The sequence below is a fragment of the Phacochoerus africanus genome, chromosome 12 (assembly GCF_016906955.1).
Source record: "Phacochoerus africanus isolate WHEZ1 chromosome 12, ROS_Pafr_v1, whole genome shotgun sequence".
Taxonomy (NCBI): domain Eukaryota; kingdom Metazoa; phylum Chordata; class Mammalia; order Artiodactyla; family Suidae; genus Phacochoerus; species Phacochoerus africanus.
Genome location: NC_062555.1, coordinates 49,298,403 through 49,415,015, shown reverse-complemented (window position 1 = coordinate 49,415,015; position 116,613 = coordinate 49,298,403). Strand labels below are relative to the sequence as shown.

Genomic DNA, 116,613 nt, shown 5'->3' with positions numbered 1-116,613 from the left:
AAAAAAAGGAATACATATTCCATAATGGATTTGAATCATTAATGAAGAAGGCTGGAGAGGACTGTCTGGGTTTTGGCAGAGCCTTCCATTATTTCAGGGTCCTCGGCCCTTCCAAAGTATCATCTGTCTAAATTTTCCATAAGAGATTGGGAGACAGGGAAGGGGACAGAGAACCAGCGAGCTTGCCAAAGAAAAGGAAGACCATGATGACGGCATGAAGCCACTGAGAGGAAATAATGCCTAACCCCTGACTCAGAGGCAAAGGCAAAGGGATACGAGAGCGGGTTTAGGATCACCTACACTTCGGCTGGGCCCAGTGTATGCCAATCCTGACTCTTTCCTTCCTAAGTCCCTTGACGAGGCTGCCGCGCAACTGCACTGCCAGTAACTGGAAGGACACGGAGGGAGACATTTTCTAATCACCCCAAACCCTTTATACTTGGGTTTGCCTTGCAATGATTTAAAGAACTCTCTGCTCAAGTCTGCTCTTTAATGCTGGGTTTAACGACTTCCTGGTAGGAAACAGATTTGGTTTTCTGAAGCTAGGTCTGTGGTGGAAAGGCTGAGTCTTGTGGTTAGAACTCACTTCCATGTAGGAGTGTTGATGCAGTGCTTTTTATTTTAGTAAGCAGAAGACAGCATGCTGGCCAGGGTCACACCTGTTCTCCACACATCCAACGGTCACTTCCTTCCTGCAGGCAGGAAGTCAAAAATGGAAAGTCTCTTAAATTGTGAGTAAGATCATTTGTAACTTCGAGGTTTGTTCATTGTTTTTTTGGCATTTCGTTCTGTGAAACACAATGTACGAACTGCCAGGAATGTTCTGGCGTATGCGTGGTTCGTTTCCTGTGATCGTGTGTGGTGTTGATGTGCAAAAAGGGCAGGAGCTGGTGGTGGGGAAACTGCTCTGGGGATCAAGCCGGATCTACGGAGGGCCCAGGGTAGAGGCGAAAGTGTGACTCTGCGCCTACTTTCTGATTATTTATAATTTGCAAAGAGTATTTCCAAAATACATTACTGATCCTCATAAGAAGGTGTCACCAAATACAGCACTGGAAGTGAATTCAGTAAGATTCTGTCACCATCTGATATAAGCCCCTTTTTACCAATGTCATGTTGCCACAGGCCAGACTATACCAAATTCACATTACAGGAAAAGGATGAATTTCACCTCTCTGGCTCTTTATAAATAAGCAACTTTGTAAGAGCAGAGATAACAGCATATCTATCTTTGGAACCCTTTGAATACCCAGTATTTATCTAGTGACTCTATTCCTGAAATTAACAAAATGTAAAGAATGTCCTATTCATATCGGCCTCATCTGCAGCATTTAACCCCCGCCACAGCAGTGACAGTGCCAGATCCTCCAACTGCCGGTCCATCAGGGAACTTCAAGAGTGTCCTTACTTTTTAAAAATAATGGTGCTCTCTTGTATCATGTTTTTCTCTTATAATTGTTCAAATCTGAAAGAAAGAAGTAAAGGAAGGAAGGAAGGAAGGAAGGAAGGAAGGAAGGAAGGAAGGAAGGAAGGAAGAAAAAAAGAAAGAAAAAGAAAAAATGAAAGAAGACTTCCCACTCCACTATATAACCATCACACAAATTGTATGTAGTGGTATATAAATGGGAGGTAAGAATTAGAAAGACAATATTAAAGAAAATAAGAAGTCATTTCACTCTTTACAACAATTCTCAGATTTTACTTTTTGAAGAACTGCAATATCTAGTTGGCATTTCCATATTCCAAAGTGACAAATTAAAGAAAAGAAATAAAATCCATTTCAGTGTAGATGCGGTCCTAATTAATTAGTGTATATTCATCCAAAAGTTCACAGAATGATTTACCTTACATTTCCCAAATCTTCATGGTTAAGGGCATGATAGGTTTGCAGCTCCCCCATTGTTCCTTAAGATAAAATCACTTGATCTAGTTATTTTGGTTAATACAGATAGAGCAAATCTCCAAGCGGTTTGCCTAAATGTAGTGTTTGCTAACTCCACCACATGGTGCGGGTTTGTTTTGAATTTTTTTGCCACACCCATAGCATGCGGAAGTTCCCAGGCCAGGACTGAACTCGAGCCACAGCAGTGACAATGCCAGATCCTTTTAAGTGTTGGCCACCAGGGAATTCCTGTTTTGGTTTGTTTTAATCACAGTTTTTAAGTGTCTATTTTTTAAATTCTTGTGGGTTTGGAACCCTCTGACCTCAACGACCAGTTAGACTAAAAGAGACATAATTAATCTGTCATCTTGTACTATGTACATTTGGTCCATTTAGTTTGATAGACATTTGAAGTCAGTCAGCTTACCTTTTCTCTGTCAAAAGCATGCCACTGGCTTCCCATCTCACTTCGAGTAAAAGCCCAAGGCTTTAGCAAAAGTTTCAAGCCCTCCTAACCACCATATTTCTCTGACTTAATTTCCTATTTCTCTCTCTCTCACTGTCCTCCTCAATGATCTTCAAACGCACCAGGCATCAAGGATTCACCCACCAGCTCACTCTCTTGTCTCTCACGCAGATATCCAAAAAGCCAACTACAAACACTTTCTCAATGAAACAACTTACCCAAAATTCCCATACCCCACCTCCTCAATTTCCTAGTCTTCTCCCTGCTTTATTGCTCTCATTATTTATTAATAGCATAATGTTTATTTGACTTATTGATTGCATTAATTGTCTGCTTCCCCAATGAGAAGATAAGTTTCTTCAGGGCAGGGATTTTTTAACAATCTTGATCTCTGTTATATACTCAGACTAGCACAGTGCTTGGCCCATTGTACGATTTCAATAATTATTTGCTGAATGAGTGAGTTACAGAATGAATTCACAAATGAACTGAGTAGACTCCTCATGCTAGCTACTATGCTAATGCAAGGGTACAAAGATGACCAAGACATGCTCTCCGCCCTCACAGGCTTACAGTCTGCTTGAAAAGACAGACATACCCATAAATAATTTCAATACAAGTGCAATGAGAAATGTATGTTCAAGCTATCATGGGTGCAAAAAGGAGAGGCACATGGTCAACCTAGAGGTTCAGGTAAAGTTTCCTGAATAAAAACAGCCATCTTCTCTAGCTCAAGAAAGTAGTCGAGCCAGAGAAATACAACACTCTTTCAAAGGTCTTAACAGAATGTACTTTTTTTTTTTTTTTTTTTTAATACAGCCATACCTGATGCATATGGAAGTTCTCAGGCTAGGGATCAAATTGGAGCTGCAGCTGGGACCTATACCATAGCCACAGCAACACTAAATCCTTAACCCACTGAGCAAGACCAGGGATTGAACTTGCATTCATCCCTATGGGAGAAAAGTGAAGTGAGACCCCAACTTCACTGAGACCCCAGCACAACCCCACCCTAGCACCAGACCTTCCACAGGAGCTCCTGGTGGGGCTCCATGCATACAGGCCCTGGCCCACCCCAGCACTGCCAACTCCCACAGCCCCAGGTGGGCTCCTGCAAGCCCAGGCTCCTAGCCCATCCTAGCACTAGCTAGCACCTGAAGCTCCAGGCAGCAAACTATCCCCCATGTTCCCAGGCTCCAGGTAGGCTCCTGTTTAGCTGGGTTCCCAGCTAAGTCCAGTACCAGGTCAGTTAGCACATACCCAGGCTCCCAACCCACCAGGGTACCATGTTAGCTCCATGAAATCAGGTACTTATCCCAGCACAACGCCAGTCCTTGCAGACCCAGACACTGGGCTCACCCCAGGTCCACAGCACTCAGTTGGCCCTATGGAGCCAGGATCCATGCCTGACTCTGTGGACTTGGGTACCAGACCTGCCAGCCCAAGGACCCCATCAACAAGGCCAACCACAGACACCAGGAGATGGCCCACCCAGAATGTCTGGACAGGCTCACTGATAAAGAGCTTTCCCTGCTGAAGCCAATCTGGAAAGACTGAAAGAGGTACCTACCTTCTCCAATGCACAAAAATCAATACAGAGCCACATGGTCGTTAATAATCAAGGAAACATGGTTAACTCCAATGACTGAACCCAGGGAGATCTATTAACTGTCTGCAAAAATTCAGAATAACCTTCTTAAAGAAGTTCAACAAATTAAAAGAAAACACAGACTAAATGACATTAAGAAATCAATGCACTGGAGTTCCTTATGTGGCTCAGCAGGTTAAAAACCTGACATAGTGTCCATGAGGATGTAGGTTTGATCCCTGGCCTCACTCGCTGAGTGAAGGATCCAGTGTAGCAACAAGCTGCATTGTAAGTTGCAGATGTGGCTCAGATGCAGTGCTGCTGTGGCTGTGGCATAGGCCTGCAGCTGTAGCTCTGATTCGACCCCTAGCTCAGGAACTTTCGTGTGCTGCAAGTGCAGCCCTAAAAATTTTTTAAATTTTTTTAAAAAGCAAAGGGAAAAACAAATTCCTCATATATAAGGGAATGCACATAAGTCAATCAGTGAATTTCTCAGCAGAAACCTTGCTGACCAAGAGAGTTAGGTGGTATTCCATATGTTGAACAAACAAAAACCCCTGCCAAATAAGAAATGTTGTCTTTTAGAAATGAAGGAGAGAAAAAGCTTTTGCCCAAAAAACAAAACCTAAGGGAGTTTATCACCATTAGATCTGCCCTATAAGAAATACCAAAAGTAGTCCTTCAAGTTTTTTCATCAAGGAAAGAATGCTAGTTAGTAATTTGAAAACATGAAACTAGAATTTCCCACTGCGACTCAGCAGAAACAACTCTAACTAGTATCCATGAGGGTGCGAATTCAATCCCTGGCCTTGTTCAGTGTGTTGGGCATCCAGCATTGCCATGAGCTGTGGTGTAAACCACAGATGTGGCTCGGATCTGGCGTTGCTGTAGCTGTGGTATAGGCTGGCAGCTGTAGCTCCAATTCGACCCCGAGCCAGGGAATGTCCATATGCCACAAGTGTGGTCCTAAAAAAATAGAAGGAAGGAAGGAAGGAAGGAAGGAAGGAAGGAAGGAAGGAAGGAAGGAAAGGAAGGAAGGAAGGAAGGAAAGGAAGGAAGGAAGGAAGGAAGGAAGGAAGGAAGGAGACAAGAAAAGAGAAATGAAACGAAACTATAAAACATACTGGCAAAGCATATAATCGAATTTGAAATACTTTAATTCTGTAATATGGCAGTGTGTTCATCAATCATGCTAGCATAAAAAGTACAAGAGTACTTAAAAATAACTATAGATATAATAATTTGTTAATGTGTACATAATATTAAAAGAGAGAAATTGTAATATCAAAAACATAAAGTAAGGGGAAGTAAAATTATCAGCTTAAAATAGACTTATATCTTTATGTTGTTTTTAAGTCATGGTAACCACAAAGCAGAATCCAACAGCAGATACACGAAAGATAAGGAAGAGGGAAATCAAAGCACATTGCCATGGGAACATCATCAGTTCACAAAGGAATACATCAGGACAGGCAGACAGGAACAAGGGACCTACGGGATTTGTAGGACATCATAAAGTGAAACAACATGGAAGTTCCAGGAGAAGAAGAGAGAAAGAAAGGCAGAGAAAGCTTATTGAGAGAAATAATGGCTAAAAATTTTCCAGATGTAGGGATGACATCTTAATAGTCTACAAACTAATTGACTCTGAAGAGGTCTACTTTAAGACATATTATACTTACATTGTCAAAAGCCAAAGACAAAATAGAATTTTTGTAAGTAGCAAGAGAACAAGACTCAACACATACAAGAGAATCCCCATAAGTCTATTAGCAGATTTTTCAGCAGAAACTTTGCAGGCCAGAAGTGTAATGAAATATTTTTAGTACTGAAAAAAAAAAAAAAAACAAAACCTGCCAACCAAGAAAACCAGACTTGGCAAACTGTCCATCAAAAATTAAGGAAAGATATTTTCCCAGGTAAACAAAAACTGAAGGAGTTTGTCATCACAAGATCTGTCTTAAAAGGAGTACTAAAAGGAACTTTTCAAGTTAAAATGAACAGATGCTAAAGAGCAACACAAAATCACATAAAAGGACAATCTCACTGGTAGAGGTAAATACATAGGCAAGTATGTACGGCACATTGTAATACTTCAACGGTAGTGTGGAAATCATTTTTAATCCAAGTATAAAAGTTATAAGACAAAGGTATTACAAAAATGATAACCACAAAAATGTGGTAATAGATGCACAATACAAAAAGAAAAAAACTCAATGGGGGTGTGGTGAAAGTGTGGAGCTTTTGTATTTGATTGAAGTTAAATTGCTAACAGCTTAAAATAGACTTTTCTAACTATAACAGTTTCAAGGCAAGCCTCATGGTAACCACAAAGGAAAACCTATAATAGATGCACAGTGATAAAAAGAATCAAAGCATATCACCACAAAAAAATCCCTAGCCTTGCTCAGTGGGTTAAGGATCCGGTGTTGTCATGAGCTGCAGTGTGTGTTCCAGAGGTGGCTTGGATATGGTGTTGCTGTGGCTGTGGTATCGGCTGGCAGCTGCAGCTGTGATTCAATCCCTAGCCTGGGAACCTCTATATGCCAAGGGTATGGCCCTTAAAAGACAAAGGCAAAAAAAATCCAACTATATGCGATCCATAAAAGTCTCATTTTAAATTTAAGGACAAACAGAGGCTGAAAACTAAGAGATAAAAGAAGATATTCTATACAAATGATAGTCAAAAAAGAGCCAAGGTGACTATACTTATACCAAACAGAATAGACTTTAAGTCAAAAACTCATAAGAGACAAAGAAAGCCATTTAATGATAAAAGAGTCAATTCAATAGGAAGATACTATTATAAATTTTATGCAGTCAATATCAAAGCAAATATAGGCAGATCTGAAGGAAGAAACTGACAGCAAAACAGTAATTGTAGGACACTATAATACTCCATTTTCAACAATGTATATATCTTTCAGATGGAAAGTCAACAAGGAAACAGCCAACTTGTACGACACTATAAACCAATTGAACTTAATAGCATATAAGAATATTCCAAAGCAAGAACAGGAGAACATATACTATTTTTAAGCATACGTGGAACATTTCCTGAGATAGATCACATGCTAAGTCACAAAACAAGTCTCTACAAATCTAAGAAGACTGAAATCTTTTTTACTTTATTTTATTGCATTCTTCAATGAAATAAAAATAGAAATTAAGAACAAGAGGAAGTCAGGAAAAAAACACAAATATATATAAACAACACCCTCTTGAACAACCACTCAGATAAAGAAGAGATCAAAAGGGAAATTTAAAAATATCTTGAGACAATTGAAAACAAGACCAAAATATACCAATACACCAAAGCTTAGGAGATACAACAGAAGCAGTTCTAAGAGGGAAGTTTTTAATTATAGAACACATACATTAAAAAAAAGATTTCATTTAACCTAGCTTCACGCCTCAAGTAACTAGAAAAAGAACAAACTAAGGAGTTCCCATCATGGCGCAGTGGTTAACAAATCCAACTAGGAACCATAAGGTTGCGTGTTCGATCCCTGGCCTTGCTCAGTGGGTTAAGGATCCGGCGTTGCCATGAGCTGTGGTGTGGGTTGCAGACGCGGCTCAGATCCCGTGTTGCTGTGGCTCTGGCGTAGGCCAGTGGCTACAGCTCCGATTAGACCCCTAGCCTGGGAACCTCCATATGCCATGGGAGCAGCCCAAAAAAAGGCAAAAACAAAACTAAGTTCAAAATTAGCATAAAAGAGGAGGTAATAATGAATACAGGAGGAATCAATGAAATAAAGAATAGACAACTAAAAAATAGACAAAACTAAGAGTTTTTTAAATAAGATAAACATAATCAGCAAACCATTAGCTAGACTAACTGAAAAAAAGAGCAAGATTCAAATAAATAAAAGCAGAAATGAAAGAGACATTACAACCGATGCCATAGAAACACACACAAAAATGAACAATTATACATCAACAAATTGAACAACTTAGAATAAACATTAAAAACTACCACTATTAAGTCAAGAAAAAACTAGAAAGACTGATTAAATAACAAATAATTAGATTGAATCAAGAATCTCCCAATTAAAAAAAAAAAGGCTAGAATCAGATGGCTTCATGCATAAATTCTATCAAATATGCAAGAAGAATTAATACCAATCCTTTTCAAATTCTAAAAAAACAGAACTGAGAATACTTCCAAACTCCTTTCATTAGGCCAGCATCACCCTGAGAGTAAAGCCACACAAAAGCACAAGTAAAGACAAAAAACTACAGGCCAATATTACTAATGAATGTGGATATTAAAAAATCCTCAAGAAAATATTAGCAAACTTAATTCAAGAGCACATTAAAAGGCTCATAAACCATGACCAAGTGCAACTTATCTGCAGGATATAAGGACCGTTCAACATATGCAAACCAATGTGACATCACATTAACAGAATCAAGGACAAAAATCACATAATCATTTCAATACATGCAGAAAAAGTATTTGACAAAATTCAACACTTTTTCATGACACACTCAACAACAACAACAACAAAACCCAGTAAGTATAGAATGAACTTACCTCAACCCAATAAAGGCCATATATGAAAAGCCCATAGCTAACATCATACTCAATGGTGAAAAAGCAAAATGTTTCCTCTAAAACCTGGAACAAGACAATACCTGCCAAGATGACTTCTATAAAAAAAAAAAAAAAAAAAGATAAGAATTGGTGAGGATGGATATGGAGGGAGAAATTGGAAACTTTGTTATTCACAGTTGGTAGGAATCTAAAATGGCATAGCTGCTATAGAAAACAGAATGGAGCTCCCTCAAAACACTAAAAATAAAACTACCCTATGGGATTTCCCATTGTGAGTTAGTGGTAATGAACCAGACTAGTATCCACAAGGATGTGGGTTTGATCCCTGGCCTTGCTCAGTGGGTTAAGGATTCTGTGTTGCCGTGAGGTATGGTATATGTTTGCAGACACAGCTCGGATCCTGTGTTGCTATGGCTGTGACATAGGCCAGCAGCTGTAGCTCCGATTCAGCTCCTAGCCTGGGAACCTCCATAGGCAGCAGGTGCAGCCCGGAAAGCAAAGGAAAGGAAAGGAAAGGAAAGGAAAGGAAAGGAAAGGAAAGGAAAGGAAAGGAAAGGAAAGGAAAGGAAAGGAAAGGAAAGGAAAGGAACCTTCCATTTGACCCAGCAATCCCAGTTCTGCATGTATGTCCAAATGAACTGAAATCAGGATTGTGAGGAGGTATCTGCATTGCCACATTCATTACAGCCTTATTCACAACAGCCAAGCCATGAAAATAACCCAAATGTTCACTAATAGATGGATATGGCAACTGTGACATACACATAAAATGGAATATTATTCTGCCTTAAAGAAGGAAGTCCTACTCTTTGCAACACAAAACACACAATAAGTGAAATAAGCCAACCACAGAAGGATAAATACTGCATGACTCCTCTTTCATGAGGCATGTGAAAGAGTCAAATGTGTAGAAGTAGACAATATAACGGTTGAAACAGGAGAAGGAGTGAGGTATGGGGAGTAGTTGTGCAGTGGGTATAAAGCTAGTTATACCAGACGGGTAAGTTCCAAAGATCCGCTGCAAAGCATTATGCCAAGAGTTAATACTAAGTACTGCATATTTAACGTGTTTTTTGGCCAGGCCCATGGCATACGGAAATTCCCAGGCTAGGGACAGAACTTGCACCGGAACCTGCACTGCAGCTACAGTCTGCACCACAGCTGCAGCAATGTCAGATCCTTAACCCACTGCGCCAGAAGGGAAATTCCAATAATAAAGCATTGCACACTTAAAAATTTAAGAGGGTGTCTCATGTTAAGTGTTCTTACCACAAAAACAAAACTGAGGAACACAAGGAAACTTCTGGAGCTGATGGATGTTATTACCCTGATTGTGGTGACTGTAACGTAAGTATATACGTACATCCAAAATCACAAATGGTGCACATTAACTATGTGTGATTTCTTTGTGTGTGTCAATTATTACCTCAATAAAGTTGAAGAAAAAAATTTTGCTCCAGAGCACTGAAATGATTAATGCCTATTTCTAAGTCCCCAGTTAAAGTATTAGCTTATCTGTTCTTTATACCTTACTAAATTCTACCTCATACTGTAGATTTAAATGTACATGCAGGGTTTTTTAAGATTTTGGGTTTTTTTTTTTTTTTTTTCCTTTTAGGGCTGCAGGTGCAGCATATGTAAGTCTCCAGGCTAGGGATTGAATCAGAGCTGCAACTGCTGGCCTACATCATAGCCACAACACCACCACATCTGAGCGGCATCTGCGACCTAGACCACAGCTCATGGCAATGCCAGATCCTTAACCTACTGAGCAGGACCACAGATAGAACCTGCATCCTCATGGATGCTAGTTGGATTCATTACCACTGAGCCACAATGGGAACTCCCTAAATGTATGTGTAAGGTTTCACTGTTTTTTTTTTTTTTTCCTGACTTTTTAGGGCCACACGTGAAGCGTATGGAAATTCCCAGGCTAGGGGTCGAATCGGAGCTACAGCTGCCAACATATACCACAGTCACTGATCTGAGCCTCGTCTGCAAACTACACCACAGCTCATGGCAATACTGGATCCTTAACCCACTGAGTGGGGCCAGGGATTGAACTCTCATCCTCAGGGATACTAGTCAGGTTCATTACCACTGAGCCACAGGGGAACTCCCGATGTACATGTAAGTTTAAATGTTACTTCCTGACACACTTGTGACCTCCTTAAAGGAGGGTGACAGTATATTTCTGCACTTACAGGACTCTACCTCCACCTGCAATTTTGCTGATTCCCTAGAAGGATGCACAGGGCTCAACATATCATACTCATGGCTATAACTTATCACATGGAAAGGACCTGAAGCAAAACCAGCAACAGGAAAAGGCAGGTTGGATGGAGGGCAGGGAAGTCCTGGGGACAACAGGTAAAAGCTTCTAAGAGTCCTCTGCCCAGAGAGTCCCACAGGATGAGCTGAATTCCCCCAAGAACAAGTTGTGACAACCAGGAAAGCTCAATAGACCTAGTGCCTGGGCTTTTACTGGGCTGATCATGTAGATACTCTCTATGTGGCATGTCCCCAAACCGCAGACTCTCAGAAGGGAAGCAGGTGTTCAGTACTCATCACATCATGTGCAGAAATAGTTTAGGCCCAAGGACTCTCCCCAAATCCAAGTTCCCAAATGCCAGCCAAGGGTCCACTCGACAAACAGGACTTTGCAAAGATGGTGATCAGGCCTGCTGTGCCAACTGTCTTTTGTCTACTTAGTCATTGTTAGCGTCCACTGGTGCTCAAATATCTGCTGAATTACACTTGTAATTTTAGGCTATTGCTAAAAGGAGATGATGAGAAATAAAGAAATGAAAATTTCATACACAGAAAAACTATGTTCACATTTTAAAATTGTCTGCATGTATTTTTAAAAACTATGCCCTGAGAGTTCCCTGGTGGCCCAGCAGTTAAGGATTCAGTGTCATCGCTGCAGTGGCTCGAGCTTGACCCCAGGCCCAGGAACTTCTATATGCTGCAGGGACAACCAAAGGAATACAAAAAAAACAACAAAAAATAAAAACAAAGAACTGTGTCATGCCACTCAATATGAATTATGTTTTTTTCCCCTGTATTACTTATGTTTGGCTAAACCAATTCCACAAAAACAGCCGGCTAATCATTACAATAAATATATTAACAAACAAAATGCAGTTGTTAAATGACCACTACAGTGGTAATGGCCCATATATGATTTCTATTTTTAACATGTATTTGGGATCTGACCTGGGGAATTTAGTCTATCTGACTCTCCTCTATGATGACAATACTTTGAATTTATATTACAGTGGGTATCAGACTGCTGAGCTGATTCAGACTAGTAACAAATCTATTAGTCTCGATAATAATAATTAAAAAAAAAAAAAATTTGACTGACGTGAAACCTCTGCTGCTAGATTCAAGGTCTGGTGATGCTGAAGGATGTTTTGGGGAAAGACTGGAGAGGCCTGAACAAGTTTGCTTCCAGAACCACCTTTGCTGTGATACGCCGTGGCCCTAATACGATGCTTGAAATAAGAGGCTTGTGTTTGAGAAAAGGAAAAATTGGCTTGTCAGATCAGCACAATCTCCTTTACCATTTTTTTTACCTGGAAGATGCCAATGGCTGCAAAATCCTGCCTAGATCATTTCCTCCGTAGACTATATTCTGTATTGTGAAGGATGCCCATAGGCTGTAGGGAAACCATACAGGTTAATTTCAATTTTCCCATGTGTTCAGGGACATCATCTATCAAATATGTTCAGCTCCTGACTGTGACAGACATAATGTGGCAAGACGGCCATTGAGAGTGGCAGGCCACCACGAGGGGACACTTTGCTATCCAGGCTGAGGCATTTTAAACTGATTCCACAGGACATGTGTGTCAGATGGCTATGGAGATGGACTCTGATCTCTCTGAAGCATCTGAAACTCGATGTGGGAGCATTTTTCTAGGGAGAGGATCCGTAGCTTTCTTCACCCCTTCATAGGTGACTGCTGACTCCAGGATGTTTGTGAAAACTCAGGTCAAGTGTTTAAGGACATTTAGGCCAAAAGAAAAAGGGTGAACTCTGTCAGTGTTTCCTGAACTAATGGGACCGTGAGGATGGCTTGCGGCTTTTGTTAAATGGCATGTCCTTCTCTTCTCTAGGAAATTAAAATTGAATCATTTAAAGAGTCCTGATACTCATTTTGATTCATTACTTACATCTCAAGAAGTAAATTAGCACAAGAAGGCAATAGTTGGAAGTTCCCATCGCAGCTCAGCAGGTTAAGGACCTGATGTTGTCTCCCCGAGGATGCTGGTTCGATCCCTGGCCTTGCTCAGTGAGTTAAGGATCTGGCATTGCTGTGAGCTATGGTGTAGGTCACAGATGCGGCTTGATCCAGTGTGGCTGTGGCACAGCCCTGCAGCTGCAGCTCTGATTTAACCCCTAGCCCAGGAACTGTGATATGCTGCAGGTGTGGCCATGAAAAGAGGGGGGAAAAAAGGCAATAGTCATTACCCCCCAGGATGCATGTCAGATTATCAGTAACACGCCCGTCCTTCAGATTCTGTAGGGATACATCCAAGGCTGCTTCCTGTGCGGCATATCCAGGATATTCCACATATTTAGTAAATCAAAATTCTGAAAACCAACGTTTTTCAGATGTCATGAAAAACAAATCAGAAATTGATAGCCCTGTATATTCTTTCCCAAATAACCTGTCTGAATCCTCTCCTTCAATTAAATGTTTATTATAGATTTTTCTGGATTCAATCTCAGCAGCACCACCTACTGATACTTTAAACTCAGTACTTTATGTAAATTCTTGGCAATGTGAATATGAAATAATTAATTGGAAAATACCTGGAACACGCTTGGCATTTCATAAAATATTTGATAATATAACTGATAGAGGGATATTTGAATATTTTTTGCAAGTGGTAGATCAAATTGCCTTCAATGACAATGCCTGCTTCAATCATGCTTATGTCCCTGCAAAATTCATACTAGCAAATTGTGACTTTGCTTAGGTGTGATAATGTGTTGCGAGACATGTTTTTATAATATTTTCTTAGCCTCTTTGCTGAAAACTCCATCTTGTCCTTCCTTACTTTGTCCCATCTTCCTGCTTGAGAAACAGTCAGGGTGATGGTAAAAGACTTAAGCTTAAGAACAAAGACCTAAGGGCATGGGTTATTCGCGGGGTCAGCTGAATGAGGACATAATACATTGGTCTAGGCACGCTGGACCTGTGCGGATTGGCACACCATTTGCACAAGCATGATGTGTCCTCTAAAGAGTAAGAGAAAGAGGAACCTCGTGGCCAAGTGGTTTATGAGTGGTCGTTAGGAGAATACGCATTAGCAAAGAGAACCAAGGTGCAAACCTAGGCACACTGCCGCAAATAGGCATGCCGTTTGCGGAGGCACAGTGAGGATTCTCTGACATGCTTGCACAGATAGCTAACTCAAATGCTAATGATTCTTAAATGCCTAAAGTTTAGAGTAAAAGTTTAACCATCTACCAGCTAAGTGACTTTTAAAATAATAAAAGAACTTACAAAATAATAATAAAAAACCCCCCTATATCCTGCACCTACAACCCCCTTTTCACTTGACGTAATCCTCAAGAGCACAATAAAAGCAGTGTGGTTTCTTGAGGCAGGGCTCTTGGTCCCTGAGACCTTGAGTCCCCCGGTTCCCACCTTTACTTAAGATAAATGTCTCTGTGTCTTGTTTTATGTTAACTTTTTTTCCTTAAGTTCCACAGCCCCATCCTGCTGAGCTGGTCTCGGCAATAATGGTATTGTGGTTCTGCTGGAGAAGACAACTTTGAGGTATGGTGATGTATTTATAGTTAAGATATTTTGTCTTCAATGTACTTTGGAATAATTAAGCAAATGAAAAAATATTAATAAAATCACTGTGATAAAAAACTGTAACTTGGTAGTAAGTGCGAAAAAAAGAATTGACTGCCTTGCACCTGTTGTTAAGCTAGGTTTGTTTTGAAAAACGTTTAGCCACAACTGAATATTTTCAACTCCATGTTCAAAGGAATAATATTCAGGTAAATTAACATTGTGTTTATACAGATAAACTGGTTCCTATACCATTAAGGAAATATGCTACTGAGTTAAACAAAGTGCATTCAAATGTCTTTTTAAAAAAAATTCTTACAGCCAGTGTGATGGATGGTGTTTGCAGATGGGGGTCTATGGGGGGTGTCGATTAGGTCCCAAGGGCAGAGCTGTCCTGGGTGGGATTAGCGCCCTTATAAAACAGAGAGAGACCCCCCAAGGAGCTGCCTACCTCCTTCCTGCAGCCATGTGAGTTAGAGTGAAAAGGCGGCTGTGAACCAGGCAGCAGGCCCTCACAAACCGAATCTGCCAGAGTCTTGACCTTGGGCTTCCCGGCTTCCAGAACTGTGAGAAATAAATTCCTGTTACTTATAAGCCACCGGTCTATGGTATTCTATTACAGCAGCCTAAAGGGACCAGGTCTAGATACGTTCCTAATGTGCTGGCTCTTTTCCATTTGTCCCCTTCCCCAAGATATAAGCCCCATCACTCTGTACTCCAAGTGGGTTCAGCAGAGAGGGCTGGCAGGAGAGCAGAGGGCAGCAGAACTAGGACAGGGACTCCTCTTGCCACCCCTTCCCTGCTCACTGTGTCAGTCACCGCTGTCAGTCTGTCCTTCCTGCACTAGCCCCACTCTCACTGGGGTCCGTGTATTGCTATGAAACCTGCCCCTTTAGGTTTAGGGGCTGTGAGACAAGCAAAGTCTCAACACTCCGTGTTTGCTTCCTTCATCTTCACTAAGTGGTTCTTTCCTGAAAGCCTGCTCAGCTGACCTCCTGAGTGTAATTCGAAGCTCTGGCAGGGCCTTGGCAGACACATGGAGCTCTCTGGAGAAACATCTCAAACACTGTAAAACTGAACTGACCATTCACTCAACACTTAAAGTGAATACAGGGGAAAAAATATTGTTCTAGGTGCCACACAGACACAAAGATGAGAAAGAAGAGTTCCCATTGTGGCTCAGTGGGTTAAGAACCTGACATAGCGTCTGTGAGAACGCAGGTTTCAATCCCTGGCCTCGCTCAGTGGGTTAAGGACCCAGCTTGCTGCCAGCAGTGTCTTGGTTCCAACGTTGCTGTGCCTGTGGTGTAGGCCTCAACTGCAGTTCCCATTTGACTCTTAGCCTGGGAACTTCCATATACCACAGCTGCAGCCCTTAAAAAAACAAACAAACCCCAAAGATGAAAAAGAAACCATTATTCTCCTCAAGGAGATCCTATTAACATACATACAGGGGATTAGGCTTGACTAAAAACTTTTAAGGTAAGCGACTCAGCATAACTATTTTAATTTCTGCATGTATTTGTAATTAATCATAGGTATCAAATAAGTGGGATTTTGGCCATCACATCTCCATAGTTCCCTGAGTCTCACCACGCTCAGCACCATCGCATCAGAACGCTGTGGTTTATCCAAACAACCTTAAAGAAGTCAGTTAAAACCTGCAGTTACTCATCCTGAAAATGTGTATCTTCACATTCTAACGTGGTTTTCTCACAAACACATGCTTCCCCTGAAGTCCCTCTGTGGGACACACATACATACAAAATACAAAACTCTCCTTTAGTGGGATGATCATGGAATGCAGGGACCTGCCTCAGTCTCCCCTATAGTTTTCAGGGGCCCCACACGGTGGAGAATGAATCAATGTTTCAATGGCTGAAAGCGCATAGTTTACCCAGGTTTGAGTCCCAGCTATGCCACCAGTCTGGCTGGATGACGTTGAGCAAATTACCAAAATCTCTGTCTCGGTCTCCTTATCTCCAAGGGCACCCTAGTTTAAATGAGCTTTCCAAAAACACTTCCTGTGGCACCCATCCCACAGTGAGAATTCAAGCGCTTGTTTAAGGGATGCTGTTTTTTACGACACCCGGAGGTACTGCAACTGGAAGAGAATTTAAGAGAGCAAATTCTGGAGTTCCCGTGATGGCTCAGCAGGTTAAGAAACCGACACAGTGTCTGTGAGGATGTGGATTTGATCCCTGACCTCGCTCAGTGGGTTAAGGATCTGGCTTTGCCACAAGTCGCAGTGTAGATCATAGATACGGCTCAGATCCAGTGTGGCCATGGCGTAGACCAGAGGCTGCAGCTCCCATTCAACCCCTGGCCCGGGAACTTCTATATGTCACAAGTGCAGCCTTAAAAAAGGAAGAAAAAAGAAGAGAGAGAGATAATTCTCTCATTTTAGAGATGTTAAAACTGAGAAATGGCAAGAGTTAATGCAGTAAACTAGTATAGAAGATGTGACTGACCCAGGTAACTTCACTCCTAGAAAGCTTTGCTCATGGCACAGCGTGCTTCACAAATAAATGAAGAAACGTTGTCCAACAAAGCAATTAAAAATCTGCTGATATTAAAATGAACTTGGGAGTTCCCAGTGTGGCTCAGTGGTATGGAATCTGACCAGTATCCATGAGGATTGGGGTTTGATCCCAGCCTCGCTCAGTGGGTTAAGGATCCGGTGTTGCTGTGAGTTGTGGTGTACGCTGCAGATGCGGCTCAGATCCCGTGATAGATACTGTGGCTGTGGTGTAGGCCGGAAGCTGCAGCTCTGATTTGACCCCCAGCCTGGGAACTTCCATGTGCTGCATGTGCAGCCCTAAAAAGACATAAAGAAATAAAAATGAACTTGTAAATAACCTGTACTTATAGCTTCTGGTTTGTAAAGTATTAAAGTACTTAAATAAATACCTACTATATTTAGTGCTATGAAATATAAAAATTTGGAAAGCAGCTAGTAAACCCTGAAAACCTGGTATACACGCAAGTCAACCAATTAAAGGACAAATTAATTAAAAAAAAAAAACCAATGAAAATAATGGCACGATGGCCATACCCAGTTAACTCAGAAAACTGTGGTTTTCCTTAATTTTCCTCTTTTTCTCTTTTGGGGGGAGGGCAGGAGTGTATAACATATAATCTCACATCCTATATTTAAGCAAAACACGTAATTCTTTAAATCTGAATGTAAGCATATGTTCAGCAGGGATCCTTTATAATCTGGTAAGGGGAAAGAAAGTTTTGCATTTCTAGATATCCATAATTCTTATAACTTAAAAGTATTCAAAGAGTTCCCATCATGGCTCAGCTAACAAAACTGACTAGTACCCCTGAGGATGCACAATGGCTCCCTGGCCTCACTCAGTGGGTTAAGGATCTGGCAGTGCCGTGAGCTGTGGTGTAGGTCGAAGATGAGGTTCAGATCCCAAGCTGCTGTGGCCATGGTGTAGGCCAGGAGCTGCAGCTCTGATTCAGCCCCTGGCCTGGGAACCTCCATATGCCATGGGTGCAAAAATAAAACAACAAAAAAGGGGGAAGACAAAAACTTATTGCAAGAGAGGATACGCCAGAGAACAATGTGAGCAAAATGCAAATTTCAGTTTGCTTATGTGTGACTTTGTCCAGGATAAACACTAGGTGAAAAGGAGAAAACTGTGCCTAGTTGAACTAAGCAAAAACACACACGCACACCTCACACCACCAGCCCCCTCCTAGGTCTGGTGTGGTAGCCTGCCTCCAACTCCAGCAGTCCCTCCAGCCACCTGCAAGTTAAGTCACAAATACAACTCTACCCTCAGGTACTCCCGCAGGCTCGCTTCTTTGAAGTCAAGTGCCATATTCATCGTACTGTTCATGCATTTGTAAACTATAGAACAGTAGAGCAGCTCTGCTGTTTTTATTCGGTTCCTATCTTTCTTCACAAGAATGCCATTGCTGAAGTTTGGGAATGTTGTACCTCTGACTAGTTTCTCCCCAGAAACTCTAAGGCCTTTTTATTGTGCAGTTAGGCATAGCACAGTGATTTTTTTGAACACATATGTGCATGACAGCAGAATCCACTGTCTTCTTTGATGAGCTCCAGGTCATCAAAATTAAAACAATTCAAGCCCAATACACAGGAGTTATCAGCTAGAAACCACCACTAACGTTCAGGTTTCTCTTCATTTCAAACATTCTGTATAAAGTTTTACATTTCTCAAACAAGAGACCTTGGAATAAATTATCTAGGGGAAAAATGAGTTACACACAGCACCTGATTAATATGCTGTGAATTACTAGATAAAAATAATTATTTAGAAATATGCCTTTCCCTTGTGGCTTGGACTCGGTGTTGCCATGGCGGTGGTACAGGCTTCAGCTGCAGCTCTGATTCAACTCCTAGCCTGGAAACTTGCATATGCTGCAAATGCAGCACAAAGGAATGGAGGGAGGGATAGACAGAAGGAGGGAGGGAGGGAGGGAAGGAAGGAAATGAAAGAAAAGGAAAGGAAAGAAAGAAGCCTTTCAAAAGATATTATACACAGTAATTTACATCATGCTACTCAATTTTAATGATGCTTACCTCTTGGTCAAGAAAGGAAAGTAACATTTCAAAGTTTTTCATCTCAACCATGTTTCTGACAAAACTGTTAAAAATATTACCTAAACTCAGCTCCTTTAGCTATTAATCTATCTTTGCTTAATTTCTGAGAACCATTTTCCAACCACGGTGAATTATAACATATATAAAACAAACATTTGGTATAAACCAGACACTTAGGCAAATGATGTTCCCTACTGAAAGCAGAAACAGTCGTGTTCCAATAAGTATTCTTTAGCAGATAAAAACTGAGGGGCATTTTTTGCCTTTCAAATTGACAAGTCAGCATAGTTAAATATATACAAATGCTGAATAAGAGTTAAAATGAAAACAGAACTTTGTTCCTATCGTGCTTAAAATCTTCAGGAAATTATTCTCTTTCAAATTCATGAAAGGCATGCTGAGAAGATACTTATTTTAATGGAGTTAAACAAAAGCTCAATGATTTAACTTGCAGCCCAATATAATTCCATTCCAGATACCTACAGGAAGTCTTTCAATTTCAAATACATACTTAACCTGAAGGGGACCCACGGGCCCCCTCTCCAAGTAAATTAACATCTGGCAACCCCTTGAATCAAATAAAATTATCCTGATGTTTCTGAATTAAATCAATTCACTGAGACCAATTAGAATTTAAATGTTATTTTAAATTTAAAAAACCCATAGTAGTACAAATACAAAACTGATTTTTACTATGATGACTTGGGGGCGGGGGTTGTTTACTTGCTTATTTTGCTAAAACCCAACCAGTACTCACTCCTAGAATTATTCTTGAAAATATCAGTATGAGAGAGCAATAAAGATTCTAAAGTCAGTGACTATTCCTGCTTACAAAGGGAAAATATACAACCAGTGACAGCAACTGGAAATGTTGGCTTTCCCCATCCATAAAAAAGCTTACTACTTTATTCAATATTTGACATAAGCCTTTCTATCAGATTCCATGAAACAGCATAAACTAATTTAGGAAAAGAATTTTTTTTTTTAAATGCCAGCAAGGTATATAATTCCCTAATGTGCAGTAAGAAAAGTTTTAAAAAAAAATTACATTCTTGGAATTATTTTACATAACTATATAAAACGACAGACGCATGTAACGCACAAGAAAAAAAATGTTGGTTAGGAAAAACTTACCTGTTTTTTTGTTTTTGTTTTTTTGTCTTTTTAGGGCTGCACCGCAGCATATAAAGGTTCCCAGGCTAGGGGTCAATCGAAGCTGTGGCTGCTGGCCTATACCACAGCCACAGCCACAGCCACAGCCACAGCAATGCAGGATCTGAGCCGTGTCTGACCTAAACTGCAATTCAGGCAACACTGGATCCTTAACCCACTGAGCAAGGCCAAGGATCAAACCTGTGTCCTCATGGATGCGAATCAGATTTGTTTCCACTGAGCTTCGATGGGAACCCCACAAAAACTAAACTTTAACAGCTAGCTAAGGTCTATGTGTATTAGTAACTTGTAAGCATACGATTTATAACGACATTTTTCTAGGCCAGATATTTGTGATGGAAAAAATAAAACTGCCATTGCTGATTTTGTACCTTATTTGGAATGTTAGAAAAAGACTCTCAGCTGGCATCAAAGATAAAAACTGCTAGTTTCCATAGTTCTCAAACATCTCAGGCCATGTGTTTACTTAGTAAAAGGAGTAGCTGAAGGATGGCAAGTACAGTAAGTTGTCTCCATCACCATTTTCAGGGCTATGAGTCCAAGGGTACTGCTCTGCCTACAAGAACATCAAAAACAGTAAAATTCCATAGAGTCTGATGCTGCTTCTCTCTTTTTAGTCGGAAGCAATAAACAAAAACAGTATATGCTTCAGAGCCCTGATTATTCAATTTCTTCCCCTATATCAGCACCAAGGAAAATGAGAGTCCTAGTGAATGGAAGTGCTTCTACTCAGAGAACAGATGTTCCGGGTGGGGTCATTCAAATATGAACAAAAGGCTCACGAGTTTACTAATGGAAAGGAGGGGAGTTCCCATCGTGGCTCAGTGGTTAACGAATCTGACTAGGAACCATGAGGTTGCGGGTTCGATCCCTGGCCTTGCTCAGTGGGTTAAGGATCCAGCATTGCTGTGAGCTGTGGTGTAGGTCACAGACGCAGCTCGGATCCCGAGCTGCTGTGGCTCTGGCGTAGGCCGGCGGCAACAGCTTCCATTAGACCCCTAGCCTGGGAACCTCCATATGCCCTGGGAGCGACCCTAGAAAAGACAAAAAAACAAAAACAAACAAAAACAAAAACAAAAACAAAACTAATGGAAAGAAGGTGTCCCCAAATTACTCATAGAAAGTACACTGCTATGACCATGGGCTAGAAACATGTTCCCAAGTTTCAGGATCTTTTCCTCTCTAAGCTGTGAGATAATTTCAGTGGCACAAATGAATTATTCAGGGGGAATGGCAGGGAGGCTGAGGATCTGAAGCACAGGAATTTCTGCAAGCCTCAAAAGATCATGTTACAGTTACACTAACCCGACCCTACAATTTATAAATAAGTAGAAGGCCCAAGAAATTCACGGAACTGTCCAAGATCACGTGTCCAGCAAGATATTCTTTTGACAAAAGATACACCTGGGTTAAAATCTCAATTCCTAGGGCAGTGAACTGAAATTTCCACTTGATAGCAAAACAGAACCCCAATAAACTCCTATAACAAAGTTTAGTTCTTTTTCAGTTTTTTTTTTCCTTTGGCTGCACCCATGACAGGCAGAAATTCCCGGGCCAGGAATCAAACCCATGCCATAGTAGTGACAATGTCAGATCCTTTAATCACTAGGCCACCAGGGAACTTCAAAATTTAGTTCTTATTCTTCTCTTCAACCAAAAGCATCATCACATCCTTTACAAAAAACCCAAGTAGTCAAAAACCAATACATTTACAATGCAAATACTAAATCGGTTCATTTTATACTATGCCATCTACCATTTATGGAAACCGACTTGTTATAACGAAGCCTCTTTGCTAAATATTAAGTGAATTCTTCATCACAACTTCTTCAGTCGTGTTTCTCAACTCCTTTAGTGTTATATCATCATATTTTTAAATGAGAGAACATCGAAGATAAGTATATAGAAACTTTTTTTTCCTATAAGGAAAGAGGAACAAATTCCAAAACCAGTATAAAGGTATTTTTCTTCTTTGTCTTTAGTTCTGAGGAAAAAATCATACCATATGGACATTTCATATTTGGCATCTTAAATGCCTAAAAGATAATATTACACATAATTAATCAAAAACATTGTTTATATACTCTATCTCTTTTTAAAGTACAAGACATGTAATTATACTTAAGAAATTTTGTATATCCCACCACAGAAACAATGGATTACCAACATTTATTCTATTTTATAAAAGCCATTAACCAACTGAAATAATGCAAGGACTTAAGCTAGCTATTTAACAACCTGATAGTGTATATTAACTGTAACTTGCATGTGTAACTTGACTATGGGTCTACATTTTACTCAGTCTGATTCCAATCTGGTAACCAATTTGAGCAAAACAAGTAAAAAACTATAGCTTTTAAAAACAGAGGACTTCCCTCCCTCTTTAGTGACTTCAATATCTTAACAGGCGATATGACTATAAGGCAGTGAGTGAGAAGTCTTTTAAAACAAACATGCCAAAATGTACACATCCTAGAACAAACTCCTATAATTTGATTTCATTTCTAAAAATACCTAAAAGCCATCCAGAGAGAATCAGGTAGATGAACAAGCTTGAGAAAAGCTGATTTTGCTTTGAATTGGGGGAGGGGAGGGAGCTCATTATTCTTTTCTAGGGCACAGATGTTCTTCAGTGACTTTGAATGCAATGTGAAATGAACACACAACTATACTGAGTTTGGTAGCATCAGTGGCCTGAGCATATAGTCTTGTATAAGGAACAATCACACCTCAAGGCTTACAATGTTCATTTACATGTACAGTTTCTTGATATGAGATTGAAAAATTTAGACTTATCACTGTTAACCATGAATCTTATCATTCTGATGGAAAATTAGGGAGATTAATAATAAAGATTATTAACAAAATTCTACTACAATGAGAACAGAACATCAAGTTAATTAAATAACATCATAAAGAACGAACAGATAAGTCTAGAATGTGGGACATGCCATGAGATAACTGGGGTTGATCTTTTTAAAAAAGGAAAATCAGGGCGGAAAAAAGAAGAGACCACCCCAGATTAATAGAGAATAAAGAGACAAAAAAAATGTTGTGTATATTTCCAGATTAAAAAAAAAAATGTACCTAAAAAGACTGGGGATATTTAGTAACAAAGATATTACGGAATTACTGTTAATTTGCTTAGATGTGATACAGGTTTACATGATGTGATAAAGGTTTACATGATGAAATGCTGAGATGCATAGTTTATTTCAAAGTCTGTAACTCTTCACACAATAAAGTACATGTGTATATAAACACAGAGACACATCTGTACACAAACATGAACACAAACATACATACACACACACGTGTATATAAACATACAAAAAAGGATGAAGAAAATGTGACAAAACATTAGTAACTCTGGACAAAGAGCACTCAAGTGTTCAATATATTATTTTGATCTTCCTGTAAGTCTGAAAATTCTCCACATAAAGAATTGCTGGAAGAAGCACCACTTGTGGTATCATATACTGACTTCAAGGGGCAAACTTCATAACATCCTACTCTTTCTCTCTGTTTAATCATAATCTCTAAAAGCGTGGTCTCCAAATTGGGTATATACATTCTAGGGCATATATTAAATTAACCAGAAGAAACAGGAAGAAAATACTAGAATTTCTAGTTTGGTGTGTTTCATAATGTACTACACATATTACTACAGCAGAACTTGTACAATTAGTAAATACACAGAAACATATTATTTTGAGGTTATAAACTCAAAAAAATATGTTCACTGATGGGCGTATCAAATCCAAAAATTTGAATATACTCTTTTTCTAAATAGACATAACTGGAGACAAGATTAAGATGGAAGAATAGAAGGACTGGAGTTCAACTTCTCTCCTAAAAACAACAAAATCACAATCAAAGGCTGAGCAATCTTCAACCAAATGTACTGGAAGCTTTAGAAAAGATATCCTAGTCCAGAGGCCACATCAAGAGGTAGGAGGGGTGATTACGTGATATAAGCAACCCCATACCTCCGAGGTGGGAAGCCCCACAGACTGGAAAGTAACCGTTTCACAGAGATTCACCTACAGGAGTGAGAGTTCTGAGCCCCATGTCAAGACCCCAGGCCTGGGCATCTAGCACTGGGAGAAAGAGCCCCTGGAGCATCTGCTATTGAAGGCCAGTGAGCTTGTGAGCAGGACTGAGGGAAATGGAGATCCCATTCTTAAAAGGCACACACAGACTTGCATGGGTCCAAGGGCAGAGCACAGTCTCCATAGGAATCTGGGTCAGACATGACTGCAGATCTCAGAGGATCTCCTGGAAAAAGTGGGGACGACTGTGGCATGTTGTGGGGGAAGGGCACTGGAAGCAAAGCTCTTGGAAATATTCCTCAGTGTACTTTTCTCTGGGGGTGGCCATTTTGGGAAAATCTGGCCCCAGCACTGAGAAGTCCCAGCCCAAACAACAATCCAGGTGGGATCACAGCCCTACGCATCAGTAAACAGGCTGCCCAAAGACCCCCCCCCCCCCCCCGCCAGGCACACAGCCCCCTCTAATCTCACCCAGAGACAAGCCCCACCCAGCAGAGGGATAGGAATCAGCTCCACCTAACAGTGCACAGGCACCAGTCCCTCCCATTAGGAAGCCTACAGCAAGCCCCCAAACTGACTTCAGCCACAAGGGGGGCAGATACCAGAAGTAAGAGAGGCTACGACTCTATTATCTGTAGAAAGGTCACCACACCAAAAACCTATAAAGATGAAAAGACAGAGAACTATAACTCAGATAAGGGAGAAAAGAAAAAAAACCAGAAAAACAGCTAAGTGATCAGGAGATTCTCAGCCTTGAGGAAAAAGACTTTAGACTGTTGATGCTGAAGATGATGCAAGACACAGGAAATAAACTGGAGGCAAAGATGGATAATTTACAGGAAATGCTGAGCAAAGAGATACAAGATATAAAACTTAAGCAAGAAGAGATGCAAAACACAATAACTGAAATACAAAAATCATTAGAAGCAGCTAACAGCAGAATACAAGAGGCAGAAGAACAAATAAGGGAAGTGGAGGACAGATCAGTTGAAATCATGGACGCAGAACAGAAAAGAGAAAAAATATTGAAAACAAACGAAGAGAGTCTCAGAGAACTCTGGGACAACATGAAACGCACCAACATCCGTATTATATGGGTGCCAGAAGGAGAAGAGAGAAAGGGACAGAAAAAACATTCGAAAAGATAATGGCCAAAAACTTCCCTAACATGGAAAAGGAACCACTCACTCAATTCCAGGAAGCACAACGAGTACCATATAAAATAAACCCAAGGAAGAACACCCCGAGACACATATTAATCAAACTGACCAAAATTAAAGACAAAGAGAAAATCATGAAAGCAGCTAGGGCAAAGAAACAAATAACATACTAGGGAACCCAGATAAGGTTATCAGCAGATTTTTCAGCAGAAGCTCTGCAGGCCAGAAGGGAGTGACATGATATACTTAACGTGATGAAAAGAAAAACCTCCAACCAAGATTACATTCCCCAGCAAAGCTCTCATTCAGATTTGAAGGAGAAATCAAAACCTTCACAGATAAGCAAAAGCCAAGAGAGTTCAGCAACACTAAACCAGTTTAACAACAAATACTAAAGGAACTTCTCTCAGACAAAAAAGGCCGAAACCGAGAAACAAAAATATCGCAAATGACAAGGCTCACCAGTGAACACATATATACAGTAAAGCTATGCAATCATCCATGCACAATTATGCCACCAAAATCAGAAATCAAATGCAGGACAATGGAGATGCAACTGCAATTACAAAACCAACAACTTAAAACAATCTCTTATATATATAGACTCTTACACCAAAACTTCAGACTAACTGCAAACCAAAAATCCACAATTGATATACACAAAAATAAGAAAAATCAACTCAAATACAACACTAAAGATAGTCATCCAATCACAAGAAGAGAGGAGTTCCCGATTTGGCTCAGTGTTTAATGAATCCAACAAGGAAACATGAAGTTGCAGGTTCAATCCCTGACCTTGCTCAGTGGGTTAAGGATCCGGCACTGCCGTGAGCTGTGGTGTAGGTTGCAGACAGGGCTCAGATCCCGCGTTGCTGTGGCTCTGGTGTAGGCCGGTGGCTACAGCTCTGATTCAACCCCTAGCCTGGGAACCTCCATATGCTGCGGGAGCGGCCCTAGAAATGGCAAAAAAGACAAAAACAAACAAACAAACAAACACAAGACGAGAGAATAAGAGAAGAACGGAAGGAAAAAAAAAGCAACAAAAACAATTAATAAAATGGCAATAATAATTATTATATCAATAATTACTTTAACTATTAATGGACTAAACACCCCAACCAAAAGACATAAAATGGCTGAATGGATACAAAAACAAGATACATATATATGCTGTCTTCAAGAGGCCCATTTCACTTCTAGGGACACATACAAATTGAAAATGAGAGGATGGAAGAAAATATTCCATGCAAACGGGGATCAAAAGAAAGCTGGAGTAGCAAAACTCGTATCAGACAAAACAGAACTTAAATTGAAGAACGTTTTAAGAGACAAGAACGGTCACTATATAAAGATCAAAGGATCAATCCATGAAGAAGATATAACAATTTTAAATATACATAAGTAACATGGGATCACCACAATATAAAGCAACTGCTAACAACCTTAAAAGGACAAATCAACAATACCACATTAATAGTGGGGGACTCTAACACTCCACTTACAGGAACGGACAGATCATCCAGATAGAAAATCAATAAGGAAACACAGGCCCTGAATGAAGCATTAAACCAGATGGACTAAATAAATAGGACAATCCATCCAAAAGCAACAGAATACGCATTCTTCTCAAGTGCACATGGAACACTCTCTAAAATTGATCACATCCTGCGCTACAACACAAGCCTTGGTAACTTTAAGAAAACTGAAATTCTATCAGGCATCTTCTCCAGCCACAATGCTATACAACTGGAAATCAACTACAAGAAAAAATCTGCAAAAAACACAAACATGTGGAGACTAAACAACATGCTACTAAACAACCAATTGATCACTGAAGAGATCAAAGAGGGAATTAAAAAATACCTAGAAGCAAATGACAACAAAGATACAACATTCCAAAACCTATGGGATGCAGCAAACGCCATTCTAAGAGGAAAGTTCATAGCAATACAAGCCTACTTCAGGAAACAAAAAAAAGCTCAAATAAACAACCTAACTTTACAGATAAAGAAACCAGACAGACCAGACAAGACCTAAAGTTAGTAGAAGAAAAGAAATCATAAAGATCAGAGCAGAAATCAATGAAATAGAAACAAAGAAAACCACAGAAAAGATCAATGAAACGAAAATCTGGTTCTTTGAAAAGATCAACAAAATTGATAACCCTTAGGCAGATTTATCAAGAAAAAGAGAGAAGACTCAAATCAATAAAATTAGAAATGAAAAAAGAGAAGTAACAATGGAAATCAAAGAAATACAAAGGATCCTAAGAGACTATTGCATTCAACTATACGCCAATAAAACAGAAAACCCAGAAGAAATGGACAAATTCTTAGAGAAGTACAATCTTTCAAGACTAAACCAGGATGAAATAGAAAAGAATAGAGCAATCACAAGTACTGAAATTGAAACTGGGATTAAAAAATTCCAACAAACAAAAGCCTAAGACGAGATGGCTTCACAGGCAAATTCTATCAAACATTTAAGGAAGGGCTAAAACCTATCCTTCTGAAACTATTCCAAAAAATCACAGAGGAAGGGACACTCCCAAACTCATTCTATGAGGCCACCATCACCCTGATACCAAAACCAGACAAAGATAGCACAAAAAAAGAAAGCTATAGGCCAATTTCACTGATGAACAGCGATGCAAAAATCCTCAACAAAATACTAACAAATCACATCCAACAATACATTAAAAGGATTGTACTTCATGATCAAGTGGGATTTATCCCAGGGATGCAAGGGTTCTTCAATATCCGCAAATCAATCAGTGTGGTACACCACATTAACACACTTAAGAATAAAAAACATACGATCCTCTCAATAAACGCAGAAAAAGCCTTTGACAAAATCCAACACCCATTTCTTATAAAAACCCTTCAGAAAGTGGGCACAGAGGGAACCTACCTCAACATAATAAAAGCCGTATATGACAAACCCACAGCTAACATCATTCTCAATGGTGAAAAGCTGAAAGAAATCTTGCTGAGATCAGGAATAAGACAAGGATGTCTCGCCATTACCCTTCAACATGGTTTTGGAAGTCCCTGCCACTGCAATCAGAGAAGAAAAAGAAATAAAAGGAATCCAAACTGGAAAGGAAGAAGTAGAACTATACTATTTGCAGATGACATGATACTCTATCTAGAGAATCCTAAACACTCTACCAGAAAACTGTTAGAGCTCATCCATGAATTTGGCAAAGTCGCAGGATACAAAATTAATACATAGAAATCAGCAACATTTCTATACACTAACAATGAAAGAGCAGAAAGAGAAATTAGGGAAGCAATCCCATTTACCATCGCATCCAAAAGAATAAAATACCTAGGAGTAAACCTACCTAAAGAGACAAAGGACCTGTACTCTGAAAAACTAGAAGACACTGATGAAAGAAATCAAAGATGACACAAATAGATGGAAAGACATACCATGCTCTTGGATTGAAAGAGTCCATATTATCAAAATGACTATACTACCCAAGGCAATCTACAGATTCAATGCAATCCCTACCAAGGTACCGAGGACATTTTTCACAGAACTCGAACAAAATATTTCAAAGTTTGTTTGGAAGTGCAAAAGACCCAGAATAGCCACAGACATCCTGAAAAAGAAAAATGGAGCTGGAGGAATCAGGCTCCCTGACATGAGACTATACTACAAAGCAACAGTCATCAAAACCATATGGTACTGGCACAAAGACAGAAATACATATCAGTAGAACAGGATAGCAAGCCCAGAATTAAACCCACGCACCTACAGCCAACTAATCTATGACAAAGGAGACAAGAACATACAATGGAGAAAAGACAGCCTGTTCAATAAATGGTGCTGGGAAAACTGGACAGTCACATGGAAAAGAATGATATAGAACACTTCCTAACACCATACACAAAAATAAACTCAAAATGGATTAAAGACCTAGATATAAGACCAGATACTATAAAACTCTTAGAGGAAAACATAGGCCAAACACTCGCCAACCTAAACCACAGCAACATCTTCTCAGACCCACCTCTTAGAGGAATGACAATAAAAACAAAAATTAAAAAAACGGGATCTAATTAAACTTAAAAGTTTCTGCACAGCAAAGGAAAACCTAAACAAAACAAAAAAACAACCCACAGAATGGGAGAAAAATCTTTGCAAATGAATCATCTGATGAGGGATTCATCTCCAAAATTTATAAACACCTCAATATCAAAAAATAACCCCATTGAAGAATGGGCAGAAGATCTAAACAGACAATTCTCCAAAGAAGACATACAGATGGCCAAAAAACACATGAAAAGATGTTCAACATCACTCATTATGAGAGAAATGCACATCAAAACCACTATGGGGTACCACCTTACACCAGCCAGAATGGCCATCATCAAAAAGTCTACAAACAATAAGTGCTGAAGAAGGTGTGGAGAAAAAAGGCACATGTACTTCAATGTTCACTGCAGCACTATATACAACAGCCAAGACACGGAAACAAGCTAAATGTCCATTGACAGAGGAGCAGATCAATAAGATGTGGTACATACACGAAATGGAATATTACTCAGCCATTAAAATGAACGAATTACCAGCATTTTTAGCAACATGGATGGACCTAGAAATTATCATGCTAAGTGAAGTCAGTCAGACAGTGAGACACCAACATCAAATGCTTTCACTGACATGTGGAATGTGAAAAAAGGACACAAAGAACTTCTTTACAGAACAGATACTAACTCATGGACTTTGAAAAACTTATGGTTTACAAAGGAGAGCGGTTGCAGGTGGGGGATGCTGGTGGGTTGGGATAGAAATGCTGTATCATTGTACAAGTATAAATGTAATAAATTCAGTAATAAAAATAATAAAAAATAAAATAGAATAGACATAACTATTTTTTTCCAAGTCTCCAAACACCAAAAGATCAGTCCTTTTATACAGAGGCTTAATGACATTTAATAATTTAATATGCAATCCTTATCAGAAACTCGCTGAGTCCAAAAGCAGCAGCAAACAGATAATAATGATAGAGGGAATTATTAACATAAAGCTAAGGAGTCAAGGGAGTTCCCGTCGTGGCTCAGTGGTTAACGACTCCAACTGGGAACCATGAGATTGAGAGTTCAATCTCTGGCCTCTCAGTGGGTTCAGGATCTGGCATTGCCATGAGCTGTGGTGTAGGTTGCAGATGTGGCTTGGATCCTGAGTTGCTGCGGCTCTGGCGTAGGCCAGCAACTATGGCTCCAAAGAGACCCCTAGCCTGGGAACCTCCTAGAAAATACAAAAAGACAAAAAAAAAAAAGCTAAGGAGTCAAAAAATCAGTAATGTACAGTATGACTACGTTATTACCAATAAAATGTTAAATTTTGTTCAACAAGGACATCAAATATTTTAAATAGTAAGATTTAGAATAGAATGCTATAGAATAGTATAAGAAAAAATATTGTTGAAACTAGAAAAATTTCAGAGAAAAAAATACTACTACAATTTCTAAGAAAGGCCATAATAAAAAAGAATGCATAAGATTCAAAGCAGCTTTGCTTAAAAACCAGAGAGGTATATTATTATAAATAGCATAGAAAATAATCTAGATTTCTGACAAGAACATTTGTTTGAACCATGATTCTAAAATGAAAGATAACTGAATATAAGGTCTTTGAGAAAATATTTAGATAGGTTCCTTCTATGTATTTATTCTAAGGGGTACCAAGCATTCATCAACAACAAAAATTTTAATTGGAAAATGATATGAGTGAAAAATTCTTAATGATATTTGCTATTAAATATTTAAAGAGTGATATAATTGGAAGCTATAATTATTAGTACAATAAGTAAGATGAGAAAAAGTGATTTTAATACATTAAAGAAATGAAAAATTGACCAATTATACCAACGAACCTCATTTTAGAAAACAGTATATAGGGAGTTTCCTGATGATATAGTGGTTAGGACTTGGCACTTTCTCTGCTGTGGCACAAGTTCAATCCTTGGTCTGGGAACAGAGATCTCACATTAAGCTGCTGCATGCTGTGACAAAAAAAGAGAAAGAAAGAGGGAAATGAGAGAAAGAGAGGAAGGAAGGAGGGAGGGAGAGAGAGAGAAAGAGAAAAAGAAAGAGAAAGAGGGAATGAGAAAGAAAGGGAGGAAAAAGGGAGGGAGGGAGAGAAAGAAAGAGAGAATGAAAGGGAAAGAGAAAGAAAAGAAGGAAGGAAGGAAAGGAGGAGGGAGGGAGGCAGAGAGAGAGAAAGAAAGAGAACGAAAAAACGAGGAAGGAAGGGAAGCAGAAAAAAAAACAAAAGTGGAGTTTCCATTGTGGCTCAGTGGTAACAAACCTGACAAGTATCCGCGAGGACAAAGGTTCAGTCCCTCACTCAGTGGGTTAAGCTCTGAGTTTGACCCCCAGCCTGCAAACTTCCATATGTTGCAGGTATAGCCTAAAAAGCCAAAAAAAAAAAAGGAAAAAGAAAAAAAGGAAAGCATTTACATAGTTTTTGTAGTTGCACAGTTTATCATAGAGGACACTAATTTATTTTTATAAACTTGAAGTCTTGGACTAAAGACAGCTTCGTGCTGAACCATACATGTCATATATGAAAATTGAATCTATCGGTAAAGAACGCTAGTGGTCTATTAAGCATTTTAAAAACAAAAATTAAGAGGTACAGAAACAAAGTTCCTGAATTTTTTTAATCAAAAGAAGGGAATCTCTGGGCACATAAAATCATTCCTCACTGAGGAGGAGAGACTAACAGCGAAGGAGGAGCACAGACAGTGAGCCAAGACTAGAGTCATGGTAAGTACATGCTGCCTACCACTCCCAGCAGGCAGGTTTCGGCACTGATATCCTATCAGACCCTGACCATGAGGTTTGTGGGTTACTGTGCTAGAGAGTAACTGGGCTGCATTTCTCCAGGTAGATGTCACTGGCTGGCTTACGGATACACACACTTTATAAAGGAAATAAACCGAAAAGCAAAATGTGCTTCACAGAAATTCATATTAGAGTTAGCTAGTTTTGTAAATAAATCTATTCCCTTTAAAATGGGGCAGCTGTCTTTTAAGGAAAGATTTTATGAAAGTGCAGCTGCAGAACAAAACCATTGTGCTCCTAACTGGCCCTTTTCTATTTCTGTCCTTGCCATGTCATCTGAAAGATGGAAAACCCAGGGGTTCCTTTTCAGTGGGATTTTTCTACTTGGTATTTTTATACCTAATAAATGAAAACTGCAAACTACTACAGTATTGGTTTTAAGGATTCATCGTTTAAATCTCTATAAAAGCCTGGTAATATAAATAAAATGGTAACTAAAACTGCATATGCATTGTAATAAGGGCCTTTTTCATTTCACCATTCTTTACCTTTTACAGGGCAAAACACATACTAGAGAATATGTTCATTTTACAGCATGAAACAAATCAAAATAAAATGGGAAAATGATACATTTCCCATTGGTAAACACCATGTATCAAAAGCAAAAGAAAAGTATGGTTTGACTTGGAAAAAAGTATATCACTTAAACCAGAATATTCAAACTGGAATGAAAAAGATTACAATCTTCTGAAAAGGTTTATCAAAAAACAATGCATAAAAAAACTTTAATGTGAAGTTTGAATTAAAATTTTAAAATTACTATTTGAGGGCAACGTACTCTAAACTCAGGAAAACACAACACCAGGGTGAAACACATAAGTTGAAAACAGTGTTTTAAATTTGTACCTACCTTGCCCAAGATAGAATCATTTGTCAAAAAGGAAAGAAACTACCTGGTCACGATAATCCTAGAAAATACAAGTTAAATCTTCATTTCTGGTGTGAAACCTGTTAACAAATCAATTCACTTGATATGATGCTCAGCTCAATTCTTCGGTTGTTTAAATAATAGTGCTAAGTAATAATATAGTACAACTAGGGAAATTATAAATATTTAAGAGGATTAAAATACCAGCAGAAAACATATTTCATACGGATTAAAAGAAAAGCATTCATTCAAAATACTCCTGGATATGAAGTCAAAATAATCCCATTAGAACTTTGAAAGAGAGAGAGAGAAGCCCAAAAATCCAGTTTGAAAGCTAAGAATAAATACACAAACTGTTAAACCAGGAATAGAGATGACTTGGAAACATCTACTTACATCCATTTTAATGAAGAGTTAAAGGATACAATGTGTTAAAGACATATGTAAAACGCTAGTAGTGGAACAAGACAGAGGACTCAAATTTTGTTTATAGCCTAAATAGTTACAAGAGACTTTGAAAATGTAGTGTAATTCATGTTTTCTTTCCAGTTTAAAAACTTCTATTCACTGCCTCTATCTTTGGTGTCACTGCCACCGATGAACACAGGATACAGCTTAGAAACCTAATTACTACTTTCAACTAGGAAAAGGCAAATCAACATTATTTCTTTAAAAGTAAAGATAGGAAGGACGCGGTCCTACTTAATTTTGTCTCACGGCCCCACAATGTTATGAAATATCATGCCAAAATGTGAAAAGTTTGAAAGGGAACATCATCATTTGCTAGAATTGCACCCAAAATTTAGCTACTGTACGCTGGTGTGATGACAGTGAGTAGTATGCAGAGGCTACAGGACAACGTAATATACATGTTTAGCTCACAATTAGTCAAAGGAAGGGTCAGTTTAATGGGAAACTGAAACGTGGAGGGCATAATGCCCCCAGGTAAATATGCTACAGCTTGGTTCTCTTGCCCTTTAAAAGGAGAGTGTGATTAAGTTAAATTTACACAAGCATTATGAAACACGGTAGCTGTTCATGATTAAAATAAAATTGCAACGTCCATTAACTTAACAGTGTTAAATATATTCACATGATCACCACTGTGATTCAAAATGGCCACTAGTGAAGTTACACAGCAAGATATGTACATAACATTTGCCACAACAGTGTTTGTTAAGTTCGACCTTTTGCAGACCAGGTAATTTTATGAGACAAATAATCTTGCATCGATTGCTTTCGTATTATGAAAGGAATTAAATGCTGTGAGCAGTTTCATTTCTCTGGGGGAGGGGGAGAGGGCAGAACCTCTGAAAAGTCAGTGCAAATTGAAGAACGTTCTACCTTCTTGAGTCGTGGAACCTGCTGACCAAGGGACGATTCCTATAAGCTGAGGATGGACACATCTTAAGATATTAAAGGATCTCCTAACGCAGTCATCGGCACGGAGCAGGTATCTGCCACAAGGAGGAATCCCAAGTTCTATAGCAGGGCCTTCTGAGAATACGGCTGCTGGGGCGGAGGTGGCTGCTGGCCGCCGCTCGTTGGGGCAGCGCTGACGTTAGGTTATAGTTTGGCATCTGGGACAGGCTAGTTCCTGCGTTCTGGTATATAGTGACATCGGTGGTGGTGGCAGCAGCCGCGGCGGCAGCAGGAGGACTGTACACCGAAGCCTGCTGTGGGATACGTACTTCCCTGAACAGAGCTGACCATTGTGCTGCAGAGGGGAGAAACACTCAGATCAATACTGCCTTACAGGGCCACTGAGCGATAAACAGGACAGCTATTCATTCAACAGTTACTCACACATGCAATCCATTCAATAAACACTTATTAAATAGCTACAATGTGCCAAACGCTGTTATTTTAGGCACTGGAACATCATAAAGAAAGAAGAGGGAGGGAGTTCCCATTGTGGCTCAGAGGGTTAAGAACACGATATAGTGTCCCTGAGGATGTGTGTTCAATCCCTGACCTCATTCACTGGGTTAAGGATCCAGCGTTGCTGGGAGCTGCGCCGCAGGTTGCAGACGTGGCTCGGATCCAGCGTTGCTGTGGCTGTGGTGTACACTGGCAGCTGCAGCTCTGATCTGACCCTTAGCCAGGGAACTTCCACATGCCTCGGGTACGGCCCTAAAAAGAAAAAAAAGAGAGAGAGAGAACCCTTCTACCTACTCCCACTAACACATGTACGCCCTGAGCTATTGTGATATTCTGCCTCCCTGCTGTCACTGACCAGCTCTGCCAGCGCGCCCCTCCACTTGCTCAATGGCCCTGTGCCTTCAGAGCTGCCTTTATTCCCATCTCAGCCTCCTCCCTTCCCTTTCCCAGCCTGGTGGTCAAGTTTCTACTATGGTGTGAGACACTGGGTTAGCTGAATCAAGAGACATACAAGGAGTTAACGTGGAGATCCCCCCACATTTCTATGACAAGCGTGAAACAAGCTACACAGTGGGCAAATGCCTACGATTTTCAAAATACTGCCTATTTTTAAACTTTTCTTTAATTTCTAGATTGTTTATAAGTCAATGTCGGTCAAGTCAATGCACTTGTACTTGTACAAATTAAACCAGTTCACTATTATAATAGAGAGTCACTTACTGCTAGTCTCCACCAACTAATGTAGCCCTGCAAGTAATGCTGGAAACATCGCCCATTATCATCCCACATGTGCCTCTCTGTGAGATAGAAAGTCTTAACAGCAGAGTTCCCAATGTGGCTCAGCGGAATGGAATCTGACTAGTAACCATGTGGACACAGGTTTGATCCCTGGCCTTGCACAGTGGGTTAAGGATCCAGCATTGCCATGAGCTGGTGGTATAGGTTGCAGACCCAGCTCAGATCCCATGTTGCTGTAGTGTAGGTTGGCGGCTACAGGCTCCGATTGGACCCCTAGCCTGGGAACCTCCATATGCTCTGGGTACAGACCTAAAAAAAAAAAAAGAAAGAAAGAACTCAGATTTCATGCTGTTGTTCACGTCACTAAGGGGCACAACGATGCTATTATGTAACGGTGAGACTAGGAGCTAAGCTCTGGTACCGAAATGTTTCGTATCTTAGCTAAATGGCACCTTAGTCCTCCTGCCCTGCCTCAGTTTCCTCATCTGTAAAATGGGGATGTTAATGTGCCTGCTTCATAGATTATTAGAGTAAATGACTTAATACAAGCAAAGCATACAGCACAATATCTGATGCTTAGCTATCACTGTAATCACTCCCACTTTGTTCTGTATTTCCTGAGCCCAAATGACAGTTCTAACGTCTACCCAGCTATGCATGGGTAAAACTCCACAACTGACTTTTCTCTCTTATCTCTGCTCTGCATTATCTCCCCACCTTGTCACCTACAGGCAATCGTTTGCTAATCTCTGAAATAACTCTTTCCCCATCCCTATCTTGTAGTTACACACACATCATTTCCTGCCTGATACACTTGAATCCTGGCTCCCAACCCCGTTCCCGTAAATCCATGTCTGCTGCTTCCATCTGAAGCTCTGGACAGCCTTCCCAGACCAGACCCAAGTTCCTTAATGGGGTATCAAGGACCATGCATTATCCTTCTGTCCATAAAGCCAGGAGTCTCTCCCACCACTCCCCGCACAGGACAGACCTCACTCCTGCACTAACACTGCACTAGAGTTCCCGTCACTCACAGGAAACGAATCTAACATCCATGAGGACGCAGGTTCGATCCCTAGCCCTCGCTCAGTGAGTTGAAGATCTGGCACTGCTGTGAGCTGTAGTGTAGGTCACCGATGCAGCTTGGTTCTGGCATTGCTGCGGCTGTGGTGTAAGCCAGCAGCTACAGCTCCCACTGGACCCTAGCCAGGGAACCTCCATATGCCTCGGGTGCAGCCCTAAAATAAAAGACAAAAAAAGAGCAAATTAAAAAAAAAAAAAAAACACACACACTGCACTGCTGGTAACGCCCAACACCTGTGTGCGTTGTCACCACTCCTCATTTCACTCATGCCGTGGGTACCATGCCATTTCAACAAAAACATACATGAGAACCATGTCTTTGTTCATAACAGAAAGTCTTTTTTACTTTTCCCCTCTGGGCTAAGAAAAGCTCAGCCTGAATGTATTTTCTTGACATTTCCCTGAACCCTGAAGCTGCTAAAGCACCCTGCACAGACCCATAATCTATGGGGTAATTACATGCACTGAGCGCGTTTCCCTCTACTTACCAGTAAGCACCTTGAGGATAAGAAACTACATCAATGGTCATCAAGGATTTGACCAGGGAACCAAGTATACACAGCAGGAAAAGGATGGTCTCCTCAACAAACAGAGGTGGGAAAACCGACTCATGCACAAGAATGAAAAAGGACCCTGGCTTACACCACCCACAAAAATGAACTTGAAATGGATCTTAAATTTAAGACTTAAATTTAAGACCTGAAACTGTAAAACTCCTAGAAGAAAACATAGAAGAAAGAAGGTTGTTGACACTGGTCTCAGCTGTAGCTTCCTGGATAGGATAGTGAAAACACATGCAACAAAAACAAATACCAGTAAGTGGGACTCTAACAAAACGTTTATCCACAGCAAAGAAAACCATCAACAAAATGAAAAAGTGATCTACGAAATGGGAGGGAAATATCTGCAAGTCATATTATCTGACAAAGAGTAAATATCCCAAACACATAAAGAACCCATACAAGTCAATGGCAGAAAAACCTGATTAATAAAAGGGCAGAGGCCTGCTGTGGCGAATGGCATCAGTGGCATCTCTGCAGTTCTGGGACACAGGTTTCGTCCCTGGCCTGGCACAGTGGGTTAAGGATCGGACGTTGCCACAACTGCAGCATAGGTGGCAACTGCAGTTTGGATTTGATCCCTGGCCTGGGAACTCCGTGTGCCACAGGGTGGCCAAAAAAGAAGAAAAAAAAAGAAAAAAAACTGTATGATTTAGCTCCTATCTTTGGCATGCCCATTGTGGGCCGCTGGATTAAGAATCTGACTAATATCCATGAGGATGCAGGTCTGATCCCTGGCCTTGCTCAGTGGGTTGAGGATCTGGCGTTGCCATGAGCTGTGGTGTAGTTGGCAGATGCGGCTCCGATTTGACCCCTGGCCTGGGAATCTACATATGTCATGGGTACAGCCCTAAAAAGGGGGGAAAAAAAAAAAGTACGCAGAAGACCTGAATAAACATTTTCCCAAAGACAGACAAATGGCCAACAGGTACATGAAAAAGTGCTCAGCATCTGTAATCACCCAGAAAAAGCAAATCAAAACGCAAGATATCACTTTACACCTGCTGGAATGTTTATGGTCAAAAACACCAAAAGTAACAAGTGGTGGCAGGGGTGGAGAGAAAAGAGAACACTTGTGCAGTGTTGGTGGGACTATAAACTGGTGCAGCCTCTATGGAGGCCAGCATGGACATTCTTCAAAAAAATGAAAAATAGAGCTACCATATGATCCAGAATCCTGCTTCTGGGTATTTATCTAAAGGAACTGAGATCAGAATCTCAATGAGAAATCTGCTCTCCTATGCTCACTCACAATAGCATTACTCACAACAGCCCAGATACGGAAAAACCTAAGTAACCATTAAGAGATAAACGGATAACGAAAGTGTGAGACAGAAACAGATACACCCATGCACATTGTTCAGCCACAAGAAAGGACACCTTTTCCTCGTGACAGAGAAAGACAAATAAAAAACGTTATGATCTCACTTGGAGCTAAAATGTCAAACTCAGACAAAGAGAAAATAAACACCTGTTTAACAGGAGTGAAATGAGTTAACTGAAAAATAAGTACCAAGATCTGGTCACCTTAGTATTAATACTGTCATCATCACTCAGGTAGCTTTAGAAAATTCTATCAGTACCACTCTCCCTAGTTATCAATAACATCATTTCTAAGGTGACAACCCTAGAACCAAAATTCTATGTAAAAGAATAATAAACTGCCTCCTAGATATGAAGAGAGGGACACGAAAAAACCTGCCAAGAAAAGAGAGGAAAAAATTTCCTCATTGAGCTCGATCTGCAATTCAAAAGCCTGAGTCAAATACGTCGTCATACACCTCAATCAAGCCGACTTCCACCCCCAGTTCTCACTCCTTCCAATTTTGTTGGCCCACGTGTGTTTGGCCATCGATTTTCTCATTCAAACACGCACACATGCACACATACACACACAACTGTTCCTAATACATTTATGTATCTTTTTTAAAACTGCCTCGAAACGTTTACAAGGAACTGAAATACCTAACTCACTGGCCTAACACAGCTCTTGAAATTTCCATCAAACATATTTATCAAATATATACTGAGTTCCTACCAGGTGTAAAACATTGTGCTACACAGATGAGGCCCTAAAGGTGAAAGATCAAGCCCAGCTCTCAAGATACGACAGCTGAGTGGGCACACAGAGGATGTGAGGCCACTTGAGGTTGCAGGGGTCCTGTGACAGCATCAGAGGAGGCACAGTGATGGAGAGGCGGGAAGGCAGGACGGCAGGACGGCAGGACAGGCGTTCCAGTAAAGACGAAGCTAACAAAGAATATGCAGGCATTAGCCAGGCGAAGAGGGCTAAATATTTCAGGGAACTGCTCTACAAAAAGCACCCATGTTTCCTGAGAGGCGACACTTCCAGCCACAGTCCATTGGCCATCAGGCCCTGGAACACAGCACAGGCCCTGCACCGGGGTTCACGTCCAGACTGCGCAAGTGGACAGGACAGGAGAGTCCCCAGCAAAGAGCAACAACGACTCAGCCCAACAGCAAGTTACGGCCTAAGCACCCACCCACAAAGCATCTCACTTACAAGAATAACTACTCAAGGCTCTAAGAACAGTTCCCAAGTAATCTCCAGTAACAAGCCAGCTGGATGGATCCAGCGGCAGGGAACGAGCTGGGAAAGGGGTGGCATTTCTGGCTAATGCTAAGATATCCAAGAGCCTCCTACATTTCTCAGGCAGAGAGGTCAACTTCTCAACAAAACCAACCTCTACTCACTTTGATCTCCTTTTAAAGCAGCATGTTACTCTGCTAATAGCTGCTCTCTACCAATTTCCATGCAAAGGTATTCGTTTTTACCAAATTACGACTTAAAGGGGAAAAAAAAAAAAAAAGAAGTCCTGGGAGAGACAGAAAGAGCTACACCTCACATTTTTTCCTAAGCTATAAAACCCAGTAGGGAGTGTTTCTGTTGCTGCGTGACACCTGTAACAGGCTTCCCCATAACCCTCGTCATGATCCCCCCAGGATAGTTAGATGCGCCCAGAAAATCATGTTTGAAAATCCCCAAGCATCCCCAGCGTGTGACTCTTTTGAGGATGCACACAATACAACAGTGAGGGCAGGGAAGGAGCATTCTGGGCAACTCCAACACTGACAGAAGGATTCCTGGAAACTGTGCCACCAAGAAATTTCTGCTGGGAGTCAACCCCATGACTTCACACACATGGGTGAACTCTTAAACCTGACTATTTGATTCAAAGGAATGACTTCAGCTTAGACGCCCATGACTTGAAGGAGAAAAAGCATTTATATAATTATGAATAATGTAATGCATAAATGCAGTCATGGACATGACAGGAGCATTGTAAGTAAATGACCCACACATGGGCCTGCTATGTTGTGTTCAGCTACACACCCCAGGGGTTGCAGGGGCACATGGCTTCTCATGTTGTCTCTCTTCGAATGGTTTATCTTGTTGGGATATATACTGACTTCCCGCACAGGGTATAAAGATGGAAGTGTTTGTCTCTAAGAGACTGCTCAGAACCACCAACTCTAAATTACTAATTACTAATTCCCGTCATGGTGCAGTGGTTAACGAAGTCGACTAGGAACCGTGAGGTTGTGGGTTCGATCCCTGGCCTCCCTCAGTGGGTTAAGGATGCAGCATTGCCATGACCTGTGGTGTAGGTCGAAGACTTGGCTTGGATCTGGCGTTGCTATGGCTGTGGTGTAGGCCGGCAGCTACAGCTCCAATTAGACCCCTAGCCTGGGAACCTCCATGTGTCTCGGGTGCAGCCCTGGAAAAGACAAAAAGACGAAAATAAAATAAAATAAAACACTAATTACAGGAACGCTTAGATTGTATATGAAACTGATGCAAAACGTTAGTTAGAAAACAAATTTACGTTTCAGCCGAGTCATTAGGAAATATCATCAGAGATGCAAATAAAAACAAACAAGGTGTTCCCACCGTGGCTCAAAAGAAACGAATCTGATTAGCATCCATGAAGATGCAGGTTTGATCCCTGACCTTGCTCAGTGGGTTAAGGCTCTGGCGTTTCCATGGGTATAGGTCACAGACACAGCTCAGATCTGGCATTGCTGTGGCTGTGGTGTAGGCCAGCAGCTACAGCTCCAATTCAGCCCCTAGCCTGGGAACCTCCATATGCCACGGGTGCGGCCCTAAAAAGCAAAAAACAAACAAAAAAAGAAATTCTGATAGGAATCTTAAAAAAAACCTAGCTAAACTAGGAATACAGCGGCTCAAGGAATCAGTATGACAGAGAGTAGCTTGCTGGCTGGCACTGCTGTCCTGCAGGGGTCCCTAGAGAACCCGCTCGTGGCTACAGACAGGGCTGACCCCCTGGTACCGGTGATGACACCTACCCTGGATGTTTCTTATGCACTTTTTATGATTACCGATGATCAGGGGCACGCAAGAGTTTTAAGAGCGCTAACCGCAAAGAACAGTCAACAATGGAATTACTTAGTGTAAGAGGCCGGAGTCGGCTGACTAGGAAGGGCTGGGCTTGCGGGCGGTGGGACGCCTCCTGGGCTGAGGGAAGACAGCTGCTCTGGGGGGAGGCTGTAGGTCTGGAGGTGGCTCATCTGTGCGGTCCCCGCAACCAGGTAAGCACCGCTTTGAGGAGGGCCCGGATATACCTAGAACAGTCCATGATGAGACACATTAGATGCTCTGAAAATCTCACAGGCAGGCCAAACTTTCTTCGTCGAGGCATTCAATTCCAAAAGAACAAATACATCTCTAAGATCTTTTTTTTTTTTTTAAGTTACTTCTCCTGATAGGCATTTTAAAAAGTATCTTTCAGTGAACTGGGCTTCTGATGATTTTTGTTCTTAGGTAAACAGTAGCTAAACTCATGTTTATCTCCATACAGAAGCAGAAGTGAAACTTATCTTGAAAATTTATACTAATATATAATCTCTTTCCATGTTGATATTGTAAGTATCTCCCTAAAAGGAACCCCCCAAAATGCTTAAAAAGTGTGTTTGAATTCACTGTTTTATAGCAATAAACCTGCACTTGTTTACACAGAGGTGTAGATGTACTTCCTATATTACACTTTATTGAACACAGAGCAAGCTAAGCTTCTGAAGTAGGGTCTGCAGTCTTTTTGGTTAAGGTCCCAGATGGTAAACGTGTCAGGCTCTGTGGACCACATGGTCTCTGTCAAAACTACTGAGCTCTGCCCATGAGAAAGTCACCACAAACAATGTAAAAACAAAATCAGAATGGTTATGTTCCAGTAAAAGTTTATTTTAAAAAAAAGGTGGGGAGTTCCCATTGTAGCTCAGTGGATTAAGAACCCAACATAGTATCTGTGAGGATGTCGGCTCAATCCCTGGCCTCAGTGTTGCTGCAAGCTGCGGTGTAGATCACAGATGCAGCTTGGATCTGGTATTGCTGTAGCTGTGGTGTAGACTGGCATTCATGCCCTAGCCTGGGAACTTCCATATGCTGCAGGTGGGGCTGTAAAAAGAAAACAAGAAAACAGGTGGGAGGCTGGATTTTACCCTTGGGCCACTATCTGCCTATTCCTGCATCTAAAAATTATACTTGTTTTAAGGCAAAGACACTAAAGCCTTAAATGCCTCCAAAATCTTAAATACACATAACATTCTAACTTTCAGTGGTGTTCACTAGCTTCTTCTATTTCATGTCTGAAAGGAGAAATGCACTGTCCAGGTAGTAAGACTCTTAGCAGCTCTAAGATAGTAACACCATCATCAGGAGATGAAGCAACAATCATCTTAGCACTTTGGTTAAAGCATGTTCAACCCACTACAGACAGAACCCAAATGGTCTTCATTACAAGACAGCTAGCCCAGTCCTCACAAATGCCATGTTTCTGTACTTCGCAAATGGCACAGGAAGGGTTCTGTCGGCTGGCTCACATTGGTATCGAGTCTCGGGGGCCGGTGTCAAGTAATCCCACGCTTCCCAGGCCTGGCTGCTCTCCTCCAGGGCTCCAGCCCCTCCCTTCAGGAGAAGTGGACCACGCCAAAAAAAATTCATCCGCACAAAGTTTATGCTGCTCTATAAGGATAAAAAGTGATGTCTGGCTAATTATTCCCTATACCCTGAACTTAATGAGTTTGTGGGAAATGGACTTTTAAAGTAGTTGCTAGGGGTGACCAGAGAAAAAAGGGCTCTAAACTGCCTTACATACATTCTCACGTAAAGGAAGGGGGGAAAAAAAATCCAGATTAAAGTGGCTCACTATAAAACCGAAAATTGTAGATACTCAGAAGAATTTAGCAGTAATTAGAAATTTTACTCAGACAAAAACTGTAGTTCTTAACCAGATAATTAGATGTGAAACTTTAAAAATACAGAGTTGAGGGAAGGAATGAATTAGGAGATGGGGATTAACACATACACACTACCATATATCAAACAGATAACTAACACAGACCTACCATTTGGCACAGGAAATTATACTCAATATCTTGTAGTGATCTATCCATCTATTTAAAAAAAAATACAGGAGTTCCTGTCTCGGCTCAGCGGTTAACGAATCCGACTGGGAACCATGAGGTTGTGGGTTTGAACCCAGGCCTCACTCGGTGGGCTGGGGAGCCGGTGGTTCCCATGAGCTGTGGTGTAGATCTCATAGACCTAGCTTGGATCCCGCGTTGCTGTGGCTCTGGCGTAGGCCAGCAGCTGCAGCTCCGAGTGGACTCCTAGCCTGGCAGCCTCCATATGCCACAGGAGCAGCCCTAGAAAAGGCAAAAAGACCAAAAAAAAAAAAAAAACCCACACACGCACACATATACACAGACGTTTGGGCGTCACGCCTGGATTCAGTATGTCTGAAGTGGAGCCAAAGCATCTATATTCTTTTTTTAAAGCTTGACAGTGACTAATGCTCACTCCTGCAGAAAAATAAATTTTCAGAAAAAGAACTAATGGTGTAGTCAGTATACTATACACTGTTATTTGTCAAGCAAAAAAAACTTTTATTTTTTTCTCTAAACATTACTTTTCGAAAGTTTCACATTTTACAAAAACAAAGCTATTCCAAATAATCTCAAATATATTTGAGAATTCAAACTGAAATACTTGAGTTTTTAAAAGCCTACCTGAGAACCAGAAACACCAGATGACTGAATGTAATACTGTTGATTCTGTAGTTTTGCATACATGGAATACATTGGGTCTTCATTCATCAACTTGGTGTACAAGGAAAGTGCCTCCATCACTTTCCCATTGAGTTCAGAGAGTTCTGAATGCTTCCTGAAATATTATACGGTAACATGAAACACAACTGCTATCTAAATGACACAATGTTCTAAATAAGATGCATCAAAATAGCAAAATTTGCAAGAAGTGGTATAGGTAGACATTATTAAAAATTTAACCTCATGACCAAAAAAAACCCTATAGTTTAGCTCCAAGGCAACTAAAATTGTTTAAGATTTAGGTACTGTGCTGGAAGGACTCCAGCTTTTTGTTCTTGACTTTACCTCAAAATATCCAGTTTCTCTACTTATTAACAGATGGGTCATTTGTGGGCTCTGATAATGCCACTTACAGCAAATATGATTAACAACAGTTACCTCTTATTTTAAAAAAAGACTAACATAGTCAAAGTTAAATAAATCCTCACTTACAAAAAACAGGGGACAAACAGGTCTAGTTTTAATTCCCACATCTACTAGAAAACAAGTGAATGAGAACTGGCATATCTTTAATAAAATAAAATAAAATACAGGCAGCTCTATTTCAATGCACAACCTAGCAAGACATGTAGGGAAGAAGGTACACAGTACAGATACAGCATCTGTTTTTACCTGTCAATATCTTCCAGCTTTTCATCAATGAGAGGTCCCATCTGGTGACACATGGCTAAGATGACAAAATTTGAAGAAATATAAGAAAATGTAGCAAAAGAAAGTGAGTTATGGATATTTGTATAATTTAAAGAAATAAAAGATCTAATTTGAAATAATAAAAATTCTATTATAATGGGAGTTCCCATAGTGGCTCAGTGGTGATGAACCCAACTAGTACTCACGAGGACACGGTCCGATGCCTGGCCTCACTCATTGGGTAAAGGATCCAACGTTGCCGTGAGCTGCAGTGTAGGTTGCAGATGTGGCTTGGATCCGTGTTGCTGTGGCTGTGGTGTAAGCTGGCAGCTGCAGCTCCAATTCAATTAACCTTAGCCCAGCAAATCTAAGATCGATTTTCCTGGGTATTTATAACGTCAATACTTTTTTTCTTTTTGTCTTTTTAGGGCCACGCCTGAGGCATATGGAAGTTCCCAGGATAGGTGTCAAACTGGAGCTGTAGCTGCTAGCCTACAACCACAGCCATAGCACCGCAGGATCTGAGCCTCATTTTTTACCTACACTACAGCTCACGGCAACCCCAGATCCTTAACCCACTGAGCGAGGCCAGGGATCGAACCCACATGCTCATGATACGAGTTGGGTTCACTACTATTGGGCCACAATGGGAACTCCTAACATCAATATTTTAGATTGATCATACAGATCTCAGAAAATTTTCAACACCAATTTCTATTTCACAACATTAAAAAAATGCTGAATAAGATCTTTTTTTTGTCTTTTTGTCATTTCTTGGGCCGCTCCCACGGCATATAGAGGTTCCCAGGCTAGGGGTCAAATTGGAGCTGTAGCTGCTGGACTATGCCAGAGCCACAGCAATGTGGGATCTAAGTATGCAACCCACACCATAGCTCACGGCAGCACCGGATCCTTAACCCACTGAGCAAGGCCAGGGATCGAACCCGCAACCTCATGGTTCCTAGTCAGATTCGTTAACCACTGAACCATGACGGGAACTCCAAGATCTTTAATTTGGGTAGAAAGTGTAATAATCTGAATTCCACCAAAGGTTTAAATTGCATATAGACGGGAAACTGTTCACAAAACAGTGAGAAATGTTGATATTCTTCATATCATTCTCAATTTTATTTAAATACAAAACTACTAGATACAACCTCTTATTACTCCTTATCATTCAAACTACTAGATACAACCTCTTATTACTCCTTATCATTCTCAATTTTATTTAAATACAAAACTACTAGATACAACCTCTTATTACTCCTTATTCTTTATATCATTCTCAATTTTATTTAAATACAAAACTACTAGATACAACCTCTTATTACTCCTTATTTGCAAGGCAAATGGAAAATAAGGCTCACCTTCAAGATGAAGTAACTCTGGAAGATCCGGCTGGTCATCACTGGGATCTGTGCTTTGCAACATCTGCAGCAATTGGTCCATTTTATCCTATAGGAATTAAACAGTTAATATAAAAAACAACAAATCTCTATGGGAAAAAACCTTCTCACCTCATTAATTAGATAATGGGTAGAGAAGGCTTGTACTTCATACATATAAAGAATTCACTTTTCTTCTAGGTACGTACTATCCATGTGTTCACTTTAGAATCATGTGAAGTCAGAGCCTTGAAAGCTATTCCTACTTATTTTGGAAACTGCTAAGAGAAATTCTCCCAAAAGAGAAGAAACAGAGGAACACCTCAACTTACAACATGTGAGTTCTTTAGTCTCTTAGGTCATGCTAGTGGATTTCTGTCACTGCTTTGGAGCAGCTGTAGCCTGGCCAAGCTGACAGCCGTAACTGCTCTCTCAAGAAGGCACGGCTTATGACTAACAAGTCCGTGATGACTCCACCACGGAGAACACAGCAGCTGTTTCAGCGAAGCTCAGCTCAGCTATATTACAGCTGTTCTCCTTTTAAGTGGCACCAGAAGGAGTGAGTCTACATTCTCTATCCACCAAAGTATCAGTTTGTCACCAAAAAAAAGGAGGAAGATTTGTAGTTTCTCTATCCTCCTATGTGAAAGGGCAGAAGGCATCTTAAAGCAGTGATTCAGATGTATCTCAGAATCTTTGGTTCTAAGACCAACAGAACTTATGCAGCCATCATTACAGAAAGACACCTACACATTATATTAGTATAGATATATCTGTAGGTATAGCTCTCATGTACTAACGAATACTAACATAATAATTACAAACTTTTCTCCATTTGTGGTTTTTACATATTTATGCTACTAAGCATAGCTACATAAGGTTAATAATTTCAAGACTACCAATTCGAAGCAAAATAGTTATTTAAACCAAAACAAAACTCTATAGTCTGCACAGGGGAACAGTTTGAGAAATAAGCTAATCACTAGAGTGAATGTGACACAGGTATATTAAAAAAAAAACTCTTCTCAAGTCAAAAGAATCTTGTAGTTTGAAATAGACATTCATTTTTCAACATAAAAGACTCATAATTTTCACTTTAAGTGGTCTGAAAAAAAAAGGTACATGTCAGAAGTTCCCTGCTGGCTCAGTGGGTTAATAAGGATCCAGCACAGTTGTGGCGTGGGTTCAGTCCCCAGCCAGAGAACTTCTGCATGCTGCAATTACAGCCAAAGAAGGCGGTGGGGGGGGAGGGGGTGGGGAGAAGGAAGGCACATATCAGAAAGGTTTGCCTGCAAACAAACAAACAAACAAACAAAAAGGAGGTGGGGATAAAATGGGAGTGAGAATCAACTAACATATGGGTAGCTTTTGTTCTGTTTACAAAATACTACACTGTATTTGAAATTACCTACTCTCACAGAAATAAGGTTTCTAGATAGAGCAACAGTCTGAGCCTACATGCGTTTTCCGATGCAATGATATTGGCCAAACCCCACGTATTCCTTGGCTCTCAGCACAGTCTTCTATAAAAGCAGAAGAGCATTCTGTTTCTCTAAAAGAGCACTCTTCAACCTTTCTGCTTCTGGTTTCCCTAAAAAAAAGGCTAAAGGCTTACAAATCCCTTCACGTGTTTTAAAGATGACATCTCATTTTTCACCAGTAGTTTAAAATGTTACAAAGAAGTTCCCACTGTGGTGCAGCAAGATCAGCGGTGTCTCTGTAGTGCCAGGACACAGCTTCATTCCCCACTCGGCACAGCGGGGTAAGGATCTGGTATTGCCACAGCTGCAGCACAGGTTGAACTGTGGCTCGGATCTGATCCTTAGCCCAGGAACTCCATATGCCTCAGGGCGGCCAAAAAAGAATAAACAAGTAAATAAAAATAACAAACACATAAATATTATTAAAAAATAAAAAGTGACAAAGAATAGAATTTCCAGAGAATACGGATATTAAAAAAATAAAAGTCTCACGTTCTTTTGAATACATTCCCCCCAAAATCTCATTACGACTGTGTTTGTAATGGTAAAAAAAAAAAAAAAAGACCCACAGAGAACTGGCTAACAACAGAATGATGAAGTGATAAATCCATTCTATGGGGGTGAGCAATGAGATCCTGCTGTGTAGCACTGGGAACTATATCTAGTCATTTATGATGGAACCTAATAACGCGAGAAAAAAGAACGTATATATGCATGTGTGAGGGGGTCACCATGCTGTACAGTAGAAAATTGACAGAACACTGTAAACCAGCTATAATGGAAAAAAAAATCATTACAAAAAAAATCCATCCTATGGGATGTTAAACAGGAATTAAAAATAACAAGTTACAACCACACGTACTGAGATGGTCAGAATGGGACTACAAAGGAACTTTCGAGGAGAATCTCTGCTTTGTCAATATTGTTTGAATTTTTATAGAAGCAAAATACATGCATTAATCAAGCACTGAATTTTATTAAAGGAGAGAAGAAACCCATTTCAACTTCAATGCCGAGTATGACGCTCTTCTGCAGGCAATCACTTACCTCATCAATATAGGCTTGTTCTGGCTCTGGTTCTATTGTTTCTACCTGAACATCGTCACTAAACTGTACCGTCTTCTTCTCCGTTTTGACTGTAAAACAGGTTAACATTTATCTTTTTCTTATCACAAACTTAAAATTTTATTTTAAAGCACTTTAGGTTCCAGGAAAGAACTTGGGCTTTTCTTATAGTTCCTTCAATCTGAGAGGCTCAAGTTAAGGGATGATTAGGTTGCAGATTTACACATTAATGACAGAACAGGACTTGATGAAATTCTACAAAGATTTCCTCATTTTCTCTTCTAAAGATTTTATTTTTTTCCATGATAGATACTTCATTACAAAAAAGAAAGAGATTTCTGGAACAAAGATTAATCACCATTACACATCAGAGTTCAGTAAAGTGGTGAACCAAAGACAAAGTTTTACAATGGCATAAATAAATTCTATTTAAAATATATTCTGTTTTCAAATTACCAGTCCTTTCAAAGAAAAACCTCTGTTTTCCACAGGCTACACTATTTCAATGTAATGAACCGGAAAACTAGCTACATATTCCCCACGCACCTCTCAGAATTTTCTTTTTAATAAGGGAATGACATCCAGGCCAGTGGAGACCTTGCGGCCTTGGCAGGGATCTGAATTTTTCACTAAATTGGTCTATATATTTTAGAAACATTATTTTTCGCAATGAAAAGGTGATTATTAAGGGGTCTGCAAACCAGAAGCACGTAATTCTCTTGCTCTGCAAAGCAATCTTTAAAAAAAAATTCAATACAACCTTAATCACTAATATAAGGTTACGATTAACACAGCAATTAATTTTCTCCAAAATAACATTGAGAGGCACACACACAGCTTTAAAGGAATGAATATCCTTTTTGGATCTTTTTTCATCCTTTTATCAACGTGGTCAATCACTATTTATAAAAATATTAACAATCAAGATAGAAAGAGGTGGTTGAGAAAGGGGCAGAATTAAGGAAAGGAAATAATATTTATTAAGCTATTAAATGTGCTTAATGGTATACTGCATTTTCCCCAATGAATCTCCAATACGATCCTAGGAGATATGCCCATTTTATAAACAAGTTTAACAGTGGCTTGGAAAGATTAAAAACTCTCACAAAGGAGAAAGCTAAAAATCGTCAAAGCCTGGATGTGAATGCCAATCAGACTAGCTCTACTAGCCTTACACTACTGAGATATGGCCTGTGATCTTACCCTAAAAACAATAAGCCACATCCCTTCTGTATTCTACACTGTGTGCTACCATGTGAAGTAGAAATAGTTCAATTTCCCACATAAGGAATAGATTCGTCCCACACGAGTCACCATAAACAAAAATTCTGCATACAAAAACAAAGTTTCAGCTGATTTCATTCTTCCATGAGAAAAAAAGGGGCATTCTGCTATGGATATTTTTGCTTTTTATATCTTGAGCTATTAACTAGTGAAAGCTGGGACAGCACTGCACTTGCTGCCACCCCTTAGAGAACACGTGGTGGACTTCACATCCTAACAGCTGACTATGCACGAGTTCACTTTTCTCTTAGGGACTGATGCTATTACTATGTGTGTATATATAAGTAATATTATATTTGTACATGTACACACATGTATGTATGTAATGTGTGTGTAAATATATATACATACACATATACACAAGAAATCTGATTGCATTTCCTAAACAAAAACAAGCTCAGTAGGTCACTTTCTAATTGACACATTAGGCAAAGTGGGATTCTGTGTCCTCATAAAGAACAAAGCCACAAGAGTCTTGCTAACACTCATTTTCCAAGCTTGAGAACTGTAAGGCCATTACATCAGCTCTGAGGCTCTATTTCTCTTTTGCATGAGGGTGAAACACATAAGAATAGCTAGATTATTCATTTTAAGACTACACTGCTATGTGACGGGAAAAAAAATCACTTGCCTACTATATCTACATGAGATCTTAGATCTCATCTTGAATGGCAGTCAAAGACAATTCCACCATTTCCATCAGCTAACAAGAAAAACCCAAACCTAAAAAACAAACAAATCCCACCACCATCAGTCCAGGTTAAAAAGTTGGCACATTATGTGCTGCCATTTAAACAAGGTTTTACAACATGTTTTTAAGTTTAACAAAAAAGAACCTTATCAAAGAAGTAGGTATCAGATTCTGTTTCTATGAAAGTGATACAAAGAGTTCCCTGGTGGCACAGCAGGTTATGGATCTGGCGTTGTCACTGCTGTGGCACAGGTTCGACCTCTGGCCCAGGAACTTCCACATGCTGCAGGTAAGGCAAAAAACAAAATTAAAAAAAAAAAAAAAAAGACACAGACATCCTGTCAATAACTAGGAGAGAGCTTTGTTTTATCAAAGATCTGTAATGTCTGGTCTGTTAGTAAAGCTTAATCTCTTGAAAGATATGTGTGCTTATGTTTTCAAAGAAAAGCAGGAAGTTCCCATTGTGACTCAGTGGGTTAAGGACCTGATGTAATCTCCATGGGGATGCAAGCTCGATCCACTGGCCTTGCTCAGTGGATTAGGGATCTGGCATTGCCACAAGCTGTGGTGTAGGTCACAGATGTGGCTTGGATCCGGTGTTGCTGTGGCTGCAGCATAGGCCTGAAGCTGCAGCTCCAATTCCACCCCTAGCCAGGGAACTTCCATATGCTGCAGATATGGCCATAAAAAAAAATACATAAAAGTGCTATAAAAATCTATTTTTATAATTAATACACAGACAGTGTGTATCATTTATTGTATAAATATTTACATAGTCTGTATGGTGGATAGGATTCAGTACCACGTACTGTTGGAAATAAAAAGATGACCAAGATAGAGATCCTTTCTTAAAACTCTTGTAAACAAAACATGACCAAAGCAGACCGTGATTTACAACCTTCTTTGATCTCTTCTACCTGAAATTATGGAAAGATGGGAAGAGATGAAATAGTCAACCACATAACTGTAGATGACCACTTTATGTACAAACAAGATTTAAAATTCTAAACATTAAGTCACTAACAGCAATCTTTCTAGATAAGAACATATTTCTATCTCCTTAAAAAGAGGAAAATTATGCCTCAATCTTGATGATTCACACTTGTCATTATGAGGACCAATCAAAGTACTAAGCAGAGAGTCAGAAATACAGTGAACCGCGTACTAACACTTCCATTACTGGCAGTTACATCTCCTGCAATGACTATGCCTGCCGGCAACATCACTTTTCCTCCTTGGCCCCATTTCTAGTTTGATTCTCTGAGTCAGCCAACGTATGGAAATCAAAAAATTACTTACATGATGACTTATGGCCCCTTCTGAGTATGTGACATGGAGGCTTAGGAAAGTCACTATGCTGCTTGGAGGCCACTGCTTCCCTGTCTAGGGCTAGACACTAGAAAACTGGTCTAACCTCTGAATAGGGAGACTTCTCCCTAGGGTTATACTGCCTCTGTCACACCTTAATCAATTAACGAAATACAGAATGTATAGTCTATAGCGCTTCTTAATCTGCATTTTTACAATGACATAATATATATACATATACACACACACACACACACACACATATATACATATTCTTTTTTTTTTTCTAAAGAGAAATCCATAGTCTGCCTAAAGATAGTCTTAATAGACAGAAGATTTCAACTCTTAGATGATTAGGCAGCCTCATAAATAATCTTTGAACAAACACCACAGAGAAAGCCTCTGCCTCAGAAAGCTGAATTATGCATGATCATCCATTGACAGACTGGAAAATACTTACTCATTTCTGGTTCAGCAGTGAGATCCGCAGTCACAAAATTAGAGGGAAACAAGCCCATTCCCTGATGGGTTTCACCTTTCCACCAGTTGGGGTCACTAAGAGGAACAAAAAAGAATGCTTTACTATAACAAAGAATTTTTATTTCTATTTATCTTTTTTGTTTGTTTTGCTTTTTAGGGCTGTACCTGTGGCATGTGGAAGTTCTCAGGCTAGGAGTCAAATCAGAGCTACATCTGCCAGCCTACACCACAGCCACAGCAATGCGGAATCCGAGCCACATCTTCGACCTACACCACAGCTCAAAGCAACACCGGATCCTTAACCCACTGAAAGAGGCCAGGGATCAAACTCACGACCTCATGGATATTAGTCAGATTCATCACCGCTGAGCCACAACAGGAATGCCTCTATTTATCTTTACATTTTATAGTGTTTAATTTATTACCAGATTTGAATCTCTTGATAATGCAATGAAGGAGGCAATGAATGGATCATTAGTTCAAATAAGAGATGAGGCCTCAGAGAAGATAAGACACTACTGAACACACACTGCTTCATATTGTGGGAGGCTGATGAATGCTTTGAGGATCTAATATAAGGCTTTGAACTCTTGTCCCCAAAGAGAGGTTCCCACAGATAAAAACTGTCAACTTCAGGAGGTTCACAGCCTCCAGCCTAAGAATCCTCTGCAATAAGATGGATGGCAGGCTCTCCAGCCAAATCTCCATTCCTAAATCAGTGCTCTTTCTAGCACACACAAGCAAATTTTCCCCCAACAGGAGAACACACATGACAGACAACACTATTCAAAGCACAAAATGTTCACGAGAAACACACTCCTGGGCCCACAGCCATGCTCAGCACTGGGTCCCCAGCGCTAGGGATAAGGGAAGCTAGCAAGCTCTCAAGAAATATTTTGGGAATGAATGAATGACCAAGGTTTTGTGCAAAGTCCAGCTAATGAGATCCAACTATTTTCTTCCATTCAAAACAACATATTAGAAGGTAACTGTGATAATATAGGAATAACCTTAAATCTATTTATCTTTAGAAACCACTGGTGGGAATTCCCACAGTGGCTCAGTGGTTGGTGAATCTGACTAGGAACCATGAGGTTGCGGGTTGGATCCCTGCCCTTGTTCAGTGGGTTAAGGATCCGGCGTTGCCGTGAGCTGTGGTGTAGGTTGCAGACGCGGCTCGGATCCCGCGTTGCTGTGGCTCTGGCGTAGGCCAGTGGCTACAGCTCCGATTAGACCCCTAGCCTGGGAAACTCCATATGCCCCGGGAGTGGCCCTAGAAATGGCAAAAAAAAAAAAAAAAAAAGATCAAACTAGGCCTCCAAAACAAATAAAAACCATTTAAGGAGCTCCCGTAGTGGCGCAGTGGTCAACGAATCCGACTAGGAACCATGAGGTTGCGGGTTCGGTCCCTGCCCTTGCTCAGTGGGTTAACGATCCGGTGTTGCCGTGAGCTGTGGTGTAGGTTGCAGACGTGGCTCGGATCCCGAGTTGTTGTGGCTCTAGCGTAGGCTGGCAGCTACAGCTCCAATTCAACCCCTAGCCTGGGAACCTCCATATGCCGCAGGAGCGGCCTAAGAAATGGCAAAAAAAAAAAAAAAAAAAAAAACCATTTAAACGACAGATGAGAAAAAATTAAAACTACAAAATACGAATTCAGGAAGTATGACACAAGCAAAGCAACTAACTGTTATACAGAGAAACTATCTGCATCAATATTTTATTACGTTTGATAAGGTGTTCAGCAGGAGTAATACGAAACACACTATGTATTTTCAAATGAATTGTTCAACTTAACATTAACCATCACCTGTCATCAAGAACTGTAATAATTTCTCCAGCTTTAAAAGTAAGTTCATTATCTTCAGCAGCTTCAAAGTCATATATAGCACGAACTTTTCGGCCTTCGTGTTGGTGGTTAGTTAAGAGGCTGGATGTGCTGGGATACAAAGTGGAAAGGGTGGTTGACTGCTGCCTCTGTTCCTTCAGGGACAACTCGATGGCTGGAAAATAATGGGTTTAAAAAGACCCCAAATGTTAATATATCCAACAATCCTAAGAAGTACAAAAAGATACCTGAAGGTAAAAGGCGTTCTTCTTTCAATAATGTAGCGGGAAACTGGGACATATCCTGATGTGACATACTGAACAAAAATAATGCCATCAATTGTATTTCATTCATTCACAACTGAAAGTTTAAAAAATAAACTAACAAAAAAAAAAACTGAACAGCATGACAACTATTTTTACTGAACAGGTTGGTACAACTTAAATTATTCTGAGTAAAAATTAAATCCAGTTTTTAAATGTAGCTGCAGATACTTTATATTTTCTTTCATCTGTTCAATGCATTTTGGTAGCTTCAGTTCACCAAATAATTATCAAAATCACTTGGGAGGTCAAAAGTCCTCAGCTTGAGTCCTTTACAGAGAACTTAATAAATCCGAGTCTCAACAATAATGTCTGAGAACCTGTACATGATTGTTCCAAAGGCAGTTCTTAGGTAGTCAGTCTAAGAAACAGAATTTGGCAATAATGACAGTGAAGTCTCACCTAATAAATGCCCTAAAATAGACTTCTGCCTGCTCTTTCTCCTCCCCCAATGCAGGCCATCACCACATGTCACTCAGGCTCTGTCATTCTGTCATGTAATGTGAACAAACTGATCACCCTGCTTTCAACTCAACCCTTAACCCCTTCTTTTTTTCTACATCTATTCCAGATCAATGAAAGACCAAATGGGAAAAACACAACTTTAAAACTATCATAAGAAAATTCAGGAAAATATCGTTCGGGATCCTGGGGTAGAGAAAATATCTTAAGACAAAAAAAAAAGCAAAAATCGTAAAAGAAAAGCACAGCAACACAGCCACAGCAACATGGGATTCAAGCCACATCTGCTGCTCATGGCAACACTGGATCCTTAACCCACTGAGCCAGGCCAGGGATGGAAGCCACACCTCATGGTTCCTAGTTGGATTCGTTTCTGCTGTGCCACAATGGGAACTCCAGAAAAGCAAAAATTCTGACTATATCAAAATTTAACCTTGCGTTGCTGTAGTTGTGGGGTAGGCCAGCAGCTACAGCTCCAATTCAACCTCTAGGCCTGGGAATCTCCATATGCCACAGGTGGGGCCCTAAAAAGACAAAGATTTCAAAAAAAATTTTAAACTTGCTTAATAAAGTATGTCTTTATCAAAGTTAAAGTGTAAGCCAAAACAAGAGTAGATATCTACAAGACATATAATAGACAAAAGATTAAAATCCAAAATACTTTGCTTTTTAGTGCCACACATGCAGCATATGGAAGTTTCCAGGCTAGGGGCTGAATCAGAGCTGTAGCTGCTAGCCACAGCCATATCCACACAGGATTCAAGCCGCATCTGCTATCTATGCCACAACTCACGGCAACACCAGAGCCACTGAGCAAGGCCAGGGACTGAACCCGCAGCCTTATGAATGCTAGTCAGATTCATTAATTGCTGAGCCACGAGAACTCCACATCATTATCTTTTTAAAAAATAGAAAAATACAATCAGAACAGCTAATAAACATATAAAAGGGGACTAAAGCTCACTAGTAATCAAGAAAATAAAAATTTAAATAATTAGAGATCATTTCAAACCTATCAGATTCACAAAAATTAAACTCTGACAATGCCAAATGTTGTCAGGAGATTAAAATATTAAGAGCTTTCATATACTGCTGATGAAAAAGGAAATAATACAATTATTTAGCAAAGCTGAAGATGTACCTAACTCCATCAGCCAACAATACCACAAAACAATCCCTCTCTCTCTCACACACACACAGGAGAATGTGGACAAGGACACTTAATGCAGCATGCTTGTTAAAGTAAAAATTAAAAAGAAAATTAGAAAACCCAGATGTCCATTAGTAGGAGGACATATAAATTACAGCATATACTTACTAGTACATGGACTATGACAGAGCAGTTAAAATAAATGAACTTGATTTACATGTCTCATTATAAACAGATCTCAAACATATTATTGCATGAAAAAAAATAGTTGTAGACAGCACCTACAGTACACTATTTATATAAAAAAATATTTGTTGGGCACCACAAAGTATTTAGTAGTGTTTATGAACACACAGCACAGTCAAAATAATATAGACACAGAGACTGGAAGGAACACATGACGGTAGCTGCCTGGGAACAGGAGAGGAAAGAGGAGATGCTAAAGAGGAGAGATGGAGAACAAAGCAGATTCCAGCTTCAGCTGTGAGGTTCTTTTATTTTTAAATACCTCAGGGGAAAAAAATATCAAATATCAAAAGAATATCACTTAGGCAGGTCAAAAAACTGTACCTTTTGCTAAATCTTCTTCTTCTTTCTTGTTAGCCACAGTCCCAGGATCCTTGGCTACCAGAGCTGGGCTTGCTTTCGCTTGTTCTGCAGCCTAACATACGGAAAGGAAGACGATATTTGAAACTTGTTCTCAAATTTTCCTACCCCCGACTAATCTAATAAGAGCTTGCAAGACCCTTCTCATCAAACTACCACAGACTTCTGAACAGGAAAGAAACCCGAACTGGAGCAGCCAGCACAGGAAGAAGATAAGGGCAATGGGGGCTGACAGCCACATCACTCTCTCCCAGACTTGCATGAAGAGCTTAAACTACAAGCAGGCAGTATGCAAACCAGAGGAGACAGACTAGAGGAGATTTAAACATTTTTAGAAATATTTTAAACCAGAAAAAAGGGTTAAGAGTGGGAAGGAAATGACTACTTTAAAAACACATAGTTTTAAATTCTTTTAAACATCTATTCAAGAATTACATTATACTGTTCCTTTCTGGATCAACAGTCAGATGTTACCTTTAAGAACCCAGATGCGTATGTAATATAGATGCTGATGTAATTATACTATTTTGTAAACCAAAATGCTAGTAGTTAATTCTGACAACAGATTATTGTCCATCTTAAATGTATTTTGTAAATAAAATAGACTACAAGTAAATAAATATGGAATTACAAGCTTCTAAAGCTCAGTTTTTGCGTGGCCATCAAGGCAAATCAGACTCCAGCCTCATTTTCAATTGTTCCATCAGTTACCAAAAACTGCTGGTGTGTGCAGCACCTCTGACACACCTGGTGTGTGCACACACCTCTGACACACCTTTCCTTCTACTTATAACATGCTCCCCTCCGGCTCCTTTTACTCCATCCACATTTTTCCCGATTGAATTTCAACTCAGTAGTCAGTGAACAGCTAAAACATCACTTTCTCAATGAAACATTTCTAAACCCTGTAATTAAGCATTTCTCTGATAACCGTTTTAAACAAGGTACGATGACACGGGGGATTAAGAATGCAAGCTGTGGAATCAGGCCACTGTGGTTCAAATCCCATAGCCACCACTTCTTAGTGCATCAACCTTGGATACATTAGCCTCTCTATGCCTCAAGTTCTTCACCCACAAAATGAGGATCACACTGGCATCTCCACACCGCAAGCGGTCAAGAGGATTAAATTAACACGGGTAGCTTCCAAAATCAGATGCAATGAGGGCCACTCGGGGTTTAAAACAAAAAGTAGTATAACACCGCCTCCTGGGATTTATAATGTATAGAGAGGTAATATATGTCATACATATGATAACTACAGCATAAAGGATGCGGCAGTAGGCAATAAATAAACCCAATACTGTTGTGAGGTTTCTACATTTTATGTGAAATGATATACTACTAACTCAAAATACAGAGTGAAAAGTTACAAATGTATACTGTAATTTGCAGAGCAATCAATAACAAAAATTAAATTCTAAAAAATAATCACATTACCACATATACAGCATTTAGAACACTGCCTGGTACATAGTTACAGGCCATACATCTCAGCTTCTGCTATAATTCTCTGCATACAAGCCTGTCTCCATAACCAGGCTGTAGGCTCCATATACATGCCTAAATATTATAAGCAGTCATAAATGCTTGCTGACTAAACGAAAGGCAAAATATTTAACAGTATAGTAAAATATAGTTCCTTATTCCTCACTTAATAAATGTTATAGTGTCAAACAATTGCATGAGGCATTTATTTTTAGAAAAGCTGTTAAGAAAGTCCACTGAATGTAACTTTCATAGCACCCAATCTGACCCATCTCTAGCTGAAATCTTCCTTAAAAAGTGTTTTCATCATCATATATCTCTGAAAACTGAAGGTATGCTTCGTCAGAAGCAACCTTTTCCATTATATAGGAATTTTTTTTTTCCCACAATTTGGTGAGTTTCACAAGTAGACGTACTCATCTTTTGTGGTCTATGAAGGGAGCTCTACTGGTCAAGAAGGAAGTGCAGAAACGAAGCTATATTAAGCCCTGCATTCCTGAACTGCACTCTTTTCAAAGTTCCTTTCTATCATCAGGTTCCAAGTATAGCAATGATACTTGTCTTATTAACTAGTCAAATATGGTAGCAGTGCCAGCCTGACTTTTACCTCTGTGACAAAAGTCGGTGCTAAGAGAACCATAGCAGCCAGAGTTAGGTGACTCAAGCATGACTTTTCTTGATATTTTTCTATTATTTTCTTCTGAACTTGGATGAAAAAATATACTTTAAAAACTCCTATTTTCAGAGGCTTTTGTTAAATACATTAACAAAGATCTAGTCTGATTAAAAGGCAGTAGTGACTTAAGCTACTAAGTGACTTCAAAATTTGGAGGGACTTCAGCAATTGATACCAGATGACAGATTTTCTTCATAAACACAAAGCTCTTTACAAACATGATTTTCAATGATAAGCTTTTCGGAAACTACTATTTAAAAAATCACCATTCTACTTCATCACAGTTTCTATGCATTTCATATACTTCTTGTGGCTGAAAAACAGCAACAGTAACAAAATGAGCTTTCCCATATAGTATCTAGATTGAAAAAAGAAAATTAACTGTTCACTTTACTACTGCTGATCTATGTCCTGAATCTTTAGAAGAGGAGAGTAATCGAACTTCTACCCCAATCAGTAAGTAATGCTCTCGCCAGTGTTCACTCCACTTGTCCTCTGAAGACTAGTTGGGACAGACACATATCCACTAACCTCTACATCAAACGGAAGGCAGGATGGTGTAGTGGAAGGAACACTGGACTCAGAGTCAGGAGGCCTGTGTCCTAGATCCAGCTCTGTCAACTACTAGCTGTGGCCCTGGGCAAGTCACTTAACCATTCTGGGTGTCAGTATCCTCATCTGTAAAATGAGGGGATTTGATTAGAGGATCCCTAAAGTTGTCCCCAAGACTATCTGAGATCCTAGGTTAACCAAATGAAACTACGTATCAAACAGATCATTAGTTCTTCTTCCTTTTATAGGAACAAGCCTCTCTCTGGACTAAAATTTAGTTTTCACTTGCACTGAAAGCTGTGCTCCAGACCAGTGCTGCTCAAAGCTTAATGCGCTTCAGAATCATCAGGAGAGCTTATTAAAATGGAGATAATGAATCCATTAGTCGGAACGCCACGATTCCACATGTGAACGAGATGTTACATGCCTAACAAGCTTCCTGGTGATGGAATGATGATGGCCAATGAACCATATTTTAAGTAATTAGCTCTAGAAGAGGTTCTCAGGGCACGGAAAGTGCAATTCCACTGAGCGACTACGCTCTTTGGTTCTCCATAGTGAATCTACCCTTTGGTGATTAAACATTGATTCCACTATAAAGGATATCTTATTACAAGGTATCTCGGATTATTGTGCATGAAATTATTCCTTAATTATACAGATTTAGAAATTATTCTGAGGGTAATATAAACCAGCTTTCAATTATGAACAGATACTTCCCAAAGACATAATTTATCATTGTAAAACAAGTCATAAGCCAAATTTTTTTCAAGTAAGAAGAAAATATCCTTTCCTTTCTTCATCTCCAAAATGTATTTCTGGGTCTTCACCTCTCAAGAGTACTTAGATTCTCTTGGTCATGCCTTGGGAAGAAAGTCTAGGTAAGACTGGATGACTCACTTTATATTCCCTTGAAGCAGTCAAAATCCTGAAACTGAGCCATCCACAACTAGGAGTTTTCTACTCACGCTTCCACCTCACTCCTATTTCCTACTCCGAACCAGTGGGGAAAGACAGTATGGTAAACTACCACACATTTTCAGCCTACTGAGTTAGGTGGACATCCTAAAGGGATGGCTATACGGAACAGAGAAAGAAAAAACAGATAACCTTTTATTTTTTTCCTCTATGAAATAAATTAGAGGTTGACTTCCTTGTGTAATTTTTTTAAAGGCAAGTTAAGTCTTTCAGTCAATCCTATTCACTCGGAGAAAGAACTTATGAATTATGCACAGGTCAGCTCTTAAGGGAAAAGATACATCAGCAATGTGCTTCTCCTCCCAATGACCCCCTTATCTCTCTCTTCCATTTTTAACACAGGTACTCATAAATTTCATGATCAAAAGAACCTCTAAACACATCCTTAAATTATAAGAAATCCTGATTTTTTGAGCTGTCATTCTTTGTAGATAAAATTACAGCATTAAGAGCATTTAACAAGAGTTGGTATTACCTAATAAAGCATTCTGATCTGTCATCATTAACAGCATAGTAAGGAGTTCCCATCATGGCTCAACAGAAACAAATCTGACTAGGATCCATGAGGATACAGGTTCGATCCTGGCCTCGCTCAGTGGGTTAAAAATCCAGCGTTGTCATGAGCTGTGGGATAGGTCACAGGCGCTGCTCGGACCTAGTGTTGCTGTTGCTGTGGCTGTGGCGTAGGCCAGCGGCTACAGCACCGATTTGACTCCTAGCCCGGGAAACTCCATGTGCCGCGAGTGTGGCCCTAAAAGACAAAAAAGTGAAAAAAGGGAAAAAAAATTAAGTATATTAAAAAATGTTTAAATTGCAAATGTTAAATGAATTCATTTTGAGAGAAAGAGAAACAGTGGGGAAATGGAATTGAGAACACATTAACATTCCATTATGTTTTTCTAACACCTTTATACACATGATTCTTATCATTTGGAGTTCCTGCTGTGGCAAAGTGGGTTACGAATCTGACTGCACTGGCTCAGGTCACTGCTGAGGCACAGGTTTAGGATCCCCTGCCCAGCAGTGGGTTAAAGGATCTGGCCTTGCTGCAATTGTAGCATAAGGTCGCAGCTGTGGCTTGGATTCAGTTCCTGGCTGGGGAACTTCCACATGCAGGTGTGGCATTAACCACCACCACAACAAATTATTGTCATTATTATTATCAAAAATTCCTCTGGAGTTGTAAAAACTACGTGTTTTTGGAGGAAAAAAAGAAAAATCAAATAAACATGTTTCCTTTAGAGAAATAAACTGTAGCGCGCACACACAAATTTTATAAAATACCTGAGAGCCAATAGCTGGAAATGTAACTCCTTGTTCCTTCAGGTTCTTAATCATTGCTGATATTAGACTGAGCTGTGGATCATTTTTAAATTCATCTGTCCACTCAACCATAAGAGCTTTTAATTTTTCACACACTTTAGGATGACCCTTAAAAATAAAGGAAAAAATTTAATAAGAAAACACTAATATCCTGGCTAATGATTTAATACAGATAACATAAATATAAAAGTTGTATTATATAGTGTTACAGATCTCTTTTTAATCATAAATTATCCTTAGCTATAGATGATCTGTAAGAAAATACAGATGGCTACTAAAAATAAACTAATTTTATTTTCACACTACAAAAAAAAAAGAGATACCATCACATATCTCACATTAAAACATTAAATACATAATAACATTTTGGAGGGCAGAAAGACAGGACTTTTCATTGTATTTTGCAACTAAGCAAACATTATACTTGAGGATGACAAAGAAAAGTTGTTTTGCTTGGAGTTCCCGTCATGGCTCAGCAGTTAGCGGACCCAACCCGCATCCATGAGGATGCAGGTTCAATCCCTGGCCTCGCTCAGTGGGTTGGGCATCCAGCATTGCCATGAGCTGTGGTGTGGGTAGAAGGTGCAGCTCTGATTCCCTCATTGCTGTGGCTCTGGCTTAGGCCAGCGACTACAGTTCCAACTGGACCGCTAGCCTGGGAACCTCCATGTTCTACGGGTGCAGCCCTAAAAAGACCAAAAAAAAGTTATTTTGTTTTTGCAGATCAATTAAAAATAAGTTGGAAAGAAAGAATAAATAATACAGTTCTTTTACTCTAATTCCTGACTGTTTTTGGGGGGAGAAGGGGGAGGGTGTGCTTGCAGCATTTACATGTTCCTAGGCCAAGGATCAAACCTGCTCCACAGCATTGACCCAAGCGACAGCAGTGACAATGTTGGAGCCTTGACCAGCTGAGCCACCAGGGAACTCCCCTAATTCCTGACTTTTAATGTGCATGACTATGTTCTTCCCAAGTTACTTTATTATCTGAGGGCTGGCTGGATGTCCACTGCACGTCGATATTCCTAGAAACTTCAATTCTTCAAAATAGTATCTCTCCCTTGAGTATAAAGTCAATATGTTCACAGTAAGACATGTGGACAATAAAGAGTTCTTTCTCCTATATGCAACTGTTTGCTTTTCTTTTTTTTTGTTGTTGTTGTCTTTTTGTTTTTGTTGTTGTTATTGTTGTTGTTGCTATTTCTTGGGCCGCTCCCGCGGAATATGGAGGTTCCCAGGCTAGGGGTCCAATCGGAGCTGTAGCCACCGGCCTACGCCAGAGCCACAGCAACGCGGGATCCGAGCCGCGTCTGCAACCTACACCACAGCTCACGGCAACGCCGGATCGTTAACCCACTGAGCAAGGGCAGGGACCGAACCCGCAACCTCATGGTTCCTAGTCGGATTCGTTAACCACTGCGCCACGACGGGAACTTGCTTTTCAAAATAGTTGTTCATGTTACTAAATACTGAGTACACATTCTCACTTAAACATTATTTTAGAATCTCTTCATAAATAGGTGTACATTTTGATGTATAGTCAGGACACCAAAAGAATGGTTAATAATTAGTAGAAAATGCCTAAACATAACTGAATAAAGCAGAAAAGGAAAAAAATTATCACATAACCATGTTTTAAAAGAAGTACAGAATTTTAAATTCTTAACTCATTTTTGTACCATTTCCTACTAAAATCTGAGAATCATCCCCACTCAAAAACATAAAGCATTTTCCCTTTTAACACTTAAATTTTTCTTGATATGTAATTACCTCCCCCTCCCCCAAAAAAGCGGAGGCAGAAAGAATTACCTTAAGAATGCATGAATTGTACTGGAAAAACACACAGGTTAAATTACCTTTTTTAAATTCCTTAATTGCTGGACTTTAATTTTTTACATATGGTTAAACAGATAGTATAAAATTACAATCTTGTGATAGTCAGGTGCTAGTCTTACTCGTGTCAAGGTAAAAACTTAACATTTCTGAACAGCTCTTTATTGGGAAAGTACCTCTGTGACTAAAAGAAATGATTACAGAAACTATGCCTAAAGTAAACCGCTTTCTCTTAATCAGATAAGGAACTACACATATTTTTTATCAGAAGAAAGGAATGATGAAGAAAAGCAGTTACAGATATTCTAATTTGGCTTGACAAAAACCAACTAAGTTATGTCAATCTGGAGTCTCTGCAGCAAAACCTAACATGTACTTACACATGGGATAGACATAACCTAGAAAGAGATATTAAAAAAAAAAAAAAAAAAAAGCATGGACTAACCCTTTGTGATTTATAATGTGAAAAACTAAACAACAACAAAAACATATATGGAGAAAGAAGGCAGTCTTAGTTCACTTCTGGAAAGAATGTGCCTTACCTTGTTTAATACGTTGCTTACTTCACTAGCAAAATCTCTTGAACATACTTCTAAGTGAAAAATTTTGCCACAGTTTGATACACATGCTCCTAGAAGCTAAAAGCATAAAATCAGAAGTTAAGAGGGCTCAATTTCAGCAGACAATTTTGCAGGAGATCTGAAAAATGTTTCACTCACAGTCAGAGCCTGCATAGCAACGTGAGGGTCTTTGTGGTTCACCCTCCTCATAACAGAGCGAAGACAATCTTTAGGTCTAAAAAAACAAGAAATGTAACAATTAGTAGTACATTCCGCCTTTTTCCCCCCCTTAACTATAAAAAAGCAAAAGACTGGTATACAAAAAAGGAGAATATGGGAGAGAAGTTTACTTTTTTACTAATGACGCCATTTAAAAACTGTACATTCAAAAGTTCCTTTACACTTTTCAAACAAAATTAACAGGCTCTCTTCCTTAGTAATCACAGATTAGGCATTCTGGGCTAATTCTGGGTGGAAAGTTTTGAAAACAAAATGAGAGACCAAGATTTCTACTTCCAGTCATGATGGAGTAAGTGGAACCAGATTTAAACTCCTGTTGTAAGCTATTAGAAAACTGGAAAAATATATTTAAAACATGTTTGGGACATTAGGCTGCCGGTGGTGCTGAATGATGATGTTTAAGAAGGAAAACAAATTAGATAAACCAGATATTTGCCTCAACTTTCTATCCAGAGGCACTTTCCAGATAATGGAATAGGCTTTCCGCCTAAGGGCAGTTTCTGGATCTCAGGGCAGAGAAGGTGATCCCAAGAAGAGAGAAGAGCCCTCATTGGGTTGAGAGGACAGAATCAGAATCCTCACAGGCTATATGAGCTAGAATTTGCAGCCCACAGAAGAAGGAGCTCTAGAAAAAAAGAGCGCTGGATACGTGCCTAAGGGTCCACTTAGGTTTGGTATGGAAAACAGCACAAGGCTGGACAGAAAGTGACCGAGAGAGAGCTTTCCATTGAAGGCGTCCCCATGCTCACACCAAAGTGCAGAGCCCCTGCAGCAGGGCATTTAGACCTTGGGAATGGGGCTATACTAGTCCAAAAGGCTATTCTAAATCCATTCCACAACAGCTTAAAAAACAAGCCATAGAAGGATAAACTTCATCCAAGTGTAAGTTAACTTCTGACAGAATAAAGTCCAATATTCATTAACAGGAATACAACAAAACCTGGCTGTCAGCAATGTAAGAGTCTTAATAGTAAGCATTCAATCGAAAACTACTGGATATGACATGAAGCAGGAAAGAGTGAAACATAACTAAGAGAAAAGTCAGTCAAATGGAAATGTACAAATTTCATAAGCTATTCTAAGTACGCTCAAGATATTCAAGAAACCATCAACATAACAAGGAAAGAAGTGGTATATATAGAACTCAAAACTTCCAGAAAAGAAAAATATGTAAATGAACTAATTACCTAACTAGATGAAATTAATCTGCTGGAAATGGAAGGACACATCTAATAAGAGGTTAATATCCAGAATATTAAAAAAAAAAAAAAGTCCTACATCTTAACAACAAGAAAAAAGAGCAAGCTAACTGAAAAATGGGCAAAGGACTCAAACAGGCATTTCTCCAAAACGGTGGTAAAAATGACCCCAAAACACATGAAAAAACGCTCAATATCATTAGGGAAACGCAAAATAAATCATAATGAGATACCACTACACATTAGGATGGTTATTATTTTTAGAAAGAAAGAAAATAGAAAAAAGGAAAATACCAAGCCCTGGGGAGGAAGGGAAACTGACATCCTGAGGCATTTTGTTGCTGGTGGTGATGCTAAAATGGGGTAGCCACCAAGCAAAAGTTTAAGAGTTCCTCAGAATGTTAGACAAAAAGTTACTATATGACCCAGTAATTCCACTCTGATGTATACACTCTCAAGGACTGAAAGCAGGGATTCAAGCAGACATTTGTACACCATGCTCAGAGTAGCATTATTCACAACAGCCATATCGCTATCAATAGATGAAGAGATAAGCAAAATACAGAGGAATATTATTCAGCCTAAAGGAATAAAATTCTGACACATGCTATGACATCAGTGGACCTTGAAAACATACTTGGGGAAAGAAGCCAGACACAAAAGGATAATAAATATTATATGACTACACCTATATGAGATACTTAAAACAGACAAGTTCATGGAACAGAAGTCACCAAGGACTAAGAGGAGGGGGAAGTGGACAGTGATTATTTCATGTATGAAGAGTTTCCACTCAGGATCATGAAGTTTAGGAAATGGACAGCTGGACACACACATACAAAAGAAAAAACATTATCGAGTGATCTGTACTACAAGAAGCCCTGGAAAAATCAACCAGGAAGAAAAATCATTCTAAAATTTTTCTTTAAGAATTGAAAATATAATTACTAAGCACTGTGATAAATAGAAAAAAATCCTTTTTCAATAGAGAAAAATTATAACAAAAAATAGAATTTCTGTTTCTAAGGATGTTTCACTGCCTGTTGGGAAGCTTCCACCTAAAGAGCATGGAGAAAAGAGAAAAAAATAAAAAACCGTATTTATTGAATACCTGTTACATGTCATACATTGAACCTGTGTTTCTGCAGTTCTTATTCTATTAATTTCATATTAAAAGTATCTAACAGCAGCATCATTAGACTGCAGAAATAATACACCATAACATTATTATTTAGATGTGATCTTGCTTGCAACTGGACTTATTTTAGGAGCCTGAATCTGTGACTTCGTGCTAACTGTTGCGGTTGTGAAAAACTATGTTGACAAATACAAAATTATCATTTCAAAGCAATGGCAGAGGCCAAATATAAAAAGGATTACCTGAATACTACGTTAAAAAATACTGATCCAAAGATGATTCAGCACCGTGAATATGATATTTTAAAAAACAACCCGCAGTACTTGCTTCACCACCAAATTTTAAATGCAATTTCTAATGTATTGTCATAAACCATTTTCTTCGCTTTTCCTTTTTTTTTTTTTTTTGTCTTTTTAGGACCACATCTGCGGCATATGGAGGCTCCCGGGCTAGGGGTCGGTCGAATCGGAGCTGTAGCCGCTGGCCTACACCACAGCCACAACAATGCCAGATCTGAGCTGCATCTATGACCTACACCACAGCTCACGGCAACGCCAGCCTCTTAACCCACTGAGCAAGGCCAGGGATCGAACCTGCAACCTCATGGATACTAGTCAGATTCATTTCCACTGAGCCACAACAGGGACTCTTTTTTTTTAAGAAAGAAATCTAAACTGTGACTTTTGGAAAGGGGGAGTGGAGAACAGGGCTTTGAAATGCAACTTTCATTTTTTATTTCACTCATTTCTATACTGTTTAAATGTTTTACCACAATCAATTTTAAAAACCAAGGCAAAGACCTGTCTGGCACTAAAAGTTGGCTTACTGCAGCCATAAAAAGGATAATACCAAACAAACAAACAAAAAACTAGAATGCTACTAAGCCCTGATGAACACTTTATGTATGCCAACACAGCCGTAACTGTTTAGATATAAGCTAAAAGAAATCCCTTCAGAATTGTGTACAAAACTGGTGGTATTAAACAAGAGAAGTAACCCACAAAAATCTAATATTAACTATCTCATTCCGTTTCATGTTATTGTTTTAATTCAGTTTTTCAGTATTTCCACAGGAGAGTAAGTAAAATACAGAAGTGAAACTGAAATATATATTTATACGTATATCTGTTTTATTATTAAATCTTGTAATTGAACAAAAGAAATGCTTTAGAAAGATTTAAAAGTTGTAAGTGAATATAAAGTAGGTGTGCTATGGCCACTATGCTCTCAATGACAAATGAAAGCTGACCACAAACACAAGTGTCTGTATCATTTCTCATCCATACCCTGTTGAGGGTGAGAGGGGTGCTCACTGGATGCAATCCAGGAACAGCAGGCACACAGTGAAATTAGTGAAGGCCAGCTGGAGTCTGGCCACCCCCGGCTAAAACCATGCTCATCCAAAAATGATCTTTGTATGCATGGATCTTGAACACGGAGTTCATACTCCAGTACGAAGAAAAAAAAAAAAGTTGGTACTTTCATCTATTTGTGGCTTCTAACATCTTCCTCAAATCCTAGACCAGACAAGAAAACACACTTTTCAGGAACGGACACAGCTGCCTTGGCACAGGTCCGCTCTGATGAACTAGAGTGTTAAAGTCAATTTCATTATTCACAAGCATTACTGCCACCCACCCAGGGCACTGCACAGTGGGCTTCAAGGAAACAGAGCTTTAGGAGAGGCCCTGCCCTGCCGGACCCTCCCTACTGCAGCTCCTCGGCCCTCACACTACCCTCGGCAGGCAGCCTCTATGCCTTCAACAGGGTCAAAGCTCAACAACGTCACTGAGCTAAATGTGGAAATCACTCACTACTCTTTGCTGCTGTACAACAAGGAGTATTTAGAATAACTGATCTTCATGACGAAGCTCTATTTGTTACCAACTTCTGCATCTTCCACAGGGTTTTTGCTTTCTATGTGGAAAACACTTGTGCTTTCAAAAGATTTATTTCTGAAAATGACATGATAAGGGGGAAAATGCACAGTAAGTAGTGCTAACAGGAGCACAGGATGTGAGGTAAGAGACCAATGGAACTCACAAAGTATTTTGTAAAAATACCTAAGATTTAAAAATGTGCATGTGCGTTGAGAGGAGAGGGTCTACCAATGGTTTCCATCTTTTGTAAAGAGCAGTCAAATCCTCAGGAGTTCTCTTCACGGCTCAGTGGTTAACGAATCCAACTAGATCCATGAGGACACGGGTTCGATCCCTGGCCTTGCTCAGCAGGTCAAGGATCCGGCGTTGCTGTGAGCTGTGGTGTAGGTCACAGATACAACTCCAATCTGGTGTTGCTGTGGCTGCGGTGTAGGCCAGCACCTGCAGCTCCAATCTGACCCCTAGCCTGGGAACATCCATGTGCTGTGGGTACAAATTGGGGGGAAAAAAAAAAAAGATGGAGGGAGGTCAAGGATATGGACCAGAACAGGGGAAGGAGAACTCCCACCTTTCCCAGTTTTCCCACCCCAGAACTCTTTCTCTGAACTCACCACATGATCAACGACCACAGCACAAATCTCACCACTGTAAAATACCCTGGAATAGGTCTGTTTCCTGGGTTTGTTTCCAAAGTCAGGGTGTATGGCAAAAATGGCAGGTAATCAATCTTCCCTGACTAGGGAGTTTCTGTTGGAGAACAGACTCTGACATCCGTCAAACATGTGCAACACGGGCGAGTTTGTCTCAACTAGTAAGCAAAACTGCTCCCTGGAGCACCAGCTGAAGAAGAGGGCCTGTATACAGATGACATGTATACTCTGAGCAAGAGCTGCCCTCAGGGCAGTGAGATACTCATCCTCTGTAAGAGAAATGGGAGCTGTGGCTGTGAGACCCCACATGGAGCTCACTGAATGGACAGTAGAACAAGTTTTGAAGAAAAGAAAAAAGAAAATTGAGGGGGCCGCAATGAGCTAAACATGCATACAACGCAGCTCAGATCTATAGTAAGAGGATGGAGGAAAATTAAAGCTAATTCTGTAATTCTCTTTTAAGAAAATAGTCAAATTTCAAATCTCTCTAAATAGCCTAGAGTACATTTCCAAAACTGTCACCACTATTTACTATCTACTTACAGGTATGTTGTGGTAAATTTAGGACAGGTAAATAGCCCAACATTGGTCTCTAGTCACTGCTTAGTGAGAAAGCCTTAACACATAAGGAGAAAGCCAAAACTATTTAATAATTTTGTTGGACTAAAGGAGTCAAGATTTGGGAGATTTTATGCTTTATTAAACTTTTTTAAAGTCACTTATTTCAAATATGTCTCACCTTGATATCGAATTTGAAAAGTACTTCATACTATAAAAATAATAGGTAAAACTGTGATAAGAAGAGTTTATATGCTTGAGGAAATTATGACCACGGAAAAGGCAGTGAATGTATATTCTAATTATTGCCTCTATGACTATATCAATGATCTTAGATCAATCAACTTTTCAAAATGAAGACAGCATCTCTTCATTATCCCCCTCATGGAGCCTGACAGAAAAATAGGACATTTTCCTTAGAGTATCGCAAATATAAAGGAAAAACAGTTTTTTTTAAAGTAACAGTAATAATATATAGCACAGTTAATGAATGTTCTTGCATAATAAACCTCTTGTCACCTAAGAGGCGGGACTGAAAAGGTACAAAGATACTAGCGCTATTTTTCTAAGCGGGGGCAGAAAAAGCCTTGCAGGGTAAGTCTACCTGGTGTATTACATCTCTGGTCCCTGCCTAATCAAGGTCAGTAGTAACTCACTGTCATTGTGACAACCAAAACCATCCCTAACAGAGCAACACCACGGGGCTGAGAATCACTGCTAGACAAAAGCAGCACTGTGATTTGGTAGAAAAAGATCTGAGCCTTGACAGACCTCATCTCTGAAAGGGGACTCTCATGCTTCCCATTCACGCTGTTACTACAATACTCCCAGAATCGTGCCAGGGACATAGAGACACTCAACAATGTTAGTTCTAGAAAGCACAAACACATCCTATTCTTTACTGAGTTGCTTTTACAACTTTGGCTTTCAAAACTATTATATTAAAGGGGTTTAAACTTTACATTTTCATTCTACATGCCATAATAAAAAGTGCTTTACAACAACTTATAAGTCAAGGCCATAGGTGTAACTATATCGTTGCGGGGGGGCATAACTTCCAGAAGTCTGAGTACCTAGCAGGCACACTCTAAAAGACATGGGAATGCAAATCTTTGCTGAACAAAGTTAAAAAAAATTTTAATTAACAGATAATATAAACCCTTCTTGCATACTAAGGGGAGTCTAATTTAGAAGAAGGCTTTCAAAAGTATAAAGGCACAACATTAACTGTAAAAAGAACTTTAACATAAAATAGGAAATAAATCAGAATTGAAATGAGTAATAACTATATGCTCAATGGTATGTTCAAAATGCATATTTGGGAGTTCCCTTATGGACTCAGTAGTTAATGAACCGACTAGGATCCATGAGGATGCAGGTTCGATCCCTGGCCTCGTTCAGCAGGTTAAGGATCTGGCATTGCTGTGAGCTGTGGTGTAGGTCACAGACACGGCTTGGATCCCACGTTGCTGTGGCTGTGGTGCAGGCCGGCAGCTGCAGCTCCGATTGGAACCCTAGCCTGGGAACTTCCATATGCCATGGGTGTGGCTCTAAAAAGAAAAAAAATAAAATGCACATTCGATTCGTAATATACATTACATAACGTACAGTCCACACAATGCAAGGGGGGGGGAGGGCAAAACAGTGAATACAAATATCAAATTCTCAATTTTGAACTTGTTAGGTAGCTATTTCTCATGAGATGATCATTGGAACGTGAATATAGTATACAAACTGCTATCTGGCTCTGTGAAGAAAAAATTCATGTCCCCAAAGGACCTCATCAGAAAAGGAGGTAAATAAACTTCTACATACAAAATACTGAGGATTAATGAAAGTGCAGACAGTAGTCACTGAATGCTTTAATTCAGTATGGGGATTTTTTTTTTTTATTCTTTTTGATCAAACCTGAGTCCTCATGGATACTAGTCAGATTCATTTTCACTGAGCCATGACAGGAACTCCCCCTCAGTATGATGATATTTGAGTTCCACAGATCATGTAATACTGGAATGTAGTTCAGTTAAATAAAACAATTATGTAACATAATGCATGGAAGACAAAAATCACTAAAAATTAGTGAAAATAGCATGTCTTGATTTCAACTTTCAAACAACACTGCTTTTATACGCAGTTAAGGACTCAGCACAGAGAAGTGAAAAAAATATATAAAACTAGAAGTAAAGAAAACCAGACTTCCAAGTTCGCCTCTACTACTTTTGGACAAGTCACATTAAAATCTCAGGGCTTTAGAAGTTCCCGTCGTGGTTCAGCAGTAGTGAACCCAACTAGTATCCATGAGGATGCGGGCTTGATCCCTAGCCTTGCTCAGTGAGTTAAGAATCCAGGGTTCCCATGAGCTGTGGTGTAGGTCACAGACACGGCTCAGATCCCACAGTGTTGCTGTGGCTCTGGTGTAGGCAGGCAGCTGCAGCTCTGATCCGACCCCTAGCCTGAGAACTTCCATATGCCATGGGAACAGCCCTAAAAAAAAAAAAAATCTCAGGGTTTTAGTTTCCTCATCTATGAAACAACCTCTAGATCACTAGGATTCTATAGGTCCTGTTCTATAAAATACACAGCTTTAAAAATCATAGTAAAACTATTGCATTTGGAGTAGATAAGCAATGAGATCCTGCTGTATAGCACAGGGAACTATATCCAGTCACTTATAAATGGAACATGATAGAGGATAATGTAAGAAAAAGAATATGTGTGTGTGTGTGAGAGAGTGTGTGTGAGAGAGAGAGAGAGACTGGGTCACTTTGCTGTACAGAAGAAAACTAACAGAACACTATAAACCACTATACTGGAAAAAAGAAAAATTATTAAATAAAAAAAAATAAAAATCATAGTAAAAAACAGGGAGTTCCCTGGTGGCTCAGTGGGTTAAGGATCTGGTGTTGTCACTGCTGTGACTTGGGTTACTGCTATGACACAGGTTCCATCCCTGGCCCAGAAACTCCTGCAAGCTGTGGACAAAGGGGAAAAAAAAATGTAAACCATAACAAAATGCCAAAGTAAAATCATTGTCTAGGGCAAGTAAAGATGGAAAAATCACACCTAATCAGATCCCAAACTCTACTGTCTAGTCAAGGACTTAGCGCCTAAGAATATCCTATCCCTACTTTCTCCTGAATCATCATCTCGATTTCCTCCTTAGAATGGATCACTCTCTCCCGGATACAGCTGCAGCTCTGATTCTACCTTGGAAAAAAGAAAACCCCCATCAAACAACCAGTTAAAGCAAGACTTCACTTAAATAGTGACTAAAACAACAAAACACCTTATAAAAAACTTCATCAAAATGTACGAGGTTTATAAGAGGAAAACTTTAAAAGAGTACTAAAGGATATAAACAGAAAGATTGGCTATATACTTGGTAGAAAAATTTTTATATCAAAAACATAATGTAGGAGTTCCCGTCGTGGCGCAGCGGAAACAAATTCGACTAGGAACCATGAGGTCGTGGGTTTGATCCCTGGCCTCAATCAGTGGGTTAAGGATCCGGCATTGCCATGAGCTGTGGTGTAGGTCACAGACACAGCTTGGATCTGGTGTTGCTGTGGCTGTGGTGTAGACCTGCAGCTGTAGCTCCGATTAGACCCCTAGCCTGGGAGCCTCCATATGCCGTGGGTGCGGCCCTGAAAAGACAAAAGACAAAAAAAAAAAGGGTAATGTAGTAATTTAAAAATAGGCCCATTTAAAAAGAAATCATTTTGTTTTTAAACTAATGGAGCCAATTTCAAAGTTTATCTGGGGACAGCAGGGAAGAATAAGAGTATCTAGAAAAACTGCGGGAGAAAAAAAAAGAAAACCAACCCTGCCACATACTATAACGTATTAGAAGGCTTTAATAATTAAAACCACATGGTAGAGCACATGAATAGATATACAGCAACGGGACAAAAAGGAAAATTCAAAAAAGAGGTCCAAATACATTTAGTAATGTAGTATATAAAGGTAGAATTTCAAATCCGAAAGGACAAAGAAAGACTATTCAGTAAATGCTGTCAGAATTTTGAGGGAGCCAAACAGAACAGTACAAAGTTAGAGCCATACCTCACACTACGCAACAGGATAAATCCCTAACAGATCAAAGACCTAAATGTAAAAAAATGAAATCGCAAGGGACTTTGGAAGACTGGTGGTTTCTTACAAAGCTCAACATAGTTTTATCACACGATCCAGCAACCACACTCCTATGTATTTACCCAATTGAGTTAAAAACCTGTGTCCACGCACATACACACACACACACAAACATGTCTGACAGCGGCTTTATTCACAATCATCAACAACTAGAAGCAATGAAGATATCCTTCAATTGGTGAATGTATAAACAAGTTATAATACATCCATACCATGAAATATTCAGAAATAAAAAGAAATGAGCTATCAAGCCATGAAAAGACATAGATGACACTTAAATGCATTTTGCTAAGTAAAAGAAGCCAGTGTGAAAGTGCTACATACCACATACTGAATAACGTTTTGGAAAGGCAAAATTTTAGAAATAGTTTAAAAAAGAAAAAAAAAAGAGTGGTTATCAAAGGCTCAGAGAGAGGAAGGAGAGGAATGAACAGTAGAACAATAGGACATTTAAAAAAAAAAAAGAGTGAAACTAGTCTGTGTGATACTGTAATAACAGATACATGTCATTATGGACTTGTCAAAAATCAATAAAACTTCACACGGCACCCAGTGAGCCTTAGTTATAATGTAAACCACAGACTATTTAATAATAATGTATCAATATTGATTTGTTATTTATAACATACACCACACTAATGACCTCTGCTTTCAACTCTTTGCTTCTTCTCAACTTTAAAATCATAGTATAGATGTTATTACCCCCCTCATACCAGTCCCTCCCTGAACAATCTAAGTGGGTCTCCCCTTTTATTCTCCACTAAGCACTCTGCTCACTGTCTTCTTGGTCCATTATTTACTTTATCTTCTACTAGGTAAATCGTTACCATAGCTGAGGGCAAAAGCTGTGCTTGCTTTATTCACCACTGTAAAACTAAAGCATGACACCCAGGCAGTACTTACTCTTTGTCAAAGGAAAGAAAAAAACGATGGATACAGAAAGTATGAAATCAATGGAAGTAATTCTGCAATATTAAGAAAGTGAAAGATACCTTGAAAACAAGACCATGCTTTACCAAAAAAAGCTTTTAATGTTATTCCTGCCGGTTATCCTCCCCTCATTTAAATTACACTTAAAACCCTAAAAATGAATCAGATTCTCATTTGTAAACTAGAAAAACTCAAGGGTACCTAGAGCTGTTGTGATGATTAAATAAAATAAGGCATTTAAACAAGAACCAGCAGATAATAAGCTGTCAATAAATGTTGGCTATTATTCATAAAAAAAAACACTAAAGATTTTAAAACCTAAGGCCAGTAAATTGAGGATATGATTATTACAAAATATAGGGAAGAAATCTGTTTCTCAACCTGATGCTGCCCTTCCAATCTGAAGACATCTAAGTCCCAGACTACTTTTCCCTTAAAAGAAATCAGGAAATATTCTATCAACCTCCAGGTGAAGATCAGAAACAGTCAAAGCCCAGGTCCAGGATAAGACAATATAAAGCCAATGAAAACGAATTTTAACAAATTCTTTCCCAAAAGCTTCTATTTATATTTTTCACAAAACGTCAGTAATGACCATCATTTTATCCTTCTAAGTCTATCTAAATAAAAGACTTAATAGACCCCTCAGCCACGTAAAGAAAAAAGTTCATCATGTTTTACACGCTCAGTCAACTATATTTTTGTCAAAAGCTAAGCAAAGAACGTTAAGCTATAAATAGCACAAATTAATCTGGATGTCAAATACAGAACTTTAACTTTTTATTGTGAATAATCAACACCTACCCTCACATCTATCTTCTACAAACAAATCAATCAAAACTAATAGACAAAAGCTATTTATATGTGACAACAAGTTAAAGAAAACTGCTACTATTATTCTGAAAGTTCTCTTGATTCTGAACAAACAGACGTTTTCAGTCCATCACATGACCTCACTGGCTAAGCATTTTTCAGTACTTACTCAGACACTGGAACGGCACACTAAAGATCATGTGAATATCTTAGGAAGTTAGAAAAAAAATTTGAGAGTGTTTTTGAAAGTTTTAGGTCCAGCATATTTAAACATTTCAGGCTGTTAGGATATACTAAAGAATAAAGTAACTACAAATGTAGAAGAGCATATGTGACATACTTATTGTCTATTAATGTGGGGAAAATACACTTGTGTTTGTGTTGAGAAACAATGGAAAGAAACAACAGTGGTTATCTATAGAGGATGGGGAAGGAAACAGGGATTGGAGTTACACTTGTCAACGTCCATCCTTTAAACTGTTTTAATGTTTGAGCCATGTTAAGCATGCATTTATTTTTGAAGAAAGTATGTATTTCATATAACCATAAGTATTTCTTTAAAACAATGAACAAACACACACATATGTGTGGTTCAAAGAACACATCAGTAAGATTTTCTCAAAGAGGAAGAATTAAGCAGGGTTTTTCGAAATATCACTGGAACCATGTTTCTGGGTCACAGTTCTCTGACTAAATGAAATTTCGCAATAATTGGCTCTTTATTTCCTCCTTAAAACTTGAGAATATTTTCCAGCCATGGCTCTAAAACAGGTAACTCAAAAAAAAAAAAAAAAAAAAGGATAAAAAAGAAAAAATATTTTAAGGGCCAAACAGATTTTTAAATATTATTTTCTTAAGGAAGAAAGACTTTAATGTAAGTTATTTATTTAATTTATGCAGTAAATTCTATAATATGTTGCTGGTTACAAATCATTTTGATTAAAAAACAACAAATCTTACTCAAACAGAAACGCTTTTCCTAAAGTTTCCTCCACCATGCCTGAAACCATCCTCTTAAACAGACCTGTACGTTTTATAAAATTGTAGATTAACACCACGTGCCAATGCTTTTTAAAAAATCCAGACAGTTGCCTAGCATACAAACAACCTCACCAATTACATGCAAACCATAAATTCCTACCTCAACGCGTCCTATCTACATTTGTCTCAGGAATAGTCATCTCCCCTTTTCCCTCTCACATCAATCACATCTCAATCTTTCAACACCTCACTGACAACCTACAACACTGTTGAATATTCTTATGCTACCATCAACAACCCATATGCAAACGTATGTATTCTTAGACAGCATAAGCCAGATCTCCATAAGTTTTCCATATAACTAATTATAAAGTGATTTAAAAGATTAACAACAAACTCTAAGTGGCTACCCATTCTGGTGAAGGCAGGGGGTGGGGTGGTCAGTTGTTTAATAGGCTGAGTTCAGTTGGGAATGATGAAAAGATCGGGAGATGGAGGGTGGTAAAGCTCCCAAAACAATGTGAAGGTAGTGAAGGCCACAAACTATACACTTAAAATCAGATAAAGAGGTAAATTTTATGCCTTATTTACTTTGCCACAATATAAATAAACTACCTATTAAGAACCCCATTATAAGTAGCCCTTACTTTAATGTTCACCTGAGAAGAACATTAATAACTTTTTATTACTAAATTGGTCTGCAAATCTATAACCCAATTCTGTAATACTCATCCTTAGGCATGGAGGCACAATGCTTACAGGGCTCACAATTTTAGGGGCCCACAAAAATGTTTTAATTTCTTTTAAAATAAGAAAAAGATGGACTTTTAGATCAAAGAAAATGTTTTCCCTGCATGATAATACACTTGTATTTATAAAAATGCAGTCATAAAATATTTGTATTATTTTTCTACGGAGAAAGGGACCCAGGAAGAGAAAAGTGCTAAGGGCCCTGGAAAGTCAAAATCTGGCCCTGAAGCCTATCACTCCCTACTGGGAAATTATCAAAGCACAGTAAGAAAGTGAAAATACAACTGGATATGTATGTAAAACATTATTGTTAAAGAGAAATCATACACATGAGCATATTGTGTGGGTTTGAATTTTTTTTAAACTCCAGTAATACTAGACTTGTATCTCAAGAGCTCTCAGGTTAAGGATCCAGCGCTGTCACTGCAGGGGTTTGGGTTGCTGCTATGGTGTGGGTTTGATTCCTGGCCAAGGAATGTCCACATGCCATGCATGCAGCCAAAAAAAGAAAAAAAAAATAAGGTATCTCAATTATTATACAATTCTTTTCAAGCAATTCTTTATTAACAAGAGCTATAGAGAAACATCACATTTACAAAGATAAATAAATGCTTGGAAATTAATGAGAATACAAAGGAACTAGAGAGCAAGAGGTATTAAGAAAGAAAAAATAAAGAAAAAGGAAAAGAAGGAAAGAGGGAAAGAAAAAATATAAATTAAAAACAAATAGAATCACCTCTCATTATATAAATCAGCAAAGCTGAACATGCTTCCTAAATAAATTCAGATTTAGCACAATGTCAATTAAACTCTCCAAAGGATAACAAAATATTAAGGGAAATGCTGAGGAAGAGAATGTCGCCTAAAGTAAACTTAAAAAAAAAATTTAAACAAGCATCTATCTAAACCTATTTATACTAGATAATAAAAAAAACAAATAGGAAATAATTGTTTAGAGCTACAGACTAGCCTATTTTAAATATATACATGGATAGACCCTTGAGAGTATTATGCTAAGAGAAATAAGTCAGAGAAAGACAAATGCTGTATGATCTCAATGATACGTGGAATCTAAAATCAAACTCATAGAAACATAGAGCAGACTAGTAGTTGCCAAGGGGGCGGCAGGGGAGGAGGATGACAGCAAAATGAATAAAAAGGATCAAAAGGCACAAAGTTCCAATTATAAGTAAGTTCTACGGGTGTAATGAACAGCATGGAGAGTAGAGTTACAATACTTTACTGCCTGAAAGTTGCTAAGAGAATAGATCTTAAGAGTTCTCACCACAAGAAAAAACAGGAAAAAAAAAAAACCATTATTATTTCTACCATAATGTTAACATGAAGAAAAACAAATCAACCTCTTTACCTTCATAATACTTCCTATAGGATTTTTAGTGGGTTACAAAATTTATTTTTGAACTAGAAAACTTTAGAGTATTTATTGCAACGAAAGGGAGTTCGTCTTTTATTTCAAGCAACTAACCAAATTATTACAAAAAAAGTATCTAGAAAATGAAGAATACCACACTAAAGATAAAAAGAAAACTGGTGGAGTGAAGAGAGAAAGGAGGGACTTAGCAACTGGAATGCTAGATAAAAGGTTTATCTCCAGAATACATGGGGATGGAGCTACGTTGATTCCTCAACAGACAAACGGTCACAAGATATCACTTTAATCAAAAAGAAGCAGAGGTACACCCATTTAATCAGATACTATTATAAACACCTTACGTATATTAACTAATCTCATACTCACAACAAGCCATCTACAAAGAAGATACTATTTTTGTTCTTATGCAACAAACTAGGGAAGTGACTTAGTATTTCCCCAAGGTAAGGCAGCTACTATATGGTCAGAGCAAGGATCTGACCAGGCAGTCTCACTGCAGAGTTTGTGCTCTCAACCACTAAGCTATTTGCTTTCCTCTGCGCAACAGGAATCACAGACCTTTAATCCTACAAATCTAAGTCTACCAGGTATATAAGTTACTATTATGCAAGACAAACACAAATAAGAATAGTTTTGATAGAATGCTCTGAGGATTCAGATTTTAGTAATGATTTTCAGTAAAGGGGATTAAGAAAAGGCTTAGCAGAAGAAATAATATCCATAGTGGGTCTGGAAGGATATAAGACAGAGATAGGAAATGGGAGAAGAGAATATCCCACAATGAAAGAACGAAACGACCAAAAGCATTAAAATAAGGCAGAAAAGCAATGACAACTCAAATATTTGAATTTAAAAGAATGGTATATACAAAAGTAGTAAATGAAATACACAATTCAGAGGCCTAAGGAGGTTATTAGACCTAACTCAGCATGGAAGCCAAGGGATTAACATGGTCAGAGTTGTTACATGGCAACTGGCTCTGAGAACTGGACAGAAGGAGTTCCTTTGTGGTGCAGTGGATTAAGGATCTGGTGGTGTCACTGCAGCAGCTGCTGTAGCATACTTTGATCCCTGACCTGGGAACTTCCACATGCTGTGGGCACAGCCAGAAAAAAAAAAAAAGGACTGGACAGACAAGAGATGGAAATAGAACGAAATGCCAGAAGTGTAATTCACCGGGTCCAAGCATGGTGAAGGATGTTACAAGTAAAGTGGGAACAAAAGAATCAGAGAGAAAAAGGAATAGATACATGCACACAGCAGCTACTGGAACTTAAGTTAAAGAACTAACCAGGCTGGACAGAACAAGACTGAGTATAATAAAAGTTAAAGACAAGGAAGATGGATGAGGCCACATTTAGAGACCACATTTTTGGCAACCTGCCAGAGGGAGCACATTAATGGCCTAGAAAGGGTGCGAGTGAAGGGGTAGAAAGGCCAGAAAGGCAAGTCACCCTGCCTGGTTTGACCATGTTCAATAACTTAACTAAGGAGCCTCTATGCCAATCAACATTATGAAAGCTGTCACAGAGGCAAACAGACAGAATTTATAAAAAACTAAATGGGAGGTGAGCTTAAAGTTCCAAATGTGAATGAAACAATCAACTTGTTATTAAAAGGGATAGGGAACAAAGAAGGGAAGGTGGGCTTAAAGCCCAAAGAGTCATGAGTTCAGGTTTCTAGATGGTGAGATGGAGGCTTATACAGTATGATGATCAGAAACGAGGCAGCATCCCGGGACCAGTGCTTGGGCAGAGGATCAGAGCTGCAAATACAGACGTCACGTAAGGACACCCGGAAGCTTGAGATTTCAAAAGAAAAAGTACTGGGGGACAAACAGATCACAGAAAGTTTAAGTAACTATCTATATTGAGAAGGGAAGGAAGAAGAGCCAGTAAAGAGACCCTCAAAGGGTTAGGAGTACCGCCAGTGGAGTCCAGGGTCATACAGCAGCGCTTCCTGACGGTCTTTACAGGGAAGTACGGAAAGAAGACACTATCTCTATGGCACAAAGGAGTAAATGTAGTCACTGATAACTAAGACATCATCAGTGCAGGAATTAAGGAAACCTTCATCAGTCTATCAGTTAATCCTCTAGATACACTGTTAAGAAGGCCCTGTGTCACCGGGAAAAGTCTATATGCCAAAAAGTTTACAATGCTATTTCCCTAAAACTGCCTCTCTTTCAAAAGTCACTGATTAGGGAGTTCCCTGGTGGCTCAGTGGGTTAAGGATCCAGAATTGTCACTGCTATGGTGCAGGTTCGATCTCTGGCCCAGGAACTTTCACATACAAAAGTCACTGATGAGTTGGGTAGAATGGGCAGATGCACCGAAGAAGAAAAGAACAAAAAAATAATCCCAAAACTTGGTAACTGAGAAGTCACTGATGACTTTAAAAATCAAAATCCGTGGGAAAAGCTAGATTTCAGGAGGCAAATATGGACAAGGGTGAAGAACTGAAGTAGCAACACTGTCACCAGTCTTGGTACCCCCCGACTAGTTACAAGGAGTAATCTAAATGGCATGATTCCCCCAGTCTCTCTAGTGAAAACGTCCTCTCTCTAAACCAACTGTGACTGTAATATGCTTTACCTTCTAACTCTTGTTTTATTCATGGTAATAAAGAGGAAGAGTAAGTAAAAATCCTTTGAAACTTTGCAACACTCACCCAGTGCGAGACTGACCAACTTTATCACAAATGTCCAAAATAAGGCCCCAATCTTCAGCAGTATTCATCTCACTGGTTGCTTTCTCTGTATAAGAGAAAAAGAAATCACAGAAACATTATTTTTAAAAATCTTTAAGCGGCAAATGATCACATTCAAATTACCAAATCTAGTATAATTAAGTATCCACAGATCATAATAGTCGTCAGCATCTGCTTAATGATTTTTTTGGGGGGGTGGGGGCACACCTGTGGATATGGAAGTTCCAGGGCTAGGGATCAAATTCGAGCTGCAGCTGCCAGCCTACACCACAGCCACAGTCACGCCAGATCCGAGCCATGTCTGCAACCTACAACCGCAGCACACGGCAACACTGGATCCATAAACCACTGAGCAAGGCCAGGGATAGAACCCACATCCTCATGGATATTAGTCGGGTTCTTAACCTGCTGAGCCACAACAGGAACTCATTGACTTCCAAATTAATGAAATAGTTAAGTCCATCTTTACAAGGAGGTGGGGCACCTTTATTACCTATTGCAATTATTTTCCCCATTTATACCTCATTTGCTTGCTACTTAACATAAGAAAAAACAGGCCTCTGATTTGTTCTAAGAATACACACACACACACACGTATGCACACAGTTCTATCCTTTTAGCACACAGAAAGACTAAAATAAGAAATATTTTCGTTATCATATAACTCTCAGCTTTACTAGCCAGCAAAGGAACACGACTAGGCACAGATCTCAACCAAAATGTTTCAGGTAATTTAATTATTTTATTTTGTTACTTTTGGTTTCTGAGAAGAAGGAGAGAGAAATGAACAAAAGAAAACCAAATCTTAAGTGAATATCTTCTCTTAAACAAGTTAGGAGTTCCCACTGTGACTCAGCAGAAACGAAAATCTGACTAGCATCCATGAGGACACAGGTGGGATCCCTGGCCTCACTCAGTGGTTTAAGGGGCTGGTGTTGCCGTGAGCTGTGGTGTGGGACGCAGATGCGGCTCAGATCCCAAGTTGCTGTGGCTGTGGGGTAGGCCAGCAGCTACAGCTCTGATTTGACCCCTACCCTAGGCACCTCCATATACCATGGGTGCAGCCCTAAAAAGACAACAACAACAACAAAACACTTAAAAACAGAGGTATGACAGACTGAACCAATCATGTAATTTATCTCCCTTTCTTAATCACTATCAAGGGATTTTTTTAAAAGACAAACACACATGGATAAGGAAAGCATGAAAAGCAATAATAGCAACAGTATCTCAACAGCTATAGGACAACACTGATTCTTGGTAAACTGCTTAAGACTCAAGGAAGGCAAATCATGTACTGGAGGTAAAAAAAAAGCTTAAGAATCAGCCTGTTGAATCCTCAGAAAATTCAAGTACTGACAGCACAAAGAACATCTTCGATGGAGGACGAAGAAGAAAAAGAGGGCTTCGTGTAGCAAAATGGGTTAATGCTGTTTGAAATGCACGTAGTCCTGACTTTGCCTCCTTACCCAAGCACTCCAGCAACCACCTCTCCACTCCAAGCAAATGAGTGATGGCTCACTCTCCTTAGGTAAAGCAAATGTTTTATAGCCAAGGAGACACCAGGTAGAGTTGACACTTAGGCACCAAAAATAAGGAATTATTTCTGTTTTCCAGTCTGGCATGATAAGCAATTTGGAAGTCATCCTTTCATTCTAACAAGTAAGATGCTAAACAGGAGTTCCCTGGTGGCTCAGAAGGTTAAGGACCTGATGTTGTCACTGCAGTGGCTCTGGTCACAGTTGTGGGTAAGGGTTCGATCCCTGGCCCGGGAACTTTATGCATGCTAAGGCCATGACCAACAAAAACCCAAACGAAGCGAAAAATTAGCAACTCTTCTTAGATCCCTCAGAAGTGAGGTCACACAGACAGATGGATTCACTGAATCACAACAAAGCAGAAACTCATGAGCAGAAACACCAGCAGGAACCAGTACCAGGACACAAAATTCTAAACTGAAACACAAACTGCTAGAGGATGAGTACACCAATCTGAAAGTTAAAACCCCAGAGAAACCTAGACTTAGGGGCTTCCAACACTTTTGTGAGTTTTATTTCCATGGCTTCTCCCAGGTTCTCAAGGTGAACATCTTAGCAAATCCCCCCTATTTCTCCAGCACAGGAAGGAAAACATTTTGATACACACCAGAGTGTTCTCCTTCTAACAAGGCTTACTCTCAGGAGCAATTACTCCACCAGCACCCAACCAAGTAGGGTTTCACCAGAGATTAATCCACCTGGGGGAGGTGGAATTCCCAACTCCAGCTGCTCAAGGCCTCAAGGGGGGAGAAGGGGGATAGTCAGCTCCAGCCCACGCAAGTCATCCTGTCCCTGTTAAGGGGGAGCTTGGAGGAATGCTGAGACGCTCGTGAAAAATTCACTCCTGGGGCAGAGGCTCATTGAAAGACTAAGACTAAATCCCGTGACTATGGTTACCTTAACATGACACCACTGAAGGTGTTCCCTTTATCAAATACATCACACCCAGCTTCCAGCAGGCCACACTAGAAGACAAAGACCACAGCTGGAAGAGACAAGAGCTAGCATTAGAATGAGCATCGGATACAACAGGGGTGCTGGGATTATCAGACCAGAAACTTTAAAGACTATGATTAATATCCTAAGAGCTCTAATGGAAAAAGTAGAAAACATGCAAGAACAGATGGATAATATAAGTAGAGAGATGGAAACTCTAAAAAAGAATCAAAGAGACTAGAGATCAAAAATAGTAATAACATCTGTGGCTCTGGTGTCGGCCAGCAGCTACAGCTCTGATTAGACCCTTAGCCTGGGAACCTCCACACACCGTGGGTGCAGCCCTAGAAAAGACAAAAAAAAAAAAAAAAAGTACTAACAGATGGTCAGAATGGCCATCGTTAGTAAGTCTATAAATAACAAATGCTGGAGATGGTGTGGAAAAATGGGAACCTAACCACACTGCTGATGGGAATGTAAATTGGTACAACCACTATGGAAAACAGTATGAAGGTTCCTCAATATAGAACTAAATATAGAACTACCATATGATCCAGCAATCCCATTCCTGGGCAGCTATCCAAAACATTCATTCAAAGAGATACATGCACCCCTATGTTCACAGCAGCACTCTTCACAATAGCCAAGACATGGAAACAACTTAAATGTCCATTGACAGATAAATGCATTAAGATGTAGTGCGTATACACACTGGAATAGTACTCAGCCATAAAAAAGCACAAAATAATGCCATTCACAGAAACACGGATGCAACTAGAGATAATCATACTAAGTGAAAGTCATAAAGAGAAAGACAAATACCATATGATTATCATTTATATGTAAAATCTAAAACATGGCACAAATGAACCTATCTACAAAAGTGAAACAGGCTCATGTACAAGGAGAACAGACATGTGGCTGCCAAGGTGGAGGGGGAGGGATTGGGAGTTTGGGATAGTAGATGCAAAATGGGTAGCAATGAGGTCCTACTGTACAGCAAAGGGAACTATATCCAATCTCCTGAGATAGACCATGATGGATAATAATATGTATGACTGAGTTACTATGCCATACAGCAGAAAATGGCACCACATTGTAAATCAACTATGTTGTAATTTTAAAAAATTTAATTGTAAAAAAATAAAACAATGAAACATTAAAAAAATAATATAACACAAATGAATGCCTATGATCAGCAGTCTGGACACAGCTGAGGCAAGAATCTCTGAGCCTGAAGATATGTCAATAAGAACTTGCAAAACTGAAAAACAGAATAAAAATGACTTGGGGTGGGGGGGGGGGAGAAATTGGAACAGATTTTCCAAGAACTGTGGAAAACTATAAAAGCTGTAACAGAGGCATAAATGAACACCAAAGAAAAAAAGAGAGAAAGAAAGAGAAAAAATATTTGAAGCAAATATGACTCAGAATTTCCCCAAATTAACATCAGACACCAGTGGTTACAGGTCCAGGGAGCTCCAGGAGCACCAGGCACAATAAATGTCAAAACAACAATAATGGAGTTCTGGTCGTGGCTCAGTGGAAGTGAATCTGACTAGCATCTACGAGGACAAAGGTTTGACCCCTGGCCTCACTCAGTGGGTTAAGGATCCAGCGTTGCTATGAGCTGTGGTATAGGTAGCAGACCCGGCATAGATCTGGCGTTGCTGTGGCACAGGCCAGCAGCTGTAGCTCGAATTCAAGCCCTAGCCTGGAAACCTCCATATGCTGTGAATGCGGGCCCTAAAAAGACAAAAACAACAACAACAACAACAAACCAATAACCTCTACATCTAGGCATACTGTATTTAAACTGCAGAAAATCAAAGATAAAGAAAAAAATTAAAAAGCCAGCAGAAAGAAAATCGTATCTATTCAGAAATACACACAACAATTACAAACGACATCTCAGAAACCACGCAAATAAGGAGAGAATGGAATGAAACAGTGTTGAGAGAAAATAACCAATTTAGGATTATATACCCTGTGAAATTATTCACAAGGAAGGAGATATAAAGACTTCCTCAGGAGTTCCCGTCGTGGCGCAGTGGTTAACGAATCCGACTAGGAACCATGAGGTTGCAGGTTCAGTCCCTGCCCTTGCTCGGTGGGTTAACGATCCAGCGTTGCTGTGAGCTGTGGTGCAGGTTGCAGACGTGGCTCGGATCCCGCGTTGCTGTGGCTCTGGCGTGGGCCGGTGGCTACAGCTCCGATTCAACCCCTAGCCTGGGAACCTCCATATGCCGCGGGAGCAGCCCAAGAAATAGCAACAACAACAACAACAAGACAAAAGACAAAAAAAAAAAAAAAAAAAGACTTCCTCAAATTGAGGAGTTCCTGTCATGGCTCAGCAGTTAATGAACTCAACTAGTATCCATTAGAACATGGGTTCAATCCCTGGCCTTATTCAGTGGGTTAAGGATCTAGCATTGCCGTGAGGGTGTGAGTCACAAGTGTGCCTTGGATCCCTCATTGCTATGGTTGTGGTAATAGGCTGGCAGATGCAACTCTGATTCCACCACCCCTAGCCTGGGAACCTACAAAACCTCCATATGCCACAGGAGCAGCCCCAAAAAGACAAAGAAGAAAAAAGAAACACTGAGCTCGTCTGTTGCCAGTAGCTTGGCCTTGCAAGAAATGTTTTAAAAAGTTCTCCAGAGAGAAGACAGTTGTGTGTGTGTGTGTGTACAAGCATATGTATATGTGTGTGTGTGTGTGTGTGTGTGTGTGCAGGTATGTGTACAAGTGAAAGAACAAGAGAGACAAATTAGGAATACTTTGTTACTAGAAGGTGATTTGTACTTCCAGTGAAGTGGTATAATGTTAAGTGGACTTGGACTAGCTGTAAATATATACTGTAAACTCTAGTGCAACCATGGAAAGTAGCAAAAAAAAAAAGGAAGAAGTATAATTGATGTGCTAAAAAAAGAGAGAAAATGGAATCATACAACATGTTCAATTAAAATCAAAAGGCAGGGGAAAAAGGTTAAGAAAAAAATAGGAACAAAGAACAAAGGCTACTACTAGAAAATTGTAACAGATATGGTAGATATTTATCTAATAATATTATAATCTCTTTAAATATCAACCGGCCTAAATACAGAGTTTGGAGTTCCCAGTCATGGTGCAGCGGAAACCAATCCAACTAGGAACCATGAGGTTGCAGGTTTGATTCCTGGCCTCGCTCAGTGGGTTAAGGATCTGGCGTTGCCATGCACTGTAGTGTAGGTTGAAGACCCGGCTCAGATCTGGAGTTGCTATGGCTGTGGCATAGACCAGCAGCTACAGCTCCAATTGGACCCCTAGCCTGGGAACCTCCATTTGCCACAGAAGCGGCCCAAGAAATAGCAAAAAGACAAAAAAAAAAAAGAAAGAAAAAGAAACTGTCATGCTAAGTGAAGTCAGCCATACAATGAGACACCAACATCAAATGCTTTCACTAACATGTGGAATCTGAAAAAAGATCAGACTGAACTGCTTTGCAGAACAGATGCTGACTCACGGACATTGAAAAACTTATGGTCTCCAGAGGAGACAGTTTGGGGGGTGGGGAGATGTGCTTGGGCTGTGGGATGGAAATCCTGTGAAATCAGATTGTTATGATCATTAGACAACTACAGATGTGATAAATTCATTTGAGTAATAAAAAAAGGGAAAAAATCCTAAAATAAATAAATAAATAAATACAATTTACTTACAAAAAAAAAAAAAAAGTAAAGGGATGGAGAAAGATATACCATGCTAACACTAACTAAAAGGAAGTGGGAATAGCTATATTAATTCGAGACAGAGCCAAATTTGGAGCACGGAAAATTATCAAGGATAGAGAGGCATTACATAATAGTAAAGGGGTCAATTCTCCAAGAAGTCACCTACGTACGTGCCTAACAGACCACCTTCTGGGCCCTAGAGCACACCATAAACAAATTTTAAAAAATAGAAATTATACAATGTCTGCTCATCGGCTACAATGAAATTAAATGAGAAATCATTAATAAAAAGATAGCTGAGAATCCCAAAATACGTGGCAATTAAATAACACACTTCTAAAGAATACACAAGCAGAAAAAGGAGAAAATTTAAAATATTATGAACCAAACAAAAATGAAAGTATAACCTATCAAAATTTGTAGGAGACATTTAATATCAGCGTTTACCGGGAAATTTGAATGCGCACATTAGAAAAGAAGATCTAAAATCACTAACATAAACTTCCCACCTAGGAAACTACAAGAGGAAATTAAATTCAGAGTAAGCGGAAGAAAAAAAAAAAAGAGAGAGCAGAAATGAACGAAATTGAAAACAGAAAATAATTCCATTCCAAATAAAGACTTACTATCATTTCAAAAAAAGAAAAAAAAGAAAGAAAATAGTGGAGAAAATACAGTACAACCAAAAGCTGGTTCTTTGGAAAGATCAATAAAGCTGATAGGCTAACTGGAAAAAAACAGAAAGAACACAAATTATTAATATCAGAAATGAAAGAGGGGAGCTTTCATTTCCATACACATAAAAAGGATATGAAATGAGTATTACTCTGGGTTAATACTATTGCTAGGGTCATGGGAGCCTCCAGTTTACAGCCAGTCATCAGAAGCACAGGGAGCACCTGGGATGGCATCTGAAGTACGGAGTGAGGGCCGACTTGTGGGACTGAGCCCTTAACCTGAGGGGTCTGACACTAACTTCACGTAGACAGTGTCAGACTTGAGCTAAATATGTAGGACATCTGAAAATTGGAGAATTGCTTGGTGGTGTTGGAGGAAAAAAAAACACATCATCATTATGAACAACTCTATGCCCACGAATTTGATAACCTAGATAAGATGAACCAAGTCATCAGAAGACCCATCTACCAAAACACAAACAAGAAAAAAATAGACAATCTGAATAGGCCTGTATCTATTAAAGAAAACTGAGGAGTTCTTGTCATGGCTCAGTGGTTAACAAAAATCCATGAGGACACGGGTTTGATCCCTGGCCTCACTTGGTGGATTAAGGATCTAGCATTGCCATGAGCTGTGTGGTGTAGGTCACAGACATGGCTCAGATGCCAAGTTGCTGTGGTTGTGGTAGCAGCTACAACTCCAATTCGACCCCTAGCCTGGGAACCTCCATAAGCCATGGGTACAGCCCTAAAAAGACAAAAATACCTCCCCCCCAAAAAAGGAAATTGAACGAGTAACTAACAACCTTCAAAAACAAAAAAGCTGGAGGCACAGATAGGTTAATGATGAATTCTACCAAACATTTAAGGAGGAAATTATACCAATTCTCTACCATCTCATCTAAAAGATAGCTGAGGGAATACTTCCTAACTCATTCTATGAGGAGAGTATTACCCTACTACCAAAACTAGACAAAGACATTAGTAGAAAAGAAAACTACAGTCCAATATCGCTCATGAAAATAAATGCACAAATCCCCAACAAAATATTAGCAAATGCAGCACAGAAGAAACCAACTTAGTAGAATCAAGAGCCGATGTGAGAGGAACAAAAAAACAACTTCCAAAAGAAATACCTGTTATATTCGGAAACAAAAACTATACCAACGTAGAAAGTAACCTGTCTTGAATGGAGCCCTGCAACTTTAAGAACAGATTATGTTGAAAGGCAGCATCATGAAGATGTTCACTAATATTCCCATTTTTTTAACCTGAGATCATTTGGGGGTGGGAAGCTTGATCCATACCAAGATTCTTACCGATGATGACTGATATTGGTGATGATAATGAAATTCCTGCCCCCCCCACCCCCGACTCCCCTCAAGGCCCTGCTGCCTGGTTCAACAGGCAGCACTCATTTCCCCACTCTGACTTTCTACTTAGAGCTGGAGGTCAGTCAGAGCTGGAGGTCAGTCACTCTGACTTCCTACTCAGCTTAAAATCAAAACATATAAAGCAGCCAACTCTGTCCAAATTCTCTATAGGCTTACACTATCTGATTCATAGCAAAGCCCCAAGGAATAAGCAACACCTACCAGTTAGTCACTGCCACTGGAGAACTAGAATAAATAATAAGGCAGCAGTGAGTTGATAACCGATGGGGAGTGGTTGGCAGTGTATGTACATATGTCTAACCACCCCACTGTTTTCTAAAATGGAAGATGAGAAAGGAGGTTATTCATACGTAAATTCCCTGTGAAAGAACACAAATGTCTAAAGCACTTGAGATCTGGGTTAGTTATTTGCTCAAGACATGGTGAAATGTGGACATATATTCAACAAAATGAAGTAAGTTTCTAGCTATGCCAGGCCCTACCTGAAGTAGCCTAGATGCTTAAAAAAAAAAAGAAAAGAAAGAAACCATCAGATAGAGACCTCAATATAAGATTGAAAAAGAGTCACAGAAAAAAAATGCAAAGCCTAAAGCAAGTTGCACAAAGGTAAAGACTTGGGAAGACAGAAAGGGAGTAGCAAGAAAGGCTTAGTGATATATTTAGAAGTTAAGAAGAGAACAGGATCAATAACAAACATTTGTTTCTATTTAAGCAAATACGATAAAATTATGAAAACAGAAGTATAAAGAGGAATGTAAGCTGGCTGAAATAGATACTACTCTGTGAAAGGCAGGAAGCACTCCAAGACCTAAAATACAAAATGAGGTATACGTATTTTGCAAGAAATATCAGAGACCCAAGAAAGTTGTGAGCAAGAAAATAATCAGATCAGAGCTGGACTTTTACCAAAAAAAAAAAAAAAAGGAGAAGAATTTATTGCCAATACGTAAAAATGGTTTGGAAGAGAGATAAGAAGAAAATATAATGAGAAACTTAACATTACTCTGGAAACAAAATGGGTTACTCTGAAAGCAAATACTGAAATGCTATTTGTTTTTTTCTTTTTATGGCCATACCAGCAGCACATAGAAGTTCCCAAGTTAAGGGTCCGGCCTACGCCGCAGCAACGCCAGGTCTGAGCTGCATCTGCGACCTATGCTATGCCACAGTTTGCAGCAACACTGGATCCTTAAACCACTGAGCAAGGCCAGGGGTCGAGCCTGCATCCTCACAGATACTTCATCAGGTCCTTAACCTTCTAAGCTATAACAGGAACTCATATGCTGTTTAATTTGTTCTCACTGGCAGGTATGCCAAGAGGCTAACAGTCAAATTTAGCTTCTCAAGCTTCTACAATTGTAAATCCCTTGAAAATTACAATTTCTACTTTGGATAACTCTTCCAATATTCATGCTCTCAGCCTAAATGCGCAATAAATACTAAATCTAATCAGGTAAATGTAATATGAACCCATAAAAGTCATAGAAACATAAAGACCTTTAACAGCATCTACTTCCGTGGTTTTCAAATCTACCTTTTCCATGCAGAAACCCTCCCCAAAGTAATTCGGATGTTAACACATCAGACCTCACAAGCTGAGGGCACAAACCTCCACAAGTCTCCCCTCACTTCAGACACATGAAACAAGCTCTGGGGTTCCCAGGCCACAAGCACTTCTAACCAACTGGCTACAAATCCCGGGTTTCCACTATCCCTTTGGGTTTGATAACTCACTATAACATCTCACAGAACTCAAGAAAACACTTATATTTACAGTTTCGTTACATAAGATACAAATGGCAACCAGCCAGTGACAAGACAGGCCGAGGGCTAGGTCTGGGCGGATCGCAAAGGCTAAGCTTCTGTGCCTTCAGGACTCATCCTCCTCCCGGTACATCAATGTGCATCACCAACCAGGAACTGCATTGGAGATCAGTGTCCAGATGTTTTTGGGGGGTTTCATTATAAAGGTATGACTGAACAACTGGCCACCTCGTGGAACTCCATCTCCAGCCCCACTCCCCCTTTCTGGAGGTCCAGCTGACATCCTGGGACTCTAAGTCCCAACCATTCACTCACGAGGTGGGTTTTTTTGGAGAGACCAGCTAAGTCACCTCTCTCACATAAACCAAGGTCCTGTTCCAGGAGCCCACCGTAAAAACGAAAGATGTTCCTATCACTCAGGAGACTCCATGGATTTAGAGGTTCCCTTCCAGAAAACAAGGACAAAGACTAGTAAATTTTTTATTATTCAACATCTCTTTCATAAGAAAAACTTATCTTAAAAGAAATGCAATATGGAAAGCAAATCCAAGTGGAACTGTTCTGGAGAGTTCCAGAGTCTTGCCCCACAGGCCCCTCTGATGTCCAAGAAGACTGAGTGAGTCATGCTGAACAATGTCCCTCAGTCTAACATCTAGAGTCTGTGGATTCCACATGCAAAGGTCAAAACAGTCAGAAAAAAAATCCCCAAAAGCTCCAAAAAGCAAAACTTGAATCTGCCCTGCCTGGGCAACTATTCACATAACATTTACATTGTATTTACAACTACTTACACAGTATTTACACTTTACTAGGTATTACAAGTAATCTAAAGATAATTTCAAGTATATGGGAGGGATGTGCATAGGTTATATGTAAACATCATGCCATTTTATATACGGGATTTGAACATCTGCAGACTTTTGTTGATTTTTGTCTTTTTAGAGCCACAGTCATGGCAAATGGAGGTTCCCAGGCTAGGGGTCGAATCAGAGCTGCAGTGGCTGGCCTACGCCACAGCCACAGCAACTCAGGATCCAAGCCTTGTCTACGACCTACACCACTGCTCACCACACCAGACCCGTAACTCTCAGAGCAAGGCCAGAGATCGAACTCATGTCCTCGTGGATACTAGCTGAGTTTGTTACTGCTGAGCCACAATGGAAACTCCCAGTATCTACAGTTTTGGTGGCCACTGGGGTCCTGCAATATTGCATTCCCTTGCAGATAGTGAGGGACAATATTTCATCTCAGAAAAGTAAGTTATCACTTTGATCTGGCAGTGCCCTTAAATAATTAATTCATCATCCTCACTGATGGTTAGCCAGTCTTTTGAAAACTCACTTACTTTTGAAGGTTTACCGGTTTTAAAAAAAAACCACACACTTAAATGTTAAAACCTGTCACTTTATTTAAAAATATAGTAGTTCCTGTTGTGGCACAGCAGAAACGAATCCGACTAGGAACCATGAAGTTGTGAGTCCAATCTCTGACCTTGCTCAGTGGGGTGAGGATCTGGCGTTGCCGTGAGCTTTGGTGTAGGTCGCAGATGAGGCTTGGATCCTGAGTTGCTATGACTATGGTGTAGGCTGGCAGCTGTAGTTCTGATTAGATCCCTAGCCTGGAAACCTCCATATGCCGCGAGTGCGGCCCTAAGAAGGAATATATATATATATATATATATATATATATATATATATATATATATATATATATATATATGGTAGCTGGAGTTCCCATCATGGCTCAGCAGTTAATGAATCTGACTAGCATCCATGAGGATGCAGGTTCGATCCCTGGCCTTGCTCAGTGGGTTAAGGATCTGGCGTTGCCATGAGTTGTGGTGTAGGTTGCAGACACAGCTCAGATCCCATGTTCCTGTGGCTGTGGCATAGGTTGGCAGCTGTAGCTCTGATTCGACCCCTAGCCTGGGAACTTCCATCTGCTGCAAGTACAGCACAAATAAATAATAGCTAAGCATCTTAAAACAATTTATTTAAAAGTTAATAGTGAATGAGAAACAATAGGTTTATGTCTTATCGAACATAAATTACCTATTACGTGACTAAGGACGATCTGAATTAAGGCATAAACAGGAGTGTCCAGTATAGTCATTAGCAGATACTATGCTAAACACTCTCCTATATATAAACAGGACCAGTATCTGACTCAAACTTATGTACACAGATCGGAAATGCAATCCATTCCAGAATGTGAAAACCATTCACATTATTTATTGATGATGCATCCAGATCAGCAGTAGCACAGTTCCTCTCAGTTTAAAATACTGATTTAATTCAGAAAAATGTAAATCACCCAGTTCAACATGGTTTTGTGCACAGGAAATGAAGTCAAAACTATTTATTTTCCAAGACAAAAACATGGAGGGTGGAAAAGGGGAAAGTGACGAGCAGAAATAACAGACTTGTTTCTAAAGAATTCAAAGCTTCATAATGATCTCATTTTATCTTCAGATTATCCTTACTTTTATACTCAAAAAGAGGAGATTGAGAAATTTGCCTAGCAGTACCCAGAAAAATCATACGCTGAGCCTCATTTGAATTTCAGTAGTTTTCGCAATGGATTGAAGAACTGCTTTCTGAAGAGCAGCTGCTTTTGATTTTCTCAAAATTTACAACTGCCAAAGATTTGGGGAGGTAAGAAATACTGACAAGATGACTGCCATCATATGATGGCTATAGGAAAAAGACGGTCATTGAGTCAGCCTAAATGGAACAGTTCCTCAAAAACGGCCCATGGAGAAAGCAAATCCTAAAGAAATTACCCTCTTTTTCGAGATTATCAGAATCAACTTTTCAAAAATGTTTTCATCTAACATCCCTGTCCCTCCTGACCACTGGAAATCACACTAGACGAGCAACATGAAGCTCTTCTATCCAGAAAGGGAAGGAGGCATCAAAGAAACAGCATGAAGGAATCTCGGAAAAGAACACAAAATAGAAATGAAAACCTAGAAGCATTAGAAAGAAGACCTTATAGGAGAAGTAAATTAGGAACAGAAGAAACAAGGACTACAATGTCTTAACCCAGAGCTTTAAGAGACCTGTATTCCGGATTTTCACATCTTTCTCCTGAGTATGTTTTCACAGTAACTGCTTCTACCCAGAGAATCTGAGTGGTGCCCGCCAAAGGCTCCACATCCATGCCCATCTTTATGACAAGAGGAGTTAAAATGAGTCTGCTGTGCACTGTACAGCAGGTCCTGAGCTAAGTCCTCTGTGTGCATCATCTCCTTAAAACACCCTTAATAGGAACTGATGAGGGAAAAAGTATTTCAGGTCAGAGGATCCTTAACTGAAAAAGCAGTGGTATAAAGCCAACAAGGAAATACCCCTTGAGGAAGAGTGGAAGGAGAGGCTGAAGAGGTAAAAAGCAGCCAAATACTCAAAGTTCTTAAACGCCATGGTGCAAACTTCAAATTCCTGTGAAAAGCTGCGGATTCACTAAAATATTTTAATCAGAGGAGCCATACGGTTTCATTTACATTCTAGAAATATCACTGCTGCCTGGAAAATGACTAGGGACAGACTGGAGGCAGGATAATGGTTAGAGGCTACTGTACTAATCTGATACAGAGCTAAACCTGCCTGGCAGTGGCAGTGAGAACAGGAAGGCTGGGAGGCATGAATGGAGGGACATATGAATGGACCCAAGAGCTATGAGGGAGGATCCCTGGGGGCAAAGTGAGTTAAGGGTCAGGCACTGTCATTGCTGTGGGTGCAGCACCGGCTTGATCCCTGACCTGGGGAACTTGCACATGCCTCAAATGTGGCCAAAAAATTAAAAATTATTGGGAGTTCCCATCGTGACGCAGCGGAAATGAACCTGACTAGGAACCACGAGGTTGCTGGTTCGATCCCTGGCCTCGCTCAGTGGGTTAATGATCCAGTGTTGCCATGATCTGTAGTGTAGATCGCAGATGCCACTCGGATCTGGCGTTGTTGTTGCTGTGACATAGGCTGGCAGCCACAGCTCCAATTGGATATCTAGCCTGGGAACTTCCATATGCCACAGGTGTGGCCCTAAAAAGACAAAACACACACACACAAAAATAAATAAATAAATAAAAATAACATCGACAAACTAAAAAATAATCATAATAAAAATTTATAAATAAAAAAATTAAAAATTGTTAATACTAAGCCACAAGTTAAAAAAAAAAGAAGAGCTAACAGAAAGATAAGCATAAAGACCATGGCAACACCAGAATCGTTCAGGGCAAGTCCAGTGTGCCTGGCAGACAGAAGACAGTATATACCTGCTGTGGAAATGTTGAGAATTACAACTACAGAATTTAAGAATGACTTCCAGGTTCCAGACACGTATGACTATGTAAACTGAAGTGCCAGTCGTCAGAAAAGAGGAAAAGCATACTTGAGAAAACAAGTTTGAATATGATTTTGAACCCGCTGAATTTAAACCATCAGCTCCAGGAAAGAGTTAGAAAGTCATGTGTTTTTCTAAGTATTCTTCAGAGCAACTCCACGAGGTAGATATTTTTATCTCTATTCACAAAAGTGGTAAGTAAACTCCAAGAGGTTCTATACTTGCCCATGTCCATATTTCACCCACTTACTAAGAGCAAATGCTGCACCTGTAAGTTAAACCCAAAGCCCAGGCAAGGTCTTTCCATTACATTAAACTGCAGAAGAAGAACATAGCATTAACACAGATGAGGATTAAACTGTTTGTGGTTTGATACGGACTGGACTGGTAAAAACAGAGTAAAAACATGTCCACATGTCCATGTCTAGAGGATATGAACTGGTCCAAAGGAGTGTGACTAGGCATGCAAGCATAGTATTTATCCAAAGACCTGATGATTTAGCAGAGGCAGGGAAATGATTCAGAGAGGCCTCCTGGGTTTCAAATCAAGATAATTAGAACATTATAAAATCATCACATAATGAAGGAAGAACCAGACTAGAAAGATGAGTTCAGTTTTCTGATAGACTGATTTCTTTAGGTGATATTAGAATACCAAATAGAAATGCAAGACTGGAGACATAGCAAATTATCAGTAACTCAGTACTTGATAAATACCTTTACATTTTTAAAGTAGAGCCAAAAGATCCTGCTGATTGTATGGATGTGGAGTGTGAAGGAAAAAGAGGAATCGATTATGACTCCTAGACAGTAAATATCAATGGTGCCAGCTACCAAAACAAACAAGGATGAAGGAATGAACAGGTGTGGGGAAGAAAACAAAACTGATTATTACTTCTATATCCCATATTAAAGATAAGGAAACGGAGGCACAGAGTATTTAAGCAACTAACCCAAAGTCACACTGCTGGTAAGCAGCAGACCTGGGAAGTGAACTCAGGCAGTGTAGCTCTAGAGTCTGAACTCTTAGTGCTAAGTTAAATTGCCTCCAAAGACACCAAGGGGGAAAAAAACATCAGAAGAGAAGTTGTAGAAATGAGCCTGAGGCTCAGTTCAACATTTGGAAGTCACAAAAAGGAGAAGCCAAAAAGACTAAAAAAGAGCTAAGTAGAAAATGAGAAAAAGTCGGGTGTCCTGGAAACCAAATGAATAAAGTACATCAAAGAGGAATGCTAGGAAATCAACAAAGAAATAGACTAGGAACTGACCAATGGACTTGGCAAGATGGAAGTCAACAGGGACTCTGAAATAAAAGCTTGATGGAATGAGTTATCTTTGTAATTCAAGAGTTGAACTTAGCAAGAAATGTAACATCCAAAATGAGATTCATGTACTCAGTAAACTGTTACCAAATGCTTATTACTGCCAGACTCTGGTCTATGTGTTGGGGACAGAGTAATGAACAAACCAGACAAAAATCTCTGTCTTCACGGAGCTCACATTCTAGTAACACACTTAGGTGTTTCCTCAAAAGAAAAGCTATCCTGAGTACTTCACCTCTTTATATGAAATGTTACATGACATCAATCAGTTTCTGATTCACCGTTTCACTCTGTCAGTTTAGTGATGAAAGCTAAAGGCAATTAACTTTGAGGAGGAATAAATATATGCTAATGATAAGTGATAAACATATCAAGTGAGTTAGTGGGAATACTTTAATATCACTGACATACTCACCAATGGACAAAGCTACATACTTATTCTACATGCTATCCTAGTAAAAAATTTTGAATAGGAGTCTATTGGACTCTGTCCAAGGATGATTTACTGGGAGTCTCTGGCAGGTCTTCTTAGATAACCTTTCAGGATAGTTGAACACACAGATCATAAGAGAACCGATTCAAACACCGAAACTTTAAAAAGTAAGCTCTTCTGGAGCAAACAAGGTTCTTACACTCAAGAAGCTTACAGTCTATCGACACATTCTCAATTCAACACATTTTTATTAAGCACCTACTCTGTAGCAACTACTAAAAATAAAAAGCATAATATAGGATAAAACTATCTTTAACGGTAAAAATTTGGTAAAGACAAAAGGTACTGCAGTAGTTTTGAAAACGGTGGAGACTGCAATGGGCTAGAGCAGTACTTCTTAAGTAGAAGCTACTTTGTGCCCCCAGGGGACACTGAACTATGTCTGGAAAAGTTTTTAAGTCCAACCAGGGTTTGGGTGGGGAGAAGTGCCACTGGCATCCAGCAGGAAGAGGTCAGAGATGCTGCTGAACACCCCACATGCTGAGGACAGACTCCCCCAAAAGAGGCAGTTAATTGGTCCAAACTGTCCATAGTGTCACTAAGGAGAAACCCTAGGTTAGAGTAATCAGGAAATGATTCAGAGATAGGTTGGCTTCTGAGTTGGCCCTTAATCATGAGGACGTATAGAAAGGTAGAAGAAATAAGCAAAAAGCATAAAAGAAGGAGCTCTGTGTTTGAACTGGGTGGTGTAAGTGTTGAGAAAGGGTTTGGCATTAAGAAATTTATCTGGGAGTCCTGCTGTGGTGCAACAGGATTGGCAGCATCTTTGGAGCACTGGGAAGAAGGTCCGATTCCTCATTAAGGATCCAGGGCTGCAGCATATGTTGAAACTGCAGCTCGGATTTGATCCCTGGCCCAGGAACTCCACATACTGGGGGACAACCAAAAAAGGAAAAAAAAAAAATTATAATTTTTAAAATGTTTAAAAAAAAAAAGAAGGAGTTTCCGTCGTGGCACAGTGGTTAACGAATCCGACTAGGAACCATGAGGTTGCGGGTTCGGTCCCTGCCCTTGCTCAGTGGGTTAACGATCCGGCGTTGCCATGAGCTGTGGTGTAGGTTGCAGACGCGGCTCGGATCCCACGTTGCTGTGGCTCTGGCATAGGCCGGAGGCTACAGCTCCGATTTGACCCCTAGCCTGGGAACCTCCATATGCTGTGGGAGCGGCCCAAGAAATAGCAAAAAGACAAAAAAAAAAAAAGAAATGTATCTGAATCCAATGGAAATGTGGGTTCAAAAAGCAATAAGATATAAAAGTGACTGGGTAGTTTGGAAGCTAGATTATACACAACCATGAAAATCAATCAGATCAAGGTGCTGGAAATAAAAGGAGCAAATATCAAGAAAATGTTTTATCTTAAGCATTTGCCCTGGAAATTAATGTAGTAAGTTACAAAACTGCCTGAGAGCAGCAACCACAACTTCTTCATCACTCTTATGCCACGTAGCAGTGTCCTGTCAAGAGTGTGTGCTAAGTCTTTTTTAAATTAAATGTAACTTCCCAATTATTTATTAACTATTACATATTAATTCACTGAACCACAAACAGTGAATCAATATGTCTTCCCTCTCTTTAGTTTGAGAACGTTGGGATCTCACTTTGAGCTGGGCAGTGTCAGAGCTAGGGCTGAACCCTTTTCTCATCTTAACCCAAACCTTCAAGTTTCAGTGGCATGCAGTAAGCTGGAGTTAAAAAAGCAAAATTCAATTCCTTCTTAATTAAAATAAACAAAGACATTAAAAAAAAAAACAAACCTCCCTAAGGTTGCCGTTATTCTTCTTCACTAGAGTAACTAGACTTGGTTCTTAACTTGCTTTCACTCCACACGTGTGTGCATACCAAAGTAGGTCCCAAGGGGATTCAAAGCATTCCAAACTTCTCTCCCTGAAAACTCAAAACTCCTGTAATGATCACCCTCAGATTAGAAAAAATAAAATAAAATAAATACAAAGCTAACCTGTTGAATCGGTATGATCAGTATTTAAAACCAATGATTCAGAAAGCCCCGCCCCCCCCAAAAGAGCATTTCAAATTCACAACAAATTAGGATTGTCAAAGTTCCAGGTCCTTTTCCACAATTCTTAAAGCACTGAGAGGAAAGCAGCCCAGTGGCTCAGGTCCTCAATTCGGTTTCTGTTGCTGCCAAGTATTCCATTTTCCTCTCTCTTTCCCCCAATACCTTTGAGAGTCTATCCTTAAACAGAAGCTCTCTCCTCCCATTACAGTCCTAAAACGGATTTTTAAAAATCCTCTAAGGAAGCTAACCTAAAACCTTTGACATGCGTCCCGGGAAACACTTTTTTACAGGGCTTATCATCCCACGTTGGCTGAGACTCCCTTGCTTTCAAGTGCGTTCACCCAGAAGCACGGTCCCGGCACCAAATGCTGTACCAGCTGTTCCTCCGCGGCCTCCTACATCCACCTTTCAAGCAGTTCTTTCCAAGCCCACAGCCCCAGCTCAAGGCCCATTTTGCAGGCTCCCTCAGTCTCTTTTCTTTCAAAGAGGATGCGCCAAGCCCTCAACCTCCTCCAAACTCGTACAGAAAGAACCTCTGTAAAGGGGAAGAACTCGGCCCCGGCCCGGGGGGCCCAGAAGGTCCGCGGGGAGCCGGCAGCGTGGGCTCGCGGTCCGCCGAGGGGGTGGGGCTGGGAGCGACCAAAGCACTCACCCACATCCTGATCAAAGGGATTGGTGGCAAAGAGAGGCATCTCCACTGCGTGCAGAGGTGTCCGCAGGGACTCCCCCTCGACAGCACGGGAGTCAGGCTGGGACGTGGGAAAGGAGACTACTCAGGCAAAAACAGCGACGCAGACGGAGTCCACGGGGACCTCAGCGGCTCCTCCTCTCCCCGACCCCCAATTACCGCGGCGGCGGCGGCGGCGGCGGCGGCGGCGGCGCGGCAAGAGCTGAGAAGCCGCGAAGGCCCCCTGCGCGCGCGCGCGCGAAGCCTGTCGGGAATCTAGGCGCCCTCGGCGCTGCCTGCCCAGAACCTGCCCTGAATCTGCCCCGCCAAAACAGGCCCCATCCCAGCACCCCTTCCATCCGGCCCCCCTCTTGATTAGCCACGCGAGAGAGGGGCAGTGACACCTGCGTTTTCTGCTTTAGCCTTGGCCGGGAGCCTCCGGAGGGCGGGGTCCTCCAGGCGCGCAGAAGCCCACTAGTGAGCCCAGGAGTGAATCAGAGACCGAGCAGATAGAAAAGGGTCGTGTCTGAGTACAGGGAGATCCCGTTTTCCCCCTCTCTCTGTTGGTTATCATAACTTTGTGATCCTTGTGGAGGAGATGGAAGTGCCTTCTCTCGGGCGCATCTAAGTAAAAAGGCCGTGAGTTCAGTTCGCTGTCTGCAGTGACCAGAAACTGGCTCAGGTTGAAGTCATGTGAGCGGGAGGGATTGGCCCGAATCCCTAAGAGGGGAGTGTCAGGGCGCGCAGCTCCCTCGCGGAGGCCGAGGTAACCCTGGCACCTTCCCGAGAGTCCCCAGACGCCCGCTTTAGAAGCTCTGCCGAAAGCACTTCCAGTTGGGCGTTGGCACCTACTGACTAACTGTGCAGTCACTGTGTGTTTACGATGATTGGAAAACCAGTTGCACAACCCACGGTGGTCTACGATAACCCCCAAAACCGAGCAAAGAAAGAAAGAAAACTGAAAAAAAAAAAAATGGAGATAGCGATTGATAGGTGATTCCTAATAACTTAAAATATTCAATGATTGTATTATACGTTTACCTTAAGGATATATCATGTACGAATTTTAAAGAGTATCTTCTAGAGATCTTCCCACTTGGAACATCTTACATGCATCTTGCATGTAAATTGGAATTATGTTAATGTATCAAAATTAGAGCACTTCCAAATGTAGCATATAAACGTTTACAACATGTCAGTAACAGGGATTAGTATTGTGGTATACGAAAAGAGTGCTTACAAAAATTTATTAAGAATGAAATCTCATTTCTAAGAGTGAAAAACGCAGATTAGCATTTAGGTACGTTTTTGTCATTCAAAATGAAAAAGGATCATGGATGTGGAGAACTGTACACTTTGGTTGATGAAATTATTAGTGTCCCTAAGAGAAATATTTGAAAGTACGTTAACACAAGCTTTTAAAAATGTGAATACCTGTGGACCCAACAATTCTACTTTCTGGGATTTACCCTAAAAGCATTCGTTAAGAACATGATCAAAGATGTTTGTGAAACATTGTTTATAATGTCAAAGCATGGTTAAACACTAAAATGTCCAACATCAAGGGAGTGAACAAATTACTTCACCTCTTGGTGCCTCAGTTTCCTCATCTGTACAAAACAGGAATTAAAAATTGGGTTGTAATGATCCAATGGATGAATACAAATTAAAATACAAATTAGGTGCCTAGCATAGAGTAAACACTAAATAAGTGTAATTGCTTTAACTAGTATTGGTCAAGTAAATTATAGCACAAACAATGTAAAAATTCCCAGCTAATAAAGGTGATAATATATTTACATAGAAAGACATCTAAATATATCTGTTTTTAAAAACAGCTTAAACAACCATATGATTACAAAATACCCCAGATTTTTTAAAGTCTGAAAGGAAATAGGTGAGACTACAATGACCAATGACGTAATCATCTCCGAATGGTAATTATGTTCTTTGTTCATTTTGTTTTCTGAAGTTTTTAACTAGTCTGTATTTCTTTCAAAAGCAGAAAAATTTAACACAATATAAAAAATATGGTATGTTAATACCATTGGTTGTTAACATTTTAAGGAGCCAGTACCAATGCTTGCTTGTGTTTCATTATGACAAGTATAGAATTCTTCCAAAACATCACTGTTGATATGTGAAGCAGAGCATTGTTTTAAAAACCGGTTCTTGATTACTGGGCTGACAGAAGCAGGTAACAACTTGTCTACCTCAAGTTCCTGGGCATTAGTGTCTGGGAAACATATCATAATCACCCTGTTTCAGAGCCAGATATTTATAAAAATGTATCTGAATGTTGTGTTTCACTGAATAATCCTTTTGCAGCAATAAGCTAGCAATCGAATCGTTTAAGCTTTAATCATCAAGATGTAAGCATTGGAAATAGTGAAGTAATAACACACCTATTCATCTTGATAGCATTATCCATGTATTCTGACCTATAAGCCTGGTTTTAGCTATTCCAGTCCTTTTTTTATTAATATGATATAAATAATAAACACTTTTAATATTGTTTAACATAAAGCCAAAAATAAAAAGTGCAAGTATTTGGTATTTTGAGATTAGCTTTCCATTATTATCCCTTAAAATACTGAAACTACATTGAGTTTCACTTGTAGTTTTACCATGGTTTTTAAAACATTGTAGAAATACACATTCAAGTGTTTCTATAATGTGTGTTTACTAAATTCTATGATTAATTTTTAAATGTTGGAGTTCTCTTGTGGTGTGATTTAAGGATCCAGTGTTGTCACTACAGTGGCTTAGGTCACTGTGGTGGGGTGGGTTTGTTCCTCCAGCCTGGGAAAAAAAATTTGTTTTTAGATGTTTACTCTCTCTCTCCTTTTTTTTGGTTCTATTTTGAAAATTCTTCTACCTTAAAAAAATAAAGATAGCAACATACAAATGGAGTTACTCCAGGAAAAATCTACAATTTTAAGGTTTAGGAAAAGAAATATCCTAGGAACGTTATTAACACTTCAGTTCATACTCGTAGCATCTTTTAGATGAATTATTAGGTTCATCTGCTACTAGGTTTTTCTCCTCTCCTGCTGCTACGGACTAAATTGTGTCCCCACAAAATTCATATGTTGACGTCCTAACCCCCAATGTGATGCCATTTAGAGATGGAGCCTCAGGTCGATAACCGGGTGACTAAGTGTAGATGAGGACATGAGGATGCAGCGCTCAGCGTGGAATTAGTGGCATCACAAGAACAGACACCAGAGAGTTTGCTCTCTTTTCTCTCTGCCATGTGAGGACAGTGTCTGCAAGCCAGGAAGAGTGTATTCCCCATTACCTGGACATGCTGGCACCCTGATCTCAGACTTGCAGCCTCCAAAGTAAGTTTCTATTGTTTAAGCCACCCAGTCTATAATACTTTCTTATGGCAGCTGAGTTAATACACCTGTCTCCAAACCATTCTTCACACCCCCACTGGAATGATTTTTTGAAAACACACATCTGGTAATGTTATTCCTCTCAAGTTCTCATATGGTTCTTCAGTCACTCAGTCATTCAATAAATATTCACTCCTTATGTGTACCAAGTACCTTTCTAGATGCTGGAAATACAGGGAAAGAAGCTCTATGTGGATAACCTTTTATGGAGTATAGCTTATAGAGAAAGCAGTCATTATGTAAATAAGCAAATCCTAATTTTTTCTCTTTTTTTCACTTTTTTCACTTTTTTCAGACCCTCTACTTTAGTTGTTCTGATGCCCCCATAAGTTTTCATGTCCTCAAGCAAGCAATTCTTTCTGCCTTTCTGGCTCTGATTCTATACCTTCTTTAAATCTTCACTCAAATTTTCACTTCTCAAAAGCCTCTCCTAACTCAGCACCTGACCTGTAATAGGCACCATAATAAGTATTTGCTAATTAGTTGATTATTGGCCATTTCTATCATAGCACTTAAGGGCATCATATTTGTTCCAGGTGCCTTTAACTCCGTAAAAACCCCAGGCTTAGTGACTGAAGGCAGCAATAATCATTTCTTTTGCTTGCAAATCAAATGTTTAGACAGAGCTCTGCAGGCACAACTTGCCTCTCTTCCACACTGTATCAGCAGGAGTAGCTCAAAGGCTGGGATGGCTTGACACTTGAGGCTGCAATCACCTGAAAGCTTGCACACTTCTTACACGTCTGGCAACTGATGCTGGCAGTTGGCTGGGTTATTGGGGCTGTCAGCCAGCATGCCTACACAGGACCTCATATGTGTCAACACATTGGACTGAGTATTGCAAGAGGCAGGGAAAGGAAACTTCCAGTTTCTTAAGACCCGAGCTAGGAAGTGGGCACAGCAGCATTTCATATTCTACCGGAGAAGCAATTGTAGCATCTACACTTAAGGGGAAAGGAGATAAAAATCACCTCTCAAAGGAAGAAGTATTAAAGACTTTGGGGGCCATATTTGAAAGATGCCACACTATTGTCACTTTTCACTTGTTTATATAGCATTGGTCTGTCTCTCTTACCTCTGTATTTCAAGGCTTTCCGCAGTAAGTGTTCTATAAATATTTGTTAAATGAAGTAAATATGTCATGATTAAATTGGCACACTTCAATTCTCAGCCATGGAACTGGATCTGGACTTACCTTTTCACCGTAACCAAGGAGAACACTGGACAAAATACTTGAAACAATTGATTTCAGACCTGAAACAACAGACTGTGATCCCAAGGAGAAAGGAAACAAGCAATGAGTCCTATGATTGCCACGGCTTTCTGTCAGAGTTTCTGGACTGTGCTGCAGGGAAGGAAACCTCCCAAGTCCGAAAGGGATAGTGAAGGACACTGCACAATGATAAAGCAATAAATTCACCAAGAAGACATAATAATGCCAAATGTGTATTAACCTAAAAAATAATAATAATCAAATGTGTATTAACCTAAAGAACTTGAAGAAATTGCTACATCCCTACTCTTGCTAGCTATTTTAATACTGCTCTCTCAGGTAAAGATAGAGCAAATACAAAATCAATAATTACATAGACGACTTGGAGAACTCTCTCGACAAACGTGACATTTATGATGGCCCACCGAAACATTGCAGGATAAACATTCCTGCCAGGCAGACAATGAACAGTAACAAAGACAATATTCTGGGCCTTATAATGACTCAAAATAATAAAGGATAAAATTAAATAGTTTTTTTCCTTGACTAAAATAGTTAATTTAGACAGATAACAGAGATATCTGAAATTTTTCAACTTATATAACGATTAAACAATACTAACTAATCAATATGTCAGAGTTCCTGGTGTGGCACAGTGGGTTAAGAATTGCACTGCAGCGACTCAGGTTGCTGTGGAGGCATGAGGTCCAGCCCCAGCCCAGGGCAGCTGGTGAAAGGATCCAGGATCACCACCGCTATGGCATAGGTTGCATCTGTGGTTTGGATTCAGTCCCTAACCTGAGAATTTCCACATGCCACAGGTGAGACCATTAAATAAATAAATACGTAAATAAGTATGTCGAAGAAATATGTTAAAGAAAAGTCAGAAAGTGAAAACAACCAATCAAAACAATATTCAATTAAATAATTGTTATGCTTAGAGGAATACACTGAGCATTAGATATTAGAAAACTCCAACACCAATGAGCTAAGCTTCTACCTGAAGAAGATAGGAAAATAACTCAAATGAGTAGAAAATAATAAAGATAAAACTAGAAATCAAAGAAATAAAAGACAAACGACAGATAAAATCAAAAATACCAAAATTCGGTCTTCTTAAAAAACATCAATATGACTGATAACTGTCTACCTAGATCAAAAGATAAAGAGGGAATTCACAAATAACCAATATCAGGAATTAAAGAAGGAACATGACTGTAGATCCTGTAATTAAAACATTACAGAAGTTAAATAGTATTAAACCAAAACATTCATAAAGAAATGTTCTTTTTAAAAACTTTATACCAAAAAATTTGACAACATGGGCAAAATGGGGGAAAAAAAAAAAACCTTGAAAAATGTAAATGATCAAAACTGGGTTAAAAAGAAACAAAACCTGCAAAGATACATCTATCGATAACAGAAATTAAATTCTTAGTTACGCTCCACAGAAATCTCTAGGCCTGCGAATTCAGTAGTTAATTCTATGAAACCAGTAAGGAGGAAATAATATCAGACATCTACAAAATCTTTTGGAAAATACACCAGGAGAGAAGAATTCCCTAATAATTTTATGAGACCAACATTACCCTGACGCCGAAAGGAAAGACATTACAACAAAACATTAAACAATATCCCTCATTGATATAAATATAACGATCCTTTATTTAGTTAGTTAGTTAGTTTTGTCTTTTTTGTCTCTTTAGGGTCGTGGCATATGGAGGTTTCCAGGCTAGGGATCAAATTGGAGCTACAGAGGCAGGGAGAGGGAGGGATCAGGAGCTTGGGGTTATCAGATGCAAACTATTGCTCTTGGAATGGATTTACAAATTACAATTTACAATCCTGCTGTGTAGCATTGAGAACTATGTCTAGATACTTACATCACAACCGAACAATGGGAGGAAAAAGAATGTATACATGTATGTGTAACTTGGTACCCATGCTGTACAGTAGAAAAAAAAATTTTTTTAATTAAAAAAAAAAAAAATTGGAGCTACAGCTGTAGGCCTACGCTACAGCCACAGGCACAGCAACACCAGATCCGAGCGAGTTTGTCTGCAACCTACAGCACAGCTCACGGCAATGCCAGATCCTTAACCCACTGAGCAAAGCTAGGGATCCAACCAGCTTCATCATGGATGCTAGTTGGGTTCGTTAACCGCTGAGCCACTATGAGAACTCCAACAATGCTTTAAAAAAAATAAATTTATCAGACACAACTTAGAATAGATTTACAAGGAGATCCTGCTGAGTAGCATTGAGAACTTTGTCTAGATACTCATGTTGCAACAGAACAAAGGGTGGGGAAAAAAAATGTAATTGTAATGTATACATGTAAGGATAACTTGATCCCCTTGCTGTACAGTGGGAAAAAAATAAAAATAAAAATAATAATAAAAATAAAAAATAAATAAATAAAAATAAATAAATAAATTTACAGCAACATAGAGTGAATAATAAATACATCATGACCAAGGAGAATGGATCCCAGAAAAAGGCCTCAAATCATTATCTCAGCTTTCATTTTAAGAATCTAGAAAATACTGCAAATAAAACCTAAAGACAGCAGAAGAAAGGAAGTAGTAAACATCAGAGAGGAAAGACTGAAAAAAGAAACAAAAAACAAGAGAAGTGAACAAAACTGGGTTAAAAAATAAACAAAATTGATAAAACTCGAGTCAGACTGCCAAGGGGGAAAAAAAAAGAAGAGATATAAATTACCAATTTCAGGAGAAGTAGCATCACTACAGATGCTACAAATGTTAGAAAGGATAATAATAGGCGAGTATTACGACCAACACTACACCTATAAATTAGATACTTAAATGGCAAATTCCTTCAAAGGCACAAAGTACTAAAGCTCAGGACAGAAACAGTTAACTTGAATATCTCTATTTCTATAAAAGAAACATAATTTCTTGTTGAAAGGCTTTAACAAAATTAAAGCCTAGATAGATTCATGAAGACAACCAAGGAGTGTGAGGAAATTGGGAAGGCAAAGGTTAATGGCATATTTTCATTATTTTGATAATGGTGATCATAGTTTCAAGATATATAGATAGATAGATAGACTTAGCAAATTGTATATTTTAAATATGTGCAGATTACTACATATCAATTATACCTCAATAAAGCTGTTTTAAAATCACCTTAAAGAATATCCTTTTCAACAATGTATAGTTTTGAGGAAACATTTTTAGACAATCACTTAAAAATGTGAGTGAATGTAAAAATGTTTGAAAACCAGTCTCAGGCCATTCCCCAAGAAGCATGCCACACCTCCCAGCCTCTGCTAATAGATAATTCTAAAACAACAATTCTTCTAACATGGTTTAACAGCTTTTCTGTTTTGAGCAGGTTGAACCAATCTGTAAAATGCAAAAGTCTGTAAACAGTCTCTTCACAACAAAGGCATTTTTATAAATAAATATAAACTCCCATAGTTTATTATAGCTCAACTCCTGACTTCCACTTTTGACCCCTTTCCTATCATAGAGATTATATCTTTTCTTTAACCTAATAACTGCTAAAGACTGGGTAACTGGATAAGCAACATTTACCAGCTGGTTAGTGTTTAAGTGATTTCTGATTTCGCTGACTCAGTTTGCAGCTGGTGTATCCAGACGGCTCTTTGAAAATGAAGACCTCACCAAGGAATCTGCTCCTCCTGAGCATTTACCATTCAAAGATTTATCAGAGGTTTTCGTGTGTTTTAAGCCACAGATATTTCAAAACAGATGACTCCAATTATGATGGTAGCACAGAATTTCTGGCACAGAGAAAAATGCATATGCTTACTGTAAGGAAATTTACAAGAAGGAAAAGCTTCATTCTAAATTCACTTGATACATCTGTGCCTATGTCCCCAAAGAAGTGTTTAAAATACTACCTTTTTTTTTTCTTCTTCTTTTTAGGGTCACACTTGTGGCCCTAAATGGAAGTTCCTGGGCTAAGAGTCAGATCGGAGCTGCACTTGCTGGGCTACACCACAGCCATAGCAACGCTGGATAAAAGCTGCATCTGTGACCTATGCCAGGGCTTGCAAGCAATGCTGGATCCTTAACCCACTGAGCAAGGCCAGGGAGCGAACCCATGTCCTCACAGACATTGTGTCAAGTTCTTCACCTGCCGAGCCACAACAGGAACTCCATGAAATACTACTTTTTATACTGTGTTTAGTTTAACATAATTAATGCTTAAATAGCATATGTGAAAGTTTCATTTCTTTTTCTATATCCATTTTGTAAGGTATAAAATGATTCTTCCAGAATGAACTTCTTACCTATAATAATATGACTATAGAACAGAAGGATTTTACTTACAAAGGTTTGGCTTTCAACTTTCTGCCTAGAACCAAATGGGTATGATTGATTCTATTTCAGAGGCGATTCTAGTAAGCTCTAGGTAATGGCATCACTGTGCCTCAGCTTTCGTATCAATGGAAAATTAAATTAGTTTCAACATTCCTTCCAAAATAAGTGCTCAATTTATTTTCAGGATTAGTACTTCTGTGTTTAGAAGTTTCTCACTCTTAACACTTAAGTTCTCATTCTTTCTTTGTATTTGCTTTTTAATTTTACTTCCATTATTCACTTCTTCGGCATTTCAAAAATATTCTCTTCTTGAATCTACCAGCTTTCTTCTTTCTCATATTTATTCCTGCTGTGCTACCTACAAATAGAAAAACTGGTTAAAATGTTAAATTGTTTCTCTATTCGATTAATGATATCATTGTTCTTATCCGCTTGAAATAACCATCCTGAGCCTAGTCAGGTTTTATCACTATATGCTAAAAGCATGCATTATAGATAAGTGACATTACTATCTCTAACACAAATCACTAACTCTGAATTTAAGGTATCATAAAACCATGATAATTAGGGTTTCCATTGTGGTTTAGTGGGTTAAGTTTCCAGTGTTGCCTTGAGCTGTGGTGTAGGTCACAGATGCAGCTCAGATCTGGTATTGCCATGGCTGTGGCTTAGACTACAGCTGCAGCTCTGATTTGACCCATAGCCTGGGAACTTCCACATGCCATAGGTAGGCCATAAAAAGAAAAAAAAAAAAACTATGATAATCAAGATAATATGGTACTGGTTGTAAGGACAAAGAGATCAATGAAACAAAACTGACATTTCAGAAATACACCCACTACACGTATGGACAACTGCTTTTTGACAAACATTCAAAGGCAGTTCAGTAGAGAAAGGATAGCTTTTCAACAAATGGGAAGGGAACACATAAGCAAAATATGAATGTCAATTTATATTTCACACCAAATCCAGAAATTAACTCAAAATGGATTACAGGCCTAAATGTAGAACTTCAAACTTCTAATCTTCCACAAGATCACTGGGAAAAAATCTTTTCTGATGTGGCATTAGGTAAAGTGTCTTAGATATGACACCAAAAATATAATCTATCCCCCCCCAAAAAAAATTGGTTAATAGCACTTCATCAAAATAAAAGCAACTCAGAGTTCCCAGGTGCTTAGTGGTTAAGAATCCAACATTAACACTGCTGTGGCATGGGTTCAGTCCCTGACCTGGGAACTTCCACATGTCACAGGGTGAAGCCAAGAAAAAACAACAGAAGCAACTTACAAACTGGGGGAAAATATTTGCCAAACATGGATCCAATAAAGGAATTGTATCCAGAATGTATAAAGTACTTTCCAAGAACATAACTGGACCACTAGAGAAAATGGACAATAGATCTGAGTAGTCTCTAAAGCAAAGAAAATATACAATTAGCAAATAAGCATATGAAAGGAAGCTCAGCATCATTAGTCATTAGGGAAATGAAAATTAAGATCACAATGAGATAGGAGTTCCAGTTGAGGCTCAAGGGACTAAGAACCCAACATAGTGTCCATGAGGATGTGAGGATGAAGGTTCGATCCCTGGCTTCACTCAGTTGGTTAAGGATCTGGTGTTGCCACAAGCTGTGCAATGTAGATCACAAGTGTGGCTTGGATCCGGTGTTGCTGTGGCTGTGGTGTAGATCGGCAGCCGCAGCTCCAATTTGACCCTTAGTCTGGGAAATTCCATATGTCCTAAGTACGGCCCTGAAAATAAAAAATAAAATAAAATACCCCACAAGATAGCGCAACACATCAAACAGAACATGTAAAATTTCATGGAGTTCCCGACGTGTCATAGTGGTTAACAATCCAACTAGTATCCATGACGTTGCAGGTTTGATCCCTGGCCTTGCTCAGTGGGTTAAGGATCTAGCGTTGCCGAGAGCTGTGGTGTAGGTCGCAGACCCAGTTCAGATCCAGTTCAGATCCCCAGTTGCTGCGGCTCTGGCGTAGGCCAGCGGCTACAGCTCTGATTTGACCCCTAGCCTGGGAACCCCTATATGCTGTGGGTGTGGCCCTAGAAAAGACAAAAAGACCAAAAAAAAAGAAAAAAAAAGTAAAATTTCAGATTGATCATGCCAAGTGTTAGCCAGGATGCAGAGCAACTGAAAGTCTCTTACCCTGCTGATGGGAATGTAAAATGGTACAATCCCTTTGGAAAACACTCTGGCCATTTCTTAAAAAGTTAGACATATACCAACCATATGACTCAGTCCTTCACTCCTGTTTACTTAAGATAAATGAAAGTATATCTCCATACAAAAACTTGTCAACAAATGTCCACAGATACTTTTGTTTGTTTGTTTTTTTGGTCTTTTTGCCATTTCTTAGGCCACTCCCGCGGCATATGGAGGTTCCCAGGCTAGGGGTCGAATCGGAGCTGTAGCCACCAGCCTACGCCAGAGCCACAGCAACGCGGGATCCGAGCCGCATCTGGGACCTACACCACAGCTCATGGCAACGCCGGATCGTTAACCCACTGAGCAAGGGCAGGGACCGAACCCGCAACCTCATGGTTCCTAGTCGGATTCGTTAACCACTGTGCCACGACGGGAACTCCCATAGATACTTTTAATTGTAACTAGAAAAAAAGTCAAATATCTTAACATGAGTAGATAAATTAGGTGGTGAATGGATAAACAAAATGTGGTATATTCATACGATAGAATACTTCTCAGCAATAAAAGAGAGTGAAAGATTATTATTACTACTTTTTGACTGCACCCACAGCATATAAAAGATCCTAGGCGAACCCACGCCACAGTAGCAATGCCACAATGGAAGTCCAAGAAAGTAAATTATTGATACAGATCACAACATGGATGAATCTATAATTCAGGACCAGCTATATAATTCCTGCAACACAGAGGAAAACGAAAATATGGGTTCCTTTGTACATATATTGTTAAGAATTTCAAAACGGTGACAGCAGAGCATTAAAGCGAGTGCTTTCAAGCACAAAATTCTGTGGGACTACACCAATCACATACCTGTGAAGCTGGACCAGCTCAAAATAATTATCCTGAGTGAAATAAACCAGACTAAAAGAGTACATAATATATGATTTCATTTATATAAAATTGTTGAAAATATAAACTCATCTCCAGTGATAAAAAGCTGGTCAGTGGTTGCCTGGAGACCACGGGGGGTGCAGCAAAGCAGGAGGAGGGATTAAAAAGGAGCACCAAAGGGAGTTCCCTCTGTGATGCAGTGGGTTAAGGATCTCGAGTTACCTCAGCTGTGGTCTAGGTGGCAACTGTGGCTCGGATGTGACCCCTGGCCTGGGTACTTCTACACGCCACAAGTGTTGCCAGAAAAGATTGTGGTAAAGCTTTCACAGATAATGTATAAGTATACATGTCAAAACTTATTAAACTGCACACTTGATTTTATTTTTGTCTTTTTGTTTTTTTAGGGCCGCACACCTGAGGCATATGGAGGTTCCCAGGCTAGGGGTCTAGTCAGAGCTATAGCTGCTGGCCTATACCACAGCCACAGCAACGCAGGATCCCAGCTGCGTCTTCGACCTACACCACAGCTCACAGACGGCAACACTGGATCCTTAACCCACTGAGCAAAGCCAGGGATCGAACCCACAACCTCATGGTTCCTAGTCAGATTCGTTTCCAGTACGCCACGACAGGAGCTCCCGGTTTTTTTGTTTGTTTGTTTTGTTTTTTGTTTTTTGTTTTTTTGCTTTTTAGGGCTGCATCTGTGGCACATGGAGGTTCCCAGGCGAGGGGTCTAATAGGAGCTGTAGCCACCGGCCTACACCAGAGCCACAGCAACATCAGATCCGAGCCACATCTGCAACCTACACTATAGCTCACAGCAATGCTGTATCCTTAACCCACTGAGTGAGGCCAGGGATCGAATCTGCCACCTCATGGTTCCTAGTCGGATTCTTTTCTGTGGCGCCATGATGCGAACTCCATATTTTTAAATTTTATTGTTGTATAACTGATTTACAATGTTATGTTGGTTTCAGGTGCATGGCAAAATTAATCAGTTATACGTATACATATGTTCATTCTTTTTCAGATTCTTTTCTCATATAGGTTATCACAGAATATTGAGTAGAGTTCCCTATGCTATAAAGTAGGTCTTTGTTAATTATCTATTTTATATATAGTAGTGTGTATATGTTAATCCCAAACTTCTAGTTTATTCCTCCCCTCCATGTATCCCCTTTGGTAACCGTGAGTTTGATTTTGAAATCTGAGTCTGTTTCTGTTTTATAAAGAAGTTCTTTTGTATCATTTTTTATTAGATTCCACATTTAAGTGATAACATATAATACCGGTCTTTCTCTTGGTTCCCTTAGTATGAGACTCTCTAGTTGCACCCAAGTTGCTGCAAATGGCTTTATTTCATTCTTTTTTATGGCCGAGTAATATTTCATGATAAATATGTACCACATCTTCTTTATGCATTCTTCTGAAAATTTAGGTTACATCTGTATCTTGATTATTATAAACAGTGCTGCAATGAACACTGGGGTGCATATATCTTTTCAAATTATAGTTTTGTCTGGATAGATGGCAAGGAGCGGGATTGCTGGATCATATGGTAGTTCTATATTTAGGAAACTGTACACTTTAAATACTTGCACTTTACTATACGTCAGTTATACCTCAATAAAGCTATTAAAGTAGCAAAACATTAATTGGCCTTTGAGAAGGAATTTTTTTTTTTTTTTTTTTAGGGCTGTACCCACGGCATATGGAGGTTCCCAGGCTAGGGACTGAATGGGAGCTATAACTGCCAGCCTATGCCACATCCACAGCCACAGCAACGTGGGATCCAAGCCTCGTCTGCCACCTACACCACAGCTCACAGCAACGCCGGATCTTTAAACCACTGAGCGAGGCCAGGGATCCAACCCACAACCTCATGCTTCCTAGTCGGATTCGTTTCCGCTGAGCCACAATGGGAACTCTCAGAAGGAATTTTTAAAAATAGAGTTCCTGATCTCTAAAGACTCTAAAAACTAAGTTCACATGCAATTCTTTCACCAGAGACGAAATGCCCACAAGCATGAGTTAGGTAAAAGATAAGACAATATATAATTAACTGCTAAAATGAATAGTACAAATCATTTTGGCTGGGGAAGAATAAGGATCCAATGTGAGTTGAAGCAGGCGCTTGAAAGGATTGGTATTGAAGGTAAGGCTTGAAAAGTGAATGAGACACAAGAAAGAAATGAAAATAGCAGTCTGGGAAGGGAGAAAAGAATGGAGGTTTGAACGAAAGTTTATCCAGATCAGTTTATGGACAATGAACAAAACTGACTGGCTGGATCAGAGTATTTTGGTGACAGGCACTTAGTAAGAGAACACTTTTGATTGGCTTCTGGGGCTTCAGGTTACAGTAGAGAGCTCTGACAGCAAACTGAGTCATCCATTCTTATCCTAAAGAAAAGAGCTAATGTGTAGACTGATAAAAGTAAGATATTTTGAGAAAAGAAACAAGGTTATATATAAAATGCCCTTCTAATCCTTGTTCGCTTTCAGGACAGTTTCAAGTATTCTCTATATATTCTGGATATGTACAATCCTTGTCAGGTCCATGTATTGCAAATATTTTCACTTTTTTTCATTTTTTAAAGTTTTATTGGAGTTCCCGTCGTGGCGCAGTGGTTAACAAATACGACTAGGAATCATAAGGTTGCGGGTTCGGTCCCTGCCCTTGCTCAGTGGGTTAACGATCCGGCGTTGCCGTGAGCTGTGGTGTAGGTTGCAGACACAGCTCAGATCCCATGTTGCTGTGGCTCTGGTGTAGGCCGCTGGCTACAGCTCCGATTAGACCCCTAGCCTGGGAATCTCCATATGCCGCGGGAGCGGCCCAAGAAATAGCAAAAAGACACACACACACACACACAAAGTTTTATTGAAGTAGTTGATTTACAATGTTCTGATAATTTCTGCTGTACAACGAAGTGATTCAGTCATACATGGACACACATCCATTCTCTTTCAGCTTCTTTTCTCACAAAGATTATCACAAAATATTAGGTGGACTTCCCCATGCTCTCCAACAGGTCCCTGTTGGCCAATCATTCCACATACTTCAGTGTGCAATATTTTCACTTTTTTGGCCACCCCTTGGCAGATGGACTTCCAAGGCCAGGAATTAGATCTGAGTCTCAGTTTCGACCTATGCAGGATTCTTTAAACCACTGTGCTAAGCTGGGGATTGAACCTGCGTATTGGCGCTGCAGAGATGCCGCCAATCCTGTTGTGTCACAGTGGGAATTCCTATTTCCCTTTTTTTATTTTATTTTATTTTATTTGTCTTTTTGCCTTTTTCTTGGGCTGCCCCCATGGCATATGGAGGTTCCCAGGCTAGGGGTCCAATCGGAGCTGTAGCTGCCAGCCTACGCCAGAGCCACAGCAACGCGGGATCCGAGCCGCGTCTGCGACCCACATCACAGCTCATGGCAACGCCGGATCCCCAACCCACTGAGCAACCTCATGGTTCCTAGTCGGATTCGTTAACAACTGCGCCACGACAGGAACTCCCCTATTTCCCTTTTTTAATGGTGTCTTTGGGATAATAGAACATTTTGATGAAGTCCCATCTGTCTTTTATGAGTAATGCTTTTTTTCCCCCTCATTGTATCTAAGAAATCTTTGCCTTCCCCAAGATCACAAAGATTCTGTTTTCTTCTACAAGTTTTCAACTTTTAGCATTTATGTTTAGGTTTATGATCCATATCAAATTAACACTTGTCTGTGAGGTAAGGGTCAAGGTCTTTTTTTTCTTCTAATGTGGACATCCAGTTGTTTCAGCACCTTATTAAAAAGCCTTACCTCTGCATCTTTGTTGACCATCCGTTGACCATACGTACGGAGATCTGG

General features: G+C 39.7%; 1 protein-coding gene across 1 annotated transcript; it reads right to left on the bottom strand.

Moving 5' to 3' along the window:
* Positions 1-33,394: 33,394 nt before the first annotated feature.
* STAM (signal transducing adaptor molecule) lies at positions 33,395-101,005 on the bottom strand. Its single transcript, XM_047754937.1, is given in 16 exon segments — positions 33,395-34,551; positions 34,554-34,683; positions 34,685-34,724; positions 41,699-41,874; positions 44,317-44,470; positions 45,028-45,082; positions 46,413-46,500; positions 48,959-49,047; positions 52,720-52,814; positions 54,547-54,739; positions 57,070-57,160; positions 62,084-62,230; positions 64,498-64,593; positions 64,675-64,750; positions 81,870-81,954; positions 100,759-101,005. Coding segments are annotated over 16 exon segments (1,617 nt in total). The 5' UTR covers positions 100,799-101,005; the 3' UTR covers positions 33,395-34,489.
* Between the last annotated feature and the right edge of the window lie 15,608 nt (positions 101,006-116,613).